Source organism: Zootoca vivipara, chromosome 1, assembly GCF_963506605.1.
Source record: "Zootoca vivipara chromosome 1, rZooViv1.1, whole genome shotgun sequence".
Taxonomy (NCBI): Eukaryota; Metazoa; Chordata; class Lepidosauria; order Squamata; family Lacertidae; genus Zootoca; species Zootoca vivipara.
In genome coordinates, this window is record NC_083276.1 from 131793268 (window position 1) to 131937446 (window position 144179).

The 144179-nt window shown below is 44.1% G+C and overlaps 2 protein-coding genes across 3 annotated transcripts; one reads left to right on the forward strand and one right to left on the reverse strand.

Moving 5' to 3' along the window:
- Positions 1 to 45835: 45835 nt before the first annotated feature.
- Positions 45836 to 102408, reverse strand: MREG (melanoregulin). 2 transcript variants are annotated; one of them, XM_060282346.1, is made up of 6 exons: positions 102106 to 102408; positions 92745 to 92904; positions 57562 to 57652; positions 57100 to 57263; positions 54976 to 55146; positions 45836 to 46067 (listed from the first exon to the last, which is right to left on the reverse strand). In XM_060282346.1, exons 1-5 carry the CDS (start codon positions 102153 to 102155, stop codon positions 55012 to 55014), a joined length of 600 nt encoding a protein of 199 aa, XP_060138329.1. In that variant the 5' UTR covers positions 102156 to 102408; the 3' UTR covers positions 45836 to 46067; positions 54976 to 55011. The 2 variants fall into 2 exon arrangements, with proteins under 2 accessions (XP_060138329.1, XP_060138328.1); XM_060282345.1 differs by having other exon boundaries at positions 102111 to 102401.
- Positions 60556 to 72161, forward strand: LOC118096827 (UDP-glucuronosyltransferase 1A1-like). The gene is made up of 5 exons (XM_035139062.2): positions 60556 to 61528; positions 62853 to 62984; positions 65757 to 65844; positions 67373 to 67592; positions 69098 to 72161. Exons 1-5 carry the CDS (start codon positions 60605 to 60607, stop codon positions 69393 to 69395), a joined length of 1662 nt encoding a protein of 553 aa, XP_034994953.1. The 5' UTR covers positions 60556 to 60604; the 3' UTR covers positions 69396 to 72161.
- Positions 102409 to 144179: the final 41771 nt, after the last annotated feature.

The following is a 144179-nucleotide window of genomic DNA, read 5'->3' on the forward strand; positions in this document are numbered from 1 at the left end:
TAGTTTTAGTCTCTCATGTTGTGGCATGTCTTAACCCTTTGTATGCGCAGGACAGGGTCATATTTCCTCCAGGATATGCCCATACTGAACATCCAGGATCCGAACCACAATTCCGTGTCCTCTTAACTAGCATGTAGACTGCAGCGGAGATTGCTGTTAAAATGTAGTTGTGTGGCTGTCACTGTAGCACCTATTGGACAGCACAGGTGCTGTGGCTGATGCCAAGCAAAACAACTTCCTTCTTTACTGTGTATAATTTGTTGTTGTTGTCTTAATGGATTTTACATATTGTTGTGTAGAAATCGTATTAAAGTATCAACTAACAAATGAGGGGATATCGGGAATAACTGTGCTACCCCCCCCCCCCCCGGTAAGCATTTCAGTCATCTTCCATCTAATCATCTGAAGTGGAGAGCCTGTTATAAGATTTGCTTGTGTGCCAGTGCACCCATTTACATGAGCAGTACATGTGTATTTGCTAGCAGGCTGATTTGAAGGGATCAGCAATACTCCTCGTCAAGGGAGGTGAATGCACACTTACACACTTACACAGAACCGCATTGGCTTCGACAACCTTGCTTAATTTGAGGGATTTAATACAGAGCAATATTATGCTTGATTTGGAGTGCCAGCAATAATGACCCTGCTGTTGTGATTATAAACATTTAAAGGGATAAAGTATTGCCCCTAGAGCTTTCCACTGCTTGCAAAAGCGTGGGGGGGGGAGGGGGCAGACAAACTGCGTAGCAGAACTGAGCATTTCTAACATCAACCTGTAATTCTTACAATAATCCAGTAAGGTAGGTAAATGTGATTATCCCAAAATTACAGATGTGAGGCTGATTGTGACTGGTTTGCCTAGCAGAGATTAAATCAGAACCAGAGTCTTACCTGCTTTGCTACCCCGACTCTCAAAAAGAGAGTCTGGATTTGTTTTACTGCGTGCCTCTTGCTTTGAAACATAATTTTATTTGCAGACCTCTGTGCTTTGCATTAAAATCTGGATGTTTTTGTAGGTGGCTTTCAGGCTGGGTGTCTCAGATCTTCTAGTGACTCACCCGTCTGCATTTCCTATGATGCAGTCTGAAGCTAAAATCTGCAGACAACCTACGTTTATTTACTGAAGAGGGTGATTTCTATTTTGGCTGTTGTCATGCTGCTTTCCAAAGTACAACTAGGAGGTTCAAAACATGGGGGCTAAACACCATGATCCAGCGTTTTTACTAAAAAGAGTCAATAGACTCATTAGTCAATAGTCAAGTAAAAAAGAAAAAAGAAACCTGGTAGTGGAAATGGGATATTGTTCTTGTTATTCTGCTTTGCATTGCAAAGCATTTTGTATTAAATTGGCGGGGAAAACTTGGTTTCACAGTCATCCCCATGCACTTGTTTGGATGGTCAACTACCAATATTACAATCAGTCTACAAATCCAGGTTCTGAGCGATCTGAAATGAAGACACAATAGCCATCTTCAAATATCTAAAGGGCTGTCACATGGAAGATGAAGCAAGCTTGTTTTCTCCTGCTCTGGAGGGTAGGACTCGAAACAATGGATTCAAGTTACAAGAAAGGAGATTCTAACTAAACATTAAGAAGAATTTCCTGAGGGCAAGAGCTGTTTGACAGGGGAACAGACTCCCACAAGAAGTGCTGGTTTTTAAGCAGAGGTTGGATGGCCATCTAGTTGAGATACCTGCATTGGAGGGGTTGGACTAGATGACCATCAGGATACCTTCCAACTCTACAGTTCTATGATTTTGTAGCCGTACACCTATGTGTTGAAAGGCATTCTCCTTTCACACTGTTACAATTGGATGTATGGGGTAGCAGGGCATACTGGCTGGGCCTATCTGCGCAACACCCCCCCCATCCTTTCTTGAGGAGGAAAGCCTGAAAAGAGAGCACCTCCTACACAATCACATTCCCTTATCAACTTGAAAAGCTATGGGGTCTATAGCAGGTTTTCGCTTTAAACCTTCTCGCGGTGTGTGGATGACTAAGGAGTGGAGAAGGAACAGGGAGCGCAGGAAGCATAAAGCATGAACAGTGCTCATAGGCTCATCACAGTGGGGGGAATTCAAAGGAGGCAAAATGGCTTAAATCCCATTTGCATCCCATGAATTGGGCCTAATGTTCTCTAGAACAGGTTATAACCTCAGTGGGGCTTGCATCCCAATAGCTGTGTGAAATGCACAGGCTTTATGCTGAGTTTCAGTGAATACACAGAAGAATAGATGCCAACCAGAACACAAAGGACAACCATGGCATCAGCACCATACGAGTAGTAGTCAGTGCAACCATCTTTCTTGCAGTGTCAAATTTATGATCCTCCAGGAAGAAATAAATAAAAACCCAGGTGATTAAGTGAGGTGTATTGGTTAAGAGCGGTAGACTCGTAATCTGGGCAACCGAGTTCGTGTCTCCGCTCCTCCACATGCAGCTGCTGGGTGACCTTGGGCTAGTCACACTTCTCTGAAGTCTCTCAGCCCCACTCACCTCACAGAGTGTTTGTTGTGGGAGAGGAAGGGAAAGGAGATTGTTAGCCGCTTTGAGACTCCTTCGGGTAGTGATAAAGCGGGATATCAAATCCAAACTCTCCTCCTCCTCCTCCTCCTCCTCCTCCTCCTCCTCCTCCTCCTCCTCCTCTATAACAATTAAGATTGCATCCTCCTGCAGTTCCTTTGAGTTAAAAACTGTCAAGGAGCTGCCAGTAAGCCGGGTCAACGAAGGGGAGGCATGGAATGCAATTAGCTCTTTGTTATCAGAAAATATCAACACAGCAGAGTCCTCTGGTTCGCCTTAATCCAGCTGAGACATTGCCAAAACTGGCCACTAGCTTCGCCCTCCCCCCTCTGGATCACTCCTAAGCAGACAAAGGAGGCGAGCTCCTCCTCTGGGCCTGTCTGGCCCAAGCGCACTGGCTTGCCCCTGTGATTGAGGGGACCGGGGCCATGCAAAATGCATGCCATGGGGGGGTCTGATGTCATGTGTTCACTGCAGGGCATGCACACCGCGCAACATGCCCTGAAGCATGTGTGAGTGACATGAGCGTGCCCCACAGCATGCGTGCACGGCTACTGTGGAAACCCCCTCCTTGAAATTGGGGGGGGGCTTGGGCCTCCAGCTCCCCCAGATGCCCCCCGCTGGTCTGGCCCATTGCTCAGCAACGTGCAGGACTCTCCTTGATCTGTCAGAGGGGGAGGAAAGAGAGCAGGACTGGGACAGTGTAGCAAGGGCAACCTCTGATTCCTCTCTGAGTCTGCACTCACACTGTGACTCTCAGCCTCTAACCCTGTCCTGGACTCTCCTTCTCCTGACCCCTCTTGATCACTCAAATCCCCTTCTTCTAGCACAGTGATGGCGAACCTATGACACGCGTGTCAGCACTGACACGCATAGCCATTTTCGGTGACACGCGGCCGCATGCCAAGACCTCATTTCGAGGCCCTCCGGAGGCCAGAGGAGGAAAAAGGAAGCCCTGGCCCCGCTGCCGCCACCCCCACAGAAAGGAGGGAGAAAAGAAGGGAAAACAAGGCAAAGGAGAACAGGGGTCCGCTCGCTCCATTGCCATCCCCGTCGCCCCCGCCTCAAGGGAGAGGAGGGGGCCCTTGGAGGGGGGAGAATAACCCTGACCCCGACCTCACTGCTGCCGCCACCACCACCTCGCCACCATCCCAGGAAGAGAGAAGAGACACCCAAGTAAGGTGAAACCCCTTCCCTGTTGCCCCGCCGCCATGCAAGCATACCGAGTGAGGGGAGAGGTGGGCTGAAGAGGGCCACAAGGAGGCACAGGCCCAATTCGAGCCCACCTCCCCAGCGGCAGACCCATTGGAGGAAGGCCTGAGCCCAGAGTCCGACTGGGAAAGACCTCTGGGTTTTGCCTTATTTTTTCCCCTTTTAAAATATTTTTTTAAAATATTTTTTTAAAAAAAAACTTTAGCCATTTTTCCCTCGCCTTTTTCCTTTTTTCTAAAGGGGGAACAATTACACATTTTTGTTATTTAAACTATAAATATTGTGAAATTATGGGGTTTTTCCTCGAAGTGACACACCACCCGAGTTATGCTTGGTTTTTTGGCAAATTTTGACACACCAAGCTCAAAAGGTTGCCCATCACTGTTCTAGCACCTCCCAGCTCATGCCTTCTGCAGACTGTTCTTCACTGGCCCACCACCAGAATCTGGGACCTAAGTTGTTGTCTTCAGTGCCTTCCCAGGCAGGGGGCTCTTCCTCATTCAGCTAGTCCCTGACAAAAACTTGGAAGAAAATCACATTGCATGGGATGTGTAGGAGTTTAAGCCTCACGACATTCAGGCCTCAAGGGATTTTGCAAAGACACTCATGGAGGCCAGACCCAGAAAAAGCTGGACATAGAAAATGCAATACAAGAATTTTTATCAGTTCTGGCCCCTGACTCAGAAGCAGACAGGTCAGAATTATTACCTCTGACTAACCATTTGCAGAAGTCTCAGATATACGGAACAAGGGGATCTTGGTTAGGACTTGATGACTTTGTTAACAGTATCTGCCTCTTCTGAGAAAACTGCATCTTTGCCAAAATGTGGGAAAGGTCTATAAAAGAGTAAGAGCATTTAATAAGGCATATTGTCTGTTATCGTTGCTTCTATCTTTTTATTTCTCTTTATTTCTCTTGGATCTGGTCTAGATCTAAAGGAACAAATGAAAGAGGTGACAAAGCTCTGAGTAGGTAGAATGAAATACATTCAAATTGCAGGTACAAGATTGCATTTTTAATATTATCAAGCTTGAATAACTTTTGTAGGTGGAAAACAAACACAAGGGGTGCTCTGAGGAGTGTGTGTGTGTGTACAAACACACACACACACACACAGAAACATGCATGCATATACATATAATTTATGAAAGCTAAAGAATACAGATATATACGTAGTCATTGGCTCACTCGAACCTCTGCCTGTTTAAGATCACCACTTTTTTCTCTCAGTTTTCCTCCATCCCTTCTTTATTCAATCTTCTACTGTTTTTTAACACCACCATTTTCCTCTGTGTCCCTCCACCCCTGCTTTGTTATTTCTTTCCTCTGTCAGTGTCTGCCTTCTCCCTCCCTTACGATAGGATTGACATATTTCAAAAAGTGAAAATCCAGACACAAATGTTTTTGAGCTCTCACACACACACAAAGTTGTTGAGCTTTTTCTCCAAATAAAAATAAGTTTTTAAGCTATTTTTTTAGGGTTTCCCCGGACATTTTAACCAATTTTCAGAAATTTCACCCCAATGCCATTTTTGACGGATGAATCCTGCCTATGTCCAGTACATTCCGGACATATGGCAGCCCTACCATACCACGACCATACCATGGTATTTCTGAGCCATTTAAAAAATCAGCACCTTTAGTAAGCTAGCCTGGGTCCAAAACCTGTAGGAGTTTGGGCTGACTGCAGAAATAAATAGTGTGGTAAGACTGTAGGCTGAAAGAATAAAGAAACTTAAGGTTTATTGCTCCTGTCATGCAGCTGGTCTGAGGAAAAGTCTACCTGTGGCCATCACAGAGTCATGAGGTTGACAAAAGGAAGGTCTAACTAACTAACTAACTGACTGAAAGAGGAAGAGGAAGGAAATGAAGTTTGAGAGAAAAACTAGTTACTCCAGAAGGAAGCAAGAGAAGAATAGGTTTTCTTTTTGTCTATGTCCCCTGCACCCACCTGTTCAGGTAACAGAGTTAGAGCATTGTTACTTTACTTGCAACAAAAGGAAGACTAGATACCTCTAAATTAAATCTTCTGAATCTCGTCAAGCATCCATCATTTTTATGGATATATTTGTCGTGATCAGAAGGAAACATCCCAGTGCTCTGTCATGTGGCCAACATGCAGACAGACCTGGATCTCCTCCTCCCCACAACCCTGTTCCCAGCAACTCACAGTTTGACCTGTAACACATAGCAATTGTTTCACAGAATGTCACCCTGAAAGGGGAATTTCATTTGTAATAAGACTTGCCAAGCCAACTTCAGTGTAGAAAAAAATTGTTTTCTAAGGACTAAATTCCTCTTGGGACTTTGATTTAGTGTACATCATTCCAAATCACATTGCTGGATACATTTAGGTTCTGGCTCCAGATGCTTCAGCCAATAGTATAGCTTTATGCTTCTATCTGTTCTTTTGTTCTGCAAGTAGCATTTAAAACTTTAAAATGAAACTCCATAACACTTTGTAACAGTATTGCAACAGTACTGCTGCTAATACCAAACAACTGATTTTTGGGGAAACCCTATTTAAATCATGTCTATTTTTCAAAACTCATAACCCAGCAAAAATGAGGATATATGAATGTCATGGACTGGACTGAAGGGGAGGAGGAATGGTGGAGATCACCCCTCCCCCCCTTTCTCCTGACGCTCCCAGAGAAGAGGGAGGGAGTATTGAATTACAGAAGTGGTTTGAGGAAGGACACAGTGCAGAGACAGATGAACAGAAAAGTTGGGAGAAGAGAGGGGAGAGCCAGGGGAGCCAACTGACACGTTATCACTGGAGAGTATTTGACCCCCCTTCTCCTAGAACTCTTCGCTCATTGAGGGTGCAAGAGCAATTAGCCCTTGCAGAGACAATTAGCCCTGGGCGGCCACCATAAGGGGAAGTGCTGTTGCTAGGAAGGGATGAGCTCAGTTGGAACGATGCCATTACAGTATGGGAGATTTCTTTGTCTCTCACCATGATGTTTGAATAAACTCATTACTAAGAACTCTTTGGTTTTTTCCTGGCTTTGAGCTGCCACCTGGAGAGGATAGAATTCCCCGAGCCTGACAATGAAGATTCTAATTTAATTATTGTTTATTTGAAACAACACTGTGCCCTGCTGATAGTTCTAGGAAGAAAGATTGAGACTGGCTGATGGCCCCCTTCAGCACCAGATTTGGTGAGGGGGGCACAGAATTAAGATGACCCATAATTGAGGAGTGCCAACATTTGGCCTCGCACAGGGCGCCATAATATGCAGGGTGCCCAGAGTCCGGCCCTGCCCCCTTTTGCCTTTTCCTTTGGTATGTTAACTTTAGTCATTCGGAGCGATTCACCCTGCAAGCAACCTGCGCAAGAACCTGCTCTGTGCTTACAATGCCCAATGGTCTGGAAGACAAGTTGATCAGTGGAACCGGTGAGTAGACAGTGTCTGCTGCACAGAAGCTCTGCATAGCGAAATCTATGATTTTATTGGTTGGAACTTCAGAATCCTAATTCTTTATTGAAGATATAACATTATTTATTATTTCCATAATTTATAATGCACCTGCTTACTGAAGTGTTTAACAGTTTGCCACTGAGTAAAGAAGAAAAAGCTAGTTATTGACTAGGTTACAGAAGAGGCAGGAGTACTGAGATTTAAAAGAATTTTCCCAAAATTGTTGCCCTCCAGATATTGTTGGGTTACAACTCTCATCAACCACAGTCAGCATGGCCATTATTAATCAAGGATGAAACTTTTGACAGATCTCAATTTTGTATGAGACCACTGTGATGATTCTGCAGAAAAGTCCATTCTTCAGATGCTTCCTCCAGAGAATAACTTTATGGTCCAAAAGCAGTTATGAGTCCTGTCCTCTGGTGTAAGAGGGGACTCTGAGATTTATTTTAAAAGGAAAAGAAAAGACAGGGAAAGCATATAATGTAATTTTTAAATCACCTTTACAAAACTATGAACTGTACAAAACACATAAAAATAGAGACACCCTGCCAAATGAGCCTGCATTTCAACTCAGACAGAAATTATTATTATTATTATTATTATTATTATTATCATTATTATTATTCATATATTGCCCTATACCCAGAGGTCTCAGGGCGGTTCACATAATAAAATCAAAATACAAAACCACAAAACATATCATCAAAATAAAAACAACAACTCAATAACCCGCCCCGCCCCCCAAAAAACACATGCTGTTAGACAGAAATAGAGATTTGGTATAGATGGCCCTCCTGCTCAGGGCCAACCCAAGACATTCTTCTGCCTGAGGCAAAAGACAACAACATGACGCCCCTTCCCCCTCTCCACCTACGGAGAGAGGCACCAGGGCTGGCAGCTGGATCTTACTTCAGCTCTGCTGATGGGCAGGTGTCCCCCTTGCACCTGAGGCAGCAGGCTCATACAGGGGTTATCCAGGGCTCTCCGGCCATGTAACTCTTCTTACAGTGGGGGGTGGCCCTGGGGCTTAGGAGGCACAGCCAGAGGGGGGTGGCTGCTGTCCCTGCCCACCCAGCACCTGGTGCTCCTTTTGCGTAATGGCAGGGCCAGCCCTGCTCATGGCACATCTTGCCTCTTTCAAGATCCCATGGTTTGGAGTAAACATAAAGGTGCCAGAAAAAAAATACACTTGCAGACTTTTTATTTTGTTTTCTTGGGCAATCAGCTGAACTGCTTCATTTACTGTGACCCTGTAGCACTGAAAACCAAATGCATTCGTTTGGTAGCATGTTTCAGCTTGCAACAAGCCAGCCGGATACAGAACTGCCAAAAGCTTATCTTGAACAGTTTGAAGTCATCAAAGCCTTGACAAGACGCCCTTTGTTTATAATGCCATTTGGGTGAGAATTATGCAAGTGCAGATGAGAAATAATGGGACCTTCGGTTGCCAAGTGACAGAAAGATACAAGCGTACCACAGTTGACAGTGAAATGAGGTTTTGTTCTTGTTACCGTAGTTAAGAATCTGTTTAATGGTTATGAGACAGAGTTTGAGATCTGTCAACTTTATATGAAAGTATGCAAAGTGGGGGACATTTGAATCTTCCATTACAGATCTGTGCAATTTTGGAAACCTGGGGTATTCTGAAGTTGTAATTGGTGGCCAGTATTCAGAACAGGGTGGATTTAGGACAGGATGCCCGGTTCTGCCACACTGGGTGCCAAGCCTAGGGGGTGCTGCAGGGCATCACAACCATGACATAGTGAAGTGAGTAGAATGGAAGGTGAGAGGCAGTGGGCGCCAACTTTTGGTTATGTACAAGGTACTTTGAGAACCTGGATTTAAACAGAAAAATCAGTCAGATTTTTTCCAAGCTGGAAAACTAAACCAGACCAGAATGCAGGTTTGGGAGGGAAAGCAAGACAATCATGCAGCAGTGGCCTGGGGCAGCCCAGTCTCAGTGCTGATGGAGCATGCAGGCTCAAAACGGCAGAATTTTGCAATTTGAACTGTACAAGGAAAACCCAGAATGAATCTGCAAATGACAACACAAATTATTGTTCATGCTGCGGAAGCAGACACAGATCCAGGCAATGCCCTGCCTTTCTACAGACCTGTCACAATTGCAAAAATGCAGAATCATTTTGCAGAAGTTTGCAAGCAGGCAGAAATTGGACCCAGCAAGAAACCAAGGATCAGCAATATCCACACAGTGAAAAATGACAGCGCCAGCACAGGAGGAAACTCTCCCCCCACCTGCCACTTTTTGATACACGTCTTTGAGAGATAGCTAGATCCAGTGATTGAACAATTACTTTAGATACAAGCGAGACTTCTCTTGCTTAAAATTTGGGTACTGGTGTTCCAGTAAATGTATTGTTTGAGATTCCCGTGAGAGACTTCAAGAGAAAGCCAAGCCACATTTGAGTACAAACAGACCTAACTTAAAATTTCCAGCAGAGAACACACTCAGGCTGTGAGCATTTGTGACTACATGTCCAGGCAAACAATAGTGTGGTGACGTTATCATTTATACAGTAATTGTTTCAGGGATTGGGATTGGGATATCTGTCTGGACCCTAGGGCTTATTATGAAATTACAGGGTACCTCTACTTACGAATTTAATGTGTTCCGAACGCACATTTGTAAGTCAAAAAAATCTGTAAGTCGAATCCCATAGGAATGCATTGGGAGAAAAAAAAACGTAAGTAGAAAAAATCCTGTCTAAACCACATCCAAGATGGCGGACAGAGCTCCATTCGTAAGTAGAATTATTCATAAGTAGAGGTACCACTGTATGTGGAAGGATGGGAACTCTGACAGCCAATTTCAATTTATCTGGAAAGGATAGGAAATCTATCAGCAGAATGCGAAGAAAAGAACTGATTGACATTTTCTCCCTTTGCCTTGTCATACATATGCCCAGAAAAATCCCTCTGCTTCTTAGAAATAAGGAAAAAGAGGAATTAGAAAAACAGATTGAATTATGATAGATAAAGTTGAACCTACAGCATGGGTTGATTCCCTAGTTACTCTAGAAAAGGTAGATCCTATAGTTATGTCCAGATCTTACAGAAATACAGTGGACGCTTGGGTTGCGAACATGATCTGTCCAGGAGGCATGTTCGCAACCCACAGCATTCACAACCCGCAGCACCGCGTCAGCGCACATGCGGGTTGCAATTCGACGCTTATGCGCAAAGCATGATTTAGTGGTTCTGTGCATGCACGAGCGCCAGAACCCAGAAGTAACCCGTTCCGGTACTTCCAGGCTGGGCACGGTGCGCAACCCAAAACACACAACCTGAAGCGTCTGTAACCCGAGGTATGAGTGTATGTTTCAAAAAATAACATTTTCCAACACCCATAAGACTGGTAATTTTTAGTCTAATGGCATGTCCCAACATATTTTTCTTGTGGGTGCATCTGCCAGATTCTGGCAAGTGCCCCCATGCAAAACTGCAAACGAATGTGCATTTTCAATACACATTTTGGAAAGTTTTCCAAAGTCTAATCAGGGGTAGGGAATCTGACAGGGATGCCAACTTGAATAAAATATGGGGGGGGCAGGTAAGCCCCACTCGGTATAATTGATCACATGATGCGGCACATGCAAACTATTTGAATGGCAATGCCCATTAACGATGCCCATTAAATATTTTATTGGGGGGGCCAAAGGGACCTCTGCCCCTAGGAGTTGGCTCCTACAGAATCTGGTGCCTGGGGGTCAAATTCAGTCCTTGAGACTATCTGGACTTTCAGAATTATTGACATCAACACATTGGTTTTAAAAGAGTACTGTAGTCTAATAATTACATAATTATCCATCTGAAATGCAAAATGTTCTCCTGCTGTGCCTCTGTGAACCTCATATCTTGAATTTGCATGCAAACAATGACAGGGGAATTTTCCTGATGAGCCCGTGAGTTACTTCAAGTATGGGAAATTGAATTGCAAGAGACTGCAGGGAAGTATCTTACCCTACAGGCCAGAAGAAATAGTCCACTGGAACTAGTCCCAACTCCCACTAAGTGTGCTTTTTCCTGCAATGCGTGAAAGTATGATCATTCTAGGGCGAAAACCACTCTCATTAACTCAGCACAGAGACATGAGCTTGAGTCACATCTCAGTTGTTTAAAATATACAGCCTGCCCATGTAATATGATGCATTCACTCCCATCTCTGCTGCTACAGTACTACGTAAGATGGTAAAAATTTCCAGATTTATTCCTTGTGCAACCTATCTGCTAGGTTATCATGCTGAGCTACTTAGAAACAGCAGTCATTTCATTCCTTTAACAAGAGACTAGGACTAAACTGTCCGTTGCAATTTTAGTACTGTTCTGTCTTGACAATTTGTGTGCATGATGTAACTTTGAAAACGGCCGTTAATCTAGCTCTAAAACTCTGGTTTCTGAGGCACAATAAATCAGATTTAAATATGTTTTCACTGGAGCATATTAAAGAGAAATAGTTGATTTGTATTAGGGTATGTTGTGCATTAGTTTTCACCGCTTTTCTGCTCTTCCGCCAGTGAAGCCTTCTGCCACTGGCAGAGCTGGTGGGATGGCTCAGAGCATTTAGTTTCTCAAGGAAATAAAGAAGGTGCAGACCAGATTATGTGGGGGGAAGCAATCAGCTTTGCTGGGAGTAAACCAACAACCATTGTCACCCCGCTGCTCACAGGGGACGATGAGGGCCAAAATGCAGTGGTGGTAGGGCTGAATTTTCATGGATTTGGACTAACCAGCCGGTTCGTTGGCTGAAGGGTTCCAGTTTTGTATTGATTTTGTACTACATAGACACCCTCTGGTGTGGATGCGATACCATGGATGTAAAAAATATAAATTTCAGAAAGGTGTGGAAAGTGCCATGCTATCACGTGGTCTGATAAAAGTGGAATAAGAAGGGGAAATAAATTGGCAGGCGGCTTCCGTGTGGAAGTGCCCTGGGCATAGCTGCCAAGTTCTCCCTTTTTTAAAGGGAAATTCCCTTATGCTGAATAGGCTTCCTCGCGAGAAAAGGGAAAACTTGGCAGCTATGGCCCTGGGGTGTTCCAGTTGCATGCACCACACGCAGTACCGGATTTACGTATAAGCTAAACAAGCTGTAGCTTAGGGCCCCACTCTCTTGGGGGGAAAACTGGATGTACATTTCCAAAATATAAGATAAAAAACAAATAAAATAAAAGCATACAGCAACAGTGTTTTGTGTTGTGTAGGTTCCTATGATGTAAGTAATGGGCCCTGCCTGCTGGCCTGCTCCCAAAAATAGGTTCAGAGATACCCAAAGAAGAAAATAAATCATTTATGTATGCTTCCACGGCTTCTCGAATGTTATATGCCCAGAGATGGAAAGAAGAAACAGTTCCAAATAAGTAAGATTGGCAACATAAACTGATGGAGTATGCAGAAATGGCGAGACTTACCAGAAGATTAAGAAATCAATAAGAGAGATGCTTTAATATAGAATGAGGGGGAATAATTGATTATCTGAATAATTATTGTAAACAACTTAAATCACTAGCAGGGCTGAAATAAAAATGTGCCGTGAAAATAACTTAAATAGAACATAAAGGACGACTAGTAACTATATATGAACTGGATATGAATGGGGAAAGATATAACATAAGTAACCGCAGAAAGGGGGGAGGGGGGTCAATGATTGGATGTTTTGATGTGTCAATTTAGATTTGTGATTTAACTGGAAAATGTGAAAATGGAACCAGAAGAGATACCAGGTAAACAGAGAATTATGGACAATCACACACAGAGCTAAAAGCTCTACCAAGTTTACAGGATCCTGCCAGTAGCCTTGAATCTTTGAGATATGAACACTTCTTACTTTCTACTAGCAAGAAAAAGAGGTAAGCAGCAGCATATAAATAAGGAGAATCATATAAACGGAAAATGATGATACACATTGACACTGAATACTTTCCATGCTCTCTTTGGCATACTCTCTGGCAGAGAGAGAGAGAGGACTTCTTCTCCATGCCTTACCAGATGTTGGCATGAAAGTTAGCGCAATAATCTTTTTAATGCAAACCATAACAGTTCCTTGGTGTATTTTACCCATTTTCCTTTATAAAAGAAAACAGTTTGCATATTTTGAGTTAATTAGGCCCAAATTTTAAAGAACCCTTTCTAAACAAAACATTTAATTACACAAGGTCCTCTTTTCTACATCAGCAAAAGAATTCTTCTTGGGAGGTCCAGATTTGCAAAACATTAAAAAAATCTCCCGCTCCTTCTGAATGTATTTGATCCAGTCACCTGCAAGATTTCCTTTACTGTTAACTTTATCCAATATTTCATTCTTTTTAAATATATATATCCCACCATTCAGCCCAACAAAGCTCCTTAGTTAGACAGTTTGAGTCCGGGTTTTCCCAGACCTGTAGATCCAACCTGGCCATCCAGGCAGATTATTTTTTTTTCATTTTGCAGGAAACGTCCAGCCCTGCCTAATCTTATTTCCCGGATGTGCATCCAGGCCAATGGCAGACTTGGTGCCCAGGATGTCGGAGCGAGTGGGCGGGATGGGTGCCAGAGAGAAAGGCTGAGCAAGGCAGTGGGTCTGCAGAGTGCATGGGGCCGGACGGCAAGGAGAGAGGCGCTGGCAGGCATATGTGCGTGCAGACAGCTGGCAGTTCACTTCCCTGCCTTGACCATGATGCTGCCAGGAGCCTGCGCTGTCTCAGGTGCAGTGAGCCAAAGTCATGCAGGCTCGTGACCGTATTTTTTAAAAAGGAGCTAGTTCAACATGTCTAAAAGGGAATTAATTCAAATTCATGTTCATCCGTTTACAAAACCAATTAGTTTGGTTCATGCGAGAGAGAGAGAGAGAGAGAGAGAGAGAGATTTTATTAAAGACTTTCCTCATTTACAAAAGCACAGGCATTGTCTCTTTCTTCAGGTTGTGCTTTCTACAGATCAGTTACATTTGTTGTGAGACATTGGTGTTATATGTAGCATAGGGTTGGGAAGAAAAGAGGGACGGGAAGAAGGGGGTGGGGTGGTAAAGCTTATGTTCTTTTAATTAGTGTATGTGGGGGGGTTTTGTGTCAGCATCACTTGGGTAGGTTCTCTTTCTATTCACTTGTTATGTTTCCTATGCGGGTAGAGTCTGTCAGATCAAGGTGGTTTCCAGCTGCTTCGTACGCAGTGGTAGTTATTGTAGGGTTGTCAATCTATGGTGTATGGGCTTAGCTGAGGTTGGTTCGTAGTTTTGTGTCATATATTTGACAGGACTATTCTGTGAGCAGTGCTTGGCTGTGTTGGTTTGCGCTGTCCTTTCGTTTCTGCTTATTCTTCCTCTTTAATGTCATCCATTTGTTCACTGTTGTTTTGTTGTGGTGTGTTTTGTAGTTGGATTTATGTTCAGTTCAAATTCAATTCCATCCATATGATTCTCAAACAGCATTCATAGAATCATAGAATGGTAGAGTTGGATGGGACCCCAAGGGTCATCTAATGCAGCCCCCTGCATTGCAGGAATCTCAGCTCTAGCATCCAAGACAGGTGGGGCCAACCTCTCCTTTAAAAAAATCACATGAACAGCGTATGGTCATTGTCACAGTGGCCGGAGTGGACTACTTCAGAGTAACGACGCTACGCAGCTCTGCATTTTATTCTTTTATTGGTGCTGCGTATTTACAGTGCTGAAGTCATGCTATTTACACGGAGTGATGTGATCAGTCGGTTTCAGAACCTCCTAATGGCTTTTGGCGCGTCTTTCTCCAACACAAAAGCTTTGGCAGACCCATCCTCTTTCCCCTCCTCTTTCTGCGTAGTTCTGGCGTTGGGGGGATGGGTCTCCCTCCCTTATTCGCCCCTTCCTGTCCCGCCTGGGACCCTGGCTCCTCTACCTTGCCTGAGCCTCGGACCCGACTTCCTGCTTCCCTACTGGAATCGGAACTCTCTCTGCTTTCCCCTGTGCTCGGTGATTGGCTTGAACTCAGGAGGGGAGGGACTTCGCGATATCCCCTGTCCCTCACATCCACCCCCCTCCCAAGCTCTCCTTCACCCCTCCCCAGGTCCCCCCCAGGTGTCGGTGACGACTGGAAGCCTAAGAACTCAGTGCTTTCCGAGCCCGTTGGTGTGAACACCTCCCCCCAGTCCTGCAAGCCCCCCCCAGCAGCTCTCTGCCGTCAATGGTTGCCACGTGCAGAGGAAAATCCAGCTGCAGAAGCTGGATCTGGTGCTCTTCTGCAAAGTTTCTCGAGAAGAAGTTCGCTGACGCCCCACTGTCAATTAGGGCGAGGACCGTCAGGGGATAGCCATTTGGGAGCGTGAGCGTCACTTCTAGAACCACTCCTGCTCTGGGAGGGGTGGGCTGGCTCTGCTCCTCTCTGTGCGGGTGGGTGGGCTGGGGCTGTTGTCTGCTGACTGTGCCTGGCTGCTGCCCCTTGTCTCCTGCAGCCAGGCTTTCCCGTTTCCCTGCTGTGGTGCTGCGTCAGTGGGGGAGGGCACAACCGTTCCCGCCTTTCCTTGCCACTCCCTGCGATGTGGGCAGTCTCTGACGAGATGCTGGGGGGAGTTGCAGAGAAAGCAATTCCCACCCCTTCCCTCCTTGCGTCTTGGCGCCGCTGGGGTTTGAAAAGCCCGCCCGCGCGCGCTATCAATCTGCATGGGTTCCTGGTCCTGACTGGCCCCAGGCGTGGCTTGAAAGGGTTGTTGGGGGAGTGGCTTTTCCTGCGACCGTGGGAACCAAGCCCGCTTTGCGCGCGTTGCTTGCTTGTCGCTCCACCGGGATTCCTGTCTCACCCCCACCGCCAGAGCCGCTTTGCTCAGCTGATCCATATTACTGGGCTTTGGACCTCTCGAGAGCTCATCCTTCACCTCCTCATGCAACCCCAAGTAGAACGCCGCTTGCATTGGGGGTGACTCGAGTTCCCACCCCAATCTGTGCACCAGCATGGTGAATTTCGCCCAATACACGCGAACTGTCATATTTCCTTGGCGTAAATTATGAAGTTCCTCCTTAGTCTGGTCCATATGACTATCGGACGAATACATCGTTTTCAAACCTTCTAGAAATAGTTTGACATTCTTCATGCAAGGATTCTTTGTTGCGATTAACGGTCTTAGCCACTCCCTGGCTGCCCCGGTAAGGTGCTCCACAATAAACGCTACCCTGTGCTCATCATCAGGGAACTCAGCGTGGTGCAGCTCAAGAGCATACACAATCTCAGTCTCAAAGCCCTGATATTCCCTCGGGTCTCCATTGAACTTGCTTACTAGCGTCCCGGCTCTCCTTCCTGGCAGCACTTGGACTTGGGGTGCCCCTCCCGCCTTGTTTTTCTCTGCATCCAGCTTGTTTTGGAGGTCTACCGCCACCGCCCTTAATTCCTGCTCTCTTTCCTGTAGCGCTCTCACCTGTTCCGCAAGTTGTAGCCGGTCGTCCTGGACCTTCCTAGTCTCTTCTTTAGCTGCCTTCAATTCCCCCTGCGCCTGCAGCGACAGCTGCTGCAGTTCTTGCTGGGCTTGCTCCGCGATCTGCCGCCATTTCTCCGCCTCTGACACGCTCATCCCGGCAACTCCAAAGTAGCCCAAAAAAGGATTAGGAGGTTGCTGTCACAGTGGCCGGAGTGGACTACTTCAGAGTAACGACGCTACGCAGCTCTGCATTTTATTCTTTTATTGGTGCTGCGTATTTACAGTGCTGAAGTCATGCTATTTACACGGAGCGATGTGTTCAGTCGGGTTCAGAACCTCCTAATGGCTTTTGGCGCGTCTTTCTCCAACACAAAAGCTTTGGCAGACCCATCCTCTTTCCCCTCCTCTTTCTGCGTAGTTCTGGCGTTGGGGGGATGGGTCTCCCTCCCTTATTCGCCCCTTCCTGTCCCGCCTGGGACCCTGGCTCCTCTACCTTGCCTGAGCCTCGGACCCGACTTCCTGCTTCCCTACTGGAATCGGAACTCTCTCTGCTTTCCCCTGTGCTCGGTGATTGGCTTGAACTCAGGAGGGGAGGGACTTCGCGATATCCCCTGTCCCTCACAGTCATTTTCACATAGGCTTCAAGGTCAGAGGTACCCTTGTAAGATGATTACACATCAACCAAAATTCTCACCTGCACTACAAATTCCTGATCTCATTCTTTTCCCATGTTGACACCATCACGTAAATACAAATGTCTGTCTTCTTCTTCCTCTTCCTCTTCTTCTTCTTCTTCTTCTTCTTCCTCTGTCATGGAAAGTCAAGAACATGGCTACTAGCAATATATTTCAGCTTCTATAGCCTACATATAGGAGGGGGCATTTTAAAAGAGAGTCATCACCATGACCCATAGTTAGAAGTTGGCGAAGATGTCCTCTTTTTGGCTCGCTGCAATATGATAACCCTAGTTTGAGAGTTCTCAGCAGATCTGGAAGAAATGTTCAGTGTAAGACTATTTTAATTTGGGAACATTTAGTCATCATGAATAAACATAGAGTTATTTTAGCTCTGTTTTTTAATCTTATCAATGGTGCTTTTTATATAAACTATTTTAAACCAGTCCTTAAATTAGAAGTAATGAAAAAACCTACAACAATTTCTTCAAATTCTTGCATACTATCACACCATCAGAAGGAGGTCTGGTTTTCTTTTTTAAGCTCCCATCTATAGGGATAGTGAGCAGAATTTATCTAGTGAACATGTTGGATCCAAATAAGAGCTATTAGGAGTGAGAGATTTCTGAAAGGTCCCCCAAAATTTACCTTTCCCAAAACTATTTGCTGTTGCTCATAGGCTCACAGACCCAATTAGCAGTTAACTTCAGTACCATTTTTGTTTAAAAGTACGTCTTCTTTCTCCCTATTAGTTTTGTCAAAAAGCCAGTCAGATTTGGTAATATGACTGCTATTTCAGCAAGAACAAATGATGCCAACTTTTGCATGGGCTGTACCCTCACTCTGAACTTCATTTACAGTGGTGCCTCACTAGACGAATTTAATTCGTTCCACGGGTCTTTTCTTATAACGAAAAATTCATCTAGCGAATCCCATAGGAATGCATTGAAATTTTTTTGAATTTTTTTTTTTTGCCCACAGGAACACATTAATTGAATTTCAATGCATTCCTATGGGAAACCGTGATTCGCTAGACGAATTTTTCATAAAACGAATTCGTCTAGCGCGGCAACCTCCGCTCGAAAAATCCTTTCGTTAAGCGGAAATTTCATTAAGCAGGGCATTCGTTAAGCGAGGCACCACTGTACTCTCAGCGGCATCATCACGCATGATTGACAGCATGGCAACATCAGTATTACTAGAAGGAAATGGGACTATTTTTCATGGGGAAGACTAATCAGTGGTTGCAGTTGATTGGGGCTGTGAAGGGTCTGACAATGAAGAATCACTGACACATGAATGCCAAATATAGGGTTGAGCATACACAGGTCAAGTGTATTGCATGCTTTCTTTTTGCACTGCACAACTCACACATACAGGAAAATGATAAGGAGGAAACCTGGGTGCATCTCACTGTAGGTTGAAATGTACATGGAAAGCCTCCCCCACCCACAGTTTGATTATATAATAATAATAATAATTAATTATTATTTATACCCCACCCATCTGGCCGGGTTCCCCCAGCCACTCTGGGCGGCCTCCAACAAAACACCAAAATACAGACATCCATCAAACATTAAAAGCTTCCCTAAACAGGGCTGCCTTAAGATGCCTTCTAAAGGTCTGGTAATTGTTGTTCTCTTTGACCTCTGGTGGGAGGGCATTCCACAGGGTGGGTGCCACTACCGATAAGGCCCTCTGCCTGGTTCCCTGTAACCTAGGTTCTCGTAGCGAGGGAACCGCCAGAAGGCAGAACGATGGGGGAGGAGACGCTCCTTCAGGTATAATTATATATATAAGATTAAACTGGACTGAAACGATATCATTCTCTGGAGCTAATCTGACGAAGAACTTTCTGTTTTTAAATGAGACAACTGCGCAATTGCCAATTATAGAATGGACATCAAATAACCAAAAGACTCCATCTTTAATGGTATTTACAAAAGATGCCATGTGGGTTGGATGACAGCTTCACATCAAAAGGAATTATTCACTTCTCTCTTTGTTCGGTTAGTTTCAGCCACTGATTAAACACCAGTTGTTATGTCTTGAACAAAATCTTAGACAAGTAGTCAAACATCTCACAGCAGTGAAAGAACTCAAGGAAGTCTAGCATGATGGAAAATAACCGAGGATAAATAAAAAGCAAAAGAGAAGCAGAAATATATTCTGCCTAGATCTATGGCCAGGAAAGACCACAGTTCACAGTTCAGTGGTGTTGGGCAGTTCAGGTGGTGTACCTCCTCTGCCCCTTGTATCAACACTACACCAAGGCCTCAATCAGGTGGCAAATTAAATTTTGAGAGCAGTGCTATCGCAGAGAATTGACCTTGCCCTGGGATTTTATTGGGACTTTTCCATTTAAGCAAGACATCACCAACTCAGTCCAAGAAGTATACTGAGGCCACTTTCTGTGACTCAGTTGGGAAAGCGGGAAGACAAGATACCACACAGCAGAGGCTAGCAAAGGCTTCAGTGAGAGACTTATTTTCACTAGCTGAGGGCTATTCTAGGTACAGTGGAACCTCGGTTTACAACTACCTCCGTTTACGAAAACCTCTGTTTACGGACGCCGTGGACCCGAAAGTGTTTACATCCGGGTTCCGCAATGTCGGATGCGCAGATGCAGAAGCAATAAAATATGAGGACAAATTGGCCAACATATAGAGAGCTCTTAATCAAAGTGGAAAATCAATTAAAATTGAAGAAATAAGAGAAAAGATAACAGATTGGTTACAATACTTTCAATTAAATGAGATTTTTAAGGAGGCTAAAAAGACAGGATTTAGTTATACAATATCCAGATTTCAAAGAGAAATTGTAGAGGACAATAACAAATTATTGAAGAAAATGTATAGCTTGCTGCTAGAATGGGAAACAAAGGATGAAGAGGTTAAATGTGTGGTGATAAAGTGGGCAAAAGATCTGAGATATAATATTCAAATGAGTGACTGGGAAAAACTTTGGAAGGTGGATTTGAAATTCACTGCATGTACAACACTGAAAGAGAACTACAGTGGTACCTTGGTTTGCAACCGTTTTGGATTACAACCACGTCAAACCCTGAAGCGTGTGTCCCTTTTTTTTGGATTACAACCCAATTTTTTGGGATTACAACCAATTTATTTTGGAGGCCCCATTGGCAAAAGCGCACCTTGGGTTACAACCTGTTTTGGTTTACAACCAGACCGCCGGAACAGATTATGGTTGTAAACCAAGGTATCACTGTAGATGATATGATGTACCGTTGGTACATAACACCGGTAAAACTTGCCAAAATGTATAGAATAAGTTCTAATAAGTGTTGGAAATGTAAAGAAAAAGAGGGTACCTTTTATCACATGTGGTGGGAATGTAAAATGATTAAAAGTTATTGGGAAAATATATCTAACAAATTGAAGAAAATGTTTAAATTTACTTTTATTAAAAATTGTAAAATCAATAAAAACTTATTTACAGGAGAGGGTTTGCTAAGATCTGTGCAGTACTATTTTTCTAGAAAAAGAAGTGCTGGAACTCACCATGAACACCTTCCTTGTTTTCTTATATTGGCAACGGAGTTTCAGCGATTTCAGGCTGAAATGAAGCCCCAATCTTTGCAAGAATTTTGCCAGCCACAGCTAATAAGGAGATGCCTCAATAGTTTCCACAATCTGTTCTATCACATTTTTTAAAAAGATTGATAATTTTGGCATCCCTAAAGTGTGCTGGGGTTTCCTCTCTCTCTCCCAGATTTTTTCAATGAGCTTGTGAAGTTGTTGTGTAAGTTCAATTCCGCCCAGTTTGAAGACAGGGGGCAGGGATCCCATCAGGTCCACTGAGGGTCCTTCCATTATATTTTTAATTTACTTTTTTGTCCAAAGAGTGTATTGGTAATAATAGGTTGTGCACTGCACAAATAGTCAAAAGTAAGATTCCGTTCTGGTTGCTGTTGCCAATTCCTTCTTTCCCAATAGTCCCTGACCACAAATTAAAATATCACCCCAACTCTTATGTTAATACCACCCAGGATGATAATCTTATCCTCCTTAGGTGTCTCTGATAGGATGGCAGCCAGCTGAGATTTTTTTTTCTTTAATGTCTTCATCAGCATCCAGTTTTAGTGCATAAGCACTTAAAATAGTTGCCTGCTGGCTTTTGAAAAGTTTTATTCGAAGGGTTGAAAGTTGCTCATTAATGCCAGCAGGGACTTCTGACAAGAGCTTCACAAGATCATTTTTGATAGCAAAGCCTTCTCTGTGTATCATTTTTGATAGCAAAGCCTTCTCAACATTACTGCAGAAATCACTTCCTCGTGGCTTCCTTCCATCTATTTCTGGTTAGCATTTAGATGAAGGAACCACATTGGTAGGGCCAAAGACGTAATTGCTCCCCAGACAAATATTCCTTGCCAGAAAGAATTAGGTAAACATCCTTATAGTCTAGCATTATTTTTGAATGGTTGTTGCCTTTCAGAGACTGTTGCCTCTGAAACCTTATGCAGTGCTCTTTTTCTAGAAAAAGAGGTGCCCGAACTCACCATGAACACCTCCCCTTGTTCTCTTAGAATGGCAATGGCACCCACCTGAGAGGTGCTGGAAGTGAGTTCCTGTGAGTTCCCCCTGAAAAAAGCCCTGCTTATAAGACAGGCATGAAAATCATCCCCTATGATTTGACTACAGCATCTGGAGACCTCATTTTGCTGTCAAGGCTGTTGAGAGGTCTACCATCTATGAATATGTCTGTTCTTTTAAATAAACCATCTAGTTTAGTAATCATCATCAGATATTGTGGTTGTGAATTCCATAATTATATGTTGTTGAATGAGCATTTTCTTTTGTCTGGCCTAAACTAACTTGAAAACCAATTTCATGGGGTGACCTCTGTGTTCTACTATCACGAGAGAGGTGAATTACTGTCATATGAATGGTTATGCTTTATGGTGAGATTGGAATGGAACTTGCTAATGGATTTGGTCACCTCTACTACAAACGGGTGGTGCTGTGGGTTAAACCACAGAGCCTAGGGCTTGCCAATCAGAAGGTTGGCAGTTCGAATCCCCGCGACGGGGTGAGCTCCCATTGCTTGGTCCCTGCTCCTGCCAACCTAGCAGTTCGAAAGCATGTCGAAGTGCAAATACAGTGGTACCTTGCAAGACGAATGCCTCGCGCAACAAAAAACTTGCAAGACGAAAGGGGTTCGTGATGTTTTTGGTGACTCGCAAGACAAATTTTCCATGGCCATGCTTCACAAGACGAATAGGAATGCATTAATTAAATTTCAGTGCATTCCTATGGGAAACCGTGCTTCTCAAGATGAAATTTTCGCAAAACAAAACGACTCGCGGAACAAATCAATTTCGTCTTGTGAGGCATCACTGTAGATTAGGCACCCCCAAACTGCGGCCCTCCAGATGTTTCGGCCTACAATTCCCATGATTCCTAGCTAACAGAACCAGTGGTCAGGGAAGGTGGGAATTGTAGTCCAAAACATCTGGAGAGCCGAAGTTTGAGGGTGCCTGCTGTACTGGTAGATAAATAGGTACTGCTCCAGCGGGAAGGTAAATGGCATTTCTGTGCGCTGCTCTGGTTGGCTAGAAGCGGCATAGTCATGCTGGCCACATGACCTGGAAGCTGTACGCTGGCTCCCTCGGCCAATAATGCGAGATGAGCCCTGCAACCCCAGAGTCGTCTGCGACTGGACCTAATGGTCAGGGGTCCCTTTACCTTTACCTTACTGCTCTCTTACCTTCTCAGTTCCAGCAAGTCCTTATGGGCTTGTTTCTGATAAAATGAAAGTGGAAGAGGAACTGCTCATGTTTCATGAAGATCATCCAAGTTACTTTACTACTGCTTCATCACAGAATTGGGGAAATGACCCCACAACATGGCTACAAGGAGTAAAAGACAGTTCTTGCATGGGAAGCTCATTAGCACCACTGCTTTTCAACTTTTGGTTTGCCTTGAGGACATCTGTATGTATTCATCATTCAGTTAACTGAGGCAAAACAGTTGTTATAACTTTGAAATAATACAGTCATCTGAGAAGCCCTTGCATGTACAGCTGTTTCACAAAGGCTGCATGACTGGGAACCCTAATTGCATTGGGTTCCTAACTGCATGGTAACCTTCCTACACACAGCTGTATTTGCAAAGGCCTCCCTGCTACAGATGTTTGCACGGTCTATGCATATAGGCATGCATGTAGACCTCAGGAGAAAATCTGCCGAGCAGAGGAACATTTTTCCAATTCCCACCCCACCCCAAAACACACATATACAAGTACTTCTTTGTAAGTTACTTTGGGAGACTTTTTTGGCCGAAGAATGGAGTAAAAATGCTTTAAATAAATAAATATTTTCTCTGAACTGGTTGAGGATTTCTGGAAACAGTGGGCTGTTGTTGCTTTTTTACCTTAAGTACAAATATGAATCATAACATTTTTGCTGAGCACTTTGAGGAACCATTTAAAACTTGGAATAAACTATGCCCTAAAGACTTGAATCATCCTCTGTCCCCTCCATGCCATAAACAAGTGCTCTGGGAAGTCAAAGTGTCATCCCTGTATAGCAGTAATGGAAAAGTTTAGAATGATGTATATACCATGACCTTAACAAAAGGAGAAACATAATTTCCGCAGAAGAGAGGGAGCTTTGTGTTAGTGTAGTCTAAAAATAAACTTGAAATGATCCTTGAAAAGTTTTGCCCCTAGCAACATGCCCCGTGACTCCACAGTTCCCTGGGGAGATAAATAACCACACTGGACAACAGCATATTGGGTTTTGGGTTTGAATAAGGCCACAGCTTTACTGATTACAGTAGTGAACGGTCGAATCACTTGGCGTGGTTCGGGGCCATACCGCAACACTGCCCATCCCAGAAGGTGAGCAGACTCCCCCAGCAACAGGGTTGCCCTTGACAACAGACTTCTTTATAAGGCACGCTCTGCAGGAGCGAGTGTGTGCATCAAAATGCAAGTAGACAAATAGGAACCGCTACAGCGGGAAGGTAAACGGCGTTTCCATGTGCTGCTCTGGTTTGCCAGAAGCGGCTTTGTCATGCTGGCCACATGACCTGGAAGCTATACGCCAGCTCCCTCGGCCAATTAATGCGAGATGAGCGCGCAGCCCCAGAGTCGGTCACGACTGGACCTAATGGTGAGGGGTCCCTTTACCTTTACCTTACTTCTGGATTAGCAGAGCTCGTTACCAAAAGCATTTGTAAGGAGGATGGTACGTAACCCAACGTTCCACTGTATATAGTTCCATTTTATTTTCCTTAGTTATATAAGTCATATACACTGTAGTGTTAATTCTACAATAAATACTTTATGAAGAACTGAAATAGGTGAGGTGTTTATTCTCACATGGGAGTTCACCAACAGATGAGCAGCTGGACTGAAAAAAGAGATTCTGGAAGACTTTCTAGGTGACTCTGCTAACTGAAAAAAGGAACCTCAAATGATTGGCAAACTACACTAATATTTTGCCACTCAGTGCAGTCAAAAGACTGAGGAAGCAGAAAGTCAGGGCTCATCCACACTTCCACTTGTCCCATGCCTAGAAAGCATAGGTCTGAATGGTTTTCCTTAAAGGTAAAGGTACCCCTGACCGTTAGGTCCAGTCACGGACGACTCTGGGGTTGTGCGCTCATTTCGCTCTATAGGCCAGGGAGCCAGCATGACTAAGCCGCTTCTGGCGAACCAGAACGTCGTTTACCTTCCCGCCAGAGGGGTACCTATTTATCTACTTGCACTTTGACATGCTTTCGAACTGCTAGGTTGGGAGGAGCTGGGACTGAGCAACAGGAGCTCACCCCATTGCAGGGATTTGAACCGCCGACCTTTTGATCAGCAAGCCCTAGGCTCTGTGGTTTAGACCACAGCGCCACCTGCGTCCTTTCCTTAGAAAACCCAAATTACCATTCGCTCCAAGTGAATGCCAAAGAGCAGTTTTCCCCAAGGCAAAACAAATGGACAACAGGAAGCATGGATAAGACCTCACTGGTGACCATTGTCTTAGTGACCTGATAATCAGAAATTATACTTGTGGACATAACTCATTGGCCACAGCCGTCAACTGAAGAAAGCAATGTAGGATTAAATTGGAATATCATATCCCCCCAGTTTCTTGCCCAGTCCTCAAACCTTTGTTTCCAAACATCTTTCCTTAACATTTCCAACAGAACAAGTGCTTCAAATGGACCATTAATAATCAAATAAATAATCATGATCTTCTTCATGATGGTGATGCAAGAGGTCCTCTATGAACTGAAGAACGAAAAATGGAAGGAGAGAAAATACACCATTCCATTCTGTTTAGCAATGAGTTGTAAAATGAGTGAAATGTTAAAGCAGGCCAACAAACCTCCAAGTCTTCCTCCTCTGCTCTCAACTGCAAAATAATTTTCTGCTTGCTTTCTCACCCTACCTCCAGTATGGAGCTATCAGAAATTCCCTTCTTTTCCTAGGGAGAATGTAGGGTGACTCAGAAATGTCAGAACATTTAATTGAAGGGAGTGTATGAAAATAAAAAGAACTCTGTCTGACCAAAGAAGGAGGAAAGAATGTTTTAGGCAGCCTGAAGAAAAAGCCCTCGATTCACTTTGGGAAGCAATATGCATATGTTTACTGAAAGTTAAGCACTTGAATGAATTCATCTCCTGAGGGAAAGTAATCTTTGCACGAGATCTCAGTTACTGAAGCTACAGCAGCATGAAGCGCAGTGACATCATTACCCTACTAGCTTTTCAGTCATCCAAAGGTTGAGGACACCTGAAATAAGCTTTCCACCATTTTCATAGATTGAATAAAATCAAAAGAGTGGGAGAGGGCTTACACTGATAAATTGACGGGAAATGGAAGTAGGAGCTCAGCGGTAACAGAATAGATGGACCATTCTTTAGCTGCTTTATTTACTTTGAAACACAACACACAGGAAAGATAAGGATTCAGTTAGTGAGGTAGGGTCTGTTGATTGCCTTGGTGTTTTGGTAGGGCTGTCATGCATCCAGAATTTCCTGGACATAGCCAGGATTCGTCCATCAAAAATGGTGTCGGAAGTGTTTATTTTCCCCTTAAAAATAACTTTAAAACTCCTCTCTTTTTTGGAGATTTTTCACTTTTTGAAATATGGCAACCCTATGATAAACATGTAACCCTGAAATTTTGGATTCCCTCCAAAAACAGGTCTTGGAGTCATGTTCCCTCGCATTCCTATACCACTACACCGCTGCTTCCTTTTCCAGATCAGTTCTTTAACACAGAAATAAAAGCTTTTGCAAATTGAGAAAAGGACATTGTAATTAGATTTGGATAATAAGATATAGAATATGCCAAGAATGATATGCAATGAACCGTTAGAAGGGGGACCCGGGGAAGTCCCCTACTAAAATGAGAAAAAATGACATGTATATGCTGATGTTTTTTAAAAAATCTTTTTTATTTTTCTATTTTTTTTATTTTTCTATTTCTGAAAACGGATGTTATAACAATGTACAATTGTATGGATGTTATTCTTTTCTTTTTATAAAATTCAATAAAAATTATTTTTAAAAAAAGAAAGAAAGAAAAGCTTTTGTCATAAACAGAAGGCTCCACAGGTGGTTCGTAGCAATTGTGACTGAAATTCCATAGCAATTGCATTTCAAGACTCACTATCACAAAGTTCACTCCATCCCCAGAGGGATTATCTTTATCTCTTTTTCCCATGATCACAGCTTAATTTAACCAATGGCCTCTTCTGCAGTTTAAACATTTTAAAGGCCTGCACAGTTCCAGAGGGTTCAACCACATTTCCTTATGGCATCCAGAATGAAAACAAATACTGTGCAGTACAAAATACTGCAACGTTTTCATTTAACTCTTTCACCACCAGATTACAACCTCCAGTGTCAGCATACAAAGAAAAGATTAAACTCAGGGCCATCATCACTAACACACAGGATTACAATACAGTTCCTCAAATCATAGACTAATAGAATCATAGAGAGGTACCATTTCTTCCCTTGATCTGGACACTATCCTAAAAAGGTAAAGGTAAAGGACCCCTGAGGGTTAAGTCCAGTCAGAGGTGACTGTGGGGTTGTGGCGCTCATCTCGCTTCAGGCCGAGGGAACCGGCGTTTGTCCACAGACAGCTTTCCGGGTCATGTGGCCAGCATGACTAAGTCACTTCTGGCACAATGGACCACCGTGACAGAAACCAGAGCACACAGAAACACCATTTACCATCGTGCCACAGCGGTACCTATTTATCTACCTGCACTGGTGTGATTTCAAACATGGGGATTCGAACTGCCAACCTTCTGACTGGCAAGCCCAAGAGGCTCAGTGGTTTGACTACAGTACCATTTGCAGCCCATTAACAACAACTACTACTGTTGATGTAGCCTAGAATAGCATTAGCTTCTTTTGCTGCTGCATCACACTATTGACTCATAGTGTCTGAAGAAGTGTGCATTCACACGAAAGCCCATACCAATAAGAAACTTAGTTGGTCTCTACAGTGCTACTGGAAGGGATTTTTTTATTTTGTTTCGACTATTGACTCATGTTAAGCTTGTGGTCTACAATCCCTAAATCCTTTTCACATGTACTATTTAGTAAGCCAGGTGTCCCCCCATCTTATATTTGTGCGGCTGGTTCTTTTTGCATAAGTGTCACCTGCAGTTTCTGCTATGGCATTCTGCATGTTTCTGTGATGTGCAACACACCTAGAGCCCAGCTTAGGTAAGAGGACATGCAAGAGGATGGGGGTGGGGCAACGGACAGGAGAGCCAAAGATGCAGATACAAAGATAAATAATAATAGGAAATTACTTTTGACATGCCTGGTGACTGCTAAATTCACTGGAGCCTTGGCAGAGCTGCAATTCTGGGCATGCAATCTTCTGTTTGTCCCTGGCCACTGCTCATGCTGGCTGAAGCTGATGGGAGTCGTAGTCCAGCAACTTTTGGAGGGCCCCAGGTTCCCCCCCCCCAGCCAGAGAGAGTGAGGTGGTTGGCGAAGGTAGCTTGATTCTGGACTGTGTCACTTCCATGGGTAGGCATGACATCATATTTTTTTGAATGCTCTAGCAAAACACCTCCCTCCCTGTGTAGCATTTATGAGAGAGTGATACGTCGAAACTTTAAAGTGGTAGCTTTAGTACAGGCAGTTTACCTATAAGCATGCATGCGTGCAAGAATGACTCACTCAGCCTTGCTTTCACCTACAGTCAGAACTGATATGGTCTGGAAAAGGAGCCTGGAACCTTTTGGGGACCTAGGAACATAGTTTGCCACAAAGAGACTCCCTCCAAACAACATGCAAAACATCTATAGACACCATTGCGAAAAGAAAGAAAGAAAGAAAGAAAGAAAGAAAGAAAGAAAGAAAGAAAGAAAGAAAGAAAGAAAGAAAGAAAGCTCCTCTGCTCAAACAAACTAACAAGCAACAATTTTATCAGGAGGACAGAAGCCAACCTTTTTCTAGAAATGTACCACATCAGTCCACCACCTAATTCTTTGTGCTCCCTGGAAGGACAGATCGTGAAGCTGAGGCTCCAATACTTTGGCCACCTCATGAGAAGAGAAGAATCCTTGGAAAAGACCCTGATGTTGGGAAAGATTGAGGGCACTAGGAGAAGGGGACGACAAAAAAGGGGAAAAAAAAGAAAGGGCGAAAAAAGAAAAAAGAAAAAACAATACAAAACAAAAAAAATTTCTTGCATTCATAGTTGTAAAACCATATTTTGTGGGCTTCCCCTCCCCCCCCCTTCCCCGGTTTTCATCCCTTTTTTATCATCTGCAACAGTTTCTTACTTTATAAAAATACACCTTTGCATCTTATACAACTTATAAATCAATTGTTAACATTTTCATCTAATATTCAAATCACTGAGAAATCAAACTCCCATTTTCTCTTCCCGTGCCTAATTTTTTGTTTTTTCTCCCTCTATAAGCCTCCATATTTTCACATTTTCCAAAATCCATTCACTTTTAAAACTATAACTATTCTCAATTTAACCTTACATCCCCGATTGCCGGCTTCCCCCCCCAATCCAGCAAATTCCAAAATCAGCAGACCAGTTATAAACCTGTTAATCCATCCTTAATCACAACATCACTTTCCCTTCACCCCACCCCCTGTTTACAGTCTTTTGTCATCCAGGCCACCATACAGGACCCCTGAATTTCTTCTCTTCTCTGCATATTTTTTCCTTCTTCCCTGTGGGCGTTCTGGAGTTCCAATGATACCAATCGTGCCCCCCTCAAAAGCAGGGCACTCCATCCAACTTTTTGTAGAGTAGAGTCATCATTTTTTTCGTGGTGTGCTTCATTTTGTGTTGAATCATCACAATCCTCATCTTCTTCTTTTCCTTCCCCATCATTGTCATTCTCACATTCATCTTTTTCAGTGTCAAAAGCTTCATCTCCTAAAAAATCATATTCCGCCATCACCTCCTGGAATTTTTCCTGTAACTCTTGCCGTCGTGTCTCCTCTTGACATAACTCTATTCTTGTTTCCCACATTAAGGTCAAAACAGACCGCTGGAACTCAGGGGAACACTTTTTTGTTGACATATTTCAGTCCTGCCAAGGTCAAAACTTGTCACGTGGGGTGGAATATGATCACAGTTTATTTTTCGACTCCATTTTAACAAGCTGGCTGCATTCTTCAAGTCTTATTGACAATAAAGTTCGAACTCACATTTCACAAACACTTAAGCCAAAAAAGAAATTCCACAAAGTCCAGAAATACAAAGTGAAGTAAAATTTGACTTATAAATCCTGACAACTCACTGGGTTGTCTGGGCTGCCGGCTCCCGAGTGGAAAGGTTTTTTTCTTAGGCTGTACCTCTTATTGCAGGGCAGTCATAAACCGCAGTCTCTCTCCCCTTTTCACCCTGCATCAAAGGGGAGATTCTCTTTGATGCCTTTGAGGGATCCTTTGAATTGTAAATCTTCTGTTTATGGCTTCGGGTTTCTATTTACTGTCTCTTTTGTTGCCGTGGGGGGGGGGGTGGCTTCCTCTTTTCTCCCCTCTCTCCCAGATCCAAATTGTTTTATACTAATCCAAATCATGAGGTTACTTACAGTCTTTTCCAATCGTTTTATTTTCGGAAGAATCCAGCGCTCTCCGCCTTCGGCTTGAAGCTTCTCCCTGCTAGAATAACGTTGCCGCTCAAAATGGCCCCCGCGACTTCTACCCTCCTCGCTCCGGAGCTCTTATTAGAGCTAGCCGAAGAGTTGGGGAGTCCGGATTGGGTCTGTGCCGAGCAAATTGCCCTCGGGACGCCCTTCCCGAGGTTCTAAGGGGCGCAGCGTCGCTCTCGCTGCCCTCCCCACTCCTAGCAGAGACGGGCCGTCTCGGAGACGAGACGAAGCCCCGCCGATCGACGCTGGCGCTGAACCCGGAAGCCCGGGGTTTTTTTTTTTTGGTATGACAATAGATGGTTGGATGGATGTCCTCCTGCGTACTGCCCTGGTTTGCTGGAGCTCCCTGGTGGCAGGGGGGGGCTTTGGGGTCAGGGGAGGGGGGGGAGGACAGAAACCCAAGCATAAAATGGACCATCTCTGACTGTTCACATACATGGGATACTTCTGTGGCAGGGGAGGACCCATGTGGGTGGGTAGGAAGGAGGTGGAAAAGGGGTTTAAGTATGTACCTTTTTTTTTGCTTTTTTGTATTTTGTAAAATTAATAAAAAGTATGTTCAAAAAAAAAAAGGAGAAGGGGACGACAGAGGACGAGATGGTTGGACAGTGTTCTCGAAGCTACGAACATGAGTTTGACCAAACTGCGGGAGGCAGTGCAAGACAGGAGTGCCTGGCGTGCTATGGTCCATGGGGTCACGAAGAGTCGGACACGACTAAACGACTAAACAACAACAAATTCTTTGTAATGTGTGGTTTAGCTAGATTAGGGTTGCCAGACGTCCCTGTTTCCCGGAGACAGTCCCTTGATTGGCAAGTAAGTCCCCGGACAAATTCCATCCCCGGAATGTCCCCGGATTTCATCTAATCTGCCCAGGAAACGCAGCAGCAGCAGTCTCTCAGCAGCCCAGAGCAGTTGGCTCTGGCTGGCTTCAGGAGCTGCTCGGAAGTCCTCATATGATGGTGGTGCAGCAGGGGCTCTAAGATGCAGCTTCCGGGCTGCCTCCACCTTCCCTGACCCCAGCAACTAAGCTGTGAAGCTGCCTATCAGAGCAGCCTCCCAACTCCTACTTGCACGTGCAAGCAGGAAGGGGCAGGTATCTCTCAGGCAATGGGAAGCCTCCCTTCCCAGCTGAGGGATCCCCACCCCTCCTGCTTGCACGCAAGTAGGAATGGGATTGGGGCTGCTCCGATGGGAAGAGAGGAATTGCGCTGCCCAAGCCTTGCCACCGCCGCTCTTGGCCCTCCTCTGCCTTCCATGCCTGACCCAACGCGCACCGCTTCCCCACCCCCCACCTCCACCGAAGAACCAACAACTCAGGGGCTGCCCAGGCTCATGGAGAAAGGAGATAGAAGCCTCGGAGGAAGGGGAAACGTGGCGGTTGAGGTCAAGGTGGCAGCTGCCCCTCTGCCACTGCCATTGCTGCAGCATCAATGTCCCCAACATGTAGAATCATAGAATCATAGAGTTGGAAGAGGCCACAAGGGCCATCCAGTCCAACCCCCTGCGAGCACGAAACACCATCAAAGCATTCTTGACATACGCCTGTCAAGCCTCTGCTTAAAGACCTCCAAAGAAGGAGACTCCACCACACTCCTTGGTAGCAAATTCCACTGCCGAACAGCTCTTACTGTCAGGAAGTTCTTCCTAATGTTTAGGTGGAATCTTCTTTCTTGTAGTTTGAATCCATTGCTCCGTGTCCGCTTCTCTGGAGCAGCAAAAAACAACCTTTTTCCCTCCTCTATATGACATCCTTTTATATATTTGAACATGGCTATCATATCACCCCTTAACCTTCTCTTCTCCAGGCTAAACATACCCAGCTCCCTAAGCCATTCCTCATAAGGCATCGTAGTAATTAATTACCGTGTTTCTCATATTATAAGACATGTCTTATATTAATTTTTTCCTCAAAAAAACACGACATGGCTTATTTTCAAGGGATGTCTTATTTTTTAATAAAGTGCACGCGGGCGCTGTTTGCCGGGCTTGTCAAGCCCAGCAAACAGCGCCCGCCGATCTTCGGTGACAGGCGGGGGTGGGCGGAGAGCGGAGAACGATCTCCGCTTCCCCCCCACCCCCGCCTGTCACACAGCACAGGTCCGAAGATCGGCGGGCGCTGTTTGCCGGGCTTGTCAAGCCCAGCAAACAGCGCCCGCCGATCTTCGGTGACAGGCGGGGGTGGGGGGAGAGCGGAGCACGATCTCCGCTTTCCCCCACCCCCGCCTGTCACACAGCACAGGGCTGAAGATCGGCGGGCGCTGTTTGCCGGGCTTGTCAAGCCCAGCAAACAGCGCCCGCCGATCTTCGGTGACAGGCGGGGGTGGGGGGAGAGCGGAGCACGATCTCCGCTTCCCCCCCCACCCCCGCCTGTCACACAGCACAGGGCTGAAGATCGGCGGGCGCTGTTTGCCGGGCTTGTCAAGCCCAGCAAACAGCGCCCGCCGATCTTCGGTGACAGGCGGGGGTGGGGGGAGAGCGGAGCACGATCTCCGCTTCCCCCCCACCCCCGCCTGTCACACAGCACAGGGCTGAAGATCGGCGGGCGCTGTTTGCCGGGCTTGTCAAGCCCAGCAAACAGCGCCCGCCGATCTTCGGTGACAGGCGGGGTGGGGGGAGAGCGGAGCACGATCTCCGCTTCCCCCCCACCCCCGCCTGTCACACAGCACAGGGCTGAAGATCGGCGGGCGCTGTTTGCCGGGCTTGTCAAGCCCAGCAAACAGCGCCCGCCGATCTTCGGTGACAGGCGGGGGTGGGGGGAGAGCGGAGCACGATCTCCGCTTCCCCCCCACCCCCGCCTGTCACACAGCACAGGGCTGAAGATCGGCGGGCGCTGTTTGCCGGGCTTGTCAAGCCCAGCAAACAGCGCCCGCCGATCTTCGGTGACAGGCGGGGGTGGGGGGAGAGCGGAGCACGATCTCCGCTTCCCCCCCACCCCCGCCTGTCACACAGCACAGGGCTGAAGATCGGCGGGCGCTGTTTGCCGGGCTTGTCAAGCCCAGCAAACAGCGCCCGCCGATCTTCGGTGACAGGCGGGGGTGGGGGGAGAGCGGAGCACGATCTCCGCTTCCCCCCACCCCCGCCTGTCACACAGCACAGGTCCGAAGATCGGCGGGCGCTGTTTCCCGGGCTTGTCAAGCCCAGCAAGGAGCGCCCGCCGATCTTCGGCTCTGTCCCCCGAAGCGCTACGGCTTGGGGAAGCAGGCAGGGAGCTCCTGCTGGGTCCCGCGCCTTCGCCTCTTGCTCGGTCGGGGCTTTGCGATAGTGCTTATTTTCGGGGTATGTCTTATTTTTCACCAACCCTTTGAAATCCTGTCATGGCTTATTTTTTGGGGATGCCTTAAAATATGAGAAACACGGTACATGTAGTAATTAATTAATTAAAGTGTCCTCAGATTCATTGAAAAAAATCTGGTAACCCTAAGCTACCTAGATATGCCTTTTTAGTTTATAGGAACTCTTCAAAATGCTATATGTATTGATGCTGCTGTGTGATTTAATAAAACTAAAATACTAATAACTTCAACAATAATGTCAAAAATAGTATGCTGCAAACTGCATTTTAGTCATGTATTTATTATGAGGGGGAAATCAATTAAAACTGTTGGTGTGTAAATAACAGTTTACTTTTGAGCTTCTATGGAGCAGCATAACTCTCTAAAAGTCCCAGAGGTTGTGGTGAGGGAAAATCTGAAATACAGGAAGACAAACTGTGATTTTGACACAAAGCATTCAGAGTTTTATCTGCCAGATTTGCACATTCATGCAGCAGATGGAAGTGGGAACAATTTTTTGTTACTATAGCTTGCTCAGAAATGGCAAGCATTAAATTGCGGTTTATGAATCAGGAAACAGATGTACTCTGTGTAGCAAGTCTTATGAAAGTAAGGTGGGGCCCATATAGACATCTTCACAAAGAAGGACTCATAGTCAATGTCCCAAAAGTTCAGGCAGCCATGACCATTCATTGGGTGGGGGTGGGGCAGAATCCAAGCTGTATCATCATTCATTTCAGCTTTCACTTGGTCCTTATGAATGTATTATGCTGCTTCAGCTGTTTGAACACAAGTAAATATCCCTTAGCACCCTTTAACCATCTTTTTATATTTACAGGGTGGTAAAAGAATGGATATTCCACTTCAGTCAATGCTGATAAGTGAACTGGAAAGCATTTCAGTACCAGTCCTGAGAGATCTGCATTGGATCATAGCTGCCAAGTTTTCCCTTTTCTCGCGAGGAAGCCTATTCAGCATAAGGGAAAATCCCTTTAAAAAAGGGATAACTTGGCAGCTATGCATTGGATCCCAGTACATTTCCGAGCACAATTCGAAGTGTTGCTGCTGACCTTTAAAGCCCTAAACCAGGCATCCCCAAACTGCGGCCCTCCAGATGTTTTGGACTACAATTCCCATCTTCCCCGACCACTGGTCCTGTTAGCTAGGGATCATGGGATTTGTAGGCCAAAACATCTGGAGGGCCGCAGTTTGGGGATGCCTGCCCTAAACCACCCTTCTGAGTAATACCCCTCTCCACCCTCTCACTATGTATAAGGATCTGGCGACTTCTGTTTCAGTGTATCCGAAGAGGTGTGTGCGACAAAAGACCCTTGCTTCCGTCTTATTTATTCTACCTCTCACTTATTAAAAGAACTAACAGGGAATGGTCTGGGGTAAACTGAGCCTCCCCCCTATTGCTCCCCTTAGCCTTTCTGTATTCCCTCATGCACTCGAGGGTTTTATTCTATTTCCTCTTCTTTTATGCAAAAGAGAGTCCTCTTCCAGCACAACCGTGGCCAGGTACCTTTTAAAGTTCAGAGCTTTTTCTGAGGCTATCCCTTGTGTCCACAGTACAGTATAGGGAGTTCTGCCTTTTGAAATCCCTTTCTGTAAAAGCTTGCCCCTTCCCTGGGGTAACTTTAGGACACCCTGGGTCTGTCTGCCTGGCTCGCCCTCTTGGTGCACCCCAAAGACACAAACTAACAGTTCCACTCTTGAAGGAAATGTCGTCTTGTTAATGGGTGTCCTCATGAATGAGTTTCATGTACCTTGGGCTGGAAAATAACACAGACGATTTTCTGATTGGCACTTTAACACTGGAAATTTTATTTCTCAAGACCGTAATGGTTGCTTTAAGGTCTTCCTGTTGTACAAGCTGAGTTTCAACGGTAATAACCTTGTTACTCATGTACTAGATAACCTAATGACTACTGTTGTAAAATTTAAGCTGGTTCCTATGAACCCAGAGAAATGGATCTTGACCCAGGGAGAGCTCAAGGATCCAGGCAAGCAGACAAATTTAAGCGTCTCCTGCCCACCAAATAACAGAGACCAAACCAGGACGTACGAAGCAAGGCACTTTTATTTTTGCTGTTGCAACAGGGTCCTTCCTCTCACACAGGAGAACAAGGAAGGAACCCCAAACAAAGATGTCTTGTCCTTAAAAAGAGATTTGAAATTGGTTTCAGCCCACCCCCCAGAAGCATCATCCATATGTCACAGAAGGGGTGTAGCCCAAGACCCCCCTCCCTAGATTCATCATAGGTACATCATGAAAGGGGAGGTCTGGTGGCAGTAATCTGAGCAGTCTGGACCCTGCCCCCTGCCCCCCAAAACCTAATCAACAAAATTGAGAGATATTTACATTTCCCTGTTTCCCAGCCAAGTTAATCACACCCTTTTGTCTGGCAGTCAGGTATCAGGATGCCAGGGATTATCACTTTAATTCCTGAGACAATGAGAAGGTTCCCCCCACCCCACTTCTTCCTTGCAGAGGAACACCTGGTCAGAGAGAGTCAAAATGGTGTCAGTCAGGCCTGTTTTCCTGTGCTGCTTCAGACATGTTTCTGTACATTCATGTACATGTTTTATGAACAATTATTATATATATATAGATATGACCTCAAAATTCTTATAACACTACCTAACCTAAACCTACTCTCCTAGATCTTCTTTACAACCACCCTCACACTCCCGCTCCCCCAGCACCCTCTCCACTGACCAAACACTGTCCCTTCTCTTTAAACATTCACCCATTCCCCTCCCCTCCTGGAATGTCCAGTCAGTCAACACGGAGTCTGAGTTAACCCTTGATGGGTCGGGTTGATAAGGCTATAACAAACAGCGTAAAAACATCACAGTGTGCATGCACACGAAAGCTCATACCAATGACAAACTTAGTTGGTCTCCAAGGTGCTACTGGAAGGAATTATTTTATTTTGTTTCGGCTTTGGCCCTGTATACCTGAAGGAGCATCTCCACCCACATTGTCCAGCCCAGACACTGAGATCCAGCTTCAAGGGCCTTCAAGTGGTTCCCTCATTGCAAGAGGAGAGGTTACAGGGAACCAGGCAGAGGGCCTTTTTGGTAGTCAGCTGTGTGATTTTTAAGACACCTGAAGGCAGCTGTGATGCATTCCAGTCCCCCTGAAATTCTGCCAGAGTGCTGGAGCCCCTCGTGGATTGGCTACAAAGTCAGCTAGCCACAGAGGGCAGAGGAGCATAAAAAGGAGAATAAAAGGAGAGAGTTAGATAGGGCTGGATTTGAGAAGATGGGTAGGGTTTGATTTGAGTTGTGAGATAGGGAGAACTGGTTCAGATTTGAGTTAAACATCTACACTGAGGAGACTACCTATGGCAAGAGGACAGAGCCTTGCAGCTTAGACAGGGAGACCATGTTGAGGGTCTGGGGAAGGTGCACAGACAGGAGTTACCTGGAGGGCCAGGTCTGAGCCGGGGGAGGCAGAATGCAGACGACACCTGGGTCTCATTCTAGCCAGGAGAGCAGGGTTCTTCTAGGTAGAGAAGACTTCCAAACCAGTGGCAAGGGGTGAGGGGATCCCATACTATTTGGAAACCCTCAGGAGTGGGATTGTGAAGAGAGAGAGTAACTGAGTGCCCCTCGCTCATGAACCAAGGTATTAATCTTGACATTAGTCAACAGTGTGATGCAGCAGCTAAAAAGGCCAATGCAATTCTGGGCTGCATCAATAGGACTATAGCATCTAGATCAAGGGAAGTAATAGTACCACTGTATTCCACTCTGGTCAGACCTCACCTGGAATATTGTGTCCAGTTCTGGGCACCACAGTTCAAGAGGGATACTGACAAGCTGGAACGTGTCCAGAGGAGGGCAACCAAAATGGTCAAAGGCCTGGAAACGATGCCTTATGAGGAACGGCTTAGGGAGCTGGGTATGTTTAGCCTGGAGAAGAGAAGGTTAAGGGGTGATATGATAGCCATGTTCAAATATATAAAAGGATGCCATATAGAGGAGGGAGAAATATTGTTTTCTGCTGCTCCAGAGAAGCGGACACGGAGCAATGGATTCAAACTACAAGAAAGAAGATTCCACCTAAACATTAGGAAGAACTTCCTGACAGTAAGAGCTGTTCAGTAAGAGCTTATGGTAAACTTGGTGTAAATGGCATACAGTGAGGTGTATGTGCCATATATTATTGGGGGCAGTTAGCGGGTGAGCCCACCGCACTATTAATTGGGGGTAAGCGGTGGATCCGCTACAGCACCCTGTTCAGGGAAGTTTTCAGTGTGTGGTTTTGTATTGTGCTTTTCTTATTTTTTTGTTGGGAGCTCCCCAGAGTGGCTGGGCTGGGCAACCTAGTCAGATGAGAGGCATATAAATAATAAATTAGTAGTATTAGTAGTGGTGATTGCAACTCTGATGGGGATGCCTTGGAAATGCTAAATACCTTCTCTTCCTACTGGGTGTCAGCCACCTACAGAACCTCCCAGGTACATGACTAGCTGCAAGAAAATGCATTTAAGTTTCATTATTAGCATCCTTAGGGACCTAGTCCAAGGAACATACATCCTGGTTGCTCTTGTAAGCTTTCTACTTCAGTTCTTTCATAACCAGGATTTTATCCTCAGTTGTCAAACGCTTTGGAAGCCAAACCATTCGGAACCCGAATGCCGACAACCAATTCTGAACGTGTCTTGGAAGTCAAACGGCTTCCGAGGCACGTTTTTCAATGGATTTTGCCGGCCGGCAATTGTGCCTTAGTTGTTGAACGTTTCAGAAGTCGAACTGTCTTATGGAATGGATTATGTTCAACAACCAAGGTTTCACTGTACACCAAAATGTGACACACCTTGAAATGAATTGTCCCTATTTCTTTGGAAGATATCAGGAGACACTAGGACACCTAGGCAGAGAGCACAAAAATAGGTTTTAAGCTTTTTGCCTTGCTTACATTTAACTTGCAGAATTTCAACTAGCCTGCCTTCAACCATGCAGAGTTGAAATTGTGCAAGTTAAATGTGCATACGATGTGATCATACCGCACCTTAAATTCTCTTTAAAATGTCTCAGATCTTAAGAGTTCTAAACTCACATTTTTCTTTCTAGTTCTTCATTTTCTGGGGGAAAGATTAGCAGGTACTTGTTTGTCTTACAGCCTCGCCAGGGTACCTTAGATGTCTGGACTCAGTTCCCATGGCTTTCGTATCTCCTTGAATATTCATCAGAATGTATCTAGTATGCCTTAACTATTTGGGCAGGTTTTTATGGCCATGCCTGTTTTCTGATATGGACTCCCACATGTCATAGTCTGCCTGGATCGATTTGAACACGTTTTACCAGAATGAGCAGTGGGTGTGAATACATTCACTTGATCCTTCAGACTGTGAACTGTGGAGCCACTTCTGTCTGGAATAATCCAACAAGACATTTACAGTTGTATTCAGGCACCAAGTGCTCATGGGATTCAGGCTTCCCCCAAACAAGTATTTTGAGAAACAGCCTACTGAAGGTATCACTGTCACACTTGTGAAAAATAAGGTTTCAGTCTACAGATCAACTAATGTTGTAGCTCAGCTTGTCCATATGGCTTTTAGCTTAGTTGGGGGAAATGGATGCTGCTCTTTCATTCAAACCACACATGATGGAGGATCCAGACTTCAAGCCAGGTTTTTGTTCACCTGGGACATTTTACTGCAGCTTTATTGGGTCACCTTCCAGAACTTTGTTTGAACTCATCATCCCCAAGAGCGAGTGGCTGATGACTAATGGGTGAGTAAGCCTTATAACCCCCAACCCCACACCCATTCTAGTCTGTGTCATTCACAGACCAGACAGGAGAAAATGCAACTTCAGCAAAATAGTGAGACTAAAATAAATAGGAGGAATTGTGATCCCCTTTGACCGCTCACCCCAGTATCTCCTTCCACAGGATCTCCCCTCGGTTGCCTGAGTATCTTCTGCTCCTCTATGTGGTTCTCTCTTGCTTCCCCAAAGTCCTGGAACTCCCCTTAGAACACCCGCCTCTCTGACTCATTGCGAATCCCTCCTCAAGATTCTCAGAAGTGTCTCACTTTTCCTTAGGATGTCCCTTTTTTCATCGGAGAAGTGTTGGAGGGTATGCCATAGATCAGGCACGTCCAACAGGTAGATTGTGATCTACCAGTAGATCACTGGATGCCTGTGGTAGATCAATGGAAGATCACTGGTTCCCCCCAAAGAAGCTCAACAACTTTGGCTCCCCTAAAAAAAAGCTCAATTTTTTTGCCCTGCACCCCCCCCCAAAAAAATGGCGCTTTCCTTCTCCCTAAAAAAGCTCAACAACAACTTTGATCTGAATGCCTTAAAAACGGGCCTTCCTCCTCCCCAAAAAAGTTCAACAACTTTGACCTGAACCCCAAAAAAGGGGGTAGATCACAGCAAGTTTTTAACTCTGTAAGTAGATTGCAGTCTCTTGGGAGTGCGGGTTCTCTATCATAGAGAGCACGATTTGCGGTGGGGGCTAGCAAATCACCCCTGAGTCAAAGGAGTGGCCACATGAGTGGCCACCGCCCGATTGGACCTGGGCTGTTGTTGGGCAAAATAGCATGTTGCAAGTGGTAAGTCCAACCCCTGGGGTATAAATGGCTAAATGCTTGGTTTCTCTTTCTCTTTGGCTGCGTTTCTGATCCCCACCCTCCCTCTGCTGTTTTTAGGCCTCTGTGTTGACATTGCTGTGCCTCTCAAGGGGTCGCCTGTATTCAGGGGCCTGGTAGGAATTTTTTCTATTTGGCTAATTGGCTGGTGCCACCTGGTTTTTTGCCTACTGCATAGCAAATACAGTAGTCACAACTTGTAAGGTTGGCGGTTAGGCATTGGTTATTTTGGTTGTATTACAGTCGTACCTCAGGTTACGACCACCTCGGTTTGCGAACAATTCGGGTTACGAACTGCGCAAACCCGGAAGTGTTTTCGCTGTGCGCGTGTGCGCAGAAGCGGCGTGCGCGGTCTGCGCATGCGCAAAATGGCGCTTCGGGTCGCGTTCGGGTTACGAACTGCGATCCGGAACGGATCGCAGTTCGTAACCCGAGGTATTACTGTAAAGGGTCTTATTGATTATGTTGGCCCCAGGTTTATGCCTGCGTGGTTGGGGAAATCCCGGTCAGGAATACAGGGGCTCTATGCTGTGTCCGTAACCCCAAGGAAGGGGGCCAGGACGGCGTATTGAGGCCCCTGGGAGCCTGAAGGGAGAGGGGAGAGTTCATTGCACCCGAGTCCCCGTCTCTCCCTGTAGGATTTCCCCGTGTTGACAAGGCAAGTTATTATTATTTCTGTCCTTAGGTGACAGTTGAGAACCAATGCCTACGCAACCACTCACATGTTTTGTATTAAATAAAAGTTGTGGCCAAAATTCATGCCAAAAACCATTAAACAAAAATTCTGTCTATATGGTGAGTTATATGAGGGGTGGTTTTGGGGACCTCCACACGCAATTGGCCACCCCTGCCATATATAATCTGGGACAGGTAGCCCTAGAAATCCACCTCCTGTTTACTACATACTGGGTTCCGGAAAGCCTCTCTGAAATTCATTAAGGGACAGGAACCTGTAGCAAGTTTTGGTACTCTCAATAAAATGCAGCCAGCAAATTCTGCCAAATAAATTACGCAAATATAAACAATACTGTATATCCAAATGTGAAAACCCAGTATAAAGGACACACATTCCTGGAAAAGCTATGATTAATAAATCAGAATTCCTTATATGGGGGGGGGGGAGTCTGGGCACAACAGTTTCAGAAGGCTGGGTTTCCCCTGGGGAGAATCTATATAATCAAGCTTTAGGAATGAAGCTTGCTTGCTGCTTTTGGTAGAGTTCACACGAGCCATTTACAGGAAACCCACCTCATCCCCTGAATGCAGAAATGGAAAAACACAATGGAAAAGTTCTGTCGGGCTGGTTTCCAGAAGATGACAATGATGAGATCATAGACTTGCTCCCACAGTTTCTTCTATGCTGTTGTTACCCATGGAAAAGTGAAATCTCCCTGGAGTTCAGAACCCATGAGAGGGAGTTGAAAGAGGGAAGAGTTAGACATGTGAATACTGAAGGAAAATAGGCCTGGTATTCATTATATCCTCAGCCAGAGTGCAGGGCAATATAAGAGATTCCAGAGTGTAAAGTCCTCTGACATGAGCCTCAGATGCGTTTTCCTTAAAAAGTCAACTCTCGGATAGAGCAGGCTTCCCTTGATTCATGGTTTGCTGTCATTGGGCCAGAATTTGATAAAACAATAACTTTCAGGGAGCTTTTGGTCTCCTGAATCAGAACTTTGAAGTCCAGACAAGTTCTTTAACTGTTCCCCTGCCGTAGTAAAATCCAGCCAAAAAACATTGCAACATCAGGCTGGTGCAAATTCATTCAGGTTTCAGAAACTACATCCGCTCTGACAGTGGCTAATATGAACCAGGAGTGGGCAAAATCATTCAGGCTGTTTTGTCTGGATATTTGAAAGAAGGAATCTGTTGGTCAAAAGCCCAGGCTTGTCTTGTATAGACTTTGCCTAAAGTGGACCAGGAAGTATAATGTTTGTAACTATTAAAGAATGCTCAAAAGGCAGCAGAGCAGTGATTTGAAATGAATTAATTTGCAATGCAAAGAGTGTGATATTGTAAAGCATTTGAAAAATGCAAGGAACAAAGGGCACAACTGAGGGATTCTTATCATAATTTGTGGTTTGTACGAGTCCGCGATTTTTATTTGATTTGTTTTGTTGTGTTGTGTTTTATGATGGGCGTACAGCCGAATAAACATCTTTGTTTGCTTGTTTGTTTGCTTATCATAATAGGGTGGTTGTTTTTAGCATCCACCGAATTGATATTAGAGAGCTTCAAAAGAATAACAGCAACAGCAGTCCTTTAAAAAGATGTGCATTTTATGCTTTGAACACAGAAATCTGGATTGGAGTAGGCTTGTGGAACAGCCACTGATCATAGAAGCCAAAGTGCAGGGTTCTGTTGCCATCTAGTGGTTAATGCAGAAGAGGAATCTGTCTCCATCTAGTGTTACAGCCAATCACTTATGTCATTTTGAGTTTTTAATATTTTACATTTTTCAGATTAATTTGATTACGAAAGAGTTTGTGTGCCCCGTGGAAGGGAAGGGGAAAGGCGATAAACACAGCATTGTTCTAGGATTGAAAATGGCCACAACTTTATTGATTGCAGACGTAGCTAGGCCTTCGGGGTGATTTTCAGGGTCATGCCTGGGTTAAGGACCACCTCAAGTTGCAAGTTTAAATCTTTATGGTAGTTTTTGAATGGTGCCACGGACCCCCCGGGTAGGTTGTACCCAATGTTGATGTACAGGACTCAACCCAATTCCACCCAAAGTTGTGAGACTTGCTATGAGGTAGGCAAACCCCGCTCACTGACGGGCCCAATTTGCAAGCAAATTTCTTCCCGGCCCTGAATATGGCGACCAATTATACCCACACCAAGGTCTTAATAATGCAATATCCACAGTCCATGGTACCTAGTGGGTCGGCAGGATGATCTGCCACCAACTGTGCCACTTGGTCAGAGTGTAGCCAACCATTTAAACTGCTGCAGCAAACCAGAGTGAAGCCTTGCTCCCTCTGGTCCACTGTCAAAGCTCTGCCCACCTTGAAGGCCATGACTGGCCAATTTAAACTGTGGTTTTGGTGAGCCATCCCAATGTTCCTCACAGCTCGCCAGGGCTGAATCCAATGGCCAGCTGCAAAGGAGGGAGGAATCGCTGTCCCCTCACTCACTTGTGGCTCAGACTTATCCCACAGTAACACATGAATATTAAATGCCTACTGTTTTCTTGTTTCTGATCCTGTGGCATCTGGGGCATATATCCTGCAACATTTTCAAAACTACCTGTGAATGCGGAGTTGAGCAAAACCCACATGCTGCCCACTAATATTGAAAATAGATCTGTACACATGTTTGATATTAAAACACTTGCTGTAATAAAAATGTTACTGAGACAGGCCACAAGACTTTTTGTGTTAGGGAGAATGTGTATATCCTGCTTTATAGACCCAAGAGGATCTCAGTGGCTTACAAAATATCCTTAAATATAGTACAGGGACAGAAATTAAATGGCGCTCCACACTGAATCAGGATTACCTGGGCAGCACCCTTGGTATCATCCTATCAGGTAGCAGCTCCCAACAAAATATTTTGAGGCAAGGGAGCCATGAATAGTGTGTGTGTGTGTGTGTGTGTGTGTGAGAGAGAGAGAGAGAGAGAGAGAGAGAGAGAGAGAGAGAGAGAGAGAGAGAGAGAGAGAGAGAGAGAGAGAGGGAGGGAGGGAGAGAGGGAGAGAGGGAGAGAGGGAGGGAAGAAAGTGTGTAATTTCTCACCCAAATACTGAAACTGAACAACATGCAGTGCAGCTCTACTTCTGCATGATGCTTAGGCTGCAACCCTAAACATACTTTCTAGAGAGTAACCAATGAATCACAATGGGACTTAGTTCTCAAGTAAGTATGCATAGGACTACATTGTAAATTTCACAAAGCAATCTGCAAGGACCAGATAGTTTTCTGTATTCTACAATTTCTAAATTGCCATAGAAAAAAAGGTTGAAACCTCAATATGTCTCGCATTCATTAATCTGCTTTACAGAGACAAAACATACTGTACTTCAAAATAGGGGAGAATCACGTAAAGACTTTTTATTTATTAAATTAAGGTATGAACGTATAGAATCAACACAGTTTTCCCCCTAGGAAGTGACAAAGCACACATTTCATATAGCTGTTTTAACATCACTGGTACAAACACTTAAAATACCTCTTGCCATTTTGTTAGGTATGTTGCAACCACAAAAACCAAATACCACCTGGTGAGAGCACCAGCTTTTTGCTTTAAAAAAAGTAGTACAGTAGTGACAATGAACAATCGCCACATCTGTAGTTTAAAATCATTGCTTATTACCAGACCAAAACAGCAAGATACTATTTGGGCTATATTAAAACATTTTGTATCATTAGCTTTTGTAACACAATATAGATTTCAATAAACACATTTGTTCCAACGGGTTGGTGAAAAATAGATGAAAGTGCAAAAAGAACACCTGGCCCTCTATGTTCCATTTTGAGCAAAACCTCAGGACACTGTTGTAACAATGTCCAAGTTCAGTATGTGATAAAAATATCAGCTGGAACAGAGGAGGCAACTGGAATCAATAACTACTGCATAAGGATCTAGGACAAAAGGAAGGCTTGCAGCTGTTTTCAATGAAGGTAAAGGTACCCCTGACAGTTAGGTCCAGTCGTGTCCGACTCTGGGGTTGCGGCGCTCATCTCGCTCTATTGGCCGAGGGAGCCGCCGTTTGTCCGCAGACAGCTTCCGAGTCATGTGGCCAGCATGACTAAGCCGCTTCTGGTGAACCAGAGCAGCGCACAGAAACATTGTTTACTTTCCTGCCAGAGCGGTACCTATTTATCTCCTTACACTTCGACATGCTTTCGAACTGCTAGGTGGTCAGGAGCTGGGACCGAGCAACAGGAGCTCACCCCATCACGGGGAATCTTTCACAGTGGAACAATGGATTCGTGCTATGGTGGGGAAAGCTCAGTAACAGCCATTGTAGATTTTTGAATCTTGAGGCAAAACCAGCTCAGAAATAGCAGGATTTGATTTCTTCACTTCTAAAAATGCTAATTAAGCCAAAGTAAGACTCTTTTGCTGCTAGGAAGTAATTTGCAGTATGGTTTTTGATGGTTCTCACAACATTCTGCCGTTGTTGATGAAAACGTCACCCACATCTACCAGACAGAGAATCTCTAATTGCATAGATGGATATGTGGAGTTTTGCTGGCACGATACATGGTGTATTCTCAAGAGAGAAGGAACTTGATGAAATGGCAGTTTTAAAAGGCGTTAACTTTCCACCCTGTTAAAATCCCACAAACAGGAACACAGGAGAATGGTCAGTTATGGGAAATAACTGTACCAATTGTACCAAGCTGTCAAAGAGAAAAACATTACATCTGAAGTTTCTGTCACTGCACTTTTTATATTCACTGCAGCTGTAAAACTACCACCGGCATCTAATCTAGCACCAAAGCTTATGGTTACAGGTAGGTAGCCGTGTTGGTCTGGGTTGAAGTAAAATAAAAAAATTCCTTCAGTAGCACCTTAAAGACCAACTAAGTTTTTATTTTGGTATGAGCTTTCGTGTGCATGCACACTGGTATCTGAAGAAGTGTGCATGCACACGAAAGCTCATACCAAAATAAAAACTTAGTTGGTCTTTAAGGTGCTACTGAAGGAATTTTTTTATTTTACCAAAGCTTATAGAAGACTCCAATCACAGACTTTCTCCTGAGTCAAGGTGAGTCTCTACTGCACCACGCTATACAACAGGTACAACAGGTACATCATCCTGGATTTATCCTGCACTTCTGAGATATACTAGTTTCTCTGAAGGAAAGGAAGAAGTCGCATTACTCTGACCAATCCCTTTGTTATAAAATCATATTGGGGGGGTTGCAGGACACCATTATTAATGAACAGAGAGGGGTAACCACAGCTTGACAGCTACGGCTACCCAGAGTCCTTCGCACCACCATTTCGCCGCCACAGCTTGGCTCTCCTTCCCTCCACAGACCCGCACCCCCTCCGCAGGGATTAACATATTCAAACACCTCCTAAAATCCAACATAAACTCTGCATTTCCCCTTCGCCTAAGGACAAGCATATGCAACCCTTGCCTAGACATCTGCATTTCCCCTTCGCCTAAGGACAAGCATATGCAACCCTCGCCTAGACAATTATCACAGACAATTATCATAAACTCCACCAAGTAACGCAGCCCATTTTTATACAGCCTTACCATTTTATACAAACCTTATACAAACTTGCTATGAACTTTTACCTTCTCGTGATTATATGCTTGCTTCTTGTGATTATATGTCTGCTGGCCTTATGTGCCTTAAATGTGAGAAACCCCTTATATCCCTTGAAAGGCGTCCCTCCCTATATGCCTAAGAACCTAACCACAACCTCAGTATTACTCTTGATTAATTAGACTAGTGTTCCTCTGTATTAGAAAATAGGTTTGTTAGTATCTCTTTGTATTAGAAAACCACTGTTTTATATTTTAGAACTGTATACGTCAGGATGTATTAGAAATGTTTTCCATACTTATTTTCTGTGCAACCCTTCTCTGACCCCAAGCCCCCCTGAAACCTCCCCATCACCGTCCCATACCCAACGAAGGAAGACACGGACAATAGAAAGATTAGCTTGACAACTTTATTCAAATAAATTGCCATCCTCAACGTAGCCCACCCTTCCATGGCCTGGAGGAAAACACTGCCGGGCGGACTTCCACCCCATGGAAATCGCCAGGAACTGCCCCACCTCTGCACCCATCTTGACTGATTGCCCTTCCTGCCAAACAACAGGGAGCACCATCAACGACAGGAGAAGAGAGATTGACATCTCTCCATCTGAAAGGAAGAGTCATCTCCGCACCCCGTCGCCCTTGTCTCCCCCTCCCTCCTAGTCCAGAGATTTCCATGCATGAACAGGAGGGTATATAGGGGGACTTCACCATTTCCCGGGGTTCCTTCCTTCTTTCCAGAGGCAGGGACCCTACAGCTGTAGCTTTGCATTCTGCAATAAAGGGATCAGTTTGTTTTTCCTGACAGCATCGTGTGGTCTCTGTCATTTTCCCGGCGGAGCTGAACTTAGTGCAAATTTTGGAGCTTCCGACCCGCGTCTGTCCTTCTTAAAAGGCAACGCATTTTGGGGTACATTTTTCATAACAATATGGCGAGCCAGCCAGGAGACTCCGTTTAGCCGTACTCTTGGGGCGCCGTGGTTGGGGAGCCCAAGCGCACCCAGCCATTTGCAGGGGGGATCCCCTTCCCCGACTGTCCCTGGAGTTCTGGCCTAACTGGGATCCTTAGCGGGACCACACAGGGAAAACAAACAGGATCCAGACGGCCGTGGGGGTTGATTTTACAAGATTTTTCTTCTCCTGATTGTTGCGAGGTGACCAAGCTTCAGGAAAAGAAGGCAGCGCGCTGCGACGTGAGTATCAATAGGGAAATTGGCTTTTCGGGGTGGGAATTGTCACAGCAATCAAACTCTTTCCTATTTTTCATAGCCAAAAAAACCCAAAGCCCGTCGGAGTCTGCCCAGGCTGGAAGGTTTTGCGGCTGCCCTTTTCCTCCCCAAGGCTTGTTGTCCGTCGGAGTTTTGCCCAGATAGCGAGCCTTGGCAACTCTCCCTTCTCTCGCTTAGCTATCCCGGGTGAAGACGCCCCTCTGCCATGGCGACCTTTTGTTAGGTATGACCCATGACCAGAGATTGCAAGTGCGCCCGTTCCCTTTTCCTACTTTTCATTCCTCAGGTCCGATCTGGCATTGCGTAGGCAAGCGTTCAGTAGGACCTGAGTCTAGAGAGCAAGAGGCAGGGAGATTGCTGTGGCACTATTAAATTGTGGGTGGGAATAAGAGTCCTCCTCGGAGTGTGCCCACTTTCCTAGAACGTTTTCCTAAGGAGACTTTCCAAACCCCATTTTTCCCTTAGAGAGCCCTTTAGCAAACCTTCCCAAGCCCACTTTCCTATCGGAGTCGGTCCACTTTCCTATCGGAGTCTGTCCACTTTCCTTAGACGTGCCCCACGTTCCCAAGGAGTCCCCAGAACCCCGAGAGACCCCACAGCCCCGTCGGAGACTGCCCAGGGCTAGAACTTGCGCAAGTGCCCCTTCGGAGACTGACCAGGGCAAAAATGGGTGCACCCCTGTCCAAAGAGACAACTCTGCAGGCTTCAGGGGAGAAATAAGCCCAAGGAGAGCTTACTTCCCGTCTGAACTCTGATAAACGCCTCCAATTGTATTTAAGAAATGTTTCAGGGTCTAAAAAAAAAACAAAAGGAAAAACCAAAACAAAATGCAAGCTTGCTTAAATAATTTTTATGTAAGGGCTTGATCAACCCAAAAACATGGCAAATATTAAAAAGAGTGGAAGTAGTGTGTAAAGGTTTGTTTTAAAGAGGCTGTAGAAGGGTTTTTTTTCTCTCTCCAAAAGTATAAAGAGGTGTGTGTGTGTGTACCTACCCATTTTTCAACAGAAAAGAGGGGCAGGATGGAAGAAAATAAAGAGTTGTAACTTTGAAAATGCTTGCTCAATGCTTTGAAAAAAATTTCGAAACTTGAAAATATTCACTTCATAAACTCCAGCTATAAGTGGATAAGAGATGTACTCAATGTTTAGAAATGTTGTGGGGTTGTGTTTAGATTGGCCACAACATCCATAGACTGCCTTCTTAAGTGTGCATAGTTAAAACTGCCAACTTGTTTTAAATTTCTAGTATAAAGAAACCATGTTGAACCAATCAATCTTAAACATGATAAATATGAGAATGAGGTGTGCAAATGTTGTTATTGAGAGAGGCTACAAAGGGGAGTCTTTCTCCAAGTGACTAGAGGAATATTGACTAAAGGAAAATTGAACAGCTATTCCTATAAAGGTGATTTGTTTGTCAAAAGTAGAGCTTCCATAGCCAGGAATTGTCTATCTGAGTCTAGTTTTAACTTTGATTGTGTTGGACAGAAGGGTTATTGTCGGGCTCCTGATATCAGTCTCTTAAGGAAAAAAACTCATCTGCTAAAGGGTTCTGTATAAAGTTGGTATTTTCATTCAAATCTTGTGAATCCTGTATCTTAGAGGGTTAGACTAAATGACCTCAGGGTCCCTTCTAACTTCCATTTTAGAGCTATGTGAAAGGCAATGTGTCTGATGTGGTGATGGGTTGAAATTCAGCCCAGCTCTGCTTTCTGGCAAGGAAAGATTATTGGTTTTCAGAGTTGGAACAAGAGTGTCATTGTTGTTATGGAGTGATTATATAAGTTTTTATCACTTTCTCTATTAAGGTTTAAAGTTTAAGCACATATGAAAGTCTTGAACATTTCCCAATCTTTATCCAATCTTAAGATTTGCTAAAGGCTTCTATATAACGTTGGTACTTTTAATCTTCCCCTTCCTTATTTTTCCCTTAGTACACACGTGTGCTTCCGTGATAGGGCATAGCCCGTGTTTCCTTCCCAGTCAGGCATCTGTACTCAAATGTATGTGTATCCTAAGGGCGGTGATAGTGTTGAGATCCCCATATTTCAGAAGGGGTGGACTAGATTACTCAAGCACTGAAAAGTGAGTTTAAACTCTGGTGGCTTAGTGAAATGGCCTGAATTCAGTCAAGCTTTACTCTTTGGTGGAGAAGGATGGAAAGACAGATTTTTAAAGTTTGGCATGAAGAGTTTGAGGTGCCACTTAGAAAGAGGTAGAGATGGTATATCATACATTGGAAATGAATGTCTGGTGTTTCCCCCCCCCCCCCACCATATTGTCAGCTATTTTTTAACTGCAAAACTCCACCCAACAGTTCAAGCACATACAAATTCATAATCAAGCAGAATGAGCCTTGACCATCCCTGTACATAAAGGCCAGAAGAATTAGTCTGGAAGATGGTGAGGCTGAGATGAGTGAGAATGTTGAATATCATTAAGTCTGCTCTGGCCATATCACCCATAGATAAGGGGGCAGAGAATTTAGTCTGCCATGGCTGTAATAAATTAATTAAAAACAAACGAAAACATTTGCAATTACGAATTCACCCCGAACCCTGTAGATAAAGGGGGCAAATCAAGATTTATTTTGCCTGGGGTATGAGATGTTTATATAGTACAGTAAACATGGCTAATTAGTGCCATGACTTCATTAAGGAGTTTAATTTGACCAAACTTTTATTGCAGCTTTCTTGTGAAAGTATTGGGTTGGGTTGTCTGTGAAAACATTGGGTTGTCTGGATGTTGAAGTTTTATATATTTAAAGTTTAAGATTTATAAGCCTGCTTCCTAAGCAGCAAGGAACAGGAAGTAAGAGGTGTCAGAAATATCTCAGGACACAAAAGCTATAGAAATGGATTTAAACTGACCAAAATTAATTTAATTTGACCACTTTTTGTTGCTGGTTTGGTGGAAGTGTAAATTGTTGGGTTTCTGTGTAAAATCTAACCTATTCACCCTTCCCTTCCTCTATTCAAATGGTAATTTAGCCAACACCAGCAACACTTTCAAGTGGTACAATGGATTTCTGAATCATGAACTTTGTACATGCACAGAGGCTATGCCAGCTTGAAGAGAAAAATAGAGAGAAAAAGGAGGTTAAAAACAAAACAAAACAAAAACAGCAACCAAATGCTGAAGTGCCTGTGCCATGCAGGGGAAAATTTGTTTAAATTTCCTTATGTGTCTTTGACTCCAGGGGGTCACTTGAGAAAACAAAAGGGTCAAGTGTTGGACCATCATTCCAAATCTAATATGCAAAATTCTTTCCAGAGGTAAATATCTCAGCACTCCCACTTTGAGTTCATCGCTTGAGTACTTTCATCGCTTGAGTACTTTTTGTTGCTGTTTGTTTCCCCTTTCAACAGGATACTGATTGTGATTTTAGTCAAGGGCTTAGAAAAAAAACTCCAGACTATGCAAACCAAGGGTCTGCTCCCCCTTTCCAATGGGTATTCAGGAAGCACCTTCAGATACTTATCTCGCATTTGCATTTCACCCCAAGCATTAACTCCTGCATAACCTCCCCCCTTGCAAAGTTCCAACCTAACATGCAAAAATTATTCTCACAGCTTTCCCAGGAAGAACATTTCTAAAGGATATGTGAACCTTTAAGAAGACTAAACTCCAGTAACAAGTGTTTATTTTTTCCTTTCTCCCACAACAAAAAAAAAAGGGGGGGGGAGTGAAGTGATACAAACAGTAATTTCCTTTTTCCTCTTTTATTATTTCTCTTTGGCTTTGACGCTTCTCTTTAGCTTACAAATAATCTGCTTCCATTTATTAAATCAGTTTTTCCATTATGTCTATTAAATTAATCTAACCATACTTGTACAACTTTAGATTGCTACTCTTTATTTTCATTTGAGATGCTCATTATTAGAAATTGTGTGTTTTAGCATTTATTTATTTATTTTGGTTCCTCATATGTCAGTGTTTTGTTTTGTTATATTTTGGGGCATGTCCATCAGTCCATCACGTGGAATGCCAATATTAACCTGTATGGTCTTTATAATGTCTTCATATTATTTGATAATAATTTTTTTTAAATCTGAGATTTTTGTGTCAAGTCCTTCTTAAAAAAAAAAATTGCTGTTTGAGTGGTAATCTAAATATCATTTTGTTTTTATTTATGCATTTTTTCTATTTCTACTTTTTCTTCCTGTACATACGAATGTAGCATCTAAGTCATTCTTTCCTGTAAATAATAATAGTAATAATAATCCCTTTCAAACAGGATACGCGAACCTCAAAGAGAATTCAGAACCACACATGGAAAATGTTAATAACTTATCAATTGTGTCCTAATTAACAAAATTGTTGTCCTCCACAGCCAAACTAGGTGAAGTAAATTAAACAGACTGAGTAGACAATAACAGCAGTAATTAAATATGAATGATAATAATAATATTTAAATTAATAAAATGCTTAACTATGATCACATATTATTTGCAGCTTCCCAAGAAGAACTTTATAGAATATTTTCCCCTTTATTATTATTATTATTTAACTAATTATATCTTCAGGCCCCAACCCCCCTACAGGCCTATTTTCAAAAGGATGTTTTACAGGAAATCAAATGCTAATACCATCCCCTCACCACCTTACCAACCTGCCAATGCATCACAGTGGCCACAACAATTTATTCCCATAAAAGACTTGAGAAACTAAGTAATTGAATTATGAAGGGCATTTTATCTCTTAGCTATAATGTTTCAGCAAGGTTTAGAAGTGCTGTTAACTTCCTCCCAGTGACTCAAAGGCAGACAAGAAAAGCCCTTGTGCCCAAGGTTGGAAATACATGCAAAAGCAGCAAGAATTATCTCAAGTTCACCCAATTGCCTCAAGATATACAAATGGTGTAGACTTAACAATGTGAAGGTTTTATGCATTATGTGTTATTATGTAGGAATGCTGAAATGTGTCAAATGGGACGGACAAGGGGGGGGGAATGAGTTACAAGGATATTTCTTTTTTTATTTTAGACTGTGCCCTCAAGATTGTGCAACTGATATATAATTATGTTTTATGTTACGTGATATTCTGCAGAAACCTTGACCTATGTCTGACAAGTATATGTTATTTCCACAAAGGGGGGGGGGCATTTTTGTGTGTAATTGCTTTCATGTTTTATGTATAGTAAGTTATTGTATAGTGTAACATTCCTTATGCACCCAATGGTGGTATTATTCCTTATACGCCCAATGGAGGACTCATGTTTTCTAAAAGATCAGGCTATTGCATAGTCCATTGTTGAGATTTAGATCAATTTATGACCACATTTCCTTATCTCACCTGGCACTTTGTAGTGTGCCAGCCTTCTTTTTACCAAGAAGCAGTTTCAGGATTCATGAAACCAGCAGATACAAGAAGGTGTATATGCCTTGATTTACCTGGAATGATTCCTTATAGAATTAAATTGACCAATTTGGACATGTGCCCTTTTCAGAATGGTTTTTATGGGGCTGTATAAATTATAATTGGGTCAGTTCTAATTGGGCAAGTGAATCCAAGGTGCAAGTAGCTTTCTCCCTTTAAGAGTAACTGAGCAACTCCCTACTACAGTGCAAGACCAGAGCCTATAATAAAAAAATCCCATAGAAAGCCCAAGGCAAAGGCATCTCTCTCATGACATGTCCAAACCTGTGGCAGCTATGGTGAGTGCCAGGTGACATGGTCGATATGAAAGCCCTAAGGGGATTCACCAGGGATTGTTGCTGCTGTGCCATGATGGAGGTGTGAGACCAGAGGAGAGCTAGCTTTGACACCTGACAACACACAAAAAGGTAAAAACAAACAAACAAACTACGCTTTCCAGTCAATATTGGTGGATCTTCTGGTAAATGTAAAGCATAGACCACTTGTTTTTCCCATAAGTGCTAGAATACTGCTGCATACAGTGAAATGGAGAATGCGTCACTGTCGATTATATGAGGCAATGATTGGTTGTTACACAACAATATTGCCTCAGAGAGGGGACACTGTTATAAAATCATATTGGGGGGGTTGCAGGACACCATTATTAATGAACAGAGAGGGGTAACCACAGCTTGACAGCTACGGCTACCCAGAGTCCTTCGCACCACCATTTCGCCGCCACAGCTTGGCTCTCCTTCCCTCCACAGACCCGCACCCCCTCCGCAGGGATTAACATATTCAAACACCTCCTAAAATCCAACATAAACTCTGCATTTCCCCTTCGCCTAAGGACAAGCATATGCAACCCTTGCCTAGACATCTGCATTTCCCCTTCGCCTAAGGACAAGCATATGCAACCCTCGCCTAGACAATTATCACAGACAATTATCATAAACTCCACCAAGTAACGCAGCCCATTTTTATACAGCCTTACCATTTTATACAAACCTTATACAAACTTGCTATGAACTTTTACCTTCTCGTGATTATATGCTTGCTTCTTGTGATTATATGTCTGCTGGCCTTATGTGCCTTAAATGTGAGAAACCCCTTATATCCCTTGAAAGGCGTCCCTCCCTATATGCCTAAGAACCTAACCACAACCTCAGTATTACTCTTGATTAATTAGACTAGTGTTCCTCTGTATTAGAAAATAGGTTTGTTAGTATCTCTTTGTATTAGAAAACCACTGTTTTATATTTTAGAACTGTATACGTCAGGATGTATTAGAAATGTTTTCCATACTTATTTTCTGTGCAACCCTTCTCTGACCCCAAGCCCCCCTGAAACCTCCCCATCACCGTCCCATACCCAACGAAGGAAGACACGGACAATAGAAAGATTAGCTTGACAACTTTATTCAAATAAATTGCCATCCTCAACGTAGCCCACCCTTCCATGGCCTGGAGGAAAACACTGCCGGGCGGACTTCCACCCCATGGAAATCGCCAGGAACTGCCCCACCTCTGCACCCATCTTGACTGATTGCCCTTCCTGCCAAACAACAGGGAGCACCATCAACGACAGGAGAAGAGAGATTGACATCTCTCCATCTGAAAGGAAGAGTCATCTCCGCACCCCGTCGCCCTTGTCTCCCCCTCCCTCCTAGTCCAGAGATTTCCATGCATGAACAGGAGGGTATATAGGGGGACTTCACCATTTCCCGGGGTTCCTTCCTTCTTTCCAGAGGCAGGGACCCTACAGCTGTAGCTTTGCATTCTGCAATAAAGGGATCAGTTTGTTTTTCCTGACAGCATCGTGTGGTCTCTGTCATTTTCCCGGCGGAGCTGAACTTAGTGCAAATTTTGGAGCTTCCGACCCGCGTCTGTCCTTCTTAAAAGGCAACGCATTTTGGGGTACATTTTTCATAACACCTTCAAAATCAAAAGTCCATCCAAAGGTGAGCAGTGTTATGACAGAGAAGAACTGAACTGGACCGCAATCAGATTGACTTCCTCTTTCACTGTACATCTTTCACTCTTTGGATACGTTGCACTGGCAATTCGAAAGAATTCATCAGCAGCATCAAGGGCAATAAGACGGTCCTGCAGGAGAGAAAAAGTGGCTGAACTCCATGCAAACTCAACACTTTATCTCCAGGTAGAATTTCTATCATTGTAACGTTTTTGCCCCTGCTGGGCAACTTTAAGACTCTCTTGGGAAGTTATCCAAACATCACTCAAGGTTGTTCGTAGCTTCTGCATATAATCTTGAACAGACAAAGGGCTTGTTTGCAACACTCCCTCCCACTGTTGTTTTAACAAGCTTAATGGAATGCGCAAAGACCTCCCATATACTAGTTTGTTTGAGGAGTACCCCAGACTCTCCTGCACTGAATCATGATACGCACACATCAAAAACATTAGGTGCTGGTCCCATTCTTTTCCATGAGCTATTTCAGCAACATAGATTTATTCAGCCTTTCAGCTAAACCATTGGTCCAATGACAATAAGCCGGGCTTGTCCTATGTTCAATTTTAGTAATTTCAAAAATATGCTGCATTAACCTGGACATGAAGGCTCCACCTAAGTCACAGGTCAACTCTGTGTCCAGGGCAGCTGTTTATCTGCTCCTACCTGCCCACTGACTGTCTCTCCAGAGTGGTGCATGCTCTAGTTATTTCTCGCTTGGACTACTGCAATGCGCTCTACGTGGGGCTACCTTTGAAGGTGACCCGGAAACTATAACTAATCCAGAATGCGGCAGCTAGACTGGTGACTGGGAGCGGCCGCCGAGACCACATAACACCGGTCCTGAAAGACCTACATTGGCTCCCAGTACGTTTCCGAGCACAATTCAAAGTGTTGGTGTTGACCTTTAAAGCCCTAAACGGCCTTGGTCCGGTATACCTGAAGGAGCGTCTCCACCCCCATCGTTCTGCCCGGACACTGAGGTCCAGCTCCGAGGGCCTTCTGGCGGTTCCCTCGCTACGAGAAGCCAAGTTACAGGGAACCAGGCAGAGGGCCTTCTCGGTAGTGGCACCCACCCTGTGGAATGCCCTCCCACTAGAGGTCAAAGAGAACAACAATTACCAGACCTTTAGAAGGCATCTCAAGGCAGCCCTGTTTAGGGAAGCTTTTAATGTCTGATGGATTTCTGTATTTTAGTGTTTTGTTGGAAGCCGCCCAGATGGGCGGGGTATAAATAAATTATTATTATTATTATTATTATTATTATTATTATTATTATTATTATTACTGGTGATAGTTTGTGGTAAGCCCCAGCAACAAAAGACACTTAATAAAGTTCTTGCCACAAAAGGGGCACAAATTTGTGATAATGGAATCATTTCACAAAAACGAGTACAATAATCAATAACAGTTAAGATATACTTCTTGCCAGGTTTTGTGGCTTGTGGCATTGGGCCAATAATAAAGGTAAAGTCCAGTCGTGACTGACTGGGGTTCCGGCGCTCATCTCGCTCTATAGGCCGAGGGAGCCGGCGTTTGTCCGCATACAGCTTCCGGGTCATGTGGCCAGCATGACAAAGCTACTTCTGGCAAACCAGAGCAGCGCACGGAAACGCCGTTTACCTTCCCGCCGGAGCGGTCAGGGCAATAAAATTCTCTAGTAACCTTTCCCAATGTATGCTTAAACCCCCAAGTGTCCTGAAAAGGCAGCATTGTGAGCCAGATGTAAAACAGTCTATCTGTATGTCTGGGGTCCTACCAACTGTCAGCTCACACTCTGGGGCAGATTTCTTTGGAAGGAACTGTTTATAAAGCAACCAGATGAAACTAACTCTTGATTCAGTGCCAGAGACAACTGTCAAGATGCCATCTGTGGCTCTTTGCACGAAAGCTGCTATATTTCTATATTGAAGCAAGCTTGCAGTGATGTAAAATCTTGGGCTGGAAAGGCCATTCCTATTCACGGGAACAATCATGAGCAGGACTGTATGGAGCTAGACAGGCACTACTACCAATGTACTTTCCAAATCACACTGAGCGGTTCCATGAAAGAGTATGAAAAAGGAAAGAGAGAAGTCAAGACTTACCACCACAAAGAGGTATCTCTCCGAAAGCTCCCAGCTTGTTGGGAAAATAGCTGTCTCCTCAGACAGCTTCAAGAGGATCTCTCGGGCTTTGCTCATGTTCTGAGAGTCACTGACGATGCTTCGTTTGGTCACTGATAACAGGGTATCTGCTTCCTTCAGAAAACCTAGGGCAGGATTTTAAGTCCCATTTTAGCAAATGTAGGTTACTGCAAATATATTTGCAAAGGATCAAAAGGATCTTGCAGACACATGGGAAACCCAGTGGTAAAATGAAATGGGACACAGTATTAAGTACGGTAATGGTGGGGTTTTTTGTTTTTAAATATCTCACTATCACACAAAATTGAGTGCATATATCTTTGCTTTTCTTTGTGCGTATATATTAGATCCTTCCCTCACATATACATACTGTTTGTATGTTAACTACTGTATTAGAAAATAGCCTGAACTTAACTGACTTACCCAAATCTTCCAAAATGCATTTCCACCTGTTTCTCACTTCCCTTCGCATTTGCCGTAGGGTATAGATGTCATAGTTCAGTTTTTGCCATTCCTGCAAAGGAAGAAGAAGATCGGCCAATTTTACTCCTGAATGCCATGATCACTGCAGATGGTGACAGCAGTCACGAAATTAAAAGACACCTGCTTCTTGGGAGAAAAGCAATGACAAACCTAGACAGCATCTTAAAAAGCAGAGACATCACCTTGCCGTTAAAGGTCCGTATAGTTAAAGCTATGGTTTTCCCTGTAGTGATGTATGGAAGTGAGAGCTGGACCATAAAGAAGGCTGATCACCGAAGAATTGATGCTTTTGAATTATGGTGCTGGAGGAGACTCTTGAGAGTCCCATGAACTGCAAGAAGATCAAACCTATCCATTCTGAAGGGAAACAGCCCTGAGTGCTCACTGGAAGGACAGATCCTGAAGCTGAGGCTCCAATACTTTGGCCACCCCATGAGAAGAGAAGACTCCCTGGAAAAGACCCTGATGTTGGGAAAGATTGAGGGCACAAAGAGAAGGGGACGACAGAGGACGAGATGGTTGGACAGTGTTCTCGAAGCCACCAACATGAGTGACCAAACTGCGGGAGGCAGTGCAAGACAGCAGTGCCTGGCGTGCTCTGGTCCATGGGGTCAAGAAGAGTCGGACACAACTAAACAACTACAATTGTCACCCTATAAAAAGGTAAAGGGCCCCTGGACAGTTAAGTCCAGTCAAAGGCAACTATGGGGTGCAGCACTCATCTCGCTTCCAGGCCAAGGAAGCCAGTATTTGTCCACAGACAGCTGTCTGGGTCATGTGGCCAGCATGACTAAACCGCTTCTGGTGCAACAAAACATGACGTGACGGAAACCAGAGCGCAAGTAAATGCCGTTTACCTTCCCGCTACAGTGGTACCTATTTACACTGGTAAATGCACTGGTATGCTTTTCAACTGCTAGGTTGGCAGAAGCTGGGACATAGCAATGGGAGCTCACCCCATCGCATGGATTCAAACTGCCGACCTTCTGATCAGCAAACCCAAGGGGCTCAGTGTTTTAGACCACAGCGCCACCCACATCCCTTGTCACCGTGTAAGACCAGGAAGATACATACAGTATATTGGTACAGAAACAAAGCTTGACATTACAGTCTCAGGTAGAGACACACTTTGGAAATAACTAACATAGAAACTACTATCACAGATAGAACATAAACAACGAAACGATATATTTGGATATAGGCATTTTCATATAACAGATGTCAAATGGAGAACACACATGACTAAAAGCAAATTGACAGTAAACTCCTGTGTGCAGCAGTCCTTTGAGTATTTCCCAAGTTTTGATCACTGGATTGTGCTGCTTACTCCTACTATTTTATTTTATTTTTACTTTTGAGAAAATATAATAATAAAAAAGAAAATATAATAATTTTATTTGCTGGCTAAAGGGTTTTGAGGGTTTATTTTATGTTGTTTTGTTTATTCAATCTGTATAACACCCTTCATCTGAAGACTGCATGGGGTTCACAGCATAAAAATACAGAATAATACCACAAAATACATATTAAAAAGAAGAACAAAACCCAAACAAACCAATAACCCTGCTTCCACAAACACATTTAAAAGGACATAGACCGTAAATCAGCCGCTCATTGATAAAGAATGTTTTTGCCTGGCACCTAAAAATGTACAATGAAGGCACTGTTGTAAACAAAATCTGCCCTTAGAGAGTCCTTTGTAGGTTCTCCATCGGTAGGAGAAAATAACAGAGGCCAACCAGAGAATATTGAGAAGCAAAGCAGCTAGTAAGCCTGGTCTTTATTGAACTGTTGTAAGAGGGTGCTCCCTTACAGGCAGGAGAAAGGAGGAGGACCCAGAACAAAGGTGTGCCTGCCCTTATATAGACATTTTGAAATTCCCTGCCCAAGACCACCCCTCCATACATCATACCTACATCACAGAAAAGGCAGTCTACAACAGAAATTTGAATATTGTTGTTTTTCCTGTCTGCCAGGTTATCTGATAATGCCTTATCTAATTGCCTTTCTTGATAGTCTGGCCATTTCTTTGAGATGGTAATTACTTAATTCCTGAGACAATGGGAAGGTTCCCTCACCCCCTCCCTCCTTGCAGAGAAACATTTGGTCAGTTTGGGAGTCAAAATGGTTTCAGGTCTTTCTGTACTGTTTTCAGTCATTGGTTTATATATTTATGTATGTGTTTGCGTTGTACATTTATGAACATTTATTATATATCTAAGACCTTAAAATTCTTAAAACAGTACCAGATGAACCTCCTTGGGGAGAACATTCCACAAACAGGGAACCACTACAGAAAAGGCCCGTTCTCATGTTGCCACCCTCCAGATCTCTCATGGAGAAGGCACATGAGGAAGGGCCTAAGAGAATGATTGCAGGATCTGGGTCGGTTCGTATTGAGATGGGCAGTCCTTGAGGTACTGTGGTCCTGAGCCGTTTAAAACATCAACTCAGTTGAAATTGCTCTTATAATTTGATATAAGGGCTATTTGTCCTAACAAGAGGTTCAGCAGAGGCAACACATTAAACAGTTACTTGATGCTTAGAATCTGTGATCCAGTGGGCTGCACCAGTCAGTGTTTATTCTGCAACATCTGCTTTCATACATTAGGCACACAAGGCGCATAGCAAGTTCAGGGCTCCATGATTCCTTGATAGGAAGGATGAATTCAATGTCTCAACCAGCTGCTGCTGGCCTTGCCTTTTTGTTCTGTTTGTGGCATTGTGCTGGAAGTGGGAAGCTGTTGGTGATGCCACTGGATGGAAGTCACTGGCTGAGTACAGAAGTGGTAGTAGAGACACTTACGCAAGCAGGCAGCCTGCTGACTCCTTATCACCCAATCAAGGCTGGTTTGCAAAACCGACCTTTGACCAAGATTTACACATTCCACACTGTCTTAATAAATGTGTCACAGAAAACAAATATTTGCAGAAGAAGATAGGGCTAAAGGCTCACAAGAGGCTGTTTCCTGTGCTGTTCGCAATGGTTTCTTTACATTCATTTCATTTTGGGTTAGAATTACGCCACAATGCAACCAGCAAGAAGATTTCTATGCGTCAAGGCATTTGCCAGCTACCTGCATGTGTTTTGCTTACTTTCTTTTTCTGGAGCCTTACGGATGGAGGAAAGGTCTTGGTAATACCCAATGATGGCAGTGCCTGGCTCAGTATCCATCCAGTTATGGAACACCTTCAGCAGAGAGGACACCAAGTAGTTGTCATTGCTCCTGAGACAAACTTATGGATAAAGTCATCTGTACATTATACAATGAAAACATTTGCCGTGCCCTACTCAAAGGAATACTTGAAAGAAGAATTCCAAAAGCTTGGTCACAAGATTTTTGCACGCCAGCCTTTCCTGGAAAGAATGACTGGGACATTTTCAAGAATAAGAAATATTACAATGCTTCTATATAATAATTGCAAGCAGCTTTTAAACAACAAAGAGCTGGTTTCTTACCTTAAAGAAACCAAATTCAACGTTGTATTTATGGATCCAGTGTTTCCATGTGGGCAGATCTTGGCTGAGTATTTATCTCTTCCTTCTATTTACTACTTGCGGGGAATTCCATGTGGTTTAGACTTTATGGCAACACAGTGTCCAAACCCACATTCTTATGTCCCAAAATTTTTCTCGGGCAATACAGATCACATGAACTTTAACCAGAGAGTGAAGAATTTTTTAATCAGCTCACTGGAATCCGTGATATGCTATTTTCTTTATTCACCCTATAGAACACTGAACAAGGAATTCCTGCACCAAGATATGTCAGTAACAGACCTTTATAGTCATGCATCAATTTGGCTTCTGCGCTATGACTTTGTTTTTGAATATCCCAGGCCTATCATGCCCAACATGGTCTTCATTGGGGGTATAAACTGTGCAAAGGAAAATCCACTGACTCAGGTTGGAGTCCAACTCTCCACTCCCCCTTACTGAGACTGTTCAAAACTTCACTTTAAAAATGGAGGATGAGAAACGGATTAGGATTGAGATATTTCATAGTAGATTGGAAAAGTTAATAGCATGTGCCCATCTCCCTTTTGACATATCAGAATGTCTGTGGCCATACTACCTTGAACATGCCCGATCTTGTCTGGTCACGGAAGCTAAGCAGGGTCAGGCCTGGTTAGTACTTGGAAGGGAGACTTAATATTGGAATCAAGAGGCTCAATGCAATTACCAAGCAGCAAATTTAAAATAATATGCACAGAGGCCCTGGGCTTATAAATCCTAATGCCTAATACCTTAGCTGAGCTTAGAGAACAGCCTTATTATATCATATTTATGTCAGCTTGCTAACTTGCTTTGCTGATGTGGAAAACTTTATTGAGTATGATTTTTTTATTATTTTTATTGGTTGCTGTACTTACTGCATTTGTGTTTTCTGTTGTAAACCTGCTCTGTGATTACTTCTGGGATGAAGAGCAATTTGAAATATCCTAAATGATATGTTTTTACAGTGGTGCCTCGCAAGACAAATTCAATTCGTTCCGCGAGTCAATTCGTTTTGCGAAAAATTCGTCTTGCAAATTGTGGTTTCCCATAGGAATGCATTGAATTTTTTTATTATTATTTTTTTGCCCATAAGAACACATTAATTAAATTTCAATGCATTCCTATGGGAAACCGCAATTCGCAAGACTAATTTTTCACAAAACAAATTTGTCTTGCGAGTCACCATCAGATCGCAAGACGCATTCATCTTGCGAAAAATTCGTCTTGCAGGGCATTCGTCTTCCGAGGTACCACTGTATAGAGATTCCTGAAATTCAATATCCTGACCAGTGTCTAAGACTGAATGGGAGGGCAGGTAGACCATTAGGCTGGTCTAGGACAATTCTTCTCAGGGGCAAAAGAAAAATGTAAGCCAGGCAGGGGAGAGAGGAGGAGGAGGAAGAGGAGGAGGAAGAGGAGAGGCTGCCACTATTACAGCAGTGGCAAAACAACAGCAGCAAAAGTAAGTGGAGGGGAGAGGAAGGGTCCCTGCTGGGGAGGGGCAGAGGAGAGAAGGGGCAGCAGGAGGGCCTACAAGGAAGGATTTGTCCTGGACCCCACATTGCCCCCCCCCAGACAGATCTGGTTCTAGAAATGGTCTGATGTTTTTACACACTCTCTCTCTTACCTACCCAGCAAAGGTTACTTTTTCTTTTAGCTTTTTGGGAGAGATGAAAATATTCCCACATAACACAGAATTCTCACCAAAAGTTTGTTTGTTTGTTTTCCCTAGGAATTTGAAGCCATGGTAAACAATTCTGGCGAACATGGCATTGTAGTGTTTTCCTTGGGTTCAATGGTTTCTGAAATTCCAATGAAAAAAGCTATGGAAATAGCTGAAGCGTTTGGAACAATACCTCAGACGGTAAGAAGGGAAAATTGTAACCTCTATTCACGTAGGATGTTAAATACTTTGGTCCATTATGCATGTGTTGCTGTCTGCTTTAAAAGCAGCTCCGAAGCTAAAGTTGACACACAACCCTTTGCCTCAGTCCAACAAGCAATCTTGCAGCTTGACACAGTATGAACTGGGAAGCTGTTCACATACAGCTCTTTAGAGATATTGCCATGGTACTTTAGATGCCAGCTGCTGACTCAGTCCCTGCTCAAAAGCTACAGAAAGCACAGCTACAGCTGATCTTGCTGCAATAAGACAACAGGGGAACAATCTGTGAATAAAAAAATTCCTTCAGTAGCACCTTAAAGACCAACTAAGTTTTTATTTTGGTATGAGCTTTCGTGTGCATGCACACTTCTTCAGATGCATGCACACGAAAGCTCATACCAAAATAAAAACTTAGTTGGTCTTTAAGGTGCTACTGAAGGAATTTTTTTATTTTACTTCGACCCAGACCAACACGGCTACCTACCTGTAACCAAATCTGTGAATAGTTCCCTGACAGTTGTCACGTTTGGCTGCATTCCAGATAAAGCTGCCAGAGCTGAGCCCTCGGCGGGTTCCCCTAACTGTACAGCAACCACAAGTGGAACAATGCAGAAAACCCTGCTGATCTTCATAACCAACATTCTGCAACTAAATTTCAGGTCATATGGACTAGGTCTTGGTTCTTTAAGTTGGGGAGGGTGGGCTAAAATATTATCTGAAATCCAGAGGCTAGAGACATCTGTTGGAAAAAGTTTTAGTGATGATAGATTGTAGTATAACCATGTTAGTTAATCAATTACCAGTCCAGAAACTGGTGAAATTTGGCCTTCTCTGCATTTTTTTGCTACCATAACATGAGACTTCTTCCCTCATTACTCTGAGAATACTTCTCATTGACTGCCGAGAAGTGAGAGGAGTCTATAATAAATTGATTTCCCAGGCTTGCATCATCCTTCTTCAAAGTAAGAAAGAGCTACTTTAGCAGCATCCATCATGTTGCCCTATGTCAGACTTCCTAAACCTGGTGGCTTCCAGATGCATTTGAAAAGGAGCTTTTGCCACATGGTAAACCAAGTATAATCAGTTATGTCACATTCTAAATCAGTCTTCCAGGACATTCTTAAACCTGTTTGGTGTCCGGGATCATATTTGAGGAAGGTTTTTAAATATTTAAAAGTATTCCCTTTGAATATTATTGTGAAGGACAGGAGCTATAGACTGCCCCCTCCCATCGTGACAACCAGTTCCTCTCCGAGCACAAGCGGGAGCGGGGAAGGAGATGAGTCTAGCGGGGAAACAGGAAGTAGAGGGCAGGGCTCTGACAGGGTCACAGAGCCCCTGCGCCGACCGGGAGAGGAAGGAAGGGAGAGGGAAAGAGGGAGGCAGGAAAACATTGCTAGAAGGCCCCTCCCTCCAGTTCCGGAGCTGCTCATGAAGAAAAGGGGGCGGAGATTGGGGATTCCCAGACTACTTTGTTGGAAAAAGACGCGGGAATCCCCATTCCGGGGTACTGACCCAGACTGAGAACATGTACATTGTACAGCTTCTGCACTGTAAATAGTCTGCACATAATAAAAGCATAAAAATGCAACGTGCCGGAGTCGTTACTCTAGAGTAGCCGCCAGCGATCCTGTGACAATTATAAAGAATTTATTATTATTATTATTTTTCATTGTCTGGATAATCATGAAACTAATTCCATATTACTTTATCCTAGCGTGAGATCCCATGCAGATTCAGACCATTATAGACTTACGGACATGATTACATGCTATTTTATGAGATAAATTATTGGGAATGGTTTGTGTTTTGATTTTTTGTAAGCTTTTACATTTTTTAAAGTCACAGAGAGAGTGCAATATTCTTCGTTTCTGTTTATATTTGCCTAACTTGGGGCAAAGCATTTGCACTGAATTATCTTCCCTCTGTTATCTACTGAAATGTGTTGGATTTAGATACAAGACCTGGATTCAAATCCTAGCTAACTCTTTGTCCTGGTTCACATGTCACGGCAAGGCAAGGCAAACTATCTGATGGCTCCTGAAGAGGAACTCACACATGCTTTGCTCCTTCTTGGTTTTTTAACCTGAGCTTCACATGGCAGCTAAGCCAAGGTTTGAACTGAGAATTGTAGTTAAGGTCTCTGTTCCAAGGTTTGTCCACCAAAGGTTGCAAAAGGCTTGTTTGTATCTCAGCCTATGAAGCTGAGATATGATCATCCAAACACAGCCACTGGGTGTTAAGTAGGCATGAATTCTCCATCAGTAAATTGGGAATAGTACTGCTCTAAGGATAGGTGATATATGTTATTCAGTTTCGGATAAAGAATAGGACTTTAAACTTTAAAAAAATCTATTAATTTTAGTCCATTCTTTAAACATGTTTTTTATTTTAAAAAAATGACATAATACAATTGCATAAAAATAAAAATTAAACACACACAAAAGGATACAAATATGCATTCACAACCCCTGGGAAAAATAATAATGACTGATATTTTATTCTTCAGTTAAACTTATGCATGGGTAAAAACTAGAAGTGTACTTTCATTCTTTTATATACAAGCAGTAACTTATTTATTTGTTGTTAACCAATATCCCACCTTTCCAACTAATGGGGCTCTTTGAAGAGGCATTGCACCCTACGTAAGAGATAGGAGAGAATGCTTGTTCAAGTGCAATTTGAAGTTTTTGTAAGTGTTTGAAGTGAAAAGATCTATTTCCTAATCTATGTATTTCCTTCCTCATGAAGGTGCTATGGAGATATACAGGAGAAACACCCCCAAATCTTCCAAAGAACACAAAGCTTGTGAAGTGGCTACCACAAAATGATCTGCTTGGTATGTCTGGGACAGGAATTACATTGTTGTCTATAACCAGCACTTAATGCTGCTTCTATGCCACTAGCTGCATCTTAGCAATACCATGAGAGAGTGGATCTAAATACTGTTTAGCAAAGTGTAAAGTAATGTGATGTTGGATGGGCATGCTCCCACATTGCTCTTGGTCATGTACACTCATAGCAAAGCCCTGTAGCTGTAAAAGCTGGGCTAGGAAAAGAAAACCCTGCCTGGAGCATTATGCTCACAGTGTGCATAAAAAACTAAGGAAATGGATGAAAGGACTGTGGGCACAGATGCCAAAATGTGAGCCGTGAAATAGGGGTGAGGGGAAAATTTGATTCAGTTCACATTGAAAGGCAAGCTTACTTCATTCGCACTATCCAAAACCATCTGTGAACTAAATCACAGCCGTCCTTCAAAATTCACACTGCTCCGAATTCTGCAATGCAAGTAATGTACAAAAATTTATATACTATGGTGAGGAATGCATTAAAATGCTCAAAGTAGTAAAAATAACCTACAAGAATCCATTATATTAGGAGAAATTCACACTAAAACGTTGGCGAGTTTTCATGATGAATAATAATAATAATCGCAAACTGGCATAGAAATATGGAGAACTGAACATAAGACTGGTAAGATGAGAAACTTGGAGAAACCAAAATTGACTGATTTGCTGATCCTTACCCATAACTACTTGGAGTGAAACAATGACTGACCAAAGTACCATTGGCATTAATGGAATTTAGCACCAAACTAGACATGATACTGGAGGCAGCTGATATCCTGCTTTCTACAGGTGTACCTGAGAACTCTCTTGCATGCTTGATCCCAAGAAGACGGGGCTCCCTGCCGATCACTTGATGTTCAGTTCTGCGTCTCTGCTTGTCCCACATCTGACATTACATGTGGTGTCAAGTATGGGGCAGGTGGGTGTGGTTTGAAGAAAACAGCCTCACAGGCCAAATCTGGTGGGTCAAATCTGACTCTCAGGCCAGAGGGTCTCCACCCTTTATATTGAATTGAGGGATCAGGGATGGAGAACCCAAGCCTCTTTATCTGGCCTTCAGGACTCAACACAGGCCATGCCCCCTAGGCCACATGCTTCACTGGCCCTCCTCTGCACCCTACCTGGCTGGACTGGGTCCTTGAACTGTGATAGCACCTCTTCCTTGCCTGGATGGAGAGTGGCAGGACCCACCACTGGTCTGGAATCCTCGAAGGCTGTCCATGAAGGAATGTGACTCTTTGGCTGACAAAGGGTCCCCACCCCTGGTCTAGATGGCCTAGAAGGGGCCACTTCTCTCCTCCCACAGTTCTGTGCCATCCTTCTGAAAGGCATTTTGCTAGACTGTACATACGGTAACAGTCCAAGGAGATCTGCTTAATCATATAGCTTTTTAATTTGAACGTCAATTGGCTGCTTCCATAAAAATGCAATTTTAAAACTTGGCCTAGAGACGTTGTAGTTAGCAGAATAAACAACCTGTTGGTATTTCTCCACCCCCTGCTCTTTCCTCAACAGCTCATCCAAAAGCCAGAGCCTTTATCACTCATGCTGGCTCCCATGGGGTCTATGAGGGGATCTGCAATGCAGTACCAATGGTGTTGATGCCACTTTTTGGAGATCAAATGGACAATGCAAAGCGGATGGAATCTCGAGGAGCAGGAGTGACTCTGAATGTAGTTGAAATGACTTCCAAGGATTTATCTGAGGCACTGAAGGCTGTTATTTATGATAAAAAGTGAGTAATGAGAAGTACAAAACTCATTTTAGGGTTGGCCCAAAGTACATTTAAAATCAGAATATGCAAGGAAATATACCATGGAAATTTTCTTTCTTCTTTTCTTCAGTGCATTGTTGTCTTTCTCACTGGCAGTTATTGGTTATTCAGAGGAAATGAAATAATGCCTGGTGACCAGGAGCGTTCTGCACCGGGCGTGGGGGAGGGTTGCAGGGTGCCACAGGGGTCTGTTGGGCGGCAGGGTGGCTGCTGGGGGGTGGACTTCCTGGTGGGATGGGAGCTTGAGGGCGGCACAGAGGTTGCTTGGTGATTCGTCACTGAAATCAGGGGGGGGGGGTTGTACACTGCTGCTGGTGACAGGTAAAGAAGAAAGTCTCTTCTAAACAACTCTTCTGTTTGTACTGCTTTGATTCTTTACCTGGACTCTGGGGTCCTCTACACTAGTGGTTTTAAAAATGTCTTCTGTCAGACCATGGCATTCTCAGAAGCTAATCAGAGTATTATCTATGAAAAGTTAAGTAATGGCAACGTTCCATAAACGATAGCTTTCCCTACAATGAACAGCTGCAAGAGAGTTTGGAGTATCTTCTAATGTGTGCTGCTAGCTCCCCCAAGGGGACAATAAGTGGGGGCAGGGGGGGAGGGCCAAGAAGCGTGCTCCAGGTGAGCCAAGTGCCTTGGAGTATTCTCCAAAATCCTCCAAATGCGCAGGAGTTTCCAGGAAGGCATTATGCAGGGGTTCCTTCACAGACAGGTTGATCTGGAAAGCATTCCGTAACCATCACAAACCACTGTCCTGCACAATATTCCATCTCTGCTCCTTGGCAATACTGTATCTGCCAAGGCAAGCCAGCAAATCTGCCGCTTGTTGATTCATACAACCCTGTGCTGATTCATATTATAATCCTATTTCCAGTAGGGGGGTTTACACAGTCACTGTGGGGCAACTGAAGGGAATGGAAAAGGACGCCCTTGCAGGAACTGTCAGGAAGCAGCAGTGAAGGCAGGGGGCGTCTCCGTCCACATTGGGAAGTGGCACTGTTCTTGACTACCTGCCAGCTCCTGCTTAGCTCAGCAGGCCACATTCTGTCAGCGGGTGTGTTTAAGAGATACTGACTGAGATCATCCCTCCTCCAACTGCCACCTGCTGGTGGTCACCAGTATCATCAGTTGCATCACAGAAGTTCCTGGACACTGCATCATTTTCTATTTTTATCTCCAAGGACCTGCAATGAGCAGCAGCTGTCACGTAGGAGACACGTAGGAACGGGGGGGGGGGGGTTGCATCCCATGTCCCCAGTCTCTCAGCATGTCCAGCCTCTACGCAGTGGAGGTCTCAGCTGCTCAGGGGATCCACATTTGTAATAGAAAAATAACCTCAGTAATATAAACTAGAGAATGGCATCAACTCCACTTGGATTTCAAATGCTTTGGAAATCTGCTTCTATGTTGTGTGTTTTATTTCCCTGTAATATTTATTTGCTAAAGAGGTTCTTTTCTTTTAGGTATAAAGAGAACATCCAGCGTCTCTCAGCTCTCCACCTGGACAGGCCCATTGAACCTCTTGATCTTGCGGTGCATTGGGTGGAGTTTGTGATGAAGCACAAGGGGGCTCCCCACTTGAGGCCAGTAGCACATGACCTCAACTGGATCCAGTATCACTCTATTGACGTCATGGCCTTCCTCCTGGCTGTTGTACTCCTTGCCCTATTTATCTCACTGAAGTGCTGCCTGTTTTGCTTTAGAAAGTGTTTTTGTAAAAGTGGAAGGATGAGCAAGAAAAGCAAATCAAAATCACATTGAAATGGGGTGGGGCATGTAAGATGAAGAGGAATAGAAGAAATTGGGTCCTGCTCTTGATGTCCTCCAGAGGTTTTGGATTACAACTCCTATCAGACCTAGCTAGCATGGTCAGAGATGACAGGAGCTGTGGTACAAAATAGCTGGAGGGCACTATGTTGTCTACCGCTGTCTAAAAGCATCCTTCCTCAATCTCAGTTCCAATTTGCAGGCGCTCTTAAAAACACATACGTGATGATTTGCAAGGTCACTTCCATGCCTATATATGCATTCAAACTATTTTAGTCAAGGAACAAGCAATTTGATAGCCAAGGGACCTGTGAACTTCCATACAGATCCCACAGTTCTGTAGTCAATTGATCTGTTGGGGAATCAATTGTTTGCATAACTTATCTTGTTGTTGTTGTTTTTAAATCATTTTCATTAATTTTCCAATACAAAAGCCAATTAACACATAATCATAATAATCCAATTAAAAACAATAAACAAAAAAAGACCAAATTGCAGTCCAAATTGTTAATTATTTATTTTTTCCAGGCTTCCCATAGTCTGGACCTATTGAAGTGTATCTCCAATGTCTCGTTCTTGTTGTTCCCCTATTTTCCACATTCCAATTTTAATACTTTAAAGTTTTCCGTCCCTGGCTATGCAATTCTCAATCATGTCCAAAATCATATGTCATTGCATCCATCAAGTATAGCTTTATTTCTAAATATATATTTTTCCAACTGTCTATTTAGCAGCACAGCTTTTCCTGACTTCATTCCAATCTTCCGATCCAGGCTGTTATCCAAGTCTTCATTTAGAGTTTAATGACGCAGCAACTCCCATGTTTTTAAGTTGTTAGGTTACTCCCATCCGGGCTGTTGTCCAAGTCTGTCATTTGATATTAGGCATACTGTTTGCATATTGCAATGTAAATGAACTGTATTCCACAGATATAAGTCATTTGATGATCGATCAGCTTTCAGAGACCACACAATCCCCCCTCCTGGACCCTAGGAGGGAAGCTGCTAGACATCTATTTAGCCTTCTGTCTCGCACTTAATGAAGACATTCTGCAAACAGGTGGACCGTATGTTGTCCCAAATCATTAAAAAACCAATTGTAAGTATTGAGAAGCAAAAAAAGAACATACCAATCCCTCCATAATCCAAACGCCATGATGAGAATCTCTTTGAAGTCCGAGCTTTGAAATCCAAGCCAGGAACTGTACAAATCTGCAGGTTTTTTCTCAATCTTCTTTAGTCCAGACTATGTCTGTTTATTGTCCAAATCTGATTATTTTATCAAACAGATATTTCCGGCTATGAGAGTGCCTTCGGAGAGTCCCGGCCGTGTCATGCTCTGGGACCCAGTGTCCTGCTGCTTGCACCTCGATGCAAGCTGACAATCTCGGACAATCTGCAGGTCTACAAGACAGTCCTCCCCCACCCTGGGGAGTCTGACAGGGCTAATTACTCCCATATCAACCCTGAATTACTGGCATGGCTGGGGTCCGATCATATGGGAATTAGCCATTTCTCACCGCCAGAAACAGGAAGCCTCCTGCATAACTTATCTTGAACTGATGGGTCGAGACCCACAACTGGGGTCAGTGGTGTCACCAGTGTTTTGGAGGGAGGGTTGTTTTAACAGGAAGAGAGAGATGGAAAAGTTCAGATAGCAGAGGAAGATAGCTGGGCTACCTTTAACAATTGAGTAAGAGAGCGGATTCTGACAAGTGGAGCTCATTGCACAGGGTTGATAAAAGCTGCTCATGAGAATGCCGCCTTCCATAGGAACCCCCTGCCCCCTCCTTTCCTGGAAAGAGAAGAACAAAGTATGGCCTTATTATGCAAATAAATAGGAGGAGGAGGACAGGATGGGAATATGCAATCAAATTTAAAGTGGAGCCTGCTTTGCTGGTGGACCTGAAAAGGTTGGCTATTAATGTCCCATGTTAGTTGGGTGTCTAAAGTCACTTCCAAAACCTAAATGCCTTCACAGATGACCCTCTCCCTTGGAAATGGCAGCACAGCTGTGTTTGTTGGCTACAAGTGTTAATTAGAACAAACTCCTGATTCCCCTCCGACTTCTTCTTCTTGTTATTGTTGTTGTGACAGCATCTCCTGTAATATTAAGAAGACAGTGAACATCCTTGTGAGCACCTTACTAATACTGCCGGTCTGGTTGTCTATAAGGGGCCCTTTTCGAAGAGTGGCAGGCGAAAATGATGGACTATGCGGAATTAGCAAGACTGACTAGCAGGATCCAAAACCAGGGAGAGTCAAGGTTCCAAAAGGACTGGAGTAAATATGTGGACTATATGGAGAAGAACTGTAGAAGTTTAAAGACACTTACAGGACTGAAATAAATCCTACGAATTGACCTCAAACAGAAGGAATAAAGGAACTGCAAGATAAGAATGGACAGAAAAAACCTGTTTGGGGGGAGGGAGGGAAGTCAAAGCTCGGCAGAGCAAAGAAATTTGAAATAATTGATAAGATGGTTAGAAGAAAAATCTTTGTTTGTTATGTTTATGTTATGTTATGTTTGTTTATTATTGTTTAAATGTGATTAATTGGAAAATTCAATAAAATGTCTTTTAAATATATATATATATATATAAGGGGCCCTTTTCAGAAACATCCTGTACATAGAAACATAAGGCCAGTGGTCCATTTAATCAAGCATCCTGTTTTCATGGAACCGGAGGTGGCAGGAAACAAAAAAATGACTATTGAGGAGACATAACAAATATAATGGGAGAAGAAGTTCTGCTGTGGCTCTGTGATCGGAGGAGCCCCTCTTACCCTCCTCCTTGAGAGGACCATTGGGACAATGGGAGAGGTGAAATACCTCAGGAAAATAGGGGGGATGACAAAAGGGAATATATGGGTATGGTAGGGGTGGGAGGAATGGGGGAGGGGGTGAATGGGATGGGTAATGGGTTATATAAGTATCATAAGACACGAGACCAGAAATTAAGAAGAACATTTAACTCATTGATAATGAAATAAGGATTTCAACCTTAAACATTAGAGGGCTGGGGTCGATTATGAAAAGGAGGATAGAAACATTACTGAATAAAGATAAAGCAGTTGTAATATTTTTACAGGAAACGCATCAGACGAAAGAGGGGGTTAATGAACTCAGAATGAGAGGTGTAAATAATTATGAAAAAGCATATGGTACTTCAAAATCAAGAGGGGTAGCAACTATAATTTCAAAGAGATGTGGGTTTAGTATATTAAAGATGAAGAAAGATCCTGAGGGAAGATACATTATAATTCAGGGAATAATGGCGGGGGAAGAATACACTATAATTAATATTTATGCTCCTAATGAAAATCAGGTGGAACTTTTTGATAAAGTGTTTAAGGAAATGGAGGATATTCAAAAGCGTTATATATGATTATGGCAGGAGATTTCAATATGGTATTAGATAAATGACTGGATAAGTCAAATCCTACCCCAGAGGAAAGATGTAATAACATTACAGGATTAGCTAAAATTATGAAAAGGAGAGTGATGAGGGGAGGAGAGAAGAAATTTTCATTCTTCTCACTAGTGCATAAGACCTACTCAAGGATCAATTATATCTTTGTTTCAAAAAACTTAGTATCTAAAATAACGAATACGGAAATTGGAATAATAAAGGTAACCGACCACACATTGGTTAATATGGTATTAAAAATAAATAAAGATTACAAGGAAGCCAGAAGATGGAGGTTAGACACGAGGATCTTCAATAATAGTCAAACAGTAAATAAGATAGGGAAAGAATTATTAGATACCGGTATATGGGAGATCAATAAGAAGAGGCAAAGTACTCAAGCAATAATATGTGATATAATGAAAGCAGTGATGAGGGGAAATAGTATCAGGTGGACTGGGGCTCCCTAACATAAAGTTATATTATATAGCAAATCAGTTAAGATATGTCATACATGGGATAACAGAACAAGGAGAGTTAGAATGGTTAGAGAGTGGTACACAGGAAATGAAGGAGACGTTAGTGAATATATATATTTATCAAACCAAATAGAAAATAGTGGCAGAATATTGAAAATCCCTTATTAAAAAATATTATTGAGGAATGGGTGAAATATAAAGGAAAATTGATACCAGCAAATTCCCCACTAACCCTGGTGGAGATGATAGAAGACTTCCCAGTAAATTTAAAAAAGGAAATTGAAAAAAAGCAAAAGAGAAGAAAATACTTAAAATAAAGGATTGGGTGGAGAAAATGAGAAGCAAAGAACAAATAAGAGATGCTCTAATAGGAAGTAAAATAACATGGTATAACTGTATATAACTGGAGCAATGGGCAAAGAAGTGGTTGAGGGAAAACAAGAACTGCAAAGAATATACATAATTTGAAAAAATATATATTATAAAAAGGGGAGATGAAATATACTCGGAGTCAAGAGTGAATTTCATGCTCTTTATTCAGCTCATAGTCATCAAGGAGGAGAAGAGAAGACGAATCGCTCTTTTCCCAAAACCATCTGCTTATATACATTATTTACACAATGGGCCTTGCGTGATTGGCTACTTCAGGGCTACACCTGTGGGCCAATTATATTGTGGATTGACTTTTGCCTGCAGCCTGATTGGCTGCTCCTACAGGCCAATCAGGTAGCAGATTCACTTCTGCCAGCCGCCTGATTGGCTGCTCCAGCAGGCCAATCAGGTTGCGGATTCACTTCCACCTGGAGTTGGATTGGGTAGCTCCCGCTGATTCTGAATCCTATTGTTCTAGGATTCAGCTCAGTACATAACACCCCTCCCCTCTAAGTTCCAGTCCTGCCCGGGAAGTTGCATTCGTAGTCCCCAAGGTCTGCTGGCCGCCTCCGTGTGCGTTGCGGCCTGGGGTGTTCCTTGGTCAGGGGTTCTGGTTCTGGCTCGTGTTCCGAGGCTGCTGGCTGTGCCGGGGCTGTCTGGTCTGGCGCCACTGAACCACTAGGTTGTAGCTCTGGTTCCGGTGTCCTTCCAGCCTCGGGGCGCCCCTCTGTGCCTACTGCTTCTGCTTCCTCTGCCCACCCCTCTCGCTCTACAGGCCTCACTGCCCTGCTGTCCCCTTGGGACCCCTCTGTCCCGCTCTCCTCCCGGGTTCCTCCTGGGAATCGTCGCCGTATCTGGTCGCAGTGGCGGCGCCAACATTGCCCCCCTTCCGTTAGTACCTCGTACGACACGGGACCGGTCACCTTGGTGACTGTGGCGGGTACCCATGCTGGGCCTGCCCCAAAATTCTTTGCATACACTGGGTCCTGGGCCACAAATGTCCGGGGGTTCCTGCCTTTCCCCACCACTACCTCATCCTGAGCTCTGTCGGGGTGAAGTCGGTCCAGTCTAGTTGCAAGGCGCCGGCCCATTAGTAATTCAGCTGGGCTCCGGCCCGTCGTTGTGCTTGGGGTGCTGTGCTGTGCTAGAAGAAATGCGGCAAGGCGGTATTCCCAGTCCCCTTGTGTCATGCGGCGGAGGCTGTCCTTGGTGGTCCGCACCATGCGCTCCGCTTGGCCATTGGTGGCAGGGTGGAATGGTGCTGAGCGGATGTGGCGGATGGCGTTCTGCGCTGTGAAGGTCTGGAACTCCTCTGACGTGAATGCGGTTCCATTGTCCGAGACGAGGGTGTCAGGGAGCCCGTGGGTCGCAAACAGCTTACGTAGTACCCGGATGGCTGCCGCCGTAGAAGTGGATGGTACCAGTGCGACCTCCAGCCATTTGGTGTAGGAATCCACCACTATGAAGAATGTTTTTCCCTGGAAGGGGCCAGCGAAGTCCACGTGCAAGCGTGACCATGGATGTCGGGCGGACTCCCAGGGCTGGACTGGGGCCCTTGGGGGATCCGGGCGGGATTCTTGGCAGGTCTGGCAGTGTTGGACCCAGGCCTCTATCTCTCTGTCAATCCCCGGCCACCACACATAACTCCTGGCAAGGGCCTTCATCCTCACTACCCCTGGGTGTGTCTCGTGTAGGGCTGTGAGGACCCTTTTGCGGAGGGGCTGGGGAACAACAACCCTGCTTCCCCATAACAGGCACCCCTTGTGGGCCGACAGTTCATGTTTGCGGTTTGTGTAGCCAGCGAATTCTGGCCCGGGGCTGCTGCTGGGCCATCCTCGCCACACCCAGTCCAGGACCCGGGAGATGACCCTATCTTTTGTGGAATGGTGCGCAACTTCTTGTGCCTGAATGGGTCGGTCGGGAAGCAGCTCCAGGGTCATAACCTCTTGCGCAGGCGCTGGGTCGGGGCCTTTTCTGGTAGTGGTAGCCTGCTGAGGGCGTCTGCGTGGCCCATCGCCTTCCCAGGGCGGTGGATTAGTGCATACTGGTAGCCGGCAAGGAAAATTGACCACCTGAGGACACGTGGAGACAACACTTGGGGGGTCTGCTTCTCAGGGGCAAACAGGCCAAGCAACGGCTTGTGGTCAGTCACTATGGTAAAGGGCCGCCCGTACAAGAAATCATGGAATTTTTTTACGCCCTTCACGATTGCCAGACCCTCCTTGTCAATCTGTGAGTAGTTTCGTTCGGCTGCAGCAAGCGTCTGGGAGAAGTATGCCACCGGCACCTCTCTTCCATCCGGGAGTTGGTGTCCCAGGACAGCGCCGATGCCATAGGGAGAGGCGTCGCATGCCAGCACCACTGGCAGCCTCTCGTCGAAGTGTGCTAAGACCGAGTTCGAGACGAGCAAGTCCTTGACTGCCTGGAATGCGGCCCTTTGTCGCTGGCCCCACACCCAAGGGGCCCTTTTATCTAGGAGTCTGTGTAGGGGCTCCGCTACCGCTGCCTTATGGGGAAGGAAGGCATGGTAAAAGTTCAATAGTCCCAAGAATGACTGAAGTTCGGGCTTGCTCTTGGGCGCTGGGGCCTCACAAATGGCCCGTACCTTGTCACCGGTTGGATGGACCCCTTCTGCGTCCACCTTAAATCCCAGAAAGTCCACCTGTGGCACTCCCAGTAAACACTTTTCCCGCTTCACCTTGAGGCCCGCCGTCTGGAAACGGTGCAGGACGGAGCGGAGGCGGTCCTCAAATTCCTCTGGTGTGGGCCCGGCGATCAGTACATCATCGAAGAAGGGGGTGACACCAGGAATCCCTTTAAGGAGAGAGTCCATTAGATTCTGGAATATGCCTGGTGCCACGCTAACGCCAAATTGCAGCCGCTTTACTCTGAATGCCCCTCTGTGCGTCACAATCGTCTGAGCCTCTGCTGTGGCTTCGTCCACAGGCAACTGTTGATACGCTTGGGCCAAGTCCAGTTTGCCAAAGATTTTTGACCCAGCCAGGGTGGCGAGGACATGGCTGACCACTGGCACTGGGTATGCATGGGCCGTGAGAGCCTTGTTTATGGTGCATTTGTAGTCTGCACAGATGCGGACCGAACCGTTAGGCTTGACAGGTGTGACAATTGGAGTTTCCCAGGGGGCGTTGGGCACCGGCTCCAGCACTCCTTGCTCCACGAGCCGGTCCAATTCCTCGTCTATGCGGGGTTTCAGGGCAAACGGGACCCGGCGGGCCTTGTGCCTGATGGGTCGTACAGCGGGGTCTAGCTGTAGGGCAATGGGGGGTCCTGTATATCGTCCCAATGCCCCATCGAAAAACCCCTGGAAACTCTTTGCATATGGCGTCCACGTCCACTTGTAAGCTAGTGCGGTTCACCCCGGTAACGGCTAGCCCCAGAGGTCCAAACCATGCCAGTCCCAGTAAGCTAACGTAGGGGCCCTTAACTACCAGCAAGTCCAATTGTTGCTTTCGCCCTCGATATTGCACCCTGAAGGTCCCCACCCCCATAGTAGGGACCTTACGTTTCTGGAAGTCCCGGAGGGTGAATGGGGCCGGCCTTAGTTTGGGACCCCCATTAGGGCACAGTTCCCTTAATGTTCGGGCCGAGATTATGGATAGAGTTGAACCCGTGTCCAGCTCCATGCGGCATGGGGCTCCCTCTATCTGTACCTCTATATAAATTTTCTCTGTGCTGGGATGGGGCAACTGGAATACCTGGTAGTCCGTGATCTCCGTCGAGTTGCCTTGGTGCATGGTGCCGTGTGACCTGAGGCTCCTGGGTCGGTCATCTGATGCTTGTCGACGGGTGAGTCGAGCCCGACACACCCGGGCGATGTGTCCCAATTTTCTGCACTGCCTGCACTCTGCGTTGCGGAAACGACAGGTCCTCCTCTCGTGGTTCTCCCCGCAGCTTGCACAGTTCCCTCCTTCTCGTCGAGGCTGCTGTGGTGTGTGTGCTGCTTGAGTGCGCCGCTGTACTCGGTGTACTTCCTCCCTGTCAGATTCGGATTCGTCGGTGAGGTCTTCGTGGTAGACCCTCGGCTGGGATGGCGGGGCCGGTCGTGCCTCTTGCGTTGACCTCTCGGCGGCTTCGGTTGCCAGGGCTTCCTCCAGAGCAATCTGGAACGTGAGGTCTTTTTTGGCGTAGAGGCGTCGTTGCAACATCTCGTCCCTCAGGCCACCGACGAGGCGGTCACGAAGCATGTTCTCCAATTCTGAGAAGTTGCATAACCGGGCGGCTTGGCGGAGGGAGGTCACAAACCCAGTTATGGTTTCCCCCGGGGCTTGCCGTTTTGCGTAGAAGGCATTTCGGCAAGCTACCACCGAGGGCTGTGGTGAGAAGTGCTCCTTCAGCCGTTCCATTATTGTTTTGTAAGAGACGGTAGCGACATCTCTAGGTGCAAGGAGAGCCCGGGCGATTTCAAACGTCTCCTCTCCACAGACGCTGAAGAATGTCGCCCTCTTCATGGCATCGTTGGTGACTTCTTTCGCTTGCAGGAGGAAGTTGAAACGGGCGGCGTACCCTTCCCAGTCTCCTGATGCTGGTTTGAATGGCGAGAAGCTGCTGTCGGTTGCCATTCTGGGTTCCTTGGGTCCTGGAGCTGAAGCCTGGATGCACGGTGCGATGCAGCGGTGCAGCAGGTGGCGGTGCTGCGGTGCAGTGCGTGGTGGCGGTCAGCTCAGCAGGATCCCACCTTCGTCGCCAGTGAAATATACTCGGAGTCAAGAGTGAATTTCATGCTCTTTATTCAGCTCATAGTCATCAAGGAGGAGAAGAGAAGACGAATCGCTCTTTTCCCAAAACCATCTGCTTATATACATTATTTACACAATGGGCCTTGCGTGATTGGCTACTTCAGGGCTACACCTGTGGGCCAATTATATTGTGGATTGACTTTTGCCTGCAGCCTGATTGGCTGCTCCTACAGGCCAATCAGGTAGCAGATTCACTTCTGCCAGCCGCCTGATTGGCTGCTCCAGCAGGCCAATCAGGTTGCGGATTCACTTCCACCTGGAGTTGGATTGGGTAGCTCCCGCTGATTCTGAATCCTATTGTTCTAGGATTCAGCTCAGTACATAACAGGAGATAAAAAAGAAAATACAGTTATAAAAGGGGAAACCAGTGAAATTTATAAAATATTACTAGAAATGGAGAATCAAGAAGATCAATTAAAAGAGGTATGGGAAAAGGAGACATCAGGGCAAATATAGTCAAAGCTGGGGGGGGGAGAGAATATGGGAGAAACGTACTTTGAAAACGTTGTCTATAAGAATAAAAGAAAATTATTATAAATTAATTTGGAGATGGTCTGACACCAGTCAGATTAAATCAAATAATCAAGGAATATTTGGTGTTATGTTGGAGGGGATGCCAGGGAACAGGGAATTATGTTCACATGTGGTGCGGGTGTTAATATGTACAATTTTGGGGGCAAAGGGTGTTTAAGGAGATAGCAGAAATCACTGGGTTAAAGCTGGCTGAAAATCCAGAAGTAGCATTATTATCAATTTACGATGGGGTGGAAGATTCACAGGCTAGGAAGGACTTGCTCACAAATTTATTGACAGCTGCACGAATTATTATAACCAGGAGGTGGAAGGGGCAAGCTTTTTTAGGGTAGTCGCCCAATAGCCCCATCGCCGAGCCCGTGGCCCAAGCCAGAGCCTGAACCATAGCTGCCAAGGAAGCCTATTCAGCATAATGGAATTTCCCGTAAAAAAAAAGGGATAACTTGGCAGCTATGGCCTGAACCAACCAGATCCACTCACCCACATTTAAAAAACAAAAAACAAAACCCAGGATATTTGCTTTCAAATGTAAAATCCCCCCCAGACAGGCATGTAGGACCCACAAAAAAGGACATGTCCGGGAATTCCGAGAAGTATGGCAACCCTAAAGGAAACTGAAACATAGAAGCTGTAATTGGAGCTCAGTCATTTGAAAAAAGAAAATGGCGACAGAACATAGAAAGGTACCATAGCCTGGCACAGAAACAAGAACTTTGTGTTGGCAAACAGCAGTCCCACATACAGTGGAACTTCGGTTTATGAACACCTCGGTTTACGAATGTTCGGTTTACGAACGCCGCGGACCCATCTGGAACGGATTAATTCACTTCAGTTTATGAACGCATCAGTTTATGAACAGACTTCCGGAACCAATTACACCCATGCTTCGGGTTAAGTACGCTTCAGGTTGAGTACTCCGCGGACCCGTCTGGAACGGATTAATCCACTTTACATTACTTTCAATGGGAAAGTTCGCTTCAGTTTATGAACGCTTCAGTTTATGAACAGACTTCTGGAACCAATTGTGTTCATAAACCGAGGTACCACTGTATAAGTAGTTTCCTTCTCAGGTACTTGTACAATTACTCCTTTTAACTTCAAATAGCATTGATCTGTGTAATTTCCCCACTAGAGGGCACCAAAAAATCACAAAAGAAACTACTAAGTGGGGTCTCCACTGGAAGGAAAAATACTGGCCCATGTTAGATAACAAGTTTCAGCATGCTCATACTTTTGAGAAATTAAGTGCAATACAAAATTATTCATGTACGCCAACCATTTTTATGGAAGGACAAGTTTCTAAAATGTCGTTCAAAACCATTTTGGGGATACTGACAAAGCACATCGGCATGATGCTCTTACAAAAGAGCAAAATGTAAAGAGGACAGAAGCAAGAAGCAAGTCTTCTAATACTGTAAGTCTCCACTGTTTAATGCTGATGGGGTGAGGCGGGCAGACTGAAAGACGGAAAGTCTTGGACAGCGTCTTTGCTGGGGACAAAAATGTCACTAGGAATAAAAGGAGTCTAATTTCCCTGACTGCTGGGTCCAAAAGAGAGATAAGAATATTTTAAGTCCTAGGGCCTGACAGACTACGGACTTCCTTGCCCAGCAAGAAAGGAACACCTGCCACAAGTCTGAGGTTCCTGCTCCTACCTCTCCACCATGCCTAGGACGGGGCCAGACAGGCTTCACAAGGACTGCAGCTACCCAGGAGAGAATACTGTTCGCATTCTTTTAAACTGCTTTTTAATTGTGCTTTTAAAATTGTTTAAAATTGTTCTTAACTATGTGTGTTGCAGGGGAGGCTGTTCCTAATTATATTTTGTTTATATTTTTATTCTGCTTATATTTTGATTATGCATTTTGTGTTTTTCTATTGTAATTTTGTTTTGTAAGTGGTCCTGAGGCCTGCAGGTATAGGATGGTATATAAAATAAAATATAAAATAAAATAGGCCTCTGAAAAAGGCTTGAGATCCACAGCTGTAGGAAAACTCTCCTCACAATTTCACAAGTAGCAGTTATTAGGAAAACCGAATTGGCAACACATCAGATTGTATTATTAATTAATTAATTAATTAAATTTGTATGCTGCCCTTCAAAGATCACAGGGTGGTTCACAACATAAAAATGAATATTGTAAGAACACTGTAAGAAATAAAACAAAAAACTGAATGACTTTCTTGTGTCATATACCAGTTGGGTGCATTTGATTTCCCTCCTGTAATCTTAGCTGAATGACACTATTTTGGATATAATACCACAGCTCACCAGGAAAAGCACCATGTAGAAGTACTCTGGGGAAAATATACAACTTTAAGAAAACTGAAATATGACTCTGCACTGCAATTGTGGAGCAGCCTGGAAGCAGAATAAGATAAAGGGCTGGACTCCCAAGCCTTTACTGAACTTTCACAGGTGTCCGTCACCTGACACCAGCCTACCTGTCAAAGTTGGCCTATGGAGGATAGTGGACTCAGAGATTTGGCCTGCTGGCCAGGCAGTTCCCCACCTCTGCTTTACAAGAGGCTCAGCTGAGCATCAATACACAAACACAGAAAGCTCTTAAATGCATTTGAGAAAAATAGAAGGACCCAGGTGGCGCTGTGGGTTAAACCACAGTCTAGGGCTTGCTGATCAGAAGGTTGGCGGTTCGAATCCCTGTGATGGGGTGAGCTCCCGTTGCTCGGTCCCTGCTCCTGCCCACCTAGCAGTTCGAAAGCACATCAAAGTGCAAGTAGATAAATAGGAACCGCTACAGCAGGAAGTAGTGATGTATGGAAGTGAGAGCTGGACCATAAAGAAGGCTGATCGTCGAAGAATTGATGCTTTTGAATTATGGTGCTGGAGGAGACTCTTGAGAGTCCCATGGACTGCTAGAAGATCAAACCTATCCATTCTTAAGGAAATCAGCCCTGAGTGCTCCCTGGAAGGACAGATCGTGAAGCTGAGGCTCCAATACTTTGGCCACCTCATGAGAAGAGAAGAATCCTTGGAAAAGACCCTGATGTTGGGAAAGATGGAGGGCACTAGGAGAAGGGGACGACAGAGGACGAGATGGTTGGACAGTGTTCTCGAAGCTACGAACATGAGTTTGACGAAACTGCGGGAGGCAGTGCAAGACAGGAGTGCCTGGCGTGCTATGGTCCATGGGGTCACGAAGAGTCGGACACGACTAAACGACTAAACAACAAACAACAACAGCAGGAAGGTAAACAGCGTTTCCGTGCACTGCTCTGGTTCGCCAGAAGCAGCTTTGTCATGCTGGCCACATGACCCGGAAGCTGTCTGCAGACAAACGCCGGCTCCCTCGGCCTATAGAGCGAGATGAGCATCGCAACCCCAGAGTCAGACACGACTGGACCGGATGGTCAGGGGCCCCTTTACCTTTACCTTAGAAGGATAATGTACATGTATGTTATCAACTGCCTTAATCCTATCGCAACCTATGCAGTTATTTCTAAACTTTCGAGGCTACAGGTATCATGGCAAAAGCATTATGAAATCCAAGAGCTTAATAGAAAGATGAGCTTTGCAAACCTGAAATCACACACACACACACCCGCCCCGTATTACTGGGTGGCAGAACACTACACGGCTGCCAAAGCCTCCTTTGCCTGGTTTGCTTCAGTGGTGGCATTGGGGCAGGATGCCTGCAGGGCCACTGCCTCTTGCGTTTCTGCCACCTGATGGCCCAGTGTCTCCAGCCTTTCTGCCCAGGAGAAATGGACACCACCAAGTTCTCAGCTATCCCCAATATCTATTCTGCAAAATTTCTAGAACTTTTGTTCCGTGAGCTTAAGATTTCAAATCCACACATAAAGGAGAGTACTACATATAAAACGTAAGCCAAATTAAACACAAAACCAAAGGCTTAAATACAGTACACATCATGCCAACAGACCGTACATAATTGTTCTCCAAATGTTCTGTTCCTCTCTCACTAAGAGGTTGGCTTCTTTTGTACTGCTGGATGTGACAGTCCAGCAGAGCAGCTTCATTATGCCGTGAAGCTTAGTTTTTGTAGCATTCTTCTCGCAAGTACTGAATACAGTTCCTTCAATAATTGGGACACCAAATTGGATTTCTTTCAAAGAACGTAGGCCAAATAATTGGGGTCTAGGTTCTCTTTCCCTTGTGTTGGTGTACTGTGCTGTGGCTGAAAGAAAAAGGTCGTGTTCGATTAAGATGTGGTTGATTTACCCAAGTGTCAAAGCCTTTCACAGATCTCTAACAAGTCTTTGGGTTACTCTACTTTATTTTCCAGTGTTATTATCTCCCTCAAAGCAGTTGACAGATACACTTCCATCTTCTCAATAGGGAAAGGGAAAGACTGTGATGTTGTAGAATAAAAGAAAGCAGTCAGGAGCTGTGAGGGACAGGGGATATCGCGAAGTCCCTCCCCTCCTGAGTTCAAGCCCACCCCCGAGCACAGGGGAAAGCAGGGAGAGTTCCGATTCCAGTGGGGAAGCAGGAAGTCGTGTCCGAGGCTCAGGCAAGGTAGAGGAGCCAGGGTCCCAGGTGGGACAGGAAGGGGCGAATAAGGGGGGGAGACCCATCCCCCCAACTCCGGAATTACGCAGAAAGAGGAGGGGAAAGAGGATGGGTCTGCCAAAGCTTTTGTGTTGGAGAAAGACGCGCCAAAAGCCATTCGGAGGTTCTGAAACCGACTGACCACATCACTCCGTGTAAATAGCAATGACTTCAGCACTGTAAATACGCAGCACCAATAAAAGAATAAAATGCATAGCTGCGTAGCGTCGTTACTCTGAAGTAGCCCACTCCGGCCACTGTGACAGCAACCTCCGAATCCCTTTTTGGGCTACTTTGGAGTTGCCGGGATGAGCGTGTCAGAGGCGGAGAGATGGCGGCAGATCGCGGAGCAAGCCCAGCTAGAACTGCAGCAGCTGTCGCTGCAGGCGCAGGGGGAATTGAAGGCAGCTAAAGAAGAGACTAAGAAGGTCCAGGACGACCGGCTACAACTTGCGGAACAGGTGAGAGCGCTACAGGAAAGAGAGCAGGAATTAAGGGCGGTGGCGGTAGACCTCCAAAACAAGCTGGATGCAGAGAAAAACAAGGCGGGAGGGGCACCCCAAGTCCAAGTGCTGCCAGGAAGGAGAGCCGGGACCCTAGTAAGCAAGTTCAATGGAGACCCGAGGGAATATCAGGGCTTTGAGACTGAGATTGTGTATGCTCTTGAGCTGCACCACGATGAGTTCCCTGATGATGAGCACAGAGTAGCGTTTATTGTGGAGCACCTTACCGGGGCAGCCAGGGAGTGGCTAAGACCGTTAATCGCAACAAAGAATCCTTGCATGAAGAATGTCAAACTATTTCTAGAAGGTTTGAAAACGATGTATTCGTCCGATAGTCATATGGACCAGACTAAGGAGGAACTTCATAATTTACGCCAAGGAAATATGACAGTTCGCGCGTATTGGGCGAAATTCACCATGCTGGTGCACAGATTGGGGTGGGAACTAGAGTCACCCCCAATGCAAGCGGCGTTCTACTTGGGGTTGCATGAGGAGGTGAAGGATGAGCTCTCGAGAGGTCCCAAGCCCAGTAATATGGATCAGCTGAGCAAAGCGGCTCTGGCGGTGGGGGTGAGACAGGAATCCCGGTGGAGCGACAAGCAAGCAACGCGCGCAAAGCGGGCTTGGTTCCCACGGTCGCAGGAGAAGCCGCTCCCCCAACAACCCTTTCAAGCCACGCCTGGGGCCAGCCAGGACCAGGAACCCATGCAGATTGATAGCGCGCGCGCGGGGGCTTTTCAAACCCCAGCGGCGCCAAGACGCAAGGAGGGAAGGGGTGGGAATTGCTTTCTCTGCAACTCCCCCCAGCATCTCGTCAGAGACTGCCCACATCGCAGGGAGTGGCAAGGAAAGGCGGGAACGGTTGTGCCCTCCCCCACTGACGCAGCACCACAGCAGGGAAACGGGAAAGCCTGGCTGCAGGAGACAAGGGGCAGCAGCCAGGCACAGTCAGCAGACAACAGCCCCAGCCCACCCACCCGCACAGAGAGGAGCAGAGCCAGCCCACCCCTCCCAGAGCAGGAGTGGTTCTAGAAGTGACGCTCACGCTCCCAAATGGCTATCCCCTGACGGTCCTCGCCCTAATTGACAGTGGGGCGTCAGCGAACTTCTTCTCGAGAAACTTTGCAGAAGAGCACCAGATCCAGCTTCTGCAGCTGGATTTTCCTCTGCACGTGGCAACCATTGACGGCAGAGAGCTGCTGGGAGGGGCCATCACTCATCAAACCCCCCCCATGAGAATGACGGTGGGAAGGCACTCAGAGACACTGGCATTCAACGTCACCACCATCTCGGACCCCCCCATCGTCTTGGGCATGAGCTGGCTGGCGTGCCACGACCCCTCCATCAGTTGGCACCAGAGATGCATCACTTTTGGATCGGACTTTTGCCTGGAACATTGCATGCAGCACCAACCAGGGGAGGGGCCTCCGATAGCCACGGTGGCCACCATGCACGTCAAAGGGGGTGAGGCGATACCCAAGCCGTACTGGGACCTGCAGGAGGTCTTCAGCGAAGCGGAGTCCGACCACCTACCCCCACACAGGTCTTTTGACTGCCAGATCAACCTGGTGCCAGGGGCAACTATACCCCCAGCCAAGCTGTACGCCATGTCAGACCAGGAACTGGAGGATCTGCGCGCTTTCATCGACAAGAACCTCAAGCGGGGGTTCATCAGAGAAAGCAAGGCAGCAGGGGGCAGCCCGGTCTTCTGGGTGGACAAGAAAGACACGCAACAGCGCCATCTTGTGGTGGATTTTAGACGGCTGAATTCAGTGACAGAGCCAGTGGCTTTCCCCATGCCCAGAGTGGATGATCTCCTGACAGCGGCACGCAGGGGCAAGATTTTCACCAAGCTAGACCTGAGGGGGGCATACAACTTGATCAGGATCCGGGAAGGCGATGAATGGAAAACCACGATGTTCACGCCTCTGGGCTCTTTTGAATATCTGGTGATGCCCTTCGGGTTGCAAGGGGGCTCAGCATGCTTCCAGGCCTTCATGCACCACGTCCTGGGGTCCCTCCTCTTCAGGAAATGCTTGGTCTTCCTGGATGACATCCTTATCTATTCCGATGACCCAGTGCAGCATGTGAAAGACGTCAGGGAGGTGTTGCAGCGCCTGAAGGAGAACCACCTGTATGTGAAGCTGGAGAAGTGCAAGTTTCACACCAAGGAGGTGGACTTCCTGGGCTACAAGCTGTCAGACAAGGGGCTGGCGATGGACAAGGACAAGGTGCAGGCCATCCTGGACTGGCACAGCCCCAGGACGCGCAAAGATGCCCAACGCCTACTAGGCTTCGCCAACTTCTACAGGAAGTTCATCAAGAACTTCTCTCGCGTTACGGCTCCCATCACTGATTGCCTGCGAGGCAAGCAGAGGTTCAGGTGGACACCAGAGGCGCAAGCAGCGTTCGAAAGCCTCAAGAGGGTGTTCGCCTCAGACCAGAACCTGTTCCACGTGATTCAGGACGCGCCCCTACGCGTGGAGACAGATGCTTCTGATAAAGCTGTGGGCGCCATTTTGTTGCAACTGGACGCCAACAGAGAGTGGAGACCCTGTGCCTTCTTCTCCAGGAAGTTGACCCAGCCAGAGCGAAACTACACGGTGTTTGATCGGGAACTTCTTGCGATCCACGCTGCGTTCCAGCACTGGAGACACTTCCTGGTGGGCGCCAAGCACCCCATCCAGGTGTGCACAGACCACAAGAACCTGGAGTTCTGGAGAACTGCCAGGGTGCTCAACCAGCGGCAGATACGGTGGGCAGAGTTCTTCTCGAACTTCAACTTCTCCATACACTACATCCCGGGAGAGCAGAATGTCAGGGCGGATGCCCTCTCCCGCAAGCCAGAGTACATGGAGGAGGAGGCGCCACCGGCACCCAGGCACATTTTCCCCCCGTCAGCATGGTCCTGCGGAGCAGCAGTGGTGAGCGAGGCAGAACTCACAGCACTGACGGCAGCGGATGAATTTGCCAACCGCATCTTCAGAGAACTGAGAGGGGGGGGAGCAGGCAAAAGACTTTGCAGAACGCAGGGGGCTGCTTTTCTACAAGGGTGCACTGTACCTGCCCACCACCCAGCTCAGACGTACGGTCCTCAAGCAGATGCACGACAACCCAACGGCGGGTCATTTTGGGAGGGACAAAACCACTCACCTAGTCATGCGACACTTCTGGTGGCCAGGGGTGCGGGAAGATGTTCGGGACTATGTAAGGGGCTGTGACACCTGCCAGCGGGCAAAGGTGGTCAGAGCAGCGCCACCGGGATTGCTGGAGCCCTTAGCCACGCCACACAGGCCGTGGGAAGTGGTGTCCATGGACTTCATCACAGATCTGCCTTCTTCCAGGGGCAAGACCGCAGTGTTGGTGGTGGTGGACCTCATGTCCAAAATGTGCCACTTTATACCGTGTGCCAGGGCGGTCTCTGCAGAAGAGACAGCCAAACTGTTTGTGGATCACGTATTCAGACTGCATGGATTACCTTTAAGGGTTATTTCGGATCGTGGCCGCCAATTTGTTTCCAGGTTCTGGCGGCGGCTCATGAACCTCCTGCAGGTGGAGGTCAGCTTGTCGACGGCTAGACACCCGCAGACCAATGGACAGGCGGAGAGGGTCAACGCCATTCTGCAGCAGTACCTGAGATGCTACGTCAGCCAGCGGCAAACGGACTGGGTGGATCGCCTGCCACTGGCAGAATTTGCCTACAACAATGCAGTGCACGTCTCCACAGGGGTGTCGCCCTTTAAGGCCAATTACGGGCGCGACCTCAGATCTTTCCCAGAGAGGGAGGGGGAGGAGGAGGAGGAGGGCCCACAGGCTGAGGATTGGGCAGAGGAACTGGAGACGGTGCACCAGCAGCTCAGAGAACACTTGGAGAGAGCCAAGGAAGCGTACAAGAAGGGGGCAGATCGCCACAGGCGACCGGGGGAGGTCATCAGGGTGGGGGACAAGGTTTGGCTGTCCTCGGAGGGCCTTCCCATCAGAGGGAGGTGCAAAAAGCTGGCGCCCAGACGGTTGGGCCCCTTCACGGTCACGCAACAGGTCAACCCGGTGGCATACAGGCTGGCACTGCCAGAGGACATGAGGGTGCACCCAGTGTTTCATAGATCGCTGCTGTCGCCGTACAGGGAAAGCAGCAGGCTCCGAGGCAGCGAACAAACCCCTGAGGGAGGGGGGGAGAGGGAAGGCAGGGAGCAACTCAATGAGGCCACGGCCATCCTGGATTCAAGGAGGGGGGTGGGGGGCCTGGAGTACCTCATGGCATGGGAGGATGCTCCACCGTCCCAGAATGAATGGGTCCCAGCCACTCAGATACAGGAGGAATTCCTGGTAGAAGAATTTCACGCCCTCTTTCCCCATAGACCCAAGCCCTGGCACATGGAAAGGGAGGGGGAGGGGGAGGAAGCACGGGAGAGCAGTTCACCATGGCGCTGGGAAGCGGAGTTTGAGGAACCAGAGGATGAGGTATGGGTGTCACCGAGATCCACCCAGTCAGAGGAAGGAGCAGATTGGCAGAACATTTTTACCCCCACCAGCTCTGACGCCACGGACTTTTTGGGATTCCCGTCCTCCCAGGCGGAAGGGGGGGGCTCGCAGGACTGGGGGGAGGTGTTCACACCAACGGGCTCGGAAAGCACTGAGTTCTTAGGCTTCCAGTCGTCACCGACACCTGGGGGGGACCTGGGGAGGGGTGAAGGAGAGCTTGGGAGGGGGGTGGATGTGAGGGACAGGGGATATCGCGAAGTCCCTCCCCTCCTGAGTTCAAGCCCACCCCCGAGCACAGGGGAAAGCAGGGAGAGTTCCGATTCCAGTGGGGAAGCAGGAAGTCGTGTCCGAGGCTCAGGCAAGGTAGAGGAGCCAGGGTCCCAGGTGGGACAGGAAGGGGCGAATAAGGGGGGGAGACCCATCCCCCCAACTCCGGAATTACGCAGAAAGAGGAGGGGAAAGAGGATGGGTCTGCCAAAGCTTTTGTGTTGGAGAAAGACGCGCCAAAAGCCATTCGGAGGTTCTGAAACCGACTGACCACATCACTCCGTGTAAATAGCAATGACTTCAGCACTGTAAATACGCAGCACCAATAAAAGAATAAAATGCATAGCTGCGTAGCGTCGTTACTCTGAAGTAGCCCACTCCGGCCACTGTGACAGGAGCCATTTTGAAACATGAAGTAACCCACCTTTATATGTGCAATACATGTTTTAGAGCATTTTAAAATTAATGTTGAAATTTCTGCCTGCAATCCTACTTTTGGCTGCCTCTCACTTCACTGGCCTTGTGAAGTTCAACAAACAATTATCTGGGTCACAGACATACAGTTTATTAACCACTGCAGTTCGAAATCATAAATCACAGAATTGAAAGGGACCCTGAGAATCATCTAGTCCAACCCCCTGCAATGCAGGAATATGGGGGTCGAATATGAGATTTTGGTGTTATCAGCACCGTGTTCTAACCGACTGAGCTATCCAGCAGGTTTTTTCATTTGTGGGGATCAACAAGAAATAAAGCACTTTGCACACTGAAAACTGCTGTGAAACTGGATTTGCAGAATAAAATGTTTATTAAATGTACTTAAATCAAGTTGCAGCTGTTTGTTGCAAAATTCTAACAGTCAGAAATCAGAAAAAGCAAATTACAGTGGGACCTCGACTTACGAATTTAATCCGTTCCGAATGCACACTCGTGGGTCGAAAACTTCCTAAGTCGAGTTTCCCATAGGAAACGCAGTTTCCCATAGGAATGCATTGGAAACAGAAAAATTTGTAAGCAAGCCGAGGAAACCGCATCTAGCCACGAACGGGTTTTCCATTCGGATGTCGAGAAAATCGTAAGCGCGCGGCCACTTTTTCCACTCGTAAGTCAAAAATATCGGATGTCGAGGAGTTTGTAAGTTGAGGTCCCACTGTATAGGCATTCATTTTGTTATTGTTGTAAATTTTAAGGTGATTATATATATATATATATATATATAGTTCATAAACATGTACATGAATGTACAGGCACATGTCTGAAGCAGCACAGGAAGACAGGCCTGACTGACACCATTTTGACTCTCTCTGACCAGAATCACACACACATTTCCACATGACTATCAATTTGGGAGCCATAATCCTGTAAGCCGGAGGTTCTGCCAACTGGACATTTCCCCATCCATTGTGCCAGACTACTAGCCATCTCATTCACAAGAAGACTCCTCCGAACAAAAGATAGTGATCAACTTTTAGGAAACTGTTAATTTCTCTTTGTGTTTAGGAATTCACACCTGGGAGGGGTAAGAGGAGGACTAGGAGAGGTGTCAAAGTTGCTCAGATTTCTACCTTGAACACTCCCTTTTTGTGAGGTATTGATTACGTAGCTGTGATGTAGGAATGATGTATTTTGGGGGTGTTTCTTGGTGATGGGAAAACTGATAAAAGTGGAGGTTCTCTTTTGTTCTGGGTTCCTTCCTTGCTCTCCTGCATGAGGGGAAGGACCCTGTTGCAACAGCAAAAATAAAGGCTTTGCTTCTCAAAATTCGCTGGTTGGCCTCTGTTATATTCTCTGAACCCAATAAGGGCTCTTGTGTACCCCATAAGGGAATAAGAGCAGATTTTTGCTTATTACATTATGAATAGAATAAATGTTAAATGAAGTACAGGTTTTTGTTTTAAAGAAACCAACCTAGTGGAAATCAATTACTGTACATAGTAGCACTTTCCCCAAGTCATGACAGGAATCAAACTGAGATGCAAACCTAGAAGTGAAAGCAACATCGGGACAGATTTTTCTTTCACTTTTTCAGTTTTGTGGCTTGGAACATGATGGTATTTTGAAGGTTACCTTCAGTCAGTATGTCTACAATTTTGCACAAACTTCTGTCTTCCTATTCTTTAGCCCAGGGGTTGTCCACCTGGTCCCTACCGCCCGCTAGTGGGCGTTTTAGGATTCTAGGTGGGCAGTAGGGCGTTCTACGGCACAAGCTGAATCCTCCTTCCATCGAGCACAGGTGGGTGGTAAGGAAATTTTAGCATCAAGAAAGAGGCATTAGTGGGCGGTAGGTAGAAAAGGGTTGACTACCCCTGATTTAGAGAGAAAAATCCACACACTATGAAATGGAAGCACATTCCTATATAAGGCAAGGTTCCCAAAACTTTGTGGCTGCTTATACTAGCTGCTGAACCCCTTTCATTCACATACAGACAAAAGGAACCCCCAAAATAGTTAACTCAGGGCTTAGTTCTCATAAAGGTACATAAAATTTCTTACACAGAGAACTAGATTATATGGGAGAAAGATAGGCTTGAGTAATACCCACCACAAACATTTTCAGTCACTCTATTATTAGGGTATACTTTGCAGGAAATAAACATTTATATCACTGCAATCCCACGGAAGATCGGGGATCCACTGAGCTACAGGATTAACAATAAGGCATTACCCTTCACCAGGAAAACTGACACCATCACTTCCTAACATCTCAAACCTACCCTCTGAATCTGAAAGGCTACCAGCTTATACTAAACTCATGTGGAGAGCTGGAATGTAACAACACTAAGAGGATTATGTCCAGTCACATGCCATTATAGTTCCCATCTAAAACCACGGCTTGTCACAGAGGACCAAGTCCTCTTTAAAGAAGTGGGGGAAGTGATTTTGCTATTTACTCAAGATGAAAGTCATTGTATATATGAGCATGCTGCTCTCCTAGTCTACTCCTTCAACCTCTTCTGAGCTCCTTCAAGCGACACACACACACACAAATTGCTGAACTTTTACTTTCCAAGATCACTCACTAATCTGGAAGCATCTTAGTCTTATTTCTTCTACGTAAAGAGGGATTTAGTTGACCATGTTGACACTATAATGACAGGGGGGATTATGGAGCCATTTCTGGAAACAGGAAAGGAGGTTTCGTGATTTCTATTCCAGAAAATCCTTTGTAAACATCTTTGCTGATTCAGTTTCTTGCTTTCATTCTTTTATCTGAGCAAGTTCAATAGCATTGCCTTAGGGCTCATCCACACTTTTGTTGGTCCCATCCCTAGAAAGCATGGGTCTGAGCTGTTTTCCCTGCTGCGTTCCCCAGGAAAACTTGCTCTTTACTGCTAAACCTGAGCAAACATCAATCCATGGAAAACCCAACTGATGTTTGCTGCAATTCAGTGGTAAAGTGTGGGTTTTCCCTGGAGGAATGAGGTGAGAAAAGCAGAAGTGTGAACAAGCCCTCCGTTTGTGTTTGCATATTCAGGGCTTTTTTCATTCAGAACTCACCAGAACTCAGTTCCAGAACCTCTCAGGTGGGCACCATTGCCATGATAAGAGAACAAGGGAGGCGTTTGTGGTGAGTTCCAGCACCTCTTTTTATAGAAAAGAAGCACTAGGCATTTTTATAATTTCTATATCCAGAAATCTATTTCTGGAGATCATGCCAATGTCTAGCAGTATGACATGCCTGTACATGCAAATTAACTTTTTCCATTACTGTACAATACATTTCTTCTGAATAGCTTAGGAGACTCGATATTTGATCCATGTTTTCCCTCACTCTTCTCTTGGGCATGGTTTGGGACTTCAATCAAGACAATAATACAATCAATAATACACTCAAACACTGTTGTGTCTTAAAATATGAAAACAGTAAGTTACAAGCCTCTTGTAAGATAAAGGAGCTTACAAACAAGCTAACAGAATCAGAAGTCATTTTTCTGGAACACAATTTACAACTTCTCTGTCTCAGCATACCTTGAGCATTTATTCAGTGTCCACATACAGGACTTACCTCAGAATCTTTGTCCAATTTGTCTCTAACCACAATTAAATTGTACAATATCCGGTCGTCATCCACTTCTGTGTGGGAGATGTCATGAGGGGCACTCCACAAGTTTTTCTCTTCATCCCATGCCTGAGTTGTTCCAAATGAAGCATAAGGATTGTTATTACTGAAATACAATAAAGAAAGAAATGGAAGCTCTGTTAGCAATGCAACTTTGAAATAATAATGTAAATCATCTGAATTGCTAGCATCACTTATATTTTACACTTATATTTCATATCACTTCTAGTTTACAAGAAGGCATGCAATTTTAGTATGTGGTTTTATTATCTTATGCATATTTTAAACAACTGATTTAACTTATATTTTAATGCATTTTTAGATTAACTTGCTTTTAATGTTTGGCTTTATCAATATTTCTAAGAAACATTTTAGAATCTATGTATGCTGCTTAGAGGTTACGGATTATTAAACAGGGCTCGTCCTATGTTTGAAACCACACATTACACAGCAGATCCAAGATATGTCTTTTATTTTATTCTCCCTTTATGTGGCCACTCCATGACAGGAGATCTATGGGAAGCTCACAAAGGAAGAAAACTTAAGTCTAACTCTTCTCTGCCAACACTTTGATTTTTAGTTAAGAGAAGCCTAGGGGATATGGAGTGGGATTAAGGTTAAGAGTGATTCTTTGCAAGTAGCAAAGCGAAGGCTAGACCAAACAACCTCTCCCCCAACCATTTCCCATGTGAAAGTTCCCACGTGAAATGCATGCACACGAAAGCTCATACCAATGACAAACTTAGTTGGTCTCTAAGGTGCTACTGGAAGGAATTTTTTTATTTTGTTTTGACTATTTCAGACCAACACGGCAACTTACCTGTAACTAGGACTGTTTGTTTGTTTGTACTAACCATGTTCAAACTGCTATACCAAACAGAAGAAACACAGTCCTCAAGTCCAGAGCGTGCAAAATTAAGACTAGAGTGATCTCAGGTTTTCAACATCACAATGTATCACCAGCCAAACACTGTGGGGTCTGGTGATATACCACGATGCACTGACCCCAATCCCGTGAGGCGCCGCCAGGGTGAAATTGCTGCTGCTCCTGAGGGAGCCGATATGCTTTCATGGGGCCAAGCTTGTGCCCAGTGCTTGGCCTGGAGGGAACTTGCACTGCTCAGCTTGGGAGGGGCTCCTGCCTTGGGTTAACAGAGTTTGTTTGGAGTGAAACAATCCACAATTTAGGAGCAGACAGTTTTCAAGCCCCCTTGAGCTGGCTGGTTTCAGGAGGATGCAAACCGAGGAGCTGGGCAACGCTGTAAGTCCACACCCAGGATTTTCGATATCACTATTCACTGTCCAGGGGAAAAACTTTAAAGTGCCTATACATTTTCCCCTACAGGGCAAACAGTAACTTCCGCCATTTTAATCAGTACAATGGGGGAGAAGATAATAATAATAATAATAATAATAATAATAATAATAATAATAATAATTTATTTTATACCCCACCCATCTGGCTGGGTTTCCCCAGCCACTCTGGATGGCTCCCAACAGAATATTAAAAGCATGATAAAAACATGATAAATCTGCCCCTGGACCATGGTTCCAATCCAACTCCTGACTCCCAGCTCTTTAAATGTCTTTAAAATGTTCCTTTTAAAGACATTTTTTTGAAAGGGAGACCCTGTTCAATAATCTTCTGCATCCCTTCAAGTGTCTCTCTCACACACAGCTGATGATTGTGCTAATGTAACCTGGGGCTTTACAGGACCAAATCTGACACTGACTGCTGCTACACATTTTCTCCCTGTATACTTTAGGTAGGCTTCATCAAAAGAATAGGTATCAGAGTTTCATAATGTTGTAGTAAGTTATGTTTACAAAAAGAAAATGAAAGGTTTTTGCCTTTAGACAACACTTCTTCTCTGATGAGTTGCTCTGCCAGTCCATTTAGGACTCCCTACAAAATATGGACTTGCTTACAGAGCAGGCGGTCCTCCAGATGTTTTGGGACTACAAATCCCATCATCCCTGACCGCTGGTCCTGTTAGCTAGGGATGATGGGAGTTGTACTCCCAAAACATCTGGAGGGCCGAGATTGCCTATGCCTGTTATAGAGAATAGTAGAAAATAGAAGTCATTTGGCACACCCTGAACAGCTAACCTTTCACTGACAGCTGTTGTGAATTTATGTTTTACTCTGTTGCTTTTTAAAATAAATTCTGCAATTAGAAGCATGAATAATTTCCATTAGTATCCACTTGGAGAATATAAAATAACAGAGGACTGTATTTTCAGAGTAAGGTACTGTATTGACAATGCCTTTAGACATAATGGGTTTGGATTAGTACATACCACTTACAGAACCTCAATTAAACGCTAAACAATTCATTTAGGTGCACTGCCATGACAAATTCACCACCCAAAACACCAGAATATAGTTGGATAAAGGCCATGAAACAGTTATTCTTTAATGGGCCACTTCCATTAGGCAGGAACATTTTCTCTAGTTCACATTTCTTTAAAAAGCCAATTATACTAATCCAATCTAACCAGGACTCACGTAAGAGGTCAAAAGTAGGAATGAAAGAAGCCTGTCTACCTACTAGGATGAATAAGGTGCAGAAATATTTTGCCCCACACAGGCTCTAAATAGGACAGTTATGTGATCAAGGAAACCCTAGTTTAATTAATCATGAGCTTTAGTACAGATTTCTAGGATTTAACCGAATCTGCATAACGGTTCATATGAATAAAGCAAAGGCTCAACCAAAAAAATCAGATTTCTATTGCAGCAGGTACTACTATACACTCACATAGGAAAGAATTCCTTCCAGTAGTACCTTAGAGACCAGCTAAGTTTGTCATTGGTACTGTATAAGCTTTCGTGTGCATGCATACTTCTTCAGATACGAAAGCTCATACCAATGACAAACTTAGCTGGTCTCTAAGGTGCTACTGGAAGGAATTTTTTAATTTTGTTTTGACTAATCAGACCAACACAGCTACCTACCTATAACTAGGAACAGGAAATAATATTATTTTGGGTACCGGTAGTAATATTAAATTAAATGCTGCAGCCTAACTCTTAGGAAGAGGTGGAAAGATGTTACCATCACCACATTATTACATTTACTTACCCTATAAACATTCCTTCAGTAGCACCTTAAAGACCAACTAAGTTGGTATCTGAAGAAGTATGCATGCACACGAAAGCTCATACCAAAATAAAAACTTAGTTGGTCTTTAAGGTGCTACTGAAGGAATTTTTTTATTTTGTTTCGACTCAGACCAACACGGCTACCTACCTGTAACTATAAACATTATCTTCAAGTGCCATTTTAAAATGTTTGTGTGATAACACTGCAAACAAATGTGCTTGCTTGGAGACTGTTTTGTATTTTTAAACTAGCCATCAACATTCAGTAACGTTTGCCCAATTTGCAAACCCCACTAGTTATAGTAGTAAATTACAATTCCTCTACATAATTTCCTTTGTAAAGTCATTATTAGTTAGCTCACATTGATAGTTTTAAAGCCCTACTAAGGAAAGACATTCTATTACAAATCTACTAGAAGATCAACCAGGAAGACTTCCCTAAAACAAACTGCAACATGTGCAAATTAAGAGATTTTGCACAGCATACTCTAAAATTTATAGAGCAGGTGTTCCTGTATGAATACTGCAGCTTCTTTTGTCTGCCACAGTGCCAATGGGCTGGAGAAGGGAAGAAAGGAAGGGGAGGTCTCTACAGCTCAGAGCCATACTACAACACATCACACTCAAAACAGGTGTTGTGGCAAGCCATGAGCATCTACAGCACAGGACATTACGGGTGGCGCTGTGGTTAAACCACTGAGTCTAGGGCTTGCTGATCAGAAGGTTGGCGGTTCGAATCCTTGTGGCGGGGTGAGCTCCTGTTGCTCGGTCCCAGCTCCTGCCAACCTAGCAATTCGAAAGCACGTCAAAGTGCAAGTAGATAAATAGGTACCGCTCTGGCTGGAAGGTAAACGATGTTTCCGTGTGCTGCTCTGGTTCGCCAGACGCAGCTTTGTCATGCTGGCCACATGACCTGGAAGCTGTACGCCGGCTCCCTCGGCCAATAACGCGAGATGAGCGCCGCAACCCCAGAGTCGGTCACGACTGGTCCTAACTGGTCAGGGGTCCCTTTACCTTTACCTTTAGATTCTTTGGCAAGGCATCAGTTACAAACAAGATGAACAGAGGAACCTCAAGACCATTAAATCTTATGATCATTTTCAAACAAATTCCCTGCACATGAAGTACTTCTATTTTTGAGTGGGAGAGAGAGAGAGAGAGAGAGAGAGAGAGAGAGAGAGAGAGAGAGAGAGAGAGAGAGAGAGAGAGAACATAAATCCCAGGTGGAAGAGAGAAGAAAGCAGGAACAAGTGAAAGAACTCTCTCCTAACAGCCAGAACATGGGAAGCCCTCTGCAAATTTTTAATTTGGAATGTATAATTGGCTTTATTGTTTGTATTATGGTGTGGCAAGATTTGGTTTGATTTGATTTGCTACCAATTGGAATGTTATTAATTGAAAATGAATAAAAATTATTTTAAAAAATAAAAATAAATCCCAGGTGTAATAACTGCACATAGCTAACAGGCATCGCAGGTGGTTTGTATGGTTTTTCTTACTTGGCCCGTAGCCAACAGTTTGCAGCCTGCTACATATATGTCAAAGATGGCTGGTCAATCTTATGCAAACAAAAAGAGAGTGGAATATAAATGTTACTGTGTTGTACACATATGGCAACACTTCAAAAGAAGCAGTGACCATTTTAGGTGTGTCCAATTGACCTGCAATTGGCAGATCCTTTAGGACCCAGAACGGGGAGTGGGCGCTTATACGAACTCCGCCAATGTGCATAGGAATGGGAACCCCCCCCCCCAACACACACACACACACACACACACACACACACACACACACACATGACCACTGCTTGTACTGCACATACATATGCTCACTTACTAAAAGGACACCATTAATCATATGTGTTTAATCCACAAACTATGAAGAATTATTCAGATGAGTTGGCATTTGAGGCCTATTGTTTAAGAAGTGGCAAGCTATGAACATTAGAAATCAGTGGCAGAATTACATGAATGAACAAATAGCACTTGGGTGTGGGGCATGACATCATAGAAATATGTATTACTCACACTTGTGAAAGCTGCACAATTTCATAATGTGAAAAAAATAACCCACAACACAGTGTCGAGTTACCTTCCATTTTGTCAGCACCTTCTTCCAAAAACACTATGAAAGTACCAATAACTCCTGCCTGAAAAAAAGCAGCAACATACCTACCCACCCTGGCAAACCAACCAGGAATATTATTGGCCAGAAGCACAAATATCCTTTGAGCCTCACAAAGTGCATTCATTCACAACCCCATACAGTACTGTGAAAAGACAGTAGCCGCTGTCTATGGGCACAAATAGCAGCATGCCCAGCATAAGCTCATGTTTCATCCTGTACAGCAAGCAGGAGAATGGGTAGTCAAGTTCTGCCTCTTTGCTGTAAACTTCCTTGGTTAGAGAAGAACTGTGGCACATCCATCATTCTGTCTGGTGATAATTGCCAAACTGCACCTTAAACCCAGGTTATGGGCACAACGGAATATCTAGACGCCTTTTTTGACATGAGATTTTATTATTATTACTTTCATTTCTATGCCACTTTATATTTTAAAGAAAAAAATCTCAAAGCGGTTTACAACACATTAAAACATCAAATAAAACAATCCAGAATAAAAGAAATTCAGGTTTCAAGGGAAACAGTTCAGATCCTTCTCTAAGTTGACATTTTGCTTTCCCCATATGCAGCCTATTTGCCTACTTAATTTATAGAGCTGCCCCTTAGCAGAAGGACTCTAGGGAGCCAGTGTGGTTTGAGTGTCAGACTAGGCCCTGGCAGATCAGGGTTCAAATCCCCACTCAGTCAGGAATCTCACCGAATGACCTTGGGCCAGTCATAGCCTCTTAGCCTACCTTGCCGGGTTGTTGTAGGGATTAACTGTGGAAGGGGGTGAACCATGTACTCCCTGAATAAAAAGGTGGGATATAAATGTAGTAAATAAGCTCTTCTGCTTAAGAAAGCTGGAGAGGCCAGCCAGATGGAGACGTCAGTCGCCAAGCTAGCACCCAGAAATCTCCACATGCTCACAATTGGACCTGTGCCAGTCACAAAACATGCCTAGCTGTTTTCAAACACTCCTGATCACAAGCTGCTACAAGTCCCAGGTTGGGAAACACATAACGTAGTTACTTTGCTGGAAGTAAACAAAACTGTGTCTAGTTAGTGGAGAGAGGGGAGAATGTTTGGAGAGCCTATGCTCTTGAGTTCCACTTGTGGAGGAAAGGTAGGCTATAAGTATTATAAATACCATACCAAAGCTTGGATTAAAATTACTATGAATGACAATCCTAGCAACAAACATCTCATACTCTATTATGCTACAATTAAGGAACCTTAACTACGGTTTGATGCACTGTCCACAAGTTGTGACCGTCACACTATCTCCTCAGGCTGCTACCGGTAGGCCATGAACAAGGGAGTGGGTTTTAGAAAGTTTTGAGTTTTGATAGAAAGAGAAAGAAGATCAAATGCTCTAAAGTTACTGTAGTTTGATCGAGTCCTGCCTTGGGTTCTGAAATAAAGTCAGCACTGTTCATGATTTGACATGTTGCCCAAATGGAGCCATGGGCAATTACTACTTTAGGTCTCAACACTGTTTTATATAGGCCTCAAGACAAAAATGCACACTCTTCCAAAACAAAACAAAAGCAATCAAGTTAAAACATAAAACAAAATACAGGATTCCAGTTAAGAACTGGAGAGGACAAGAACCTCACTATTAAAAAGTGTTTGCTACAAATAATTCCCACAAAATCTACAATTCTAGCCTTACTTACTTGGAAGTCTAAATAAAATCAAGAATCAAGCTAATAGCACAATAAACATTATCTAGGTTCAGAAAGGTTGTACACTGCAGTTCTAAGCTTTCGGGGGGGGGGAATCACACCCTGAACATATATGCACAATATGATTCTATTCTGTTCATTTCTCACTGTGGTATGCTTTCTTGACAACATCAGCTTTGTTCATACAAGCAGTGCCTCAAGTTATGTTCTGTAGTAGTCACACATAGAGTTTCTGAGTCCTCAGCACCAACACTGTGTACTCCTGTGCATGTCTGAAGCCCCAATGAATCAAGACCCTAAATTCCTGGTCAGTGCCTTTAGGAGTTCAGCCCAAGTGAGGAAGCTATATCCCAAATCTGGAAACCTACTTCTAGGCTAGCACAGCAGTTGACGGCAGAGTTACAAAAAAAATGGCCACTAGTTTCAATTTGAGATTAGAAATGCCTCCCTTACACATAGGGTACCCTTTGTGTATACCAAATTCTGTACTTTTATCATAAAAGTACAAAATTCTTATTTACTGGAGCTTGGCTGCTGAACTACTCCATACACAGTTAAAGGTAAAGATAAAGGGACCCCTGACCGTTAGGTCCAGTCGCAGACGACTCTGGGGTTGCGACGCTCATCTCATTTTACTGGCCGAGGTAGCCGGCGTACAGCTTCCAGGTCATGTGGCCAGCATGACTAAGCCACTTATGGCAAACCAGAGCAGCGCACGGAAACACCGTTTACCTTCCCTCAAGAGCGGTACCTATTTATTTACCTATTGCACTTTTTGACGTGCTTTCAATTCAAACTGCTAGCAGTTTGAGCTGTTTGTAATGGGCATGGCTGTGGGGATCAAGTTGTCTGTAACGTCCAGCCAAGTTAGCCAGGCAAATTGTACCATGTACTCACAACTAATCTGATAAATGGAATAGCAAGAACAAAATACAATTTGGTTCACCGTATAAAAACATGTTAGCCCTCACCCCACTCCGAACTAGCCAAGATTATTATTGTTGGGAAGCATTTACTCATGTATGCCCTATCACCCAAACACAGGTTTACCACCTCAGTGAAACTAGGCCCTGGAACATAGCGGCTTGGTGGCAGTAGTGTGCCAGTCATTCATTCCACAAACTAGAGCAAACCAGGGCAGATTCCAAAGGGAGCTCCATTTTCCAGCCCTTAATTGCACTTTCATGCATCACTTTAAAAATCATTTCAGTTTCGCTTCACGCGCAAAGGTGTTTCTAAGGCTAGCTGAATAGGCGTTATAAGCAAGGATAGTCTCTCCAGCAGACACCCAACAGATCATCAGCATGCATCATGGGTGTAGCCAAGGGGGGCAGCTGCTCCACCAATTAATAAAAATACATAGCTAACTGAGGTTCTGCCCCCCCCTAACAAAAGGCTTACACCCCTCCCAACAAAAATCCTGGCTACGCCCATGTGCATCATAAGCAGTTAGCAGAACACCCCAGAAAGATGGCAAAGATTCAAATAGAAGACTCAAGCAAGCAATGCCCATCCAGCTGAACAATTCAAATGTTATTGAATTCTTCCAGTTGTTAAAATTTGAACATGACCTCAGCATGTGCCAGTCGGTGCTAATATTGCTTGGGGAACTGGAAACAAGATGACAAACGTAGCCATGTGATGACAGAAGTGTGCACTTAAAGAAATGCACTTAATGGATTTGGCACACTAAAAGGAAATCCGGAAGTAAAAAAAGTACAGGCTGGCATTTTGAAAACGTCATGTGGATGGTACAAAAACTTGTACGCACAAACTACAACGAATAGACCTCCTGCATCTGGAAACATGCGTGGCAACTCAACAGAACCTCCACATTCAGAGGCAGTATACCCCCCACGCCACATTCCCGGGAGGACTGTTGCCTTCAAGCCATGTTTGCTGGCTTCTTCTCGGCTATATCTGACAGGGGCTCCTGGAAAGAGGATGCTGACCAGATGGACCCACCTCCACCGTGCAGCGATTTAGGAGACTGAGAGGCGCGGGTCAACTGCGCTGGGTCCCGCAGGGGAGCCAAGAGCCCCCTACTACTCGCCTCATCCCTCGCTGCCGTCCTTCGCCGGACAGGCAGGGGCCACTTGGCCAATGTGCCACCCGGGCCGGCACCCTCGGCTGGCCATAGAATCATAGAGTTGGAAGAGACCACAAGGGCCATCCAGTCCAACCCCCTGCCGAGCAGGAAACACCATCAAAGCATTCTTGACATATGCCTGTCATGCCTCTGCTTAAAGACCTCCAAAGAAGGAGACTCCATAGGCTGGCGTGAAGGAAATGCTTGGAGGATGGCGGCTCGGCGGCGGCGGCGCAACCAGTCGCCCCCTTCCTCCTCCTCCTCTCTCTCTCTCTCTCTCTCTCTCCCCCCCCATGCGAAGGACCTCCCCCCCCCCCTTACCTCACCTCACCAGGGGCTCCTTCTCTGGAAGCGCCGCGTCGCCCGGGCATCGTCCTCGAAGGCAGCAACAGCAGCACCAAGCCTCCAGCCAGTCGCTCAGCCCCATGGAAGAGCTCCTCCGTCGCCGGGCTGAGCCTGCCTCGGAAGCGGCGGAGCGGAGACACTTGCCAAGCGCCCGCAAGAGCCTCGCTCAGCTCCTCCGCGGCCGAGCGCGCAGCAATGCCCGCTTCATGCTCACCAAAATCCCCTTGCGCTCTACGAGGCGCATGAGCAACCTGCACCTTCTCGCAGCGGCCGCGCGCGCTCTCGTGGCTGCCACCTCCCGGGGGAAACGAGCAGGCCCGCCGCCCGGAGAGGTTAACGAACGCGGTAGTCTCCATGCCCACGCAGATCTCTCTCTCGGGTGCTGCTCACAATCCGGGTTTTAATTTGCACCGCGCTAGATCAAACTGTTTCATTCTGCAGGAAGGAAACATGAACGCAGAGTCAGCCCTTGGACCCCCGGAATCTCACTTGCTTGGAGACTTGGGGGGGGGGGGGATGAAGCGCAACAGCAATGTTTCCATTTCCTTTCCATTTCTGTCATTCATTTCAAGCCATAATGGCTGCTGTCTGGCGTTTGCTAAATTTAGTGGCTTCTCAGGTCTAACAGAAGAAATTTAGCAATGGTTATTAACCATAGAATGGAACCTCCTGGTTCAGAGGAAATATGCTGTTCTTCTGAAGGCCAGTTACTCGGAAGCCCTGTCCAGCTCATGGGCTTCATAGAAACAGCTAACAGCTGACCACAATCTGAACCAGAATGCTGTACTAAATGGTCCTTACCTAACCTTTCTTACATAACCTTTCATTGGTTACAGCTTATTCTGTCAGAAATATGAGGTGTTACTCATCATTGACAGATGCAGAGAGCAAGAGATATTTTTTAAAGAAACACTCCCATCCAATGGGCTCAGAGTAGCTTACAGTTGCTTTTCTAAAAATTACTAGTCCTGCCACAATGTTTTTACTTTTTAAAATCCCATTTTCATTCATTTTTATAGTAAGAAAAAGGATAGTATGCAAAAATATAACAACTGAAACATGGTAGGAAAGATGCAGCCTGCATATCCCAGGGTGTCATTTCCACTATAAGTATATTTGATCAGAATTTATTATTTATTGCATTTAAATCTCCAAAGAGCTCAAGATGGCATGCATGGTTTTCCCACCTTCCTACTCATGTAGCCCCCACAACAACACTGCAAGGTAGGTTAGAGGCAGTGATTGGTCCAAGGTCATCTAATGAGCTTTATAGCTAGATTTGTTTTTTTAAAAAATATATATATATTTATTGGATTTTCAAACAAAAAAACAAAAACACGCCAAAATGGCAAAAGATAAAAAAAGAAAAAAAGAAAAAAGAAAAGAATTACAAAAACAAATACAGCAAGACAATAAAAAAAGAGAAAAAATAAACAATCATTATATAACCTCATTTCATAGCATAATTTCGGCTTCCCCGTCCCTCCCTTTCCGAGCCTTTATAATATCCCAATTTGCGCAGCTTTCAAATTATAATCGTATTACATAATCATTGTCTAATTACACATAATCATTGTCCCGTTACAATTCATTACAATTCCTTTATATTAATCACTTATTAAAACCCTATTCTTAATATTTCATTATTTCATTTCATAATTTTCCAATTCTCTACTAACTTCCTTTAGCCTATTTTTTTTCTTTAAAATATTCTAATCAATTTCAATCAACAACTTATTTCTAACCTATTACAATTCCCGCTACCCCCCTCTATCTCCTGGTTAGCAATTCTCTGGTTAGCAGTCCTTCGTACAGTCCGAGTTCAAATCCATATAATCCATCCCAATCGGAATGCCACTTCTCTTTCAACCCACACCATCCCTGAACCACTTCAGCCCACCCTCCTCTCCCCATCCCTTCTTCTGTTGTTGCAGTTTCTTAGCTCCCTGCCACCTCCATCTTTCCCTTTTCTTGTCCTCCCATGTAGCTGAACTGTTGCCTGGGGTTCGCCTCCCTCCTCTCACTAGGAGGGCTCGATCCCAGGACAAGTCTTTGTCCTTTACCACTGCTTGGTTGGTTTTACCAGGAGCCCGATCCCTCTCTCTCACTGAGGGGTCGGCATCCTGGATTTTTTCTTCTTTTTGAGCCTCCTGTTTGTAATCCAGACATTGTGCAGCTTCTCTCACAGGCTGCACTAATTTCACTTGTTGTTGCTCTTCTTGTCCATCCTCTATTAAGGCTTTAGTGTCTTTAGATTCCAAAATTTTAGCATGTGGCTCCTGGTTGTCCTTGGTGGTAACTTGTTGTACATTTTTGATGAGAGTCACAGTGTTGCTTCTGTATATTTTCACTTTTTCCAGCACTTCTTGGGTTTGTTCCCAGATACGTTGTAGCCAGTTATTTTCCATCTTGTGACTTATTGTTTTGACTGGCCAGTTCTTTTATCTCCTCATATTTCAATATGGAGTTTGGGCTGCTGTGCAGGACAATGCTTTGATCTTTTTATCCACCAATCCAATTTTAAAAGTTCCAATTTCAAACTTTATTTCCAATTTAAAGAATTGCGAAATTATAAAGAACCAAGTTCAAGAGATCATTAGACAAGTTCAATAAATCGTTTGATAAGAAATTTCCTCAGCTTGTGGCATCCCAATGGCAAATGGTCAGTTTCCAGATTCCTGCCCCCCAGGGTCTCAGAGGGGTCATTAAAAAAAAGTCTACATACTTTGCGGATACTCAATAAAACATAAATTCTCCTTCCCTTGGCTCCGCTGCCTCAGGGAAGGGGTTCAGCTTAGCTTTTAAAGAAAGACAGAGTCCTTTCCAGCTCTATGGCTGCAGGCTCGGTATCTGCGCCGTAGATTCCTCGGAGTGGGGGGGGGAAATGACCTCCGTTTCCTCTTTTAATTCCCTCCCAGGGCCAAATCTTTATAAAGTCCAAATTCAATAATTTGATTAATCACAAGTCCGTTTTTATATCTTGGAGGTATCCACCGCTCATCTGTCACCGGCACGGAGCTGTGCGCCTCAGGGGTAGCAAGTGGACCCAAGGCTCCGTCCCGCTCTTGCGCTCACGGCGCTCCACAAAAGGAGCCGCCGGGCCGCGAGCCGGGACTTTGGGGAGCTCGGCTGGGTATCCCACGTCCCCGGAAAGCCCAATCCGGGGGTTCTCAGGGTGGCTACGGCGCTCCAGCAGCCTTCCCACCCCCTCTGTGGCACTGGGGACTTCGGAGCCCGAAAAATCCCCCGCCGATCGGCAAATGGCGGTAAACCGGAAGTCTTTATAGCTAGATTTGAACCGTGGTCTCCCAGGTCCAGCACTCTATAATAACAGGCTTTCACTGACAGAAACAGCCACTGATAACAGAATAAATTAGCATGTGAAACTCTTGCACCATGAAGATAAACATTATCATATTATTATGAGGGTTTTGTAGGGGGTGGGTAATCTGTATGCCATGACCCTGCTAATGCCTGGGGCCCCTTCTAATTCTTGAAATAGCTAGGCTAGCTTGCTCATGGGCGGGGGCAGGGGGCAGGGGGGCAGCTGCCCCCCCTAGAAGCAAAAAATTAATGTATTTTACAGACCATAACCAGCACTTTTCCCCTCCAAAAACTGAAGTGGAAAGGGCTTTGCTTTAGCAAGAGCAGCTAAGTCTCCGCTTGCTGGGGGGGAGGGGACACAGCTGTAACAAAAACACATCAAATAAATAAAGCAAAGTGGCTACCAGTAGTTAAAGTGGCTACCAGTTTATATATATTAGTTGCCCCAATATATAAAAAGGGTGATAAGAAAATTCCCGCTAATTATAGACCTATTAGTTTGCTAGATGTAGCCTCTAAATTATATGCCAGACTCCTCCTTGGGAGACTGGAAGAATGGGCAGATACAAATAAGGTGATATCTGAAGCCCAGGCAGGTTTCCAAAGAGGGAAATCCACATTGGACCAGTGCTTTGTGATGAACTTTCTGCTATGTAAACACATCCATAATTTGAAGCAAAAACTGTATGTTGCTTTTATTGATCTAAAATCAGCTTTTGATGCGATTCCGAGACACGCATTGTGGCAGAAATTGGGGGAGACAAATATAGATCACCATCTATTATTTCTTATCAGAACATTGTATACTGATACATCGATACAAGTAAAGGTGGATCTTGCCGGCCATCTCACTACAAGAATTAAGACCACTACTGGTCATGGGCGTAGGCGGGGGGCAGGAGGGGCAGCTGCCCCCCCGAAGCAAAAAATTAATGTATTTTACAGACCATAACCAGCACTTTCCCCCTCCAAAAACTGAAGTGGAAAGGGCTTTGCTTTAGCAAGAGCAGCTAAGTCTCCGCTTGCTGGGGGGGGGGGGACACAGCTATAACAAAAACACATCAAATAAATAAAGCAAAGTGGCTACCAGCAGTTAAGCAGTTAAGACAATGGAGCAGATATCCCCAGGCAATATTCGATAGCTGACCACTTCACCCTATTGTTCTTCAGTGGGAGTTGTTAATGAGCATTCAGGAATCGCATTAAGAGTTCTATTGGCGATTTAATGAGGGTGCAGAGGATTCAATTTGACTAAGGTGGCTCTGCAAGGCTAAAAGGAAGTGAATAAGAAAGGGGGGACTGTAGCTTTGACAGACACAGTGATGTTTATAAAAAGCAGTGGTGTTCCAGTCTGCCCCCCCTCCTGCATCTGTATACTGTAAATCAGGGGTGGCCACCTCCCAAGAGACTCTGATCTACTCACAGAGTTTAAAACTGGGAGTGATCCAGTTAAGACAATGGAGCAGATATCCCCAGGCAATATTCGATAGCTGACCACTTCACCCTATTGTTCTTCAGTGGGAGTTGTTAATGATTGCCTACAGACAGCCACCCAATCTTAAACAACTCCTCACCCACAATAATACAACCACCAGACTTAACATGGACACTGGTACCAGAACCTGCAATAAACCCAGATGCCAACTTTGCTGCCACATACACCCAGACAACACCATTACTGGCCCCAACAACATCCAACATACCATCTCAGGACTATTTAATTGCTCATCCTCTAACATTGTGTATGCCATCAAATGCCAACAGTGCCCTTCAGCTCTCTATATTGGACAAACAGGCCAAACCCTACGCCAAAGGATAAATGGACATAAATCTGACATCAGGAACCAGAAGACAGAAAAACCAGTAGGAGAACACTTCAATCTCCCAGGACATTCTATACAAGATCTCAAAGTAGCTGTCTTACTACAAAAGAATTTCAGAAATAGACTGGAAAGAGAAGTTGCTGAATTGCAACTTATCACCAAGCTCAAAACCATGGAGGGACCTGGTTTGAACAGAGATATCGGATTCTTATCTCATTATACATGATAAGTGATCTTCAGCCATCTCAACCCTTGCTTTTTCATGCAAAACCATTTGCAGTCGTTTGCGGTCATCAACAGCTATCAGTCAGTCAATCACCCATTTCCACCACCCTTCTGAGTGATCCCCCCTCCCCATCCCCACCCCTCCCCACCCCTTCTCTACATAAGTGCCTGGAAACTTCCATTTCACTGTATCTGAAGAAGTGTGCATGCACACGAAAGCTCATACCAAAATAAAAACTTAGTTGGTCTTTAAGGTGCTACTGAAGGAATTTTTTTATTTTACTTCGATCCAGACCAACACGGCTACCTACCTGTAACCAGAACTTTCAATTGTGCTTTCAAACTTTTGAGAACTGAGACTTGGGTGGGTTCCTGTTTTGAGGAGAGGGTCTGCTGTCTTTGGGTATTGCTGCCACAGGTCTTCCCCGTGGTCTTATAACTTTTTTCCAGTTTAATTGTGAAATGTCAAAGTACTGAAGCCACTGGGTTGGTATCTCCCACACACCCTATAGAAGATGTGTTTCTTCTTGAGGGAATGACAAACTTAGTTGGTCTCTAAGGTGCTACTGGAAGGGCATTTTTTAATTTATTTTTTGTTTCGACTACGTCAGACCAACACGGCTACCTACCTGTAACTATGGCCTATTTTGGCACCTCTGCAATATGCAATATTTCTGCACTGGTTCTGTTCTTGGTCATTCCAAGTGAAACGTATATATGCAATAATTTTTATTAAGTTTTTCCATTTCTATGTTCATTGTATTTTCCATTTCTAGATTCATTCCTTATTCCTTTAACATTTATCATGGCTTTACCTATACTTAAAATTCCAATTGAATAAAAAAGAAAAAGGAAAAAACAAGAAAAAGAAAAATCCATAAAGCTAGAAACAAAAGTAAAAATACTATTAAGTCCACTTTCTATTCAACTTTATATATTGGACTTCCTTTCTTCTTTCTTCTGTCTTCCTTCTGTCATCTTTCCCTTTTTTCAGATGTTGTTTTCACAGTTCATTTTAATTTACTTCTCTCTTTCACAAATTATAAACATAACATTGAATGTACGTATGTAACCTGACTTGTAATCAATCATATATTTACTGTACCAAATTAATAAACTTCCTCCATACCCTATGTTATGTTTTAAAGTTCATACCCTGTTATCTTGTTATAATAAAGTGTTTTCTAAAATCTAGTTATGATGTTAGTTTCATTTTGCTAATATTCATACATTCAACACATCTTACTAATATATTTTACATATTTGTTTTCAGAATGTTTATTCACCCTACTGTCGGATTTTTGCTATTAATTTAGCTGTTTCCTTATATCCAAATTTTTCCTGTCACCATTCATCCACTACTGGAATTTGCTACAGTTTCCAAACCTGAAAAATCTGTCCATTTCAATAGAAGGAACCCTGTTAGAGTCTCCCATCATTGGAATTTATTATCCATATAATCTATCAGTGTGGTGTAGTGGTTAAGAGCGGTAGACTTGTAATTTGGGGAACCGGGTTCGCGTTTCCGCTCTTCCACATGCAGCTGCTGGATGACCTTGGGCTAGTCACACTTCTCTGAAGTCTCTCAGCCCCACTTACCTCACAGAGTGTTTGTTGTGGGAGAGGAAGGGAAAGGAGAATTTTAGCCGCTTTGAGACGCCTTAGGGTAGTGATAAAGTGGGATATCAAATCCAAACTCTTCTTCTAGCAAAATTCCTTCTAATTTTTGCAATATTTCTACGTTCCTCTCAATTGGGGCATGAGTACCTAGTAAGATTAAGTTTTCACCCTCTTATCATTAAATATATATTTTTCCCCTGTTCAATTTCTTATTTATCTCCATCAGGTTCCTCTTCCACTCCTTGTATTTTCCCCAGCTCTTTATGGCTTCTTCCAAATTCCTTCATCTCCTGCTCTGTTTTGATCTTAAATTTTTCATCCTTATAATAGAATAATACACCTTCGGGGGATTCCCATCGAAATCTTATTTTGTTTTCAGTCAAATTTTTTGTTAACTCTTTGTAGACATTTCTTTTACATAGAAACTGGGTTGGAATATCTCTATACACTATGATTGGTTTCCCGTCTATATACCCCTTCTCTTCTCTACTTTTCTTCATAATTGTATTTCTGGCTTCTATTGAACTCAATGTTACTAAGCAGTCCCCTGGATATATTTTTTGATCTTGTTATGGGTGAGGTAACCTTTATTCTAAATGCATTTGTTATCATATAGTCAACTGCCTCTTCTTTCATATCTAGCAACTTAGCAGTTTCTCTAATTAATTTGCCCCTTATGTTTCCCCCCTCCATTTCTGGGACACCGCAAAATTTTAAATTCTGTGCCCTTTGATTCATTTCAAGAAGCGCCAGATTGTCCAACATATTCTCCTGTGTTTTTACTATTCCTGTTATTTGTCCTTTCATTTTTTCCCTCTTCTTTCGTATTTTTAATGACCTCTATGTGTATCCTTTTTGTCTGCACTTCGGCTGTCTGGATTTTATTTTCCAATGTCTTTATTTGTCCTGATAGTTCTGTTATTACCTCAGTTAATTTTTTGCCTATGTTCATCTCATTCTCCTTAAATTCTCTCCTTATTTCCTTAATCTCTTCCAGAATTTTAATTAGAACCTGTGAGGGACAAGGGATACAGGGAAGTCCCTCCCATCTTAAGTTCCAGCCCATCCCCAAGCGCTGGAGAGAGTAAGGAGAGCTCTGCCTCCAGCGGAGAGTCAGGAAGTGGTGTCCGAGGCTCAGGCAAGGTTGTGGAGCCCATGCCGCAGGTGGGACAGGAAGTTGGACGCACGGGGGGGAGGCCAATCCCCCCAACTCCCGAATTGCGACGCAAACGTAGGGGGAAGAGGTTGGGTCTGCCAAAGCTGTGGTGCTGGAAGAAAACGCGCCAATCGCCATTCAGGGGTTCTGACACCTCACCTTAAGGATGCATTTTTACTGCTCTGAACACTGTAAATAATCAGCACTTAATAAAAGCCTTAAAAGACCATGCTGGAGTCGTTACTCTAGAGTAGCCATACCAGGCCCTCTGACAGCAACCCCCGAATCATTTTTTGGCTACTTTGGAGTGCAGCGATGAGCGCTCAAGAGGCTGAGCATTGGAGGCTGGAGGCCGAAGCAGCGAAGCAGGAGCTGCAGAACCTCACAGCGCAGGCACAGCAGCAATTGCATGCCGCTCAGGAGGAAGCGCGAGGGGCGCAGGAGGAGCTGAACAAGCTGGTGGACCAGGTGAGGACAAAAGAGGAGACTGAGAAACAGCTAAGGGTGATGGTATTGGACCTGCAGAAAAAGTTGGAAGAGGAGAAAGCCGCTAGAGGTGGGGGGGGGCGCCCCAGCCGCAGCTAGTCCAAGTGAGAAGGGGACAGAGCCTAGTCACCAAGTTCAGCGGCGACCCTAGGGAGTACCTAGGATTCGAGACAGAAATAAATTATGCGCTGGAATTGCATGCAGCAGAATTCCCAGATGACGCGCACAGAGTCTCCTTTATCATAGAGCATTTGACGGGGGCCGCTCGGGAATGGGTAAGACCGCTCATCGCGCAAAAAAATCCTTGCATGAAGAACGCAAAATTATTTCTAGAAGCCTTAAAAATAATGTACGCTAGCGACAGTGAAATGGAGGCCACTAAACAGGAGCTTCATAACTTAACACAAGGAAAATCGACAGTTAGGGACTACTGGGCGAGATTCACCATGCTGGTGCACAAACTGGGGTGGGATCTGCAAAGTGAGCCAGTGAAATCAGCCTTCTACCTGGGTTTGCACGCAGACGTTAAGGATGAGCTGGCAAGAGGTCCTAGACCGCAGACTATGGATCAGTTAAGGAAAGCGGCGCTAGCGGTGGGGGTGAGACAGGAATCCAGATGGTATGACAAACAAGCGACGCGCGCAGCAAAACCTTGGTTCCCACGCTCCCAGGACAGACCACATCACCAAACCCCACCCCAGGGCCCGCCCCCAGACCCACCCAGACCAAGCCCAGAGCCGGAACCGATGGAGATCGGGGGAGCGCGCGCGCGGGCTTTTCAAACCCCGGTGGCGCCAAGACGCAAGGAGGGAAGAGGCGGGAATTGCTTTCTCTGCAACTCCCCCCGGCATCGCGTCAGAGACTGCCCTCATCGCAGAGAGTGGCAAGGAAAGGCGGGAACGGTTGTACCTTCCCCCACTGACGCAGCACCACAGCAGGGAAACGAGACAGCCTGGCTGCAGGAGACAAGGGGCAGCAGCCAGGCACAGTCAGCAGACAACAGCCCCAGCCCGCCCACCCGCACAGAGAGGAGCAGAGCCAGCCCACCCCTCCCAGAGCAGGAGTGGTTCTAGAAGTCACGCTAACGCTCCCAAATGGCTATCCCCTGACAGTCCTCGCCTTAATTGACAGTGGTGCCTCAGCCAACTTCTTCTCGAGAAACTTTGCAGAAGAGCACCAGATCCAACTTCTGCAGCTGGATTTTCCCCTGCACGTAGCTACCATTGACGGCAGAGAGTTGCTGGGAGGGGCCATCACTCATCAAACCCCCCCCCCATGAGAATGACGGTGGGAAGGCACTCAGAGACACTGGCTTTCAACGTCACAACCATCTCAGACCCCCCCCCCATCGTCTTGGGAATGAGCTGGCTGGCGCGCCACGACCCCTCCATAAGTTGGCACCAGAGATGCATCACGTTTGGGTCGGACTTTTGTCTGGAACATTGCATGCAGCACCAACCAGGGGAGGGGCCTCCGATAGCCACGGTGGCCACCATGCACGTCAAAGGGGGTGAGGCGATACCCAAACCATACTGGGACCTGCAAGAGGTCTTCAGCGAAGCGGAGTCCGACCACCTACCCCCACACAGGTCTTTTGACTGCCAGATCAACCTGGTGCCAGGGGCAACGATACCCCCAGCCAAGCTGTACGCCATGTCAGATCAGGAACTGGAGGATCTGCGTGCGTTTATAGACAAGAACCTCAAACGAGGGTTCATCAGAGAAAGCAAGGCAGCAGGGGGCAGCCCGGTCTTCTGGGTGGACAAGAAAGACACGCAACAGCGCCGTCTTGTGGTGGATTTTAGACGGCTCAATTCAGTGACAGAGCCAGTGGCTTTCCCCATGCCCAGAGTGGACGATCTCCTGACAGCGGCACGCAGGGGCAAGATTTTCACCAAGCTAGACCTGAGGTGAGCGTACAACTTGATCAGGATCCGGGAAGGCGATGAGTGGAAAACCACGATGTTCACGCCTCTGGGCTCTTTTGAATATCTGGTGATGCCCTTCGGGTTGCAAGGGGGCTCGGCATGCTTCCAGGCCTTCATGCACCACGTCCTGGGGTCCCTCCTCTTCAAGAACTGCTTGGTCTTCCTCGATGACATCCTTATCTATTCCAATGACCCAGTGCAACATGTGAAGGATGTCAGGGAGGTGTTGCAGCGCCTGAAGGAGAACCACCTGTATGTGAAGCTGGAGAAGTGCAAGTTTCACACCAGGGAAGTAGACTTCCTGGGCTACAAACTGTCAGACAAGGGGCTGGCGATGGACAAGGACAAGGTGCAGGCCATCCTGGACTGGCACAGCCCCAGGACGCGCAAAGATGCCCAACGCCTCCTAGGCTTCGCCAACTTCTACAGGAAATTCATCAAGAACTTCTCGCGTGTTACGGCTCCCATCACGGACTGCCTGAGAGGCAAGCAGAAGTTCAGGTGGACACCAGAGGCGCAAGCAGCGTTCGAAAACCTCAAGAGGGTGTTCGCTTCAGACCAGAACCTGTTCCACGTGGTGCAGGATGCGCCCCTACGCGTGGAAACAGACGCTTCAGACAGGGCTTTGGGAGCGATCCTGTTGCAACTGGACGCCAACAGAGAGTGGAGACCTTGTGCCTTCTTCTCCAGGAAGCTGACCCAGCCGGAGCGCAACTACACAGTGTTTGATAGGGAACTTCTTGCGATCCACGCTGCTTTCCAGCACTGGCGACACTTCCTGGTGGGCGCCAAGCACCCCATCCAGGTGTGCACAGACCACAAGAACCTGGAGTTCTGGAGAACAGCCAGGGTGCTCAACCAGCGGCAGATACGGTGGGCAGAGTTCTTCTCGAACTTCAACTTCTCCATCCACTACATCCCGGGGGAGCAGAATGTCAGGGCGGATGCCCTCTCCCGCAAACCAGAGTACATGGAGCAGGAGTTGCCACCAGCACCCAGGCACATTTTCCACCCATCAGCATGGTCCTGCAGAGCAGCAGTGGTGAGCGAGGCAGAACTCACAGCACTGACAGCAGCTGATGAGTTTGCCACCCGCATCTTCAGAGAACTGAGAGGGGGGAGGGAGCAGGCAAAAGACTTTGCAGAACGCAGGGGGCTGCTTTTCTACAAGGGTGCACTGTACCTGCCCACCACCCAGCTTAGACGTAAGGTCCTCAAGCAGATGCACGACAACCCAACGGCGGGTCATTTTGGAAGGGACAAAACCGCTCACCTAGTCATGAGACACTTCTGGTGGCCAGGGGTGCGGGAAGATGTTAGAGACTATGTACGGGGCTGTGACACCTGCCAGCGGGCAAAGGTAGTCAGAGCAGCGCCAGCAGGGTTGCTGGAGCCCTTAGCCACGCCACACAGGCCGTGGGAAGTGGTGTCCATGGACTTCATCATGGACCTGCCTGCGTCCAGGGGCAAGACCGCAGTGTTGGTGGTGGTGGACCTTATGTCCAAAATGTGCCACTTTATACCGTGTGCCAGAGCGGTCTCTGCAGAAGAGACAGCCAAACTGTTTGTTGACCACGTATTCAGACTGCATGAATTACCTTTAAGGGTTATTTCGGATCGTGGCCGCCAATTTGTTTCCAGGTTCTGGAGGCGGCTCATGAACCTCCTGCAGGTGGAGGTCAGCTTATCGACGGCTAGACACCCGCAGACCAACGGACAGGCGGAGAGGGTCAACGCCATTCTGCAGCAGTACCTGAGATGCTACGTCAGCCAGAGACAAACGGACTGGGTGGATCGCCTGCCACTGGCGGAATTTGCCTACAATAATGCAGTGCACGTCTCCACAGGGGTGTCGCCCTTTAAGGCCAATTATGGGCGCGACCTCAGATCTTTCCCGGAGAGGGAGGGGGAGGAGGAGGAGGAGGGCCCACTGGCAGAGGATTGGGCAGAGGAACTGGAGACGGTGCACCAGCAGCTCAGAGAACACTTGGAGAGGGCCAAGGAAGCGTACAAGAAGGGGGCAGATCGCCACAGGCGACAAGGGGAGGTCATCAGGGTGGGGGACAAGGTTTGGTTATCCTCGGAAGGCCTTCCCATTAGAGGGAGGTGCAAAAAGCTGGCGCCCAGACGGCTGGGCCCCTTCACGGTCACGCAACAGGTCAACCCGGTGGCCTTCAGATTGCCACTACCAGAGGACATGAGGGTGCATCCAGTGTTTCATAGATCGCTGCTGTCGCCGTACAGGGAAAGCAGCAGGCTCTGAGAAAGCGAACAAACCCCCGAGGGAGGGGGGGAGAGGGAAGGCAGGGAGCAACTCAATGAGGCCACGGCCATCCTTGATTCACGGAGAGGGGTGGGGGGCCTGGAGTACCTCATGGCATGGGAGGATGCTCCACCGTCACAGAATGAATGGGTCCCAGCCACTCAGATACAGGAGGAATTCTTGGTGGAAGAATTTCACGCCCTCTTTCCCCACAGACCCAAGCCCTGGCACATGGAAAGGGAGGGGGAGGGGGAGGGGGAGGAAGTACTGGAGAGCAGTTCACCATGGGGATGGGAAGCGGAGTTTGAGGAACCAGAGGAAGAAGTATGGGCGTCGCCGAGATCCACCCAGTCAGAGGAAGAAGCAGACTGGCAGCACATTTTTACCCCCACCAGCTCTGACGCCACGGACTTTTTGGGATTCCAGTCCTCCCAGGCAGAAGGGGGGGGGCTCGCAGGACTGGGGGGAGGTGTTCACACCAACGGGCTCGGAAAGTACTGAGTTCTTAGGCTTCCAGTCGTCACCGACACCTGGGGGGGACCTGGGGAGGGGAGAAGGGGAGCTTGGGAGGGGGGTGGATGTGAGGGACAGGGGATATCGCGAAGTCCCTCCCCTCCTGAGTTCAAGCCCATCCCCGAGCACAGGGGAAAGCAGAGAGAGTTCCGATTCCAGTGGGGAAGCAGGAAGTCGTGTCCGAGGCTCAGGCAAGGTAGCGGAGCCAGGGTCCCAGGTGGGACAGGAAGGGGCGAATAAGGGGGGGAGACCCATCCCCCCAACTCCGGAATTGCGCAGAAAGCGGAGAGGAAAGAGGATGGGTCTACCCAGGCTTTTGTGTTGGAGAAAGACGCGCCAAAAGCCATTCGGAGGTTCTGAACCCGACTGAACACATCGCTCCGTGTAAATAGCAATGACTTCAGCACTGTAAATACGCAGCACCAATAAAAGAATAAAATGCAGAGCTGTGTAGAGTCGTTACTCTGAAGTAGCCCGCTCCGGCCACTGTGACAAGTTAAATAAGCAGGGAGACAATATACAACCTTGTCGTACTCCTTTCCCAATTTTGAACCAATCAGTTGTTCCATATCCAGTTCTAACTGTAGCTTCTTGTCCCACATAGAGATTTCTCAGGAGACAGATGAGGTGATCAGGCACTCCCATTTCTTTAAGAACTTGCCATAGTTTGCTGTGGTCGACACAGTCAAAGGCTTTTGCATAGTCAATGAAGCAGAAGTAGACGTTTTTCTGGAACTCTCTAGCTTTCTCCATAATCCAGCGCATGTTTGCTATTTGGTCTCTGGTTCCGCTGCCCTTTCGAAATCCAGCTTGCACTTCTGGGAGTTCTCGGTCCACATACTGCCTAAGCCTGCCTTGTAGAATTTTAAGCATAACCTTGCTAGCGTGTGAAATGAGCGCAATTGTGCGGTAGTTGGAGCATTCTTTGGCACTGCCCTTCTTTGGAATTGGGATGTAGACTGATCTTCTCCAATCCTCTGGCCATTGCTGAGTTTTCCAAACTTGCTGGCATATTGGGTGTAGCACCTTAACAGCATCATCTTTTAAATTTTTAAATAGTTCAGCTGGAATATCATCACTTCCACTGGCCTTGTTTTTAGCAGTGCTTTCTAAGGCCCATTTGACTTCACTCTCCAAGATGTCTGGCTCAAGGTCAGCAACCACACTACCTGGGGTGTACGAGACCTCCATATCTTTCTGGTATAATTCCTCTGTGTATTCTTGCCACCTCTTCTTGATGTCTTCTGCTTCTGTTAGGTCCTTACCACTTTTGTCCTTGATTATGGTAATCTTTGTACAAAATGTTCCTTTCATATCTCCAATTTTCTTGAACAGATCTCTGGTTTTCCCCATTCTGTTGTTTTCCTCTATTTCTTTGCATTGCTCATTTAAGAAGACCCTCTTGTCTCTCCTTGCTGTTTTTTGGAAATCTGCATTCAGTTTCCTGTATCTTTCCCTATCTCCCTTGCATTTTGCTTGCCTCCTCTCCTCCGCTATTTGTAAGGCCTCATTGGACAGCCATTTTGCTTTCTTGCATTTCCTTTTCCTTGGGATGGTTTTCATCGCTGCCTCCTGTATAATGTTATGAGCCTCCATCCATAGTTCTTCAGGCACTCTGTCCACCAAATCTAAATCCTTAAACCTGTTCCTCACTTCCACTGTGTATTCATAAGGGATTTGATTCAGATTGTATCTTACTGGCCCAGTGGTTTTTCCTACTTTCTTCAGTTTAAGCTGGAATTTTGCTATAAGAAGCTGATGATCTGAGTTACAGTCAGCTCCAGGTCTTGTTTTTGCTGACTGTATAGAGCTTCTCCATCTTTGGCTGCAGAGAATATAATCAATCTGATTTCGATGCTGCCCATTTGGTGATATCCATGTGTAGAGTCATCTCTTGTGTTGTTGGAAGAGAGTGTTTGTGATGACCAGCTTGTTCTCTTGACAGAACTCTATTAGCCTTTGCCCTGCTTCATTTTGAACTCAAAGGCCAAACTTGCCAGTTGTTCCTTTTATCTCTTGATTCCCTACTTTAGCATTCCAATCCCCTGTAATGAGAAGAACATCCTTCTTTGGTGTCATTTCTAGAAGGTGTTGTAGGTCTTCATAGAATTGGTCAATTTCACTTTCTTCAGCACCGGTAGTTGGTGCATAAACTTGGATTACTGTGATGTTAAAAGGTCTGCCTTGGATTCGTATCGAGATCATTCTGTCATTTTTGAGATTGCATCCCATTACAGCTTTTGCCACTCTTTTGTTGACTATGAGGGCCACTCCATTTCTTCTACAGGATTCTTGCCCACAGTAGTAGATATGATAGTCACCCGAACTGAATTCGCCCATTCCCTTCCATTTTAGTTCACTGATGCCCAGGATGTCGATATTTATTCTTGTCATCTCATTTTTGACCACATCCAGCTTACCTCCATCCATGGTTCTTACATTCCAGGTTCCTATGCAATATTTTTCTTTACAGCATCGGACTTTCCTTTCGCTTCCAGGCATATCCGCAACTGAGCGTCCTTTCGGCTTTGGCCCAGCCACTTCATCAGCTCTGAATCTACTTGTACTTGTCCTCCGCTCTTCCTCAGTAGCATGTTGGATGCCTTCCGACCTGAGGGGCTCATCTTCCAGCATCATAACTTTTATATGCCTGTTGTCTTTGTCCATGGAGTTTTCTTGGCAGGGATACTGGAGTGGCTTGCCAGTTTAGTCAAAACTCTCCACTATGACCTGTCCATCTTGGGTAGCCCTACATGGCATAGCTCATAGCTTCTCTGAGTTATCCAAGCCCCTTCGCCATGACAAGGCATTGATCCATTACTTTGCCTCAAATCTTCCGTATCCTGAAGGCACTTTAATTATGTCAATCACACTGGGTCAGTAAAGTCAAGAAAGTTTAGCTGATTTCGAGGGGGTAGAAATTCAAAAGTCCATTTTATACTAAATTCTCCTAAATTACTAGCCTCCAACAGGAGCGTTTACCGTTCATAGCTCTATAACTCTATAATGTGGAGTTTGTTTTCACTTCTCTCTCCTCCTCTCAGCCGGGAAACAAGTCTGGAGATTCTTTTAAAAAGTCCCAAAGTGGGTACAAAGTTCCAATCTTAGTTGAGCACTCGAAACATTACTTAAGTCTTTCTTTCGTTGTATACGTTTTACAGCTTATCTTCCTCTCTCTTTTGGAAATCTTGCTGCCTTTGAGCTTACTCAGCCACTCGCTTAAACGCTGACTCTCTCATAGCTTGCCGTTCCTGCGCCATATTTCTGACAGCGCCTGGAAGAATCCCTTTCCTTCATACCTTTTCCCAAGGTTCCAGAACTCCTTCTTACTGTTCTTTAAATTATAATTATGACCGTTTCTTCTTCTTTATCGCGGGGTTCCGGAGCCAAACTTTAAATTCAGGGTGCTTGCCCGCTTCTCATTAGGAGTTCGAGGCAGCGCTCTGCAGGGCAGAATGGACTCCAGCGTTCACATCTCGAGCCTTCTCCCTCCGGACTCATCTAGCGAGCCCGGTTTCCGAGATGGAGAGTTGTCCCCCGAACACAGCCGAGTCCCCTGGTCCCCAATGATTTTATCCTTGGGTTTCGAGGTCCACGGAGCCCTAGTGAGACCTCTTTTTACACTCGCAAAGCTCAGGATCGCTCAGCAGAAACGATCCCGCACTCCATTTTGATCCGTGAGCAAACCGGAAGGTCCCCCAATTCATTCATTGTTTCAAGGCCAAATTCTATGGGTGGCCTATACACACACAAACACACACACACATACTGCTTTTGAAAGTTGTTTAGCTGTAAAGCACCAGGGCAACGAGGTAATACAGATATCCGTTGCATTTTGTGATGTGTTGTTCACAACTGCATGCGTAAAGTGGCATTGAGCATCCACTCCAGCCAGTATGCATTGCACCCTTTGTCTTCTATCTATGCATTCTGACACTCCAACAATGTGTTTTGCTTCAATTTGGCTCATTTTACAAAGGTGCTTATTTCTGGAGTTCACATGCATATCTACTCAAGAGTAAGCAACTAAGCGAAATAAACCTAAAGAATGCTTATTTTTCTTCTATCTATGCATTCTGACACTCCACCAATATGTTTTGCTTCAATTTGGCTCTTTTTACAAACGTGCTAATTTCTGGAGTGAACATGCAGTTCTACTCAAGAGTAAGCAACTAAGCGAAATAAACCTATAGAACGCTTATTTGTCTTCTATCTATGCATTCTGACACTCCAACAATGTGTTTTGCTTCAATTTGGCTCATTTTACAAAGGTGCTTATTTCTGGAGTGAACATGCATTTCTACTCTAGAGTAAGCAACTAAGCGAAAAAAACCTATAGATCGCTTATTAGTATTCTATCTATGCATTCTGACACTCCAACAATGTGTTTTGCTTCAATTTGGCTCATTTTACAAAGGTGCTTATTTCTGGAGTGAACATGCATTTCTACTCATGAGTAAGCATCTAAGCGAAATAAACCTATAGAACGCTTATTTGTCTTCTATCTATGCATTCTGACACTCCAACAATGTGTTTTGCTTCAATTTGGCTCATTTTACAAACGTGCTTATTTCTGGAGTGAAAATGCATTTCTACTCAAGAGTAAGCAACTAAGCGAAATAAACCTATAGAACGCTTATTTTTCTTCTATCTATGCATTCTGACACTCCAACAATGTGTTTTGCTTCAATTTGGCTCATTTTACAAAGGTGCTTATTTCTGGAGTGAACATGCAGTTCTACTCAAGAGTAAGCAACTAATCGAAATAAACCTATAGAACACTTATTTGTCTTCTATCTATGCATTCTGACACTCCAACAATGTGTTCTGCTTCAATTTGGCTCATTTTACAAAGGTGCTTATTTCTGGAGTGAACATGCATTTCTACTCAAGAGTAAGCAACTAAGCGAAATAAACCTATAGAACGCTTATTTGTCTTCTATCTATGCATTCTGACACTCCAACAATGTGTTTTGCTTCAATTTGGCTCATTTTACAAAGGTGCTTATTTCTGGAGTGAACATGCATTTCTACTCAAGAGTAAGCAACTAAGCGAAATAAACCTATAGAACGCTTATTTGTCTTCTATCTATGCATTCTGACACTCCAACAATGTGTTTTGCTTCAATTTGGCTCATTTTACAAAGGTGCTTATTTCTGGAGTGAACATGCATTTCTACTCAAGAGTAAGCAACTAAGCGAAATAAACCTATAGAACGCTTATTTGTCTTCTATCTATGCATTCTGACACTCCAACAATGTGTTTTGCTTCAATTTGGCTCATTTTACAAAGGTGCTTATTTCTGGAGTGAACATGCATTTCTACTCTAGAGTAAGCAACTAAGCGAAATAAACCTATAGAACGCTTATTTGTCTTCTATCTATGCATTCTGACACTCCAACAATGTGTTTTGCTTCAATTTGGCTCATTTTACAAAGGTGCTTATTTCTGGAGTGAACATGCATTTCTACTCTAGAGTAAGCAACTAAGCGAAATAAACCTATAGAACGCTTACTTGTCTTCTATCTATGCATTCTGACACTCAAACAATGTGTTTTGCTTCAATTTGGCTCATTTTACAAAGGTGCTTATTTCTGGAGTGAACATGCATTTCTACTCTAGAGTAAGCAACTAAGCGAAAAAAACCTATAGATCGCTTATTAGTATTCTATCTATGCATTCTGACACTCCAACAATGTGTTTTGCTTCAATTTGGCTCATTTTACAAAGGTGCTTATTTCTTCAGTGAACATGCATTTCTACTCAAGAGTAAACAACTAAGCGAAATAAACCTATAGAACGCTTATTTGTCTTCTATCTGTGCAATCTGACACTCCAACAATGTGTTTTGCTTCAATTTGGCTCATTTTGCAAACGTGCTTATTTCTGGAGTTCACATGCAGTTCTACTCATGAGTAAGCAACTAAGCGAAATAAACCTATAGAACGCTTATTTTTCTTCTATCTATGCATTGTGACACTCCACCAATATGTTTTGCTTCAATTTGGCTCATTTTACAAAGGTGCTTATTTCTGGAGTGAACATGCATTTCTACTCAAGAGTAAGCAACTAAGCGAAATAAACCTATAGAACGCTTACCTGTCTTCTGTCTATGCATTCTGAGACTCCAACAATGTGTTCTTCTTCAATTTGGCTCATTTTACAAACGTGCTTATTTCTGGAGTGAACATGCATTTCTGCTCTAGAGTAAGCAACTAAGCGAAAGAAACCTATAGAACGCTTACCTGTCTTCTATCTAGGCATTCTGACACTCCAACAATGTGTTTTGCTTCAATTTGGCTCATTTTACAAAGGTGCTTATTTCTGGAGTGAACATGCATTTCTACTCAAGAGTAAGCAACTAAGCGAAATAAACCTATAGAACGCTTATTTGTCTTCTATCTGTGCAATCTGACACTCCAACAATGTGTTTTGCTTCAATTTGGCTCATTTTACAAAGGTGCTTATTTCTGGAGTTCACATGCATTTCTGCTCAAGAGTAAGCAACTAAGCGAAAAAAACCTATAGATCGCTTATTAGTATTCTATCTATGCATTCTGACACTCCAACAATGTGTTTTGCTTCAATTTAGCTCATTTTACAAAGGTGCTTATTTCTGGAGTGAACATGCATTTCTACTCAAAAGTAAGCAACTAAGCGAAATAAACCTATAGAACGCTTATTTGTCTTCTATCTGTGCAATCTGACACTCCAACAATGTGTTTTGCTTCAATTTGGCTCATTTTACAAAGGTGCTTATTTCTGGAGTTCACATGCATTTCTACTCAAGAGTAAGCAACTAAGTGAAATAAACCTATAGAACGCTTATTTGTCTTCTATCTGTGCAATCTGACACTCCAACAATGTGTTTTGCTTCAATTTGGCTCATTTTACAAAGGTGCTTATTTCTGGAGTTCACATGCAGTTCTACTCATGAGTAAGCAATTAAGCGAAATAAACCTATAGAACGCTTATTTTTCTTCTATCTATGCGTTCTGACACTCCACCAATATGTTTTGCTTCAATTTGGCTCATTTTACAAACGTGCTCATTTCTGGAGTGAACATGCAGTTCTACTCAAGAGTAAGCAACTAAGCGAAATAAACCTATAGAACGCTTATTTGTCTTCTATCTATGCATTCTGACACTCCAACAATGTGTTTTGCTTCAATTTGGCTCATTTTACAAAGGTGCTTATTTCTGGAGTGAACATGCATTTCTACTCTAGGGTGAGCAACTAAGCTAAATAAACCTATAGAACGCTTATTTGCCTTCTATCTATGCATTCTGACACTCCAACAATGTGTTTTGCTTCAATTTGACTCATTTGACAAAGGTGCTTTTTCCTGGAGTGAATATGCAGTTCTACCCAAGAGTAAGCAACTAAGCGAAATAAACCTATAGAACGCTTATTTGTCTTCTATCTGTGCAATCTGACACTCCAACAATGTGTTTTGCTTCAATTTGGCTCATTTTACAAAGGTGCTTATTTCTGGAGTTCACATGCAGTTCTACTCAAGAGTAAGCAACTAAGCGAAATAAACCTATAGAACGCTTATTTTTCTTCTATCTATGCATTCTGACACTCCACCAATATGTTTTGCTTCAATTTGGGTCATTTTACAAACGTGCTCATTTCTGGAGTGAACATGCAGTTCTACTCAAGAGTAAGCAACTAAGCGAAATAAACCTATAGAACGCTTATTTTTCTTCTATCTGTGCAATCTGACACTCCAACAATGTGTTTTGCTTCAATTTGGCTCATTTTACAAAGGTGCTTATTTCTGGAGTGAACATGCATTTCTACTCAAGAGTAAGCAACTAAGCGAAATAAACCTATAGAACGCTTATTTGTCTTCTATCTGTGCAATCTGACACTCCAACAATGTGTTCTGCTTCAATTTGGCTCATTTTACAAAGATGCTTATTTCTGGAGTGAACATGCAGTTCTACTCAAGAGTAAGCAACTAAGTGAAAAAACCTATAGATCGCTTATTTGTCTTCTATCTGTGCAATCTGACACTCCAACAATGTGTTTTGCTTCAATTTGGCTCATTTTACAAAGGTGCTTATTTCTAGAGTTCACATGCAGTTCTACTCATGAGTAAGCAATTAAGCGAAATAAACCTATAGAACGCTTATTTTTCTTCTATCTATGCGTTCTGACACTCCACCAATATGTTTTGCTTCAATTTGGCTCATTTTACAAACGTGCTCATTTCTGGAGTGAACATGCAGTTCTACTCAAGAGTAAGCAACTAAGCGAAATAAACCTATAGAACGCTTATTTGTCTTCTATCTATGCATTCTGACACTCCAACAATGTGTTTTGCTTCAATTTGGCTCATTTTACAAAGGTGCTTATTTCTGGAGTGAACATGCATTTCTACTCTAGGGTAAGCAACTAAGCGAAATTAACCTATAGAACGCTTATTTGCCTTCTATCTATGCATTCTGACACTCCAACAATGTGTTTTGCTTCAATTTGGCTCATTTTGCAAACGTGCTTATTTCTGGAGTTCACATGCAGTTCTACTCATGAGTAAGCAACTAAGCGAAATAAACCTATAGAACGCTTATTTTTCTTCTATCTATGCATTGTGACACTCCACCAATATGTTTTGCTTCAATTTGGCTCATTTTACAAAGGTGCTTATTTCTGGAGTGAACATGCATTTCTACTCAAGAGTAAGCAACTAAGCGAAATAAACCTATAGAACGCTTACCTGTCTTCTGTCTATGCATTCTGAGACTCCAACAATGTGTTCTGCTTCAATTTGGCTCATTTTACAAACGTGCTTATTTCTGGAGTGAACATGCATTTCTGCTCTAGAGTAAGCAACTAAGCGAAAGAAACCTATAGAACGCTTACCTGTCTTCTATCTACCGTGTTTCCCCTTTTTTAAGACACCGTCTTATAACTTTTTTCTCTCAAAAAAACACAGGGTGGCTTATTTTCAGTGGGATGTCTTATTTTTTTATTATGGTTTTTACTTTACGGTCTCCTCGGCCGGGCCGCTGGCTCGGGGCACTGCTGGGCTCTCTGAGTGCTCGGCGCTGCAGCAGCCGCCAGTTCCACTCACCATTGTCCACAGATACCAGATTCCCATGCCCTGGCCCAAATGGCAATGCTGCTTATTCAAAGGGTTGTCAGAATTGTGTTTTTATGTTTTGGAAATCCAGCCATTAGGCTAGCTTGTGTCTTAAATTTCAACTTCAGAATGATTTGGCTTGAGACCTGTTCTGAGGAAGGAGAAGGGCATCAGCATAATTTTATGAGCAATTGTTAGATATGTTCACTTACGGGTATATGGGATTGCAGACTTTTGTTTTGAAAAACAATAGCCCGCGAGACAGGGCTGGAAGACAGAACCAGGGCAGATAGAGCAGAAGCAGAGTCTGGAAGTATCCCACTGACTGAAAAAGAGCAAGTTTAGAATCTACCATATCAGAATGCAGCTGTCTCCAGAAGGTCAGGTAGCTCTGTAAATTGGAGGTTTTAAAAGACACCCCAGTTGTCACCAGAACTGGGTATCTCAATACAGGAATGCCTGATCAGGGACCACAGAAATACTGGGCTAGCAAGCCACACTTGGCTCTCGTCAGGGGCAAACTCATCCTTTGAAGCAGACACACTCTGCTGTGGTATGGATGAGTGCCCCCATGGCACTTTCTGCTGGGGAAAACAACAGAGGCTGGAGTGCCATGAAGCACACTTTTCTGCAGCAAGAGCCTTACAAGCCAAGGGAAAGCATGCGCTTGTTTTGCTCTGGGCGGCGGGATGGCAGGCGTCCTCGGCTGGGCGGAGGCGAGGCCGTTGGCTCCGGCGCTCCGCCCGGCGCTGCTGGGTTCTCCGAGCTGCTGGGCGCTCCGCGCGCTCCAGCAGCTGCTTCAGGGCGGCAGGATGGCGGGCGTTCTCGGCTGGGCGGAGGCGAGGCCGTTGGCTCCGGTGCTCCGCCCGGAGCTGCTGGGTTCTCCGAGCTGCTGGGCGCTCCGCGCGCTCCAGCAGCCGGTTCAGGGCGGCGGGATGGCGGGCTTTCTCGGCTGGGCGGAGGCGAGGCCGTTGGCTCCGGCGCTCCGCCCGGCGCTGCTGGATTCTCCGAGCTGCTGGGCGCTCCGCGCGCTCCAGCAGCCGGTTCAGGGCGGCGGGATGGCGGGCGTTCTCAGCTGGGCGGAGGCGAGGCCGTTGGCTCCGGCGCTCCGCCCGGCGCTGCTGGGTTGTCCGAGCTGCTGGGCGCTCCGCGCGCTCCAGCAGCCGGTTCAGGGCGGCGGGATGGCGGGCGTTCTCGGCTGGGCGGAGGCGAGGCCGTTGGCTCCGGCGCTCCGCCCGGCGCTGCTGGATTCTCCGAGCTGCTGGGCGCTCCGCGCGCTCCAGCAGCCGGTTCAGGGCGGCGGGATGGCGGGCGTTCTCGGCTGGGCGGAGGCGAGGCCGTTGGCTCCGGCGCTCCGCCCGGCGCTGCTGGGTTGTCCGAGCTGCTGGGCGCTCCGCGCGCTCCAGCAGCCGGTTCAGGGCCGTGGGATGGCAGGCCTCCTTGGCCGGGTGGAGGTGAGGCCGCTGGCTCCGGCACTCCGCCCGGCGCTCTGAGTTGCTGGGCGCTCCGCGCTCCAGCAGCCAGTTCCGGGCGGCGGGACAGCACGCAGGCCTCCCCCTCCTGCTGCTGCCACAGCTGGCGTGCTAGGTCCCACTGGCTGGCTGGGGCGCTCGGCGGTCTCACTCCACATGTCATGGGTGTATGTCTTATTTTCGGGGTATGTCTTATATTTTGCAAAAGCTTAAAAATCCTGCCATGGCTTACTTTATGACTACGTCTTAAAAAAGGGGAAACACGGTAGGCATTCTGACACTCCAACAATGTGTTTTGCTTCAATTTGGCTCATTTTAAAGAGGTGCTTATTTCTGGAGTGAACATGCATTTCTACTCAAGAGTAAGCAACTAAGCGAAATAAACCTATAGAACGCTTATTTGTCTTCTATCTGTGCAATCTGACACTCCAACAATGTGTTTTGCTTCAATTTGGCTCATTTTACAAAGGTGCTTATTTCTGGAGTTCACATGCATTTCTGCTCAAGAGTAAGCAACTAAGCGAAAAAAACCTATAGATCGCTTATTAGTATTCTATCTATGCATTCTGACACTCCAACAATGTGTTTTGCTTCAATTTGGCTCATTTTACAAAGGTGCTTATTTCTGGAGTTCACATGCATTTCTACTCAAGAGTAAGCAACTAAGTGAAATAAACCTATAGAACGCTTATTTGTCTTCTATCTGTGCAATCTGACACTCCAACAATGTGTTTTGCTTCAATTTGGCTCATTTTACAAAGGTGCTTATTTCTGGAGTTCACATGCAGTTCTACTCATGAGTAAGCAATTAAGCGAAATAAACCTATAGAACGCTTATTTTTCTTCTATCTATGCGTTCTGACACTCCACCAATATGTTTTGCTTCAATTTGGCTCATTTTACAAACGTGCTCATTTCTGGAGTGAACATGCAGTTCTACTCAAGAGTAAGCAACTAAGCGAAATAAACCTATAGAACGCTTATTTGTCTTCTATCTATGCATTCTGACACTCCAACAATGTGTTTTGCTTCAATTTGGCTCATTTTACAAAGGTGCTTATTTCTGGAGTGAACATGCATTTCTACTCTAGGGTAAGCAACTAAGCGAAATAAACCTATAGAACGCTTATTTGCCTTCTATCTATGCATTCTGACACTCCAACAATGTGTTTTGCTTCAATTTGACTCATTTGACAAAGGTGCTTTTTCCTGGAGTGAATATGCAGTTCTACCCAAGAGTAAGCAACTAAGCGAAATAAACCTATAGAACGCTTATTTGTCTTCTATCTGTGCAATCTGACACTCCAACAATGTGTTTTGCTTCAATTTGGCTCATTTTACAAAGGTGCTTATTTCTGGAGTTCACATGCAGTTCTACTCAAGAGTAAGCAACTAAGCGAAATAAACCTATAGAACGCTTATTTTTCTTCTATCTATGCATTCTGACACTCCACCAATATGTTTTGCTTCAATTTGGGTCATTTTACAAACGTGCTCATTTCTGGAGTGAACATGCAGTTCTACTCAAGAGTAAGCAACTAAGCGAAATAAACCTATAGAACGCTTATTTTTCTTCTATCTGTGCAATCTGACACTCCAACAATGTGTTTTGCTTCAATTTGGCTCATTTTACAAAGGTGCTTATTTCTGGAGTGAACATGCATTTCTACTCAAGAGTAAGCAACTAAGCGAAATAAACCTATAGAACGCTTATTTGTCTTCTATCTGTGCAATCTGACACTCCAACAATGTGTTCTGCTTCAATTTGGCTCATTTTACAAAGATGCTTATTTCTGGAGTGAACATGCAGTTCTACTCAAGAGTAAGCAACTAAGTGAAAAAACCTATAGATCGCTTATTTGTCTTCTATCTGTGCAATCTGACACTCCAACAATGTGTTTTGCTTCAATTTGGCTCATTTTACAAAGGTGCTTATTTCTAGAGTTCACATGCAGTTCTACTCATGAGTAAGCAATTAAGCGAAATAAACCTATAGAACGCTTATTTTTCTTCTATCTATGCGTTCTGACACTCCAACAATGTGTTTTGCTTCAATTTGACTCATTTGACAAAGGTGCTTATTCCTGGAGTGAATATGCAGTTCTACTCAAGAGTAAGCAACTAAGCGAAATAAAGCCATGGAACGCTTATTTGCCTTCTATCTATGCATTCTGACACTCCAACAATGTGTTTTGCTTCAATTTGGCTCATTTTACAAAGGTGCTTATTTCTGGAGTGAACATGCATTTCTACTCTAGGGTAAGCAACTAAGCGAAATAAACCTATAGAACGCTTATTTGCCTTCTATCTATGCATTCTGACACTCCAACAATGTGTTTTGCTTCAATTTGACTCATTTGACAAAGGTGCTTTTTCCTGGAGTGAATATGCAGTTCTACCCAAGAGTAAGCAACTAAGCGAAATAAAGCCATAGAACGCTTATTTGCCTTCTATCTATGCATTCTGACACTCCAACAATGTGTTTTGCTTCAATTTGACTCATTTGACAAAGGTGCTTTTTCCTAGAGTGAATATGCAGTTCTACCCAAGAGTAAGCAACTAAGCGACATAAACCTATAGAACGCTTACTTGTCTTCTATCTATGCATTCTGACACTCCAACAATGTGTTTTGCTTCAATTTGGCTCATTTTACAAACGTGCTCATTTCTGGAGTGAACATGCAGTTCTACTCAAGAGTAAGCAACTAAGCGAAATAAACCTATAGAACGCTTATTTGTCTTCTATCTATGCATTCTGACACTCCAACAATGTGTTTTGCTTCAATTTGGCTCATTTTACAAAGGTGCTTATTTCTGGAGTGAACATGCATTTCTACTCTAGGGTAAGCAACTAAGCGAAATAAACCTATAGAACGCTTATTTGCCTTCTATCTATGCATTCTGACACTCCAACAATGTGTTTTGCTTCAATTTGACTCATTTGACAAAGGTGCTTTTTCCTGGAGTGAATATGCAGTTCTACCCAAGAGTAAGCAACTAAGCGAAATAAACCTATAGAACGCTTATTTGTCTTCTATCTGTGCAATCTGACACTCCAACAATGTGTTTTGCTTCAATTTGGCTCATTTTACAAAGGTGCTTATTTCCGGAGTTCACATGCAGTTCTACTCATGAGTAAGCAACTAAGCGAAATAAACCTATAGAACGCTTATTTGTCTTCTATCTATGCGTTCTGACACTCCACCAATATGTTTTGCTTCAATTTGGCTCATTTTACAAACGTGCTTATTTCTGGAGTGAACATGCAGTTCTACTCAAGAATAAGCAACTAAGTGAAATAAACCTATAGAACGCTTATTTGTCTTCTATCTATGCATTCTGACACTCCAACAATGTGTTTTGCTTCAATTTGGCTCATTTTACAAAGGTGCTTATGTCTGGAGTGAACATGCATATCTACTCAAGAGTAAGCAACTAAGCGAAATAAACCTATAGAACGCTTATTTTTCTTCTATCTATGCATTCTGACACTCCACCAATATGTTTTGCTTCAATTTGGGTCATTTTACAAACGTGCTCATTTCTGGAGTGAACATGCAGTTCTACTCAAGAGTAAGCAACTAAGCGAAATAAACCTATAGAACGCTTATTTTTCTTCTATCTGTGCAATCTGACACTCCAACAATGTGTTTTGCTTCAATTTGACTCATTTGACAAAGGTGCTTTTTCCTGGAGTGAATATGCAGTTCTACCCAAGAGTAAGCAACTAAGCGAAATAAAGCCATAGAACGCTTATTTGCCTTCTATCTATGCATTCTGACACTCCAACAATGTGTTTTGCTTCAATTTGACTCATTTGACAAAGGTGCTTTTTCCTAGAGTGAATATGCAGTTCTACCCAAGAGTAAGCAACTAAGCGAAATAAACCTATAGAACGCTTACTTGTCTTCTATCTATGCATTCTGACACTCCAACAATGTGTTTTGCTTCAATTTGGCTCATTTTACAAACGTGCTTATTTCTGGAGTGAACATGCAGTTCTACTCAAGAGTAAGCAACTAAGCGAAAGAAACCTATAGAACGCTTATTTGTCTTCTATCTATGCATTCTGACACTCCAACAATGTGTTTTGCTTCAATTTGGCTCATTTTACAAAGGTGCTTATTTCTGGAGTGAACATGCATTTCTACTCAAGAGTAAACAACTAAGCGAAATAAACCTATAGAACGCTTATGTGTCTTCTATCTGTGCAATCTGACACTCCAACAATGTGTTTTGCTTCAATTTGGCTCATTTTGCAAACGTGCTTATTTCTGGAGTTCACATGCAGTTCTACTCATGAGTAAGCAACTAAGCGAAATAAACCTATAGAACGCTTATTTTTCTTCTATCTATGCATTGTGACACTCCACCAATATGTTTTGCTTCAATTTGGCTCATTTTACAAACGTGCTTATTTCTGGAGTGAACATGCAGTTCTACTCAAGAGTAAGCAACTAAGCGAAATAAACCTATAGAACGCTTATTTGTCTTCTATCTATGCATTCTGACACTCCAACAATGTGTTTTGCTTCAATTTGGCTCATTTTACAAAGGTGCTTATTTCTGGAGTGAACATGCATTTCTACTCAAGAGTAAGCAACTAAGCGAAATAAACCTATAGAACGCTTACTTGTCTTCTATCTATGCATTCTGACACTCCAACAATGTTTTTTGCTTCAATTTGGCTCATTTTACAAAGGTGCTTATTTCTGGAGTTAACATGCATTTCTACTCAAGAGTAAGCAACTAAGCGAAATAAACCTATAGAACGCTTACCTGTCTTCTGTCTATGCATTCTGAGACTCCAACAATGTGTTCTGCTTCAATTTGGCTCATTTTACAAACGTGCTTATTTCTGGAGTGAACATGCATTTCTGCTCTAGAGTAAGCAACTAAGCGAAAGAAACCTATAGAACGCTTACCTGTCTTCTATCTAGGCATTCTGACACTCCAACAATGTGTTTTGCTTCAATTTGGCTCATTTTACAAAGGTGCTTATTTCTGGAGTGAACATGCATTTCTACTCAAGAGTAAGCAACTAAGCGAAATAAACCTATAGAACGCTTATTTGTCTTCTATCTGTGCAATCTGACACTCCAACAATGTGTTTTGCTTCAATTTGGCTCATTTTACAAAGGTGCTTATTTCTGGAGTTCACATGCATTTCTGCTCAAGAGTAAGCAACTAAGCGAAAAAAACCTATAGATCGCTTATTAGTATTCTATCTATGCATTCTGACACTCCAACAATGTGTTTTGCTTCAATTTAGCTCATTTTACAAAGGTGCTTATTTCTGGAGTGAACATGTATTTCTACTCAAGAGTAAGCAACTAAGCGAAATAAACCTATAGAACGCTTATTTGTCTTCTATCTGTGCAATCTGACACTCCAACAATGTGTTTTGCTTCAATTTGGCTCATTTTACAAAGGTGCTTATTTCTGGAGTTCACATGCATTTCTACTCAAGAGTAAGCAACTAAGTGAAATAAACCTATAGAACGCTTATTTGTCTTCTATCTGTGCAATCTGACACTCCAACAATGTGTTTTGCTTCAATTTGGCTCATTTTACAAAGGTGCTTATTTCTGGAGTTCACATGCAGTTCTACTCATGAGTAAGCAACTAAGCGAAATAAACCTATAGAACGCTTATTTGTCTTCTATCTATGCGTTCTGACACTCCACCAATATGTTTTGCTTCAATTTGGCTCATTTTACAAACGTGCTTATTTCTGGAGTGAACATGCAGTTCTACTCAAGAATAAGCAACTAAGTGAAATAAACCTATAGAACGCTTATTTGTCTTCTATCTATGCATTCTGACACTCCAACAATGTGTTTTGCTTCAATTTGGCTCATTTTACAAAGGTGCTTATTTCTGGAGTGAACATGCATTTCTACTCTAGGGTAAGCAACTAAGCGAAATAAACCTATAGAACGCTTATTTGTCTTCTATCTATGCATTCTGACACTCCAACAATGTGTTTTGCTTCAATTTGGCTCATTTTACAAAGGTGCTTATGTCTGGAGTGAACATGCAGTTCTACTCAAGAGTAAGCAACTAAGCGAAATAAACCTATAGAATGCTTATTTGTCTTCTATCTATGCATTCTGACACTCTAACAATGTGTTTTGCTTCAATTTGGCTCATTTTACAAAGGTGCTTATTTCTGGAGTTCACATGCATATCTACTCAAGAGTAAGCAACTAAGCGAAATAAACCTATAGAACGCTTATTTTTCTTCTATCTATGCATTCTGACACTCCACCAATATGTTTTGCTTCAATTTGGGTCATTTTACAAACGTGCTTATTTCTGGAGTGAACATGCAGTTCTACTCAAGAGTAAGCAACTAAGCGAAATAAACCTATAGAACGCTTATTTGTCTTCTATCTGTGCAATCTGACACTCCAACAATGTGTTTTGCTTCAATTTGGCTCATTTTACAAAGGTGCTTATTTCTGGAGTGAACATGCATTTCTACTCAAGAGTAAGCAACTAAGCGAAATAAACCTATAGAACGCTTATTTGTCTTCTATCTGTGCAATCTGACACTCCAACAATGTGTTCTGCTTCAATTTGGCTCATTTTACAAAGATGCTTATTTCTGGAGTGAACATGCAGTTCTACTCAAGAGTAAGCAACTAAGCGAAAAAACCTATAGATCGCTTATTTGTCTTCTATCTGTGCAATCTGACACTCCAACAATGTGTTTTGCTTCAATTTGGCTCATTTTACAAAGGTGCTTATTTCTGGAGTTCACATGCAGTTCTACTCATGAGTAAGCAATTAAGCGAAATAAACCTATAGAACGCTTATTTTTCTTCTATCTATGCGTTCTGACACTCCACCAATATGTTTTGCTTCAATTTGGCTCATTTTACAAACGTGCTCATTTCTGGAGTGAACATGCAGTTCTACTCAAGAGTAAGCAACTAAGCGAAATAAACCTATAGAATGCTTATTTGTCTTCTATCTATGCATTCTGACACTCCAACAATGTGTTTTGCTTCAATTTGGCTCATTTTACAAAGGTGCTTATTTCTGGAGTGAACATGCATTTCTACTCTAGGGTAAGCAACTAAGCGAAATAAACCTATAGAACGCTTATTTGCCTTCTATCTATGCATTCTGACACTCCAACAATGTGTTTTGCTTCAATTTGACTCATTTGACAAAGGTGCTTTTTCCTGGAGTGAATATGCAGTTCTACCCAAGAGTAAGCAACTAAGCGAAATAAACCTATAGAACGCTTATTTGTCTTCTATCTGTGCAATCTGACACTCCAACAATGTGTTTTGCTTCAATTTGGCTCATTTTACAAAGGTGCTTATTTCTGGAGTTCACATGCAGTTCTACTCATGAGTAAGCAACTAAGCGAAATAAACCTATAGAACGCTTATTTGTCTTCTATCTATGCGTTCTGACACTCCACCAATATGTTTTGCTTCAATTTGGCTCATTTTACAAACGTGCTTATTTCTGGAGTGAACATGCAGTTCTACTCAAGAATAAGCAACTAAGTGAAATAAACCTATAGAACGCTTATTTGTCTTCTATCTATGCATTCTGACACTCCAACAATGTGTTTTGCTTCAATTTGGCTCATTTTACAAAGGTGCTTATGTCTGGAGTGAACATGCATATCTACTCAAGAGTAAGGAACTAAGCGAAATAAACCTATAGAACGCTTATTTGTCTTCTATCTGTACAATCTGACACTCCAACAATGTGTTTTGCTTCAATTTGGCTCATTTTACAAAGGTGCTTATTTCTGGAGTGAACATGCATTTCTACTCAAGAGTAAGCAACTAAGCGAAATAAACCTATAGAACGCTTATTTGTCTTCTATCTGTGCAATCTGACACTCCAACAATGTGTTCTGCTTCAATTTGGCTCATTTTACAAAGATGCTTATTTCTGGAGTGAACATGCAGTTCTACTCAAGAGTAAGCAACTAAGCGAAAAAACCTATAGATCGCTTATTTGTCTTCTATCTGTGCAATCTGACACTCCAACAATGTGTTTTGCTTCAATTTGGCTCATTTTACAAAGGTGCTTATTTCTGGAGTGAACATGCAGTTCTACTCAAGAGTAAGCAACTAAGCGAAAAAACCTATAGATCGCTTATTTGTCTTCTATCTGTGCAATCTGACACTCCAACAATGTGTTTTGCTTCAATTTGGCTCATTTTACAAAGGTGCTTATTTCTGGAGTTCACATGCAGTTCTACTCATGAGTAAGCAATTAAGCGAAATAAACCTATAGAACGCTTATTTTTCTTCTATCTATGCGTTCTGACACTCCACCAATATGTTTTGCTTCAATTTGGCTCATTTTACAAACGTGCTCATTTCTGGAGTGAACATGCAGTTCTACTCAAGAGTAAGCAACTAAGCGAAATAAACCTATAGAACGCTTATTTGTCTTCTATCTATGCATTCTGACACTCCAACAATGTGTTTTGCTTCAATTTGGCTCATTTTACAAAGGTGCTTATTCCTGGAGTGAAGATGCAGTTCTACTCTAGGGTAAGCAACTAAGCGAAATAAACCTATAGAACGCTTATTTGCCTTCTATCTATGCATTCTGACACTCCAACAATGTGTTTTGCTTCAATTTGACTCATTTGACAAAGGTGCTTTTTCCTGGAGTGAATATGCAGTTCTACCCAAGAGTAAGCAACTAAGCGAAATAAACCTATAGAACGCTTATTTGTCTTCTATCTGTGCAATCTGACACTCCAACAATGTGTTTTGCTTCAATTTGGCTCATTTTACAAAGGTGCTTATTTCTGGAGTTCACATGCAGTTCTACTCATGAGTAAGCAACTAAGCGAAATAAACCTATAGAACGCTTATTTGTCTTCTATCTATGCGTTCTGACACTCCACCAATATGTTTTGCTTCAATTTGGCTCATTTTACAAACGTGCTTATTTCTGGAGTGAACATGCAGTTCTACTCAAGAATAAGCAACTAAGTGAAATAAACCTATAGAACGCTTATCTGTCTTCTATCTATGCATTCTGACACTCCAACAATGTGTTTTGCTTCAATTTGGCTCATTTTACAAAGTTGCTTATGTCTGGAGTGAACATGCATATCTACTCAAGAGTAAGCAACTAAGCGAAATAAACCTATAGAACGCTTATTTTTCTTCTATCTATGCATTCTGACACTCCACCAATATGTTTTGCTTCAATTTGGGTCATTTTACAAACGTGCTCATTTCTGGAGTGAACATGCAGTTCTACTCAAGAGTAAGCAACTAAGCGAAATAAACCTATAGAACGCTTATTTGTCTTCTATCTGTGCAATCTGACACTCCAACAATGTGTTTTGCTTCAATTTGGCTCATTTTACAAAGGTGCTTATTTCTGGAGTGAACATGCATTTCTACTCAAGAGTAAGCAACTAAGCGAAATAAACCTATAGAACGCTTATTTGTCTTCTATCTGTGCAATCTGACACTCCAACAATGTGTTCTGCTTCAATTTGGCTCATTTTACAAAGATGCTTATTTCTGGAGTGAACATGCAGTTCTACTCAAGAGTAAGCAACTAAGCGAAAAAACCTATAGATCGCTTATTTGTCTTCTATCTGTGCAATCTGACACTCCAACAATGTGTTTTGCTTCAATTTGGCTCATTTTACAAAGGTGCTTATTTCTGGAGTTCACATGCAGTTGTACTCATGAGTAAGCAATTAAGCGAAATAAACCTATAGAACGCTTATTTTTCTTCTATCTATGCGTTCTGACACTCCACCAATATGTTTTGCTTCAATTTGGCTCATTTTACAAACGTGCTCATTTCTGGAGTGAACATGCAGTTCTACTCAAGAGTAAGCAACTAAGCGAAATAAACCTATAGAACGCTTATTTGTCTTCTATCTATGCATTCTGACACTCCAACAATGTGTTCTGCTTCAATTTGGCTCATTTTACAAAGGTGCTTATTTCTGGAGTGAACATGCATTTCTACTCAAGAGTAAGCAACTAAGCGAAATAAAGCCATGGAACGCTTATTTGCCTTCTATCTATGCATTCTGACACTCCAACAATGTGTTTTGCTTCAATTTGACTCATTTGACAAAGGTGCTTTTTCCTGGAGTGAATATGCAGTTCTACTCAAGAGTAAGCAACTAAGCGAAATAAAGCCATGGAACGCTTATTTGCCTTCTATCTATGCATTCTGACACTCCAACAATGTGTTTTGCTTCAATTTGACTCATTTTACAAAGGTGCTTATTCCTGGAGTGAATATGCAGTTCTACTCAAGAGTAAGCAACTAAGCGAAATAAAACCATGGAACGCCTATTTGCCTTCTATCTATGCATTCTGAGACTCCAACAATGTGTTTTGCTTCAATTTGACTCATTTGACAAAGGTGCTTTTTCCTGGAGTGAATATGCAGTTCTACTCAAGAGTAAGCAACTAAGCGAAATAAAGCGATGGAGCGCTTATTTGCCTTCTATCTATGCATTCTGACACTCCAACAATGTGTTTTGCTTCAATTTGACTCATTTGACAAAGGTGCTTTTTCCTGGAGTGAATATGCAGTTCTACTCAAGAGTAAGCAACTAAGTGAAATAAAGCCATGGAACGCTTATTTGCCTTCTATCTATGCATTCTGACACTCCAACAATGTGTTTTGCTTCAATTTGACTCATTTGACAAAGGTGCTTATTTCTGGAGTTCACATGCATATCTACTCAAGAGTAAGCAACTAAGCGAAATAAACCTATAGAACGCTTATTTTTCTTCTATCTATGCATTCTGACACTCCACCAATATGTTTTGCTTCAATTTGGGTCATTTTAAAAACGTGCTTATTTCTGGAGTGAACATGCAGTTCTACTCAAGAGTAAGCAACTAAGCGAAATAAACCTATAGAACGCTTATTTGTCTTCTATCTGTGCAATCTGACACTCCAACAATGTGTTTTGCTTCAATTTGGCTCATTTTACAAAGGTGCTTATTTCTGGAGTGAACATGCATTTCTACTCAAGAGTAAGCAATTAAGCGAAATAAACCTATAGAACGCTTATTTTTCTTCTATCTATGCGTTCTGACACTCCACCAATATGTTTTGCTTCAATTTGGCTCATTTTACAAACGTGCTCATTTCTGGAGTGAACATGCAGTTCTACTCAAGAGTAAGCAACTAAGCGAAATAAACCTATAGAACGCTTATTTGTCTTCTATCTATGCATTCTGACACTCCAACAATGTGTTTTGCTTCAATTTGGCTCATTTTACAAAGGTGCTTATTTCTGGAGTGAACATGCATTTCTACTCTAGGGTAAGCAACTAAGCGAAATAAACCTATAGAACGCTTATTTGCCTTCTATCTATGCATTCTGACACTCCAACAATGTGTTTTGCTTCAATTTGACTCATTTGACAAAGGTGCTTTTTCCTGGAGTGAATATGCAGTTCTACCCAAGAGTAAGCAACTAAGCGAAATAAAGCCATAGAACGCTTATTTGCCTTCTATCTATGCATTCTGACACTCCAACAATGTGTTTTGCTTCAATTTGACTCATTTGACAAAGGTGCTTTTTCCTGGAGTGAATATGCAGTTCTACTCAAGAGTAAGCAACTAAGCGAAATAAAGCCATGGAACGCTTATTTGCCTTCTATCTATGCATTCTGACACTCCAACAATGTGTTTTGCTTCAATTTGACTCATTTTACAAAGGTGCTTATTTCTGGAGTTCACATGCAGTTCTACTCATGAGTAAGCAACTAAGCGAAATAAACCTATAGAACGCTTATTTGTCTTCTATCTATGCGTTCTGACACTCCACCAATATGTTTTGCTTCAATTTGGCTCATTTTACAAACGTGCTTATTTCTGGAGTGAACATGCAGTTCTACTCAAGAATAAGCAACTAAGTGAAATAAACCTATAGAACGCTTATTTGTCTTCTATCTATGCATTCTGACACTCCAACAATGTGTTTTGCTTCAATTTGGCTCATTTTACAAAGGTGCTTATTTCTGGAGTGAACATGCATTTCTACTCTAGGGTAAGCAACTAAGCGAAATAAACCTATAGAACGCTTAGTTGTCTTCTATCTATGCATTCTGACACTCCAACAATGTGTTTTGCTTCAATTTGGCTCATTTTACAAAGGTGCTTATGTCTGGAGTGAACATGCAGTTCTACTCAAGAGTAAGCAACTAAGCGAAATAAACCTATAGAATGCTTATTTGTCTTCTATCTATGCATTCTGACACTCTAACAATGTGTTTTGCTTCAATTTGGCTCATTTTACAAAGGTGCTTATTTCTGGAGTTCACATGCATATCTACTCAAGAGTAAGCAACTAAGCGAAATAAACCTATAGAACGCTTATTTTTCTTCTATCTATGCATTCTGACACTCCACCAATATGTTTTGCTTCAATTTGGGTCATTTTACAAACGTGCTTATTTCTGGAGTGAACATGCAGTTCTACTCAAGAGTAAGCAACTAAGCGAAATAAACCTATAGAACGCTTATTTGTCTTCTATCTGTGCAATCTGACACTCCAACAATGTGTTTTGCTTCAATTTGGCTCATTTTACAAAGGTGCTTATTTCTGGAGTTCACATGCAGTTCTACTCATGAGTAAGCAATTAAGCGAAATAAACCTATAGAACGCTTATTTGCCTTCTATCTATGCATTCTGACACTCCAACAATGTGTTTTGCTTCAATTTGACTCATTTGACAAAGGTGCTTTTTCCTGGAGTGAATATGCAGTTCTACTCAAGAGTAAGCAACTAAGCGAAATAAAGCCATGGAACGCTTATTTGCCTTCTATCTATGCATTCTGACACTCCAACAATGTGTTTTGCTTCAATTTGACTCATTTTACAAAGGTGCTTATTCCTGGAGTGAATATGCAGTTCTACTCAAGAGTAAGCAACTAAGCGAAATAAAACCATGGAACGCCTATTTGCCTTCTATCTATGCATTCTGAGACTCCAACAATGTGTTTTGCTTCAATTTGACTCATTTGACAAAGGTGCTTTTTCCTGGAGTGAATATGCAGTTCTACTCAAGAGTAAGCAACTAAGCGAAATAAAGCGATGGAGCGCTTATTTGCCTTCTATCTATGCATTCTGACACTCCAACAATGTGTTTTGCTTCAATTTGACTCATTTGACAAAGGTGCTTTTTCCTGGAGTGAATATGCAGTTCTACTCAAGAGTAAGCAACTAAGTGAAATAAAGCCATGGAACGCTTATTTGCCTTCTATCTATGCATTCTGACACTCCAACAATGTGTTTTGCTTCAATTTGACTCATTTGACAAAGGTGCTTATTTCTGGAGTTCACATGCATATCTACTCAAGAGTAAGCAACTAAGCGAAATAAACCTATAGAACGCTTATTTTTCTTCTATCTATGCATTCTGACACTCCACCAATATGTTTTGCTTCAATTTGGGTCATTTTACAAACGTGCTTATTTCTGGAGTGAACATGCAGTTCTACTCAAGAGTAAGCAACTAAGCGAAATAAACCTATAGAACGCTTATTTGTCTTCTATCTGTGCAATCTGACACTCCAACAATGTGTTTTGCTTCAATTTGGCTCATTTTACAAAGGTGCTTATTTCTGGAGTGAACATGCATTTCTACTCAAGAGTAAGCAACTAAGCGAAATAAACCTATAGAACGCTTATTTGTCTTCTATCTGTGCAATCTGACACTCCAACAATGTGTTCTGCTTCAATTTGGCTCATTTTACAAAGATGCTTATTTCTGGAGTGAACATGCAGTTCTACTCAAGAGTAAGCAACTAAGCGAAAAAAACCTATAGATCGCTTATTTGTCTTCTATCTGTGCAATCTGACACTCCAACAATGTGTTTTGCTTCAATTTGGCTCATTTTACAAAGGTGCTTATTTCTGGAGTTCACATGCAGTTCTACTCATGAGTAAGCAATTAAGCGAAATAAACCTATAGAACGCTTATTTGCCTTCTATCTATGCATTCTGACACTCCAACAATGTGTTTTGCTTCAATTTGACTCATTTGACAAAGGTGCTTTTTCCTGGAGTGAATATGCATTTCTACTCAAGAGTAAGCAACTAAGCGAAATAAAGCCATGGAACGCTTATTTGCCTTCTATCTATGCATTCTGACACTCCAACAATGTGTTTTGCTTCAATTTGACTCATTTTACAAAGGTGCTTATTCCTGGAGTGAATATGCAGTTCTACTCAAGAGTAAGCAACTAAGCGAAATAAAACCATGGAACGCCTATTTGCCTTCTATCTATGCATTCTGAGACTCCAACAATGTGTTTTGCTTCAATTTGACTCATTTGACAAAGGTGCTTTTTCCTGGAGTGAATATGCAGTTCTACTCAAGAGTAAGCAACTAAGCGAAATAAAGCGATGGAGCGCTTATTTGCCTTCTATCTATGCATTCTGACACTCCAACAATGTGTTTTGCTTCAATTTGACTCATTTGACAAAGGTGCTTTTTCCTGGAGTGAATATGCAGTTCTACTCAAGAGTAAGCAACTAAGCGAAATAAAGCCATGGAACGCTTATTTGCCTTCTATCTATGCATTCTGACACTCCAACAATGTGTTTTGCTTCAATTTGACTCATTTGACAAAGGTGCTTATTCCTGGAGTGAATATGCAGTTCTACTCAAGAGTAAGCAACTAAGCGAAATAAAGCCATAGAACGCTTATTTGCCTTCTATCTATGCATTCTGACACTCCAACAATGTGTTTTGCTTCAATTTGACTCATTTGACAAAGGTGCTTTTTCCTGGAGTGAATATGCAGTTCTACCCAAGAGTAAGCAACTAAGCGAAATAAAGCCATAGAACGCTTATTTGCCTTCTATCTATGCATTCTGACACTCCAACAATGTGTTTTGCTTCAATTTGACTCATTTGACAAAGGTGCTTTTTCCTGGAGTGAATATGCAGTTAAACCCAAGAGTAAGCAACTAAGCGAAATAAAGCCATAGAACGCTTATTTGCCTTCTATCTATGCATTCTGACACTCCAACAATGTGTTTTGCTTCAATTTGACTCATTTGACAAAGGTGCTTATTCCTGGAGTGAATATGCAGTTCTACTCAAGAGTAAGCAACTAAGTGAAATAAAGCCATGGAACGCTTATTTGCCTTCTATCTATGCATTCTGACACTCCAACAATGTGTTTTGCTTCAATTTGACTCATTTGACAAAGGTGCTTATTCCTGGAGTGAATATGCAGTTCTACTCAAGAGTAAGCAACTAAGCGAAATAAAGCCATGGAACGCTTATTTGCCTTCTATCTATGCATTCTGACACTCCAACAATGTGTTTTGCTTCAATTTGACTCATTTGACAAAGGTGCTTATTCCTGGAGTGAATATGCAGTTCTACTCAAGAGTAAGCAACTAAGCGAAATAAAGCCATGGAACGCTTATTTGCCTTCTATCTATGCATTCTGACACTCCAACAATGTGTTTTGCTTCGATTTGACTCATTTGACAAAGGTGCTTTTTCCTGGAGTGAATATGCAGTTCTACTCAAGAGTAAGCAACTAAGCGAAATAAAGCCATGGAACGCTTATTTGCCTTCTATCTATGCATTCTGACACTCCAACAATGTGTTTTGCTTCAATTTGACTCATTTTACAAAGGTGCTTATTCCTGAATATGCAGTTCTACTCAAGAGTAAGCAACTAAGCGAAATAAAGCCATGGAACGCTTATTTGCCTTCTATCTATGCATTCTGACACTCCAACAATGTGTTTTGCTTCAATTTGACTCATTTGACAAAGGTGCTTTTTCCTGGAGTGAATATGCAGTTCTACCCAAGAGTAAGCAAATAAGCGAAATAAAGCCATAGAACGCTTATTTGCCTTCTATCTATGCATTCTGACACTCCAACAATGTGTTTTGCTTCAATTTGACTCATTTAACAAAGGTGCTTATTCCTGGAGTGAATATGCAGTTCTACTCAAGAGTAAGCAACTAAGCGAAATAAAGCCATGGAACGCTTATTTGCCTTCTATCTATGCATTCTGACACTCCAACAATGTGTTTTGCTTCAATTTGACTCATTTGACAAAGGTGCTTTTTCCTGGAGTGTATATGAAGTTCTACCCAAGAGTAAGCAACTAAGCGAAATAAAGCCATGGAACGCTTATTTGCCTTCTATCTATGCATTCTGACACTCCAACAATGTGTTTTGCTTCAATTTGACTCATTTGACAAAGGTGCTTTTTCCTGGAGTGAATATGCAGTTCTACTCAAGAGTAAGCAACTAAGCGAAATAAAGCCATGGAACGCTTATTTGCCTTCTATCTATGCATTCTGACACTCCAACAATGTGTTTTGCTTCAATTTGACTCATTTGACAAAGGTGCTTATTCCTGGAGTGAATATGCAGTTCTACTCAAGAGTAAGCAACTAAGCGAAATAAAGCCATGGAACGCTTATTTGCCTTCTATCTATGCATTCTGACACTCCAACAATGTGTTTTGCTTCAATTTGACTCATTTGACAAAGGTGCTTTTTCCTGGAGTGAATATGAAGTTCTACCCAAGAGTAAGCAACTAAGCGAAATAAAGCCATGGAACGCTTATTTGCCTTCTATCTATGCATTCTGACACTCCAACAATGTGTTTTGCTTCAATTTGACTCATTTGACAAAGGTGCTTATTCCTGGAGTGAATATGCAGTTCTACTCAAGAGTAAGCAACTAAGCGAAATAAACCTATAGAATGCTTATTTGTCTTCTATCTATGCATTCTGACACTCTAACAATGTGTTTTGCTTCAATTTGGCTCATTTTACAAAGGTGCTTATTTCTGGAGTTCACATGCATATCTACTCAAGAGTAAGCAACTAAGCGAAATAAACCTATAGAACGCTTATTTTTCTTCTATCTATGCATTCTGACACTCCACCAATATGTTTTGCTTCAATTTGGGTCATTTTACAAACGTGCTTATTTCTGGAGTGAACATGCAGTTCTACTCAAGAGTAAGCAACTAAGCGAAATAAACCTATAGAACGCTTATTTGTCTACCCAAGAGTAAGCAACTAAGCGAAATAAAGCCATGGAACGCTTATTTGCCTTCTATCTATGCATTCTGACACTCCAACAATGTGTTTTGCTTTCAATTTGACTCATTTGACAAAGGTGCTTTTTCCTGGAGTGAATATGCAGTTCTACTCAAGAGTAAGCAACTAAGCGAAATAAAGCCATGGAACACTTATTTGCCTTCTATCTATGCATTCTGACACTCCAACAATGTGTTTTGCTTCAATTTGACTCATTTGACAAAGGTGCTTATTCCTGGAGTTCACATGCAGTTCTACCCAAGAGTAAGCAACTAAGCGAAATAAAGCCATGGAACGCTTATTTGCCTTCTATCTATGCATTCTGACACTCCAACAATGTGTTTTGCTTCAATTTGACTCATTTTACAGAGGTGCTTATTCCTGGAGTGAATATGCAGTTCTACTCAAGAGTAAGCAACTAAGCGAAATAAAGCCATGGAACGCTTATTTGCCTTCTATCTATGCATTCTGACACTCCAACAATGTGTTTTGCTTCAATTTGACTCATTTGACAAAGGTGCTTTTTCCTGGAGTGAATATGCAGTTCTACCCAAGAGTAAGCAACTAAGCGAAATAAAGCCATAGAACGCTTATTTGCCTTCTATCTATGCATTCTGACACTCCAACAATGTGTTTTGCTTCGACTCATTTTACAGAGGTGCTTATTCCTGGAGTGAATATGCAGTTCTACTCAAGAGTAAGCAACTAAGCGAAATAAAGCCATGGAACGCTTATTTGCCTTCTATCTATGCATTCTGACACTCCAACAATGTGTTTTGCTTCAATTTGTCTCATTTGACAAAGGTGCTTGTTCCTGGAGTGAATATGCAGTTCTACCCAAGAGTAAGCAACTAAGCGAAATAAAGCCATGGTATGCTTATTTGCCTTCTATCTATGCATTCTGACACTCCAACAATGTGTTTTGCTTCAATTTGACTCATTTGACAAAGGTGCTTATTCCTGGAGTGAATATGCAGTTCTACTCAAGAGTAAGCAACTAAGTGAAATAAAGCCATGGAACGCTTATTTGCCTTCTATCTATGCATTCTGACACTCCAACAATGTGTTTT

Bases quoted from the DNA above. Each gene is read 5' to 3' on its own strand.
- LOC118096827 (XM_035139062.2), top strand. From the start codon at position 60,605: ATGGTTTCTTTACATTCATTTCATTTTGGGTTAGAATTACGCCACAAT. The intron at 61,529-62,852 runs GTTGGAGTCCAA...TGTTTTCCCTAG, and splicing joins AGGAAAATCCACTGACTCAG to GAATTTGAAGCCATGGTAAA. The intron at 65,845-67,372 runs GTATGTCTGGGA...TTTCCTCAACAG, and splicing joins ACCACAAAATGATCTGCTTG to CTCATCCAAAAGCCAGAGCC.
- MREG (XM_060282345.1), bottom strand. From the start codon at position 102,211: ATGGGGCTGAGCGACTGGCTGGAGGCTTGGTGCTGCTGTTGCTGCCTT. The intron at 57,653-92,744 runs GTAAGTCCTGTA...CTTCCTTTGCAG, and splicing joins AATTGGACAAAGATTCTGAG to GAATGGCAAAAACTGAACTA. The intron at 57,264-57,561 runs GTAAGTCAGTTA...ATCCTGCCCTAG, and splicing joins ATGCATTTTGGAAGATTTGG to GTTTTCTGAAGGAAGCAGAT.